Below are 135,456 nucleotides of genomic sequence, written 5' to 3' on the forward strand. Positions count from 1 at the left end.
CCCCCCCCCCCCGCAGTGGGGGCCTAAGGATGTAATATGAGGAGCGGGATCTTCGCGTTCTTAGAGGACTATAGGATGGTCTGGAGGTGTATTCAAATAGCTGGGCCCAGGATTATTACTTAAAAGTCGGGCTCAGGTCAGTTATTCATGTGGGCTGAGCCCAGTTAAATGGGTGGATGTGTCAGTCTGCATTCTAGAGTCAAGGAAGTGAGGTGAGGCTAGAATGTTAAATCAGGGGGCAGGTCCTAGGTGGTTTCCATAGAGTACCCCTCTGACTGTCTTTTTCATCTTCCAGCCGTTAGTGTGCTGGATTCTGCCGACATAGAGGTTACAGACAGTCGCCTGCCTAATCCTACTTTCGTGGAACACCGGCCGCAGGTACCACCTCGCCCTTTTATTGGATGCCACCTGCTTTGAGACTGGCAATGTATGTACGCTTGTGTTTTTACTCCAGCATCATCGGTCAGAGACATTGGGTACAGGTCCCGCGCCGCCCCAAGTGACCCAGGCTAAGGCACGTTCTGCTTCGAAGCCGCTCCAGACCTCTGGACGGTTCTGCGTGGAACTGGTTCGCGGTTCCACGGGCTTTGGCTTTACATTAAGCGGAGGCCGAGATTCAGCAGGGGATGCTCCTCTGGCAGTGCGTGGGCTGCTGGAAAACGGGCCAGCACAGCGCTCTGGTCGCTTGCAGGTGAGGTATAAGACGCTGTCCATTCAACAGTGCTAGCCCAATCCTCGCCCTTTGTGGGGGTGCTCTCTATCTGCTTTCTACAATACCCCTCTCTTTGCACTCTTGTAGGCTGGGGACCTCGTGCTCCACATCAATGGAGAGTCAACTCAGGGCCTCACCCATGCCCAGGTGGTGGAGCGCATTCGCGCAGGCGGCCCCCGTCTCCGCCTTGTACTAAGCAGGCCCCTTGAAACCCACCCCGGCAAGCCTGAAGGGGTGGGAGGGCCCCAGAAAGGAGATGGTGGGTTTCCCGAGGGAGAGGGTTCAGAGAGCCGTGAGGGGAAGGAGAGGGTTGCAAAGTGGAGAGGCTGGGGTCCAGGGTGGGAGGGGTTGGTGGTCTCAGTGGGGAGGTCAGAGTTTAGCGTCTTTGAGGGGTCATGGTATTCTCAAAAGCAGGATCGGGAAGGGCAGGGTCCCAGGATAGGAATAAAAGTAGGTTTTAGAGGGGAGGCTTTTGAGGTACTGGGAGAAGAGAAGGGGGAAGGGGTCTGGGGTAAAAGCAGGTGTTTAGAAGGAAGAGCTGTGGTCCTCTCATGAGAAGGCAGAGTGGGTCTCAGCAGAGAGAGGATGGGATGGGGATCCAGAGGGTGCCGAGGGTGGGGTGGGGTGGGGGTGGGGATCTAGTTCCAAAGCTGAGGGGTCCATACGAAAACGGTTGGGAGTCGAGGCAGATAGTCCGGGGTCCTAGATGGGAGGGGTTTAGCATCTGGAGGTCAAGGTCAGGGTTTGATTTCCTTTGGGATTGTGGTAAATTATTTGGGGGGGGCATGTCCTGGATCCAGATGTGGGGGGGTCTCAGGAAAAGCGTGTGTGTTTGTGTGTGTTGGGGGGGAGTCTTGAGGGGTGGTAACGGTTCCTGAATGGTTTGTCCAGGCCTCCAAGGGAGATTTCTCTAAGGAGTGGGGTCTCTGTCTCCCGTAGCCCCTGGAGTCTCCCCGCTGCCCTCAGCCCCGGGGGCTCGGCTTTCCATTCCCCACCCTCTCGCCCAATCTAACCCGCAGGTCTGCCATCCCCAGATCGCAGCCCAGATCCTGGTGGACCAGAGGTGATGAGGTCTCGCAGCGTCAGTGCTTCCCCAATTCAGCACCCTCCATCCGGTACAGCGGCCCAAACCCCGGGCAGCCCAGAGCCTAGCCCAGAGCCGCTGGCCGACTGCCCCGTGGTTTCTCCTCCTGAGCGCCGCACAGAGGACCCTGACGACCGAACCCCGGGTTCCCCGGGACCCTGGCTGGTGCCGAGTGAGGAACGGCTTTCGCGGGCCCTAGGGATCCCAGGGGCCGCGCAGCTTGCTCTCGAGATGGCAGCTGGGAGGCGGAGGCACTGAGCAGGTATGGGACGGTCCGATGCTCACTTGGTACTGCCCAGCCTGGATCTGGTGTGCTCCGCCGACCGCACACTAGCATCGCTGGGAGAGCTTCCACTTGGTCCTGCCCCACCCCCACTCCTGCTGTGCCGCGGACCAGCCCGCGCTCCCCACGCAGTGTCAGTGGTACAGCCCTCCGGACCGGCCAGCCCTGCGCTTCTGGTTTTGAGCGGGGGAGGTAATAAAATGGTTTGACCCAGTCTTGACTTGCCAGGTGCTCTAGGCCGGGTGGGGCTCCTGAGTTCACCCCGCAAAGGACGGGGTGGGTCGATCTGGTTTCAAGGAGGGCCTCTTCTTGTAACCATTGACAAGTTTACTTCGTGCTGTGGGCCTCTAGCGGGGTCCGCTTGTGCCGATCCTCAGCCTGGCGTGCTTTCTCCCACCCCGTTTTTCTTCTCCAACTCCTGCTTCTCTCCGCGTTCATTCATTTCACTTTTGGGGAGGTGTGAGGGGCTCACGGATAATCTTTGCTCCCGGCGTGGGGAATGCAGAGGTGGGCCATTGTAGCGGGAGTGCACCTGAATACCCACAGCCCCAGGCAGGAATCGTCCAGAACCTCAGCTGATGGCCCGATAGCAAGGTTAGAACCAGGGTGGCTTCCTTCACCAGGAGCCTGTGGTCTCTCACTTCCGGCCTTGGTCGGCCAGCTTTCGCGGGCACGTAGACTGACACCCTTAGTGCATGGGCTGGGGCCCTGGAGCCCCCTTTGGGGCGGAGCCGGCAAGGTGTGAGTCAGCGGGCTGGGCTAAAAAAGGCTGTTAGAACCCTTGAGCCGCGCCCCCTCTTCCATAGATGGTGACGAACTGCAGCCAGGCTTGTGTGCACACGCCACATGCTGGGCGTTCCTGGTCCTGGGAGAGGCCAGAGTTTCCTCCATCCTGGGAGCAGAGCCCTAAAGGCAGGGCTTATATGGCCAGCGGGACTCCAACCGGGATAGCCCCGAAGCCAGCGCTGGCCCAGGCCAGAAATGTCCAGTCACCTCCGCTTGTCACCACAACCTGAATACTTGGCCCCCCCCCCCCACCCCCCCCCACCCCCCCTCCCAGTGAAGGAAGTTGTGGTCAGGCGGGAATGGGCAACTCCCACCGGAGAGGGGAGACAAATTAAAAGACCCAAGTGTGAATTTCCAGGCTGACGCTGGGAGGAGAGAGGGACCTCAAAGCCAGACTGGGAGCTGGGGTATAAAGAGGTGAAGAGGTGAATGCTTGAATGGTCATCACTGTGGACATGGGGAGTGCGCTGGGGCTTCCAGCTACCCTTGACTCAGAGCCTGGTGGAGGTGTGGCTCTAGGGAAGTAAGGCGCTCCAGTCCTATAAACACAGTCACACCCAGGAGACTAATAATAGTAACCCCAACCACCATTTACTTAGCCTTATTCCAGCTACTGGCTTTACTTGCAGTATCTATTTTCATCTACTTACACATCTGCTCAACAATCCTGACATGTCTATTTCACGGGGGGAGGGAAGTGAGGTCCAGACAGTATAAATGGCTCGAGGGGGGGGGGGGGTTGAAGCAAGATTTAATGAAGGCCGGATTCCCGAGCCGGTCCTTTTAATCTCACCTGCATTTGACAAGTAATAATTGAGCCCCAATTGTTTACCTTGCACTGTGATAGGCACTGGGGAGATGCTGGTGAAACAAAACATAAAAGATTTCTAACCTTGTGTAGACCTATGTTGGAAAAGAAAAGAAAAGGAAAGAAAAGAAAATAAATAAAAGGTAACTTCAGAGAGAGATCAGAGTTATAAAGATAGCAAAAGGAGGTTACGTTGGAGGAAGTAATGATGGTGGGCTGCTGGTTTCTTTGAAAACAACATTTGAGCTGGGACCTGAATGACCAGAAGCGGAATGTATGAAGAGCTTGGGGAAGGGCATTGACAGCCCTGAGAGCAGCAAGTGCAAAGGCCCCGAGGTGGAGCAGAGTTTGTTTTGTTCTAAAAACTCAGACATGTCCTCACAGAGTTGGAAAGCACAAGCTGGGAAAAGTGTGCTTCATTCCTTCCACCACCCAACCACTCTCAGCAACCTGGACTGATAGAAGGGTGCCCCTTTCCTTGGTTTTGAGGGGCCCCAGGTTGAGGGGGGTGGTGGTGCAGGCAGGCCCTTGGGTTTAACTGTGTTGGCCTTCCAGCCACAACTCTTCCCTCAAATGGGATGAGAGTAAAACCAACGTCCAGTCTGGAGAGTGTGATCCTCAGCATTATCTCCAGGGAGATCCTGATTCCTGTGACCAGGTGCCTGTCTCAGGTGCGGAAATCAAGGCTGAGTCAGGGGAAATTGTTCGCTTAGGATAACACACTTCAAATGTCATCAGCCTTGTCCCCCAGACCGGCACCCCAAGAGCCTACCTCTCATCTTGCCAAGCTTCCAGCAGTAAAAAAACCTGGGCTCCTTCCCATCTTCATTCATCTAGGGCGGTGCTGGTGGCCCCTTTCCTTAGAACCAGGAAACAGGCCCAGCGCTTGGGGCCAGGGCCTCCCTAGGATTGCAGAACAGAGAGTCAGCCCCTGGGTTGTGACACCGTTAATAATGTCTGTCCCCATTTACTGAGCAGCTTGATGCTCACCAAGCCCTATTCTCTCTTAGCCTGTGCGCTAGTGCAGTCTCATTTCGATCACTGCTAAGAGGTTTATTCTACCCACTATGATCCTTTATCCGAAATTTGAAGTCCACAAAGCTCTGGAAATAGATTTCCCACGTGTTGGGCACCATTTGGTTACAAAACCTAACATGACTTAATGAGGGACAATTTTCAGTTCTGGCTTATCCCACTTATTGTGAACGACTTCCACCCCTTTTCTTGAATAAATATTAAGGTGTTTATTTAAAAAAATTTTTTAAAGATTTTATTTATTTATTTGACAGAGAGAGACACAGCGAGAGAGGGAACACAAGCAGGGGGAGTGGGAGAGGGAGAAGCAGGCTTCCCGCTGAGCAGGGAGCCCGATGTGGGGCTCGATCCCAGGACCCTGGGATCACGACCTGAGCCGAAGGCAGACGCTCAACGACTGAGCCACCCAGGCGCCCCTATTTTTTAAAAATTTTTTTTAAAAACGGGGCTGCCTCAGACCTCGCTGAGAGTGTTAAGAAATACACAACTTTCTAAGATCCGAAATATTCAGAATTCTGGAAACATACCTGGGTTTAACCACGGCCTCAGCCATTTTTACAGCTAAGGAAACTGAGTCATGTGCTTGCCCCAAACCAGATCCCCGAGGTTCTGAATTGAGGCAGCACCGAAAGCATTCCTATTCCGAAAGCGCAAAAGACCTCTCCGTTACCGCACATGGTACCCCGAACTGCCAAGCCTCAAAGGCTGGCGCCCCCGGAGGTGGGGTGCCCTGGGGGCTACGCGCCCGGCGGGGAGTATCCTTGGCGGGCGGGGCAAAGGGGCTTCCGGGGCGGCAGCCACCTGGCCCGGCCCCCTCCGGCCCCGCCCGCTTCTGCTCCGCGAGGTGATTCACTCCCTCCTTCGCCCCGGGGGCCCCCTTCCCGGCCAGACGGCGGGCAAGACGGCAGGGTGTGCAGCGTCTCGGAATCCGCGAGCAAGCGAGTAGATACTCCGCGCCCCTAGGGACCCCGGCCCACCCCATGGCGGATTCCGAGCGCCTCTCGGCCCCCGGCTGCTGGGCCGCCTGCACCAGCTTTTCGCGCACCCGAAAGGGAATTCTCCTGTTTGCTGAGATTGTGAGCGTCCCGGGACAGGCGGGTGGGCAAAGGCAGGGTGGAGTGGCTGGACCACGCGGAGCCCAGAGGCCCCGGGTGAGGCAGGCGCGGGCCTGGAGGCGCTCCGCAGTGGGGCGCGGGTGGGTGGGTTAGTGGTGGAGGCCCGAAACCAGGGGCTCGGGGCGAGCCAGGGGGGTTTGGAGAAGGTGGTCAGGAGCCGCTTGAGCTACGGAGTGACGCGAGGGGCCCATAGCGCATATGGGGGGCCCTGTGGAGGGAGACTGCGTGGACACATCAGTGGGCTCCTTCGGAGGGATCCCAGGGGGCTAGGAGGCGGGGGGCCTCCCGTGGCAGGGAGTGGCGCGGCCTGGGCACAGGCGGGCGGGCTGGCTGCGCGCCCAGGGGCGGGGCCTACTGGGGTGGGGCCCTGAGCCCTGGTCCTACGGGGTTGGGCGGTCCGCCCTTTTACCAGTTCTTCCTCGCCCTTCTGTGGTGGGGCAGGAGGTCCCTAAGCTATTCGGGCCGCTCGGGGAGCCTGGGTTTCCCATCCCCCTGAAAGTGGGCGCCGCCTTTGATTCACTTGTAAAAGGGGTGCGACGCCTTTAACAGAGCCCTGCCCCTCCGGTGTCACTCTCACCGCTTCCCAAAGGGGTTGCCGAGGGAACCGCAGGTCCCGCCCCTGTCGAGGCCCTGAAGCTGGCCGCAGCAGTGCTCACCAAACACCTGGCGGCACCACTCCCTGCAGCCCGCCCCTATGCTGGAAGGGGAAAGGGGAGGGAAGCGGAGGCACCCAGCTCTACCCCTTACTAGGTGCCCCTGGACAAGTCACTTAACCTCTCTGTGCCTCACTTTTCTCATCTGTAAAATAAAGATACTAATAACAGTACCCAGCTCATTGGGTTGTCGTGATGATTAAGTAAATTAATACTTGTACAGCCCCTAGAACAGCTTTTGGGACACAATGAGCACACAGTAAACGTTTAGCTATTAGTATTTGTCATCTTTCCAGTACTGATAGGCATCATCGGAGTGTTTGAGACCTCCAATTTAAACCAATCCCCTCAGGCCTGGGAGCTGATTCCGGGGGGGGGGGGGCCCTTTCCCCTGTCCTCCTTCCAGATATTGTGCCTGGGGATTCTGATCTGCTTCAGTGCCTCCACACCAGGATACTCCTCCCTGTCGGTGGTCGAGATGATCCTTGCTGCTATCTTCTTTGTCATCTACATGTGCGACCTGCACACCAAGATACAGATCATCAACTGGCCTTGGAGTGTGAGAAAGGGGCGAGGCTAGGAAGGGGCCTGGGCAGTGGGGATGATCCTGGTAACTCTGGATGCTGACTTCCTCTGTTCTCCCCACGCCTCACAGGATTTCTTCCGAACCCTCATAGCGGCCATCCTCTACCTGATCACCTCCATTGTTGTCCTTGTTGAGGGAGGAAACCACTCCAAAATCATCGCAGGGGTAAAAGCCACAGAGGCAGCTCCAAGGCAAAGACAGAGGGGTTTGAGAATCCAGGGGCCAGTTCTGCCTCTGCTTTTGGCAGGAAAGTATGTGGCCCGTAGCAGGCCACGCTTGTCTTCAGAGCCTGCGGGAAAGTCTGGCCCAGGCTCTGGTTCTCCTCCCAAGATCATCATTTGCTGTAAAAGGCCGTGCCTTGTGCAACACAGGGACCTTTGTGGAAAGCACAAAGAGGCGGCCTCTTTGTCAACACGTGAGACTACCATCTGCTAGAACTTTGTCTCAAATGTACAGTGTGAATGGTGCCACTGACATGTGGGGCCACCATGTGGTTACCCTGTGTTGAGAGGTTCTAGGAGGAGGGAGGGTGGGGTCGATTCCAGTCTCCTGGCCTGTCCCTGGGGCTCTCTGGCTTCCTGATCTGGGTTTTTAGTCACCATCCCTGCATGGGGGCAGTCATTGGAGGTGGTAGATACAAGGAAACAAGAGGCTGAGTAGGCTGACCACGTAATCCAACCTCCCTCACTCCCACCCCCACCCTCAGGTACTGGGCCTACTTGCTACAAGCCTCTTTGGCTATGATGCCTACATCACCTTCCCCTTGAGGCAGCAAAGACATACAGCAGCCCCTACTGGTAAGTGTGTGTGTTGGGGGTGGGGGGGACTGTTGCTGAGGGTGCTGAGGAGAGTAGGAAAGGGGTCTCCCAAAGGCCCCCTTATTGGTACTGATGGCTTTAGTGCCAATAAGTACCATAAGCTTCAGTATTACTTGTCTGGAAATGGATCCTACCAATGCTTTCCTCTCTTTTCCTCACTTGCAGACCCTGCAGATGGCCCGGTGTAGGTGAACTCCCTTCATTTCTCTCCAAAGCCTGCAAATAACACTTCCTTCGGAATAACTCCTCCCTGCCCTTACAACACTCCCAGCCAACTCCCAGCCTCTTATTGAAGTACAAGTGCCTTTATTGGGAGAATCTGTCTTCCTACCTGCCAGTCCCTCCTGGGTGTGGCCATCTTTAATGGGTGTGCCTCTGTCCCCCTTCCTTCTGCAGTACCCAAAAGGAGACACCTGTTCTGCCCGGACTATGCACCCACTTAAGCCACAAAATGAGAGGAGGAGGGAACCTCAGATTTCAGATTCTAGGCCCCAGGTTGTGACCCACACCAAGTAAACTCCTCAGTGTGGGGGGTGGTTCTGTGGAGGGATAAATAAACAGATGGTTAGAACATATGATAATGAATAAATTAATCCTTTGGTCAAATGTGGATAAATCTCAAGCATCAGGAGGGGGAAAATTGGGGAGGGGGACGGCTGGAGCAAGGAGGTGAAGAAGCCAGGCCTGTTTTCTGACAAATATTAAATTACTTCATTAACACAAACGGATGAAGGAGGAAGGGGATTTATGACTTCGGTTGGGGGATGGGATCATCTACACTGACCGGAGAACGGAGCCCTCCAGGACTACACTGCCTTCAAGCCACAATGCAGTTCTTGTCTCTGGCCTGGCGGGGCATCCCTGGGCGTGAGCTCCTGGGGAGCTGTGGAGATGGGGATTTGGGGGTTCCCGCTGCATTGTCCTGAGCAGGCCCGGGCCTGCACAGATGTGGGGGCAGCGGGATGCGTTCCCCTAGGAAGAAGCCATCCTCCTCTGAGGACTCGGAACTGGGGCTAGAAGATGAGCTGGAGCAAGATCCTGAGTCCGAGCCCGATCCCAAGTCACACTGGCGGTGGCGATGTCTGCCCGAGTGGTGGCGGTGATGGTGGTGGTGGTGGCGGCGGTGGCGACGGGTGGGGGCCCTGGGTGGGGGACTGCGTGGCCTGCGACGCTGGGCTGGGGGTGCACTCAGGGTCCGCCGCGGGCCTCCGTCAGACACCAGAGGGTCACGGAAGCTGACGCGAGGGGTGCTCTGGCGACCAAAGGCACTATCTTCCGGGCTTGGGTCGGGCTGGCTGGGGAGTCCCGGGGGCGGCTCTGGGGGGCCGCGGAGCCCCAGCTCTGGCATGGAGTGGCGGTGGGGCGCCCCTCTCAGAAAGTGGGCGGGCTCCTCAGGGCCTGCAACTGGAAAGAGAGATGGAGCAACTCCCTGTTATCTGGCCCCCGAGCGGAGGCCCGTGGAAGGGCCTTCTCTCCACTTCCCCCCATCAGGACTGGGAAAGTGGGAGCAGCGGTCGGAGGGGGGCAGCGAGGTGGGGGGAGTTTGGGAAATGTGAGGGCTGGGGCAGGCTCTGGGTGGAGGGAATAGGAACGTGGCTTCTGATGGAAGGAGGGGGTGACATCGACTAAAGCCGACCAAGTTAGCCATAGAGTGGGAGCGGGGCCTGGGCGCGGAGGGTGGAAGGTCTGGGGTTTGGAGGAAAGGAGGAAGAACTTGGGTCAAGAAGGAACAAGCTGAGGCTAGGGGACGGGCCTTGTAACAGAGGGGGGCGGAGCCAGGGTTCACGAGGGGGTGTAGTGTGGGCTGGAGACTAGGCCTAGCACGGTTTGGGGGATGCAGCCGGGGCTGAGGTGGGGGCGGGGCCAGGGATGCCGCAGGTGAAGGGCCAGGGCGAGTCAAGGGGAGGGGCGGGGCTTGAGATGGGGCGGGGCTCCGAGAGGCTGGGCGTGGCTCGAGGGTTAGTTTACCAGGCTCCGGCTCCGTGCTGGTCCCTTTGGTGGCGGTCTCCGCCGCTTCCTCCGTGGCGGAGAAAGAGGCCGTGGATGCCGCGAGAGGTGCGGAGACCGTGCCGGCGCTCCAGCTCCGGCGGCCGGTCGCCGAAGCCGTGGGCTCAGACCCCAGGCTGCAGGCTCTCGAGCAGAAGATTAGGCCGCGGCGGGGCAGGAAGGGGCGGCCCAGCAGGGCTCGCCCGCAGCGACTACAGCAGAAGCAGCGGTCTGAGGCGTGCCAGTGCTGGCCCTCATAAGCCATCTGACCCTGGTCCAGGCCTGCGGGGACCGAAGAGAGGGGGGGAAACTGAGGCAGAGCCGGCAGGCATATCCCCTGCCCGTCCTGAATGGCGCCCTTCTTGGGAAGAGGCAGGGAATCTGAGGCAGGGTACCTCAAAACGCCCTCCCTCCCAACTCTCCAGAATGGGGCCCTTCTCTGGAGAAAGCAGGGAAACCGAGGTTTGGGCTTCACCCTAAGGTTCCTCATCCTTTCTCTCCTGGAAACCGGCTGATGTCTCCTCTTCTCCCTTTCTTTCTTTCCCAGGGTGCCCCCTCCCAGATTGGGGGTGGGCATTGGACTCTAAGATGTGGGTCAGGCTTAGACATTAAGAGGTGGCTTCAGGTGGATGGAGTGTAGAAGGTGGACGGAAGGAAAGGCCTGGGTGGGTGGGTGAGGGGCAGGGCTTAGAAGGTAGGGCGGGGCCTTGGTGGAAAAGGAGTGGGTCTTAGAGGGTAGGGTGCGCCTTAGGAGGTAGGACCTTACCTAGGCTGATGCAGGAGTCTATTTAGAGTCTGGGGGAGTTGGGCCTTGGCTGAAGGAGTAAGAGGGTAGCCCCAGGGGGCTGGGAATTAGAGGGAACCCTGGAAGTGGGCCTAGATACGCAGTGGTGCCTAGGTCGTGCAGGGGGTGGTTTAGAGAGTCCAGCATGATGGGGGATACTGGTGAGGGACTTGCGGAGAGGGGTGGAGGGCTATGCTGCCGGCGCCCGACTCCAAGTATGGACTATAACGGAGGATCCTGGTGCGGCGGCGCTCCGGCCCAGCCGTCCATCTGTCCTCCGGTCCAGTCGCCTGTTCACCCACCAATGTGCTCCCCACAGCCGTCACAGTACTCCGCGTGGCGGGCCTCGTAGCAGGCACAGCAGTGGGGGCGGCTCTGACGCATGACGTAGCGCTGCCCTCCCAGCGAGACTTCGCACTCGAAGCAGCAGAAGTGACCCATGTGCCAGTGCCGGCCCTCGGCCTCGGTGCACTCAGGGGAGAAGATGATCTGCAGGGGGGAGGAGGGGGGGACACACACGGGCCACTTCGGCCATCAGAAGGGCCTGCCCCTGGCCCTGCTCACCCTCCACTCCCACCCCGGGGAGGGGGCAGAGAGGCGCGAACCTCGTCGCAGGCTTGGCAGCGCGGGCGCAGGCGTTCGGCGTGGTGGCGGCCACAGTAGACTTTGCCAGCATGGTAGAAGTAGATGAGGTCCACCAGCAGCTCGCGGCACGTGGAGCACACGAAGCACTGCGGGTGCCAACAGGCACCCAGGCCTGCTCGGCTGGCGAATACGGCGATGTCCCCGCCTCCGATCTGCTTCCCGCACTGCCAAATGACAGAGAGACGCTGCCGCCGACATGGTCAGATGGACGGGGGTCAGCCAAGGCCTGTCGCACGTGGGCCTTCCCCTGGCTGACCTTTGTGACTGGCTCCACCTGTGGGGCAACTTTTAGGCGGGCCCTGCCTAAGCGGGAGGGTCCTCTAGAGGCCGACCAGACTCCTGGGGGTGGGAAACCACAGAGACAGGCCCTTCTAATCATGGGTGGCCTAAAAGGCAAGTCGTGTCCTCAGGGCACTGGGGAAATCAAAGAGACAGGCCAGGCCCAGTAGGGGAACCTTAGTGACAAACCTCACCTTAGACCCCAACAGTAGGATCTAGGGTTGGGCTCCACCTACCCGGAGGGGCCTTGAAGACAAATTCCACCCACCACTGGGCCCTACAGACAGGCCCTGCCACTGTGGGTCAGTTCTTTTTATTTTTTAAAGATTTTATTTATTTATTTTTAAATGATTATTTATTTATTTGACAGAGAGAGAGAGAGAGAGAGGGAGAACAAGCAGGCAGAGCGGCAGGCAGAGGGAGACAGAGAAGCAGGCCTCCCTGGGAGCAGGGAGCCCGACACGGGGCTCGATCCCAGGACCTTGGGATCATGACCTGAGCCGAAGGCAGGCGCTTAACCGACTGAGCCACCCAGGCGCCCCTTATTTATTTATTTGAGAGAGAGAGAATGAAAGAGAGATAGCACGAGAGGGGGGAGGGTCGGAGGGAGAAGCAGACTCGCCGCTGAGCAGGGAGCCTGATGCGGGACTCGATCCTGGGACTCCAGGATCATGACCCAAGCTGAAGGCAGTCACTTAACCAACAAAGCTACCCAGGCACCCCTGTGGGTCAGTTCTTAAGGACACGTCTCAACCACAAGAGGACCAGAGAGACAGCCCACGCCTCACATCCACTGTGAAGAGGGAACGAAGAGAAGGTCCACTAGGGCCTCCTTAGAGACCGACCACATTGGACGGTGAGCTCTGAGGAACAGGCCCTGTCCACCAGGGGGCCCTATAGACAGATCTTGCTGGCCAGGGAGGCCTTAAGGCGTGGTCCCTGCCTAACAGTGGGATGTAAGGAAACTGACCCCATCCACCAGAGGGGACACGAGAGACAGACCCCTAGGGCTTAAGTGGCAGGCCTCATCTTCCCAGGGCCTAGAGCAAAGGCACTGCTCTCACTCACCGGGGCACTCCCTGGCTCACCTCCTCACAGATGGCCCCAGTGATGGTCACAGGGAAGATGCGCACGGTGCCACGGCCCAGATTCTCCCGCTTCCGCTGCTGGCTGAAGGCTCTGAGCTCTTTCTTCTCCTCCTCTTCCAGTGCCGTGCAGTACTGTGCCTGGGGTAGGAGGGTCTTCCAGGCTCCTCCCGCCATGCCTGCCCCCTCCCCTTCCAGAATTCATCCACACTTAGAGAGTTTACTTCTAGGCCTTGGTATAAGGGGGTGCTTCCTGCCCGAAATTCCCACCCCTTACCTCCTCTCCCAGGGCTCAGGGCTCAGCTGTGGTTTGGCCGAGTAATGGCCCAACTGTCCCTGCCTGTCCACATCTTTCATGTCAGATCGGCTTCCCTTTCTTCCTCTGAACCTGTGCATTTCTTTCCAGCTGCCTAGCATTTGCCCCGGCTGTGCCCCCACCCCCCCAACTACCTGGCCTGCCATTCCTGTCTTCTCACTCCTCACCTCACTGTCGTGTGGGGGTAGCTGGTGCAGCAGCTGCTTGATCCTGTATTTTTCCCCAGGACTGTTGACGTAGGGAACCTTGTCCTCTGGGAGGCAGCTGAAAAACTGGTATACCTGGGAGGACGTGGGGGACCGGAGAGAACAATTGAGACTAGGGGTGAGTTGAGATGCAGTGGGATGGTGGGCCCCTACTTGTTGGACAATATTAAAGTCATCGTAAGGGACCATCTACTGACACTCTCCACCTCCCCTTCCTACAGGCTGGATCATTTCCATCACCTCCCAAACATGCCGTGAGTTCCTTCAGGCCTTGACCCCACGTTTCTCTCCAGCTGCTGTCCACCGTTCTTTCTTTTACAGCAGAGTTCCTCAACAGAGCTGTGGGCACTCGCCCCCTCCACTTCCTCTCCCATTGTCTCCAGATCTGACTGCAGTCAAGCTTCCCCACCGCCCCTTCCGTCCCTGCCCCTCCTCCAAAGCTGTTCCTGTCACGGTCATTGACGATGTCTGCACCTTTAAAATCATTTTTCAGGTCTCAGTCCTCATCAGCTGGACCCATCAGTAGCACTGGACACAGTCGATCACTCCCTTCTCCTGGAGACGCTTTGTTCCCTTGGCTTCCAGAACACTGTCCTCAGTTTCCTCCTACCTTATTGGCTGTTCCTTCTCTGTCTCCCTTTTGGGTCTTCTTCAACTAGCTGACCCCCAAATGCGGGAGGACCCTCAGGCTCATCCTTGGTTCTCTTGCCTCTCTCTACATTCACTCCCTTGGGAATCACATCCAACCTCATGGCTATAAATACCACTTTGTGGCTAATGCCTCACAAATCCATACCTCCAGCCCTGTGACACCTCCCTTGAGTGCCAGGCGGCATGGCCACTGCACTCAGATCTCTAACAGGCATCTCAGAACTCCAGATGGCCAAAACCAAACTTACGCTCTTACTCTTCAACTTGCTCCTGCCTTGGCCTGTCCGCTATCAGTTAATCCATCCCTCCCTGAGGTCATCTTTGACTCCTCTCTCTCACACAACCCACAAGCAAATCCTCTTAGCTCTGCTTTCAAAACATATCCGGAATCTGACCACCACTCACTACTTGTGCCACCATTGTCATCAGTCACTGGACCACTGCACTAGCCTCCCCCTCACAGTCCCCCTGCTTCCGCCCTTGCCCCTACAGCCTATTTTCCTCACAGCAGCCAGAGGGAGCCTGTTAAATCCTCAAACAAACCACATCCCTTCTCTGCTCACAACCCTTTTGTGGCTTCTCCTTCATTCAGAGTAGAGGTCAAAGTCTTCTCCATGCCCCCCTCCCTACCCCTGGCCTCACTTCCACCCCCTCTCCCAGTCACTCACTCTGCTCCAGCTGCACTGGTCTCACTGTTCCCCACATGGGCCAAGCACACTCCTGCCTCAGGGCCTTTGCATCGGCTATCCCTTTTGCCTGGATAGCTCTAACCATGGATATCTGCGTGGCACTTCTTTACCTCCTTCAGGAAACCCAAATGTCATTTTCACAGAGGCTGACCTGGGCACCCTATTTACAATTCTAACATTTCTCTTCCTCTACTCCTTCCCTGCTTTTTTTTTTTTTTTTAATTCCATAGCCCTTACACCATCTGACATATTTTTCCAGGTTTGTTTACTGGCTGGTGCTCATTCTAGGAATCTAACCTCCACGTGGGCAGATGTATTTTGTTTGTGTTTTGTCCACTGCTGTGGCCTCAGTGCCCAGAACAGGGTCTGACATGCAGCAGGTGCTCAATAATTATTTGTTGAGCGAATCAGTAAATGGGGATGTGGCGAATGAAGTGCTGGGATGAGACCTGAGTTAAGCGGTAGAATAGGAGTGGGGTGAATAGGCCCCGACCAGCCCACTCAGTGGTCATTCAGTATTCCCCAAGAACTGGGGAGGGGGGCTGACCACCATGAGATTGCAGAGGGGTCAGAAGGATGCACGCAGTCTAGTGTTGTCCCAGAAATAGGTTTCTACCTGAGTGTGTGTATGTGTGTGCCTGTGTGTGTGCGCGCGCATCTCCTGGAGAACAAGAGTGGGTGGCAGCCTCCGGTCACCTGCTCTGGCTTGAGACCAGGGGGCACCCAGGCATACTCCTCCGAGGCACAGCCTGAGTCATCATCGGAGATGGAGTGGCGCTGGAAGTCTGAGATTAGCCGACACATGATGCGCTCCAGGTCCACAGGCACCGTGTGCACAGCGTGCTCCTCCCTTGGGCATTTGCAGTGCTGACAGATCTTTCTGAGGGGGCCGGGATGGGGGTCAATGATTAAGGGGTAGCTCACTTGGAGTCCTGGGCAGCCCAAGGACGTCCAACTAAGGGGCAGGGACAGGCAGATTAGCACCACCCAAGGACTCCCGAGCCAGGACAAGGCTGTGGGCCCCGGGGGAGGGACTGCTGTGGGTAAGACAGGAGTGGAGGGCGAGGCTGTGAGCTGGGGGCGGGGCTGTGGGGTCTGCAGGCCATCCTCCGACTTTTATCTCTGGGACTCCAGACTTTCCTGGCAGTGGGCCTGAATAGGGGCGGGGCTCTGAGTCTGAGATTGGAGTTATAAATTTAGGGGTTTCTCCTCAGGACTGGCTTTGGAGGTTGTGGGGGAACTTTCCCTAGAGGCGGGCTCTAGCTTGTGCGGAGGCTGTGAACTTGTGGGCGGGTGGGGGCTCTGAGCCTGTGGGTAGGGCCTGAGTGTGCCGCCTGGTGGTATTTTATGAGATGTTTGGGGTACAGGGCTCCAGTGGGAGGATAGGACACTGGGTCCGGGAGAGGAGTTCTGAGCCTGAGAGGCGCTGGATGTCAGGGGACAATGCTCAGCGCCTGGGACTGAGGATTTCCCTAGGGATGGGACTCAGTGGCATGCGACAACACTTCTGGGGGCGGGGCTATGTGGCGGGTGGAGCTTTCCTGGGAACAGGACAATTGGGAACGAGTCAGGGGGCGGGGCCCTGAATCTGAGCGTGAGGCTCCTCCCCCAACTGAGCTGCTCCGGCGGACAGGGCTCAAGCCTAGGGGTGTGGCCGGAGCTTCTAGGGGTTTCCCCTGAGGGCGGGGCCCTGACAAAGGCGAGGCCCTGGGATGGTCACCTACCTCCATCCATGCAGTAGGAAGCCGGGGCACTGCTCCCTGCAGGAGTTGCAGGGCTGGCCGCGGTCTGGGTCCTCCGCCTCTGGAGGCTGAAGAGGGTGGGGGCGGACGCGGGACCAGGCGAGGCGCGGGGGCGGGGAGAGAGAAGTCAACGCCCACCTCTCCACTCCAAGGCCCGCGACCGCACGCTGGGGCCTGTCCCACCAGGGCAGCGCTGGGCAGGCTGGGACAGCGCCGGCAGCGCGGGGGAGGAGGACACAACTGAGGTAGAGGCGGGGCAGCTGAGGCCACCTCCCTATATACCCCCTTTTCAGGGAATTCCCTTCCCCCTCACCCAGCCTTGGATACCTCCCACCTGCCTCTGACTCCTTCAGGCCTCAAACACCTCCCCCAGAACTCAGAATACTCTCCCCACCGGAGCACAGAGTCCCTAATCTCGGTGTCTCCTCCCAGGCCTCATCTTGGCCCCTTCTCCACCCAGGAGGCCAGCAGCATCCAGTTCCACAGGGTAGGAGTCTGAGGCCCCGTCCTTACCTGGGATCCCCACATGAACCCTGCCCCTCTTTTCTGAATCTCAACAGCCCCTCCCCCAAACCCTGGCTTCCCCCTTTCATACCCAAGGAACTGGAGACCCTCCTTCAGGATCTCAGGAGGCCCCTGATCCATTCAATAACCCCCACCGCAAGAAGCCTTGGCCTTTACCCTTCATATCCTAGGGCTATTCACTCCTCTGGACCACCAAACCCAGACCCCACTTAAAGACCCCTTCCAGAGGTAGAGCAACCCTGCTATCTAGGAACTCAGAAAGCTCCTGGCTCAAGTAGAAGCCTGGAAGCCCTCTTCCCCCACATCCCAATCCCTGGACCCTTAATATTCAGGCACCCCAGGAGTGTGGGACCTCACCCCTAAGATCGCCTTCTGCCAAGGTACAGGGAAAGTCCCTTCCCCCTTCCCTCCGAAGCTCAGGATGTCCTCGCTCAGTCCAGGACCCCAGGATCCAGTCTTTTGGCCCTCAGAATCCCCTCCCAGAATTCACACGAGAGGGGAGACCACCAGGTCCCTGGTGTGCTGATAGAAGTGTGCAGAGAGGTGATTAGGGAGCAGGTGCCACCTTCCTCAATCCGCACGCTTCCAGCAGCCCCAGCCCCTCCGTTCTGGGAATCTGGGGATGGGGATTCCCAGACCCTCGGTGGAGCGCCTCCTCGTTATCCCAATCCCCTGCCCCCTCTCCTGGGCCTCAGTTTACCCCTGACTCCCACCGCTGCCCCGAGCCTCGCTCACCGCGCGCCCGGAGCGGCGCCTCCGGGACCCACGCGCGAACATGGCGCGCCCGGGCAGGGTCAAGCCGGGCAGGGTCAGGCCGATGGAATCCTCGCGGCCGTCAGGCCACCGCGCGTCCGGCCTGGGAGCTCTGTTCCGTAAATCTGACACCGGCGTGGGAGGAGCGCGCCCCGCACGGCCCGCCCCTGGCCCTGCACTCACTCCCGGGCCAAGGCGCCCCCTGCCTAGAGGTGAGGGGCAGGCAGCCCAGGAGCGCCACACGGGAGAGCTCCCCAGCCTTCCTGCCCTGGGCCGGAGCCAGGCCTCGGAAGCCTCGGCCGCCAGAGCCCCAGGGTAACACATGGCCTCTCACGGACTATTCCAGGGCTTGAGGGCTCTGTAGTGGAGGAGGGGGGACTTGGAAGTGGTGCGCTAGGGTATTTGTGTTGGCGTTTCGTGTCCGTTTCTCTTGGATGTTTATTTGGAGGAGGGGTTAAAGCCACCTCTTGCCCGCCCCCCGCCCCACTGGTGATGTTCCGAGGGTCTCTTTCCCCGGATGAATGCTGCAAGAATGATCTCCAAGCCCATCGCAGTCCCAGCTGGTGCTCCCTCGCCACCATCAGAGAGCTAGCTCTTAAACACCCCCACAGCCCCCACTCCCAAACCCTATCAGAGCCAGGACTATTTGAGACTTGTGGCGGGAAGAGGTTAAAGTCACTGGCCAGGTTCCGAGGCCCCACTCCCCGCTCCCTCCCTTTCCTTACAGGCCCAGCTGTCCTGTCCCCCTAAGTCCTGAGAAATAGATCTTAAAGCCTTCCTTTCCTGGCTGCTATTTTTCTCTCTCCAGTTAGATATGCCTTTCCCTGAGCTCAGTCCCATAGCTGGGAGTCTCTCCTTCGCATGTCAGGCTTCGCTGTGCCTCAGGGCTGGGAGGAGGGGTCCCCCGCCCGCCGTCAGAACTCGGGCGCCGGGCGGGGGTTTCTAATTAGGCTAGGTGGCGGCAGCAGCAACCGGCCTTTCGGCGTGGGCACAGTGTACCTCCTCCGTACCCAGTTCCATTACGCACGTCCCAGTCACTTCCCGCCCCTCCCTGCCCCAGGGAGGAGCCAGGGAGGGGTTAAAGGGAATGAATGAATGAGGTAACGAGTCATCCCCGTGCTCCGCCTCCTGGTCTTGCCGCCCAGCGGGTCTCCCAGTTCTCCAGTTGGGGCGCGGAAAGGAAATGGCGAGAAAGCTGGGTCTGAAGAATACGAGGCGGGTAGGTAGGGGGAGGGCTCCCTGTGAAGTATAGGGGTCCTAGTCGGGCCCCTTGGGGTTTGAGGACAGGGCTCCACAAGAGCCTGGGAAGGGGAGTGGCTAGTGGACCAGAATTAGAACCGAACCCTAGAAAGACCGGGCCTTCGCCAGCCAGTAGTGGGGCAGTGGGCAGGGCTACTCGGAGCGGAACTTAGAATGATCGACAGGGGAGGCTGCACGGAGGCTGCAGCTTGGCATAATCCGGCTGGAGGGACCTAAAGTGATGGGGTGACTTGAACGGCAGGTCCATCCAGCAGGTCAGGGGCGGAGCTTCCTCTCGCCGCCTCTCCCCCACCTCTCCTTCTTCCTCCCCCGTCCAAAGAAAAAAGACACACTGAGAAATCAGAGCCGGGTGGACTAGGTGGTTGAGGAGTTTATTTAGGGGAGGAGAATTAATCCTATTTGTTCTTCCTCGGGGAGGTCTTCAAACAATACCGAAGGGCTAGGAAAAGGGGGGGGGGCGTCTGGAGGAGAGGGGGAGGGACCACAGCCAGACAAAATGGCATACACAATCACAGGCACTACCGACGTCACAGACACAGCGGAGGGTGCAGGAGAGGGACTCCAGACCGGGCCTCCGGCCACCCTGGGGCGGGCGCGGGCGTGGACGGAGGGAGGAGGCAAGGAAAGGGGGGGGGGGGGGGGGCCGGCCCCACAGACCCGTTGGCTCTGTCCTCTGACTACCTAGCTGTCCCATCACGCGGGGGTGGGCAAGGGTGTGGGGGGTGCTTCTCTCTGGATCCCACCCCTCACCCTCCAAGCCTTACCTCTCAGCTCCTCCCAGGCCACCTCAGCCCTCAGCTTTGACTAGGGATATTCCCCCCTCCACTGCCAAACCCGCCCACTTTAAAACACTTTTTTCACTGCTCCATTGGGGTGAGCTGCCCCTTCTGAAACCACCATGAACACCCGCTCTATGCCCCGCCCTGTCTAGAACCCAGACCACGACCTCATGTCAAACTTGGCCCATTCCTGAATCCCACTTCTTGCCTTGCACAAGATCTGCCCCCCCCTTAGAATCAAACTCAGTCTCCTGAATATTCCTAGCTACACCCCTTCCGTGCACTCTGGTCCCAATCCAAAACCCGCCCACTCTGGAGCCTCACCCCCTGCCTGGTTCAGGCCCCACCCCTCTAGAACCCAGTCCCCAGGTCCCAGGTCACACCCCTTCCATAAAACCCTGTCCTATTCCAAACCCTGCCCACTTTTGGGCCCCGACCCCTGCCTCACTCAAAGCTCCACCCATTCTAGAACCACGCCCTCAGCCTCCTTCCAAGCCCTGCTCCAGAATGCTCTAGGGCACCCCTCTTCCTTAGACTCTAGTTCCAGTATGTCTGGAACCCAAACCCCTTGCTTACTAGTCCTCTCCACCCCAGAGCTCCTCTACAAGTCCACCTTGGGTCAAGTCCCCCAGTTTGCCTTTCTCCCCTCTCAGGGTTGAATTTCCCCTAATGGCCCCTGTTCAGGCATTGCTGGAGGAGTCAAGGCCAGTTGGGAGAAGGGAAGGGAGAGAGGGGAGAGAGTCTGAAGTCACACCGACCCTCCCCACACAGCTGAGACCTGTCTTTTCCCTGTCCCCCTTTCAGAGTGCCCCAACCTCAGGGCACAGGGCCAGGGAACAGAGAGGGGCCAAGGGATGCAAGGGAAGGGGTGGGGTTAGGAGAGGGGCCCACTCAAGGTCAGGCCCCTAATGCATGAGGGGTGTGGAGTGGGGGCAGGGCTCAGACAGATAAATAGATATTTATATATAATATATATATATATAAACAGCAAAGAGAGTTAGAGTCTCCTGGCTTGAGGGGCGGAGACCTGGGGTATAGGGGTGGAAAGGGGGGCAGGGCTTCCGAGCTCTTGCCCACCCATGGGGTCCTCCCGGGCCGCACTGACCTGTGGAGACAAAAGACACAGAAAGGAGAGGGGGTCCAGACATAGGTTGCGCCCTTAGGGAGGGGGGCTGGGCTGCTACGCTTCCACCTTGGCTTTACCCCCTGCCTGCCATGCCTTTTCTTCCTTCCTTCTTCATTCATAGTCCTCGGGTCAGCTCCATCCCAGCTGCCCCTACCGCGAAGACAGACCTTTCGCCCACTAGATTAAGTACGAAAGACATTATGGTCCCCCCTCCCCCAACCCAAAAATGTCCATTAACATGTACTGTTCTAGCCTTTGGTGATACACTGTATTGGGCAAAACAAAGCTCCTTATCTTTGTGGTGCTTGCCTTGTGACAGAGAAGACAGACTTCAAACAATAACAAAAATATGTAAGTGAGTTATCTATCCTCACAATAGCCTTACAAGGTCGGACATCAGGTGATAGTAAGTGCAATGTAAAAACAAAAGGTAGACCAGGGTGAGGGGGATTAGGAGTGCCAGTAGAGGAAGAAATGTAGCTGTGGTAAGTAGGGTTGTCAGAGAAGACCTCATTTAAGAAGCGATATTGGAATAGAGTTAAGGAGGTGAGGGAATGAGACATGCAGATAACTGGGATGAAGAACATTCCAGGCAGGGGAACAGCCAGTGCAAAGGCCCTGGGGTAGAGCCATGTCTAGTGTGTTTGAGGAACAGCAAGAAGGTCAGTGGGGCTCCAGTGGAGTGAGCAAGGGACAGTGGTAGGAGGTGATGTCAGAGAGGTCGGTAATGGGGTCATAAAGGGCCGTGTGGACTAGGTTGTGAGGACATCAGCTTGGACTCTGGATGAGGTGTAAGTCACGGGAAGATTTTGAGCAGAGAAACATAAAATGAGAGTAAAGTGTCTCATGTCATTTCTATTATTTCCTCAATAAATGTTTCTTAACATTAGTAGGGCTCTAAGTGATGTGTGTACAGCATAAGTAAGTCATGGTCACGTCCTGTGGTTTAGTGGAAGAGACAGTCAATAAACATATAAACTAATAATTACAGACTGTGGTAAGAAAAACACGGGGTACTATAAGAGAGATAAGAAAGGGGACTTTAAGAAGCTGGCCAGGTAAGGTTATCGGTGTGTGTGGGTGGAAAACTCCAGGGGGAAAGCAAGTACCAAGGCCCTGAATTTGGCTTGTGCCTGGAATGCAGTTGCGGGTGGGGAGTGGGAGGAGGTGGGAGGTCAGAGAAGGGACAGGTGACGCTTGGCGTCATGCCTGGTGAGGGCTTTGGCTTTTAAGGTGAGTGAGATGGGTGCCCAGGCAAGGCTGTGAGCACAGGAGGGCCGTGTCCAGATTTAGGATTTAACAGGATCCTTCCCAATGCTGTGAGTAGAACAGAATGGGGATGCGGGTAGAAAGCTGTGAAGATGTCCAGCGGAGAGGACAGTGAGACGTGGAAGATTATGGATATATTTTGAAGGTAAGAGTCAACAGGAGTTTTTGAGTAATTAGACGTGAGATACCTAATAAACTCCTCCCTGCCCTTTCCACCCTGGCCAAGTGCCAGAAGCTACCTCCACCCACGTGTTGCCATCCCCCTGCCTCTTCCCATTTCCCTCCCTCATAGGTGAGGAAATCACACTTCTCTTTTGAGGCCCAGCAAGAAGGCCTGCAAGGCTTTCCATTGCTTCCGCCCGCCCCCTTCCTTCCGTGAAATTCCACACCACCTCTCTCACCACACGGGTTGGGGAGAGATGGCAGATCGATCACCTCCTCCGGGATTGGTGAGCTTGTCTGACCTTCATGACCCAAGCCCCTTTACCCTCACCATCTATTGGCCTTATTGGAACATACTGGCTTACCAATCACTTCTAAGGCCCACCTCCTCTTCCCCTCGTGGATTCCTGCACTACGCAAGTCCCCCTGCCATTCCCTTCTTTCATTGGTTGCTCTGCCCGCTTTTCTCTCCCCTCCCTTCCCTCAGGGAGGCGCTACAACTTCTCTCCCATTGGCTTTTCATTCTGCCCATCTTCAAGCACCACTCTCTTGCTCTCCATTTGTTGGCTAGTTTTTCGTCCTTCGCATGTAGCTCCGCCTCTCTATTGGCGCCTTCAAACCTCCACCCCGTGCCCACGTACCATTTACTCTTGACTCTTATTGGCTCACTGACCCGCCCGTCTCCCTTCCTGTACCCTCCTTGGCCGCGCCGCCCGCCCGTCACTCACCAGACTACATCTGATTGGAGAAGGAGGTGGGCGCACCCTGAGGGCCATAGCCTTGCTGCCCGTAGTCTCCCTGAGGCCCGTAGCCGCCGCCGCCGCCGCCGGCGGGCTGCCCGTAGTCGGGCTGGTAGCCGCCCTGGGGCCCGTAGGAGTCCTGGGGCCCGTACCCGCCGGGGCCCTGCCCGTAGCCCGCCTCGCCATAGGCGTCCCCGGGCGCTGGTTGCTTCTCGGGGGCGCCGGGGGGTGCGCGCATGAATGGGGCAGCCCAGCCTGTCTCCTTGAACACGAACCACAGGTTGCCGACCCAGAGCACCAGGTTCAGGAAACCGAACACCTGCGGGGAGACAAAGCCTGGCTGTCGTCCTGCGCCCATTGAGTTGGCCCCGGGGGACGTCGAGGCCGCCTGCGTCGAGCATAGATCCGTGGCCTCCCGAAGGGTGGTGGTAATAAAACCCGGACCCTCTAGAGTCCTGGCGCATGAACGCAAATGTGCAGAAAATTCACCTGGGGTAGGGGGCATGGGCCCTGTTAGAATTCAGACTCTCGAGGATGTTGACATCTATCACTATGACATACACACATTTATACATGTATAAAATATAATATAAATTTGTAATAGAGTAAAATGTTAAGCATAAATTTTCATTATGTATGTAGATATACCACTAACAGATGCACATATACACATGTATATACGCATATACAAAGTATATAAATATATGCTTTTATATTGAAACAAATATATGGAGCTTAAATATATACAATATAATTCAATTTTGGGACAGGAAGTAATATCTCCTCTTTACAGTTGAGGAAACTGAGGCCCAGAGAGGCTAATGTGCTCAATGTCTCACACCCAGCAAGTGACAGAAAAAAAGTTGGTATCTTAGTATCTGTAACACTTGTATACAACTTACCACATGCCAGGCCCTTTTCTAAGCACTTTGTATGTTACTAGTTCACTGAATACTCAACTTTGGAGCAGGACCTCTTAGCAGTTTTCAATTTACATGCTCAGACTGAGGTGGAGAGGTTGAGTAACTAGTTTGAGGTCCCAGAGTTGCAGGTGGCCGAGCTGGGATTGAAGCTCAGACAGTCTGACTCTGGCCAGTAGGGGGAGTCCAAGTGGGAAACATTTCAAGTTATTCTTCATTTTGCATACTGTATAAGGACACTGAGGTCCCAAGACGGTACTGAGTTGCCAGAGGTTCTCCACGACTAGGCTGGGCCTGGGATCCAGATCTCCCAAACCTAATCGGACAGACAGTCTCATATTCCCCTCCCGGGGACTATTTGTTTTAATTGCTATCTTATCCTTCAAGGCCCTGTTGTTGGCATGCCTCCTCCAGGGAGCCCTCTTGGATCTCCTTTGAATTCTCCCCTCATTCTATTCTCTCCATCAATCCCCAGGCCAGACTGTGAGTTTCCCAGCCTCCCTCCCCAGCTGGCCCAGCGGCCCAGCCACCTTCCCAGGGCTTACCACTGAAGTGTTGAGGCCAGAGGTCACAGGGTCCCTCAGCTCCTTGCATGTATTCCCCGCCTGGTGGCAGACAGACATCCCTTTGATAATGTTCTCTGGGTCAGTGGCCATCTTCACGTCTGACAGCCCCTTGGCCCACGCTGATGAGCTAACCAGCCACATGAAGGCGAACACTGCCGTGGCCAGGAAGTCCTAGGACAGGCAGGGGAGAGGCAGATGGCACTGTGAGTGGGCTGCTTCATGTCATGCTGCAGGGCCTCCTCAGATCACAGGCTTTCTTGGGAGAGGGAGGCCCTGCAGAAAAGCCCTGTCTCTCCCCTGCCTTTTCAGCTCTGAAGCCCCCAATACTCACTTGAAGGTGAGCATTCCTAGCTTGGGCGTGTGTGTGTGTGTGTGTGTGAGTGTGTGAATGTGTGCGCGCACGTGTGTGTCTGTGACACAGAGGATGTGGGAGTGTAATTGTGTGTGGGGGGGGGATTTTGTGGGATGGTTTCCGAATCTGTGAAAATAGCGTCTTTCTACTTTCATCTGAATGTAGGAATTTATGTCATTTTGTATCTGGGATGAGGGTGTATGAGTACAGCTGTGTAGGAATCAATGTGTCTGGGTGGGCATGATGACAAGCGTGACTGTCACGGTGAACCTCTGTGCACCTTCCTCTGATCTAGACTGTGTGGTGGTGTGCGAGGTGGCAGGTTTCCAGAGGTAGGCCTGTCTGGGATTCTGTGTGGGCTCTGAGTGTGTCCCTGTCATTCTATGGTTCGGTTTCTTTGATGCTCACAGCAGCGACAGCAGTAACATCTGTGGCTCTTATGCTGACTGCCGGCATGTGGGGCTGTCTAGGGTTTGGGAGTGGCCTATGAACATGGCCGTGTCCCTGAGGCTCCATGTCCCCCCCCCCCCCGGGCCCTGCACTTGAGTGGCTGTGGGGGGCTCACCATCATGGGTCCTTTGTTGTTCTCTCGGTACTTATTCTGCAGGAAGATGTAGGTGGCCAGAGCCCCCATGGAGTACAGAAAGGCAAACACAGCTATGGTGACAAAGAATTCGGCCGATGAGGAGTAGTCCCCCACCAGGAAGATTTTCTCAGTGTCCCCTCGGCAGGTGGGTGCATCAAAGTACACTTGGTGCAGCCTGTGGAGAGACATGGCAGGTGTGGGCCAGACCCTGAGAACACCCACCATCCCCCCTGCCCAGTCATGGGTTCCCCAGATGCTGACAAGGTCCCAGGAAGAAAGAGGAGCAAATAACCATTCACAGAGCACCTGCTGTATACCAGCCACATTTTACTGATTGTTCACAGCATCCTGGTGAAATAGGTCTCATTCAACCCTTACTCCAACCCAGGCACTTTGACCTCTTGGTTATTTGTAGAATGTACCAGGCACCCTCCCACCCCAGGATCTTTGCACTGGGATGCCCTTCTCCTAGACATTACTCCCTTCATGTCCTTCAAGTTTTGCTCAACTGTCACCTCAGTGAGGCCTTTCCTGATCTCAGTATTAAAATCAAATGGAACCATTCCCTCCCAGTGCTCCTTAGCCCCCTTCCTAGCTCTGTTTTTCTCTGTAGCAGCGATACCCCATGCCTCTGACATATCGTGTGTTTTACTTTTTTCCTGGATTTTTCCTGTAATTAAAAGAGGGCTGGGCTTTTTCATTTGTTGCGTTCACTGCTGTATCCCTAGGACCTGGAACAGTGCTGCCACATAGTAGGTGCTCAATAGATGTTCATCAAATGAAATGTACAGAGGCTCAGAGAAGTGCATTAACTTGCCTAAAGTCACACAGCTGGGGAGAGAATGGCACAGTTGGGCTCTGAACACTGCGTCTTCCCCTACATCGTGTTGACTCTTCTCCCTACCCCACTTCAGGTCCCCAAGAAAAAAGAAACGTATGCATAGCAGAGGAGAGCACAGAGACTACAGAACAGAAGACAGACAGACAGACAGGAGGGTAGGAGGGATCCTGGAGCACACAGAATGGATGTACGTATGTGAGGTGGGGAGGTGCAGGTTGGGAAGGTGTCCTAGGACTAAGGCCTTTCCTGCGGTGTAATGGAGGTCATAGGGAGAAAATGCGTGTAGGGAGAAGGTCTGGGGTGGGGTCCCTAGACCTCTGGCCTCAGACTGGGGGGCAGGATCCTGAGACTGAGCAAATGGCGCTAGTCCCCTTGTGTGGCAAAGGTCCTGAGGGAAGGGGCTTACACTTACTGATCACCTACAAGGCACTTTAGCTAATTGCCTCGTTTAATGACCCTCCCCCCCCACTTCTCTAAAGCAGGCATTAGTATATCCATTTTACAGATGAGCAGAGGCTCAGCAGGGTTGTGTTAAATTGCCCAAGGTTGTACAGCTGCTAAATGACAGAGTGAAGAGTTTAATCTGGGTAAGTTTCTGGGTTCCTAGTAGGTTGGGTTGGGAGAGGGGGTGTCTGATGGGAAATGGGGGGCCCTTGGGGGTTATCAGGGCAGTGGGGGGTCGGTCAGGGGGACCAGGGCAAAGACTTTTTCCCCCAGGAGACTTGTGGGTAAAAGGCAGATCTTCACGACTGGAGGTCCTAGGTATGGGAGCTCCTGAGGAGTCCACAGGTTTTTGTGGCCTTCTGGATTCCCAAAGGACTCCCAGCAGTATCCCATGCTGCCAGCTCCCCTCCTCCCCGAAACTCTGTTCCCTGGCTTCTGTGAACCAGTGGATCCCTGCTCCCCACTGCCCCTCACGCCACACCTCCCTGGTGCCGCTTTTTCTTTCAACCATTGCTCAGGGTCTGTCCTGGATTTTCCTCTCTCCACTCTTCCCTCTCCCCCCGGGTGATCCCCTGAGCCTACATTTATCCTTAGTGCTCGGAAGTGCCCAAATTCCAACTCAATCCCTGACCTCTTTCCTGAGTCCCTTAAACTTGTTTATTTTCTTTATTGTGACAAGCCCTCGTGGAGCGCTTACCGTGTGCCCTGCACTGTGCTAAGCACTTTACAAGTATTAACTCAGTTGCTATGCTTCATAACCTTGTAAGGGGTATAATTATCCCCTTTTACCGACGAGGAAATTGAGACCTGGAGCAGTTACGTGATTTGTCCTAGGAGTGGAGGAACCTCAGAAGCCTCTACTGAAATTGTGTCTGTGGGTCTCTGTCTCCCCACTCCCCAGGAGGGAAGCATCATTGCGAGGGCAGTGACCTTGCCTGTTTGTGCTCGTCCTCATGTTCCTAGCACCTGGCACACAGTATGAGCCCAGTAAATATCAGAATTGCTTAGCTGGGTTTAATCATTCCCTATAGCTAATCAGACCCCTTCGTTATTCTCTGGGATAAAACCCTGCACGAGGACCCCCTCTTTGAATTTCTCCCAGTATGCAATCATCCTTTTTATTAATTTATTTGTTAAAATGTTGGCTCCATGATGCTAGGGAGCTTGGTCTGTTGTTTTTTTTTTTTTCCCCTGTTACGTCCCCAGCACTTTGAGCAGAAACTGGCACAGAGTAGGTTCTCCAAAAAAATGTATACGGAATGAATGAATGGGAATTGAATAATATTGGCCGACATAATTGAGCAAGTAGTGCTCTAAGGCTATTTATCCGTATATACTTCTACTTTTGAATCTTGTTTATTGCTGGTCTCCTGCCCCTCCCCATTCACTAGAACACAGCCAGAGGGCAACAGCCTATGCCTGTCTTGCTCACCAGATGTCCTAGATGTCCAGAGCAGTGCCAGGCACAAGGTAGGTGCTCAGTGCATGCGCAGTGACCTGAGCCAGTGTGGTCTCCTGAGGTGGGGGCTGAACAGGAGCCACCAGGGAGGCAGTGTTGGCCAGTCTTACCCCACCCCTACCCTCTCTCTGGGGATCCCCCCCCGGGTGGGCTGGGGTGGGGGGGCGCACCTGAAGGGGTACTCGAATTCAACCTCGATGCTGAGGTCGCTCTCGGACTTGTTGGCACACTCCACACTCAGCCGGAGCTCCCCGGAGTAGCTGCCGCACGTGGCAAAGGCGAAGATTGCAAAGACCTTGGGCAGCGGGGACGGGGGCGGTCACGGTGAGCCTGTGCACATGTGGGCTGGGCTGCCCTCCCCTGGACAGACCGGGGCCCAGCACAAGCAGCAGCAGATGGACCAGCCCCCACCCCCACCCCCTAATCAGGGCTCCTCGGCTCCAAGGACAAGCTGATTACAGGGGTGTGGCTGTCTCTTCCAGTCTTTCTCTCAATGTCTCTCTCAGTCTCTACCTCTCAGTGCTCTGACCCCCCTCCTTCTCTCTTCTATCTCAGTCTCTTTATTTCTCTGTCTCTCTGTGTATTTCTGCCTGTCTTCTGTTGTTCTCTGTGTCTCTATTTCTCTTGGTATTTGTTTCTCTGTCTTTCTCAGATGTCTCTTTGTCTCTGTATCTCTGTTTCGCTCTCCGCCTCTGACTCTCTAGTATAGATATAGGTCTCTGTCTGTCTCTTTTTTCTCTGGCTCCATCTGTGTAAATGTATGTCTCTCCCTCTGTGTGTTTCCGTCCTTGGTCTGTTTGTATCTATCTCCCTGCTCTGTCTCTGACTTGGTCTCTGTATCATGCTCTCTCTGTCTCCCTTGTGCATCTCTTTTTCTCTGTGTATCAGTTTCTCCTTTCCTCTCTCCTCTGAGTATCTCTCTTTCTCTGTTTCTGTCTCTCCCCCATCCCATTTTTTTTTCCTGCCACTCTTCCTGTGTCTATTTCTCTTCGCATCTCTGTTCTCTGTGCATCTCTGTCTCCCTTTTTCTTTGTCTCTTTCTGCTTGTCTCCACTCTCTTTCATCTCTCTGTCTTTTCTTCTCGGTATTTCCATCTCTGTCTCCATCATTCCCTGTCTCTCATTCTCTCAGTCTCTTTCACTGTTTCTGGATTTCTCTGGCTTTGCATCTTTTCCGCAGCAACCAGCTTCAGGCTCCACCTCCCCTGCCCCTCTCTCACCTCAAGGGAGGAGATAGGACGTCACATTCTTCCACCTCACAACGGGGGTACCCTTGGTCTTACATGACGTCACATCACAGCCCCTCTATTCTCTGGCCCCGGCCCCTTGGGACCTCACCTTGGAGCCCAATTCTTCCATCCCCTTCCACCCCCACCCACCCACCCATCCTTCCATTCCTTGCTCCCCACCCCTACTCTTCCAGACCCCACCACCTCCTTCTCTTTCCCCATGGCCCAGACCACACTCACCCATTGTAGCACCTTCACGAAGCCAAGGGGCTCCTTGACCACCCGGAACTGACCCCCGGCCACCAGCTGAGGAGAGAAACGGTGGGGAGGGGGTGGGATTGTTGGGGATGGAAAGGGAGGTGAGGGACAAGGCCACCAGGTGATGTCCCCTGGGACTAGGGCATGTGACCTCCGGGAGTGAGTGATGTTGGGAGAGAAGGGGTGGGAAGGAGAAAGTGACACTTCAGGGAAGGTGTGAGCACAGAGTCTCTGAGAGAAGACCCTCAGGGTTCAGGACTGAAGGGGAGGTCTGGGGAGATGGTGAGGTTGATGGCAGAGGGTTGTTGGGGTGAGGAAGATGGGGATGGGGTTCGGACTAATTAGGGAAGGGGAGAAGGTCTGAAACAGTAAAGGTGAGTCAGATGGCGAAGGGGATCAGGTGGAGAGAGTGAGGAAGGAGTCGGGGTTCATCAGGGTGGGGGAGGGGTCTTGGGTGGTGAAGGTGAGTCATAACAGGAGGGTCAGTTTGGCTAGGGTGGGGGAGGGGTCTGCAGCGGTAAAGGTGAGTCGGATGGTGGTGGTGGGGGGTCTGAAGTGATGAGGATGGGGAGGGGTTTGTACTGGTTAGAGAGAGGGTGAGGTTCTGAGGTGGTGAAGAAGAGTGAGATGGCAGAGAGGGTATGGGCTGATTAAGGTGGAGGAGGGCTGGGACATGGCTTCACTGGATATGCATTGGGGGAGGGGAGACTAGGGGTTTTGGAGAGGCAAAGTCGGATCGTCTCCCTTGGTCTGCTCTGGGGGAAGGGGTGGTCATCTACTGGGGTACCTTTCCTGGGAGGGGCAGGTGCCAGCCCTCCCCCTCCCCCTCCCCCACGCCTTCTGTCGCGCTATTTCCTAGCTCATCTACCAGCAACCCCCATCTTCCTTCCACTCTTCCTCCTCTCCCCCTCCCCGTTGCCCCTACTCTAGCCCCAAGACCCCTCTTCCTCTCCTCATGATCGCCGGTAAGGAACCGGGCTTCTGGCGGACCCCGCTGCGGCAGTGAGGACGGCCCTCGCTGCGGCAAAGGGCGCGCTTCTTCTTTGCTCCACCTCCCCCTTCCTCCCTCGCCTGCCGCAGACCCCAGCCCCAGTGCCGGGGACCGAGTGTCCGCTGCCAGGACCCTGGCCACCACCTCTCAGAGTCGCCTGATCCGCGGCGATCCGGGCGGGGAGGCCGGGCAGCGGCGGGCTCTGTCCTCGGTGCTGGAACGCGTACCTGATTCACCACGTCCATGTCTGCCAGCAGCTGCATCAGCAATGCGGGGGGCGGGAGGCGCCTGCTAACAAGGGCGGGCGCGGGGCGCGGCGGGGGCGGCGCGCGATCGTCGGAACAGCCCAGGCGGCCGCGGCTCCGCCCCTCGCGCCCCCGCCCCACTCGCGGCGCGCGCCTGCACACGGCGGGCCGACCCGAAATCTCGCCGGCCGCCATTCCAGCCCTAAAGCTGGAGCCGCGAGAGCGCTCTGGGAAGATCGGTGTCTCGGAAAACACATCTAGAGGTCTGGGGAGAGGAGGACCGTTCGGTCCCACGGTACGGCGTTTTTGCCGCTTTACGGAGTTTGTTGACTGTGTTCCTTACAACAGCCCTATGTGGTAGGGACTATTAGCCCCGTTTTTACGGATGAGGAAAATGAATCCCCAGAGAGGTGAAGCTGCTTGCACAAGGTCGCCCCGCTAGTAATTGGCAGTGCCCAAAGTCTCAGCGATTTAAACGTAGTTCAAGGTCTTAAAAACCCCTCCCTCCCCCTCCAACCATCTCCCCTATTTCTCTCTTTCCTTTTAGTCAAATTTTTGCCTGCTCCAACTCTACCCTTTACGTCCTGTTTATTCCTCAGCCTTCTTTTAATTGGACTTTCCCTCCTTCATGCCACTGAAACTAGGCCCACAAGGTCAATGGCGAGTGCCGTGTTGCAAAATCCAGTGGATAAATACCATTGGAGTTTAAGATGGTCAACCTCATTTATGCTAAAAGAAATGCCTATAAAAACTACTAAGATACTGTTTTTCATCTTTGAGGGTGGTGAATATAAAAGTTTGCTTAAGTTCAATATTGGCAGGTTGGCCAGAAACAGGCATTCCCATAAATTACCAGTGGAAGTTAGATTGGAATAACCTATGTAGGAGGGCAATTTGGCAAAATCCAGCAAACTAACAAATCCATATACTGTTCAGTTCAGCATTTATACTTCTAGGAACTTATCTGACAGATTCATACATGTGCTAAAAGATGTATGTATAAGATGATTCACTGCAGTGCTGTTTATAATATGAAAGAGTGGACACTCCCTAAGTGCTCATTACTAGTGGCCCATTTAAGTAAAATCCGATAGAGCCACAAAATGGAGTACTATGCAGCTGTCATTAATACTAATATGGAGGGGCACCTGGGTGGCTCAGTCGGTTAAGCATCTGCCTTCAGCTCAGGTCATGATCTCAGGGTCCTGGGATCCAGCTCCACATCAGGATCCCTGCTCAGAGAGCTTGCTTCTCCCTCTCCCTCTGCCTACCGCTCCCCCTGCTTGTGCGTGCGTGCGTGCCCACGTGCGCTCTCTCTGTCAAATAAATAAATAAATAAAATCTTTAAAAAAATACTAATATGGAGCCTTGGAATGATCACCAAGATAGTTAAGTAAGACATGCAAGATGCCAAACTGTGTGGGAATTGTGTGGAAAGAAAAGGAAAGGATTATATCCTAGTTATATAGAGAATGGCTAACATTTTAAATTGTCGCTGTTCCATGTCAAGCACTGTTGGGAGAGCTCAATGTATCACTCATTTAAATCCTCACAGCAACCCTATAAAGCAGGTACTACTACCATCCTCATCTTACATCTTTTTTAAAAAGATTTTATTTATTTGACAGAGAGAGAGAGCGAGCACAAGCAGGGGGAAAGGCAGGCAGAGGGAGAGGGAGAAGCAGACTCCCCACAGAGCAGGGATCCCAATGTGGAGCTCGATCCCAGAACCCTGGGATCATGACCTGAGCCAAAGGCAGTTGCTCAACCAACTGAGCCACCCAGGCACCCAGCACCTGTTATTCTTTTTTTTTTTTTTTTTAAGGTTTTATTTATTTATTTGACAGAGAGAGAGGGAACACAAGCAGAGGGAGTGGGAGAGGGAGAAGCAGGCTTCCCACTGAGCAGGGACCCCGATGCAGGGCTCGATCCCAGGACCCTGGGATCATGACCCGAACCAAAGGCAGACGCTTAACAACTGAGCCACCCAGGCGCCCCAGCACCTGTTATTCTTTTTTTTTTTTAAGATTTTATTTATTTATTTATTTGAGAGAGTGAGAATGAGAGAGAGAGAGAGCACATGAGAGGGGGGAGGGTCAGAGGGAGAAGCAGACTCCCTGCTGAGCAGGGAGCCCGATGCAGGACTCAATCCCAGGACTCCAGGTTCATGATCTGAGCCGAAGGCAGTCACTTAACCAACTGAGCCACGCAGGCGCCCCAGCACCTGTTATTCTTAACCACTGTGCTAACTTATCAGTACAGCATCCTATACATGTATAAAATACATCTGATAACACTGGTTGCCTCTAGAAGGAAGGGAGAATTTCTGCTTTATACCCCTCTTTGCCTTTTGAATTTTTTAAAAAAGATTTTCTTTATTTATTTGTCAGAGAGAGAGAGAGAGAGAGAGAGAGAGAGACAGAGCACAAGCAGGGGGAGCAGCAGACAGAGGGAGAAGCAGGCTCCCCACTGAGCAAGGAGCCCAGGACCCTGGGATCATGACCCGAGCCAAAAGCAGATGCCCAAGTGACTGAGCCACCCAGGCTTCCCCTTTTGAATTTTCTTAAAAGTATATTTGTTTATTTAATCTCTATACCCCACATGGGGCTCAAACTCATGACCCTGAGATCAAGAGTCACATGCTCATCCAACTGAGCCAGCCCGGTGCCACATGTACCTTTTGAATTTTGAACCATCTGGATGTATACCTATTTTTTAAACATCCCCATACACACACACACTCGAATTCGCACAAATATGTAATGGATACCTCCCAGTTAGTGCCTTTTTGGCAAAAGAGCTTGGGTTTCGACATTCAATCGCTTGATTTTGAATCCCACCTTTAATATTTATTCCTGTATGACTTTGGACATGTAAAATAGTTTAACATGGTACCTACAGGGTTGCCGTACTGATTAAACAAGATAATCACTGTTATGCACTTAGCACAGAGCCAAATAAATGGTTCATTCTACTTCCTACACATCTCTGGAATCCACTAATTTCTCACCATCTCCTCTGCCACCTCCCCTGGCTAAGGCAACCATGGTTCCTGCCAATTTTAGCATCTCCAGTCTCTTCCCCCTCCCTTCTGTTTTCAGCACAGCCGTCAGAGGATCCATTTAAAATGCAGTTAACTATGTCACCACCCTGCTCAAATCTCTCCCATGGCTCCCCACTGCTTTTAGGAAAAGTCGCAGGGTTTAGAGACTTGGCATTGAAGGGTGTGTGTCACCTGGCCCCAGGTGGCCTCTCCCACCTCATCTCTCAACAGTCTCCCTTCACTCTCTGTGTTCTGCCCATGACTTGCTGTGCCCACAACGCACCAGCCTAGCCACCACAAGCCTTTGTTTTCAAGGCCCAGTGCAATCCTATATTCTGAGTCCCAGTCTCCAATTCCTGCTTCCTTCAAATTTCAGTCCTGGCTGGATTGACACAAATTATAAAAATGAGAAATTCTTGCTCTGGGAGCCGGGATGAAACCCTAGGTCAGAACCTCCCCAGCAGTGGCCCCATCTGGGACCTTTCCCAGCACCGCTGCCAATTCTTTTGGAGTGGGGCTGACTGCCACCTTGGACAAGTCCTGTGGCACGTCTGAGCCCACTCAGTTTGGTCTGAGGGAAGCCCAGAACAGTGCCTGGCACAAAGCAAATGCCCAGTAAACCTTCACTTAGTTAATGAGACCCCAGAGGCTGGGCGATGACTATAGGCAGGGCAAGAACCAGAAAGGAGCTGTGGGTTCTGTGCGGGAGGAGAGTGGGGTACTCTTAGGTGGTCTCAGGAAAACCAGGTGGGCCCTGAGTGGGTTCCCACAGGCTGAGGGCCTCGTCCTTTGCTGTCACCCATGTCTTCTGTCAATGGACTTAGATTTTCTTTTTCTTAGGCAGAAGGTAGGAAGCGGGAGACAGGGTAATCCCAATTTAGTTTCCCGGAAATTCCTGATGCTGTCAGAGGACCCCTCTGCCTGACATATTATATACCAGGCTAAATCCAACTTCCGGGCCTTTCTATTGGCAGGACTCTACTCTTGAGTATTCTTATCCTTTCCATCCCATCTGTCCTTCCTCAGGCTGACCTGACTGACCCCTTGTGGAATCTCTGACTTTCCCCCCACTCCTCACCCAAGCCCCCACACATCCTCTCTCTCCTCCTTCCTCCATCTCTGTCCGGTCCCCTCCCCCTCCCCCACCACCTCCACTCTGTCTCCAGCTTTTTTTGGCTGCTGTCTCTTCCTCCTCCTCCTCCCTCCTTCCCTGACGCTGAATAATCAGGCCTGGCTGTCCTGGTTTCTGGAAATATTCGTGTGTGGGCAGTGGCTCAGGGCTGAAGCAGGGGATGGATGCCTGGGGGGCGCTGGGCAGCCCCAGGCCCCCAGGACAAAGACACCGAAATCCAGGGCTGTGGTCCATGCCTGTCTCCCCCTGGGGAAGGGAGAGCAGGAGGTTTATTGAGCATTGGAGGAGGGGTGGGAATTCAGAGGGCATGGACACAGGCCATTTCGTCTCCCAGGTCCTCCTCATCGAAGCGAGAGAGGATCGATTCCTCATCACTATACAGGGAGCTGGTCCCTTGTGCCAGCAGGTCACTGGCGGCACTGTCCATCTCGTCCAGTGTCAGGCGACACGCATCTGCAATCTCCTGCTTGGCCAGGGCCACAAAACGTGGGTCTCGGGCGAAGAGGCCCAGGCCCTCGGAGATGAGCACCTGGGGGTACAGATGGCATCAGAGTTGGAGAGGGCACAGCATGGAATCAAAGCAGTGGGCACAGAGGGCTCAGTGTACATAGATGATGCATCATCCGTGAAGGCGTGCAGGGAAGTCACTGGGGACACTGGTGCACACACAGCATGCTGAGCAGAAGTCGCAGAGCAAAGGGATAGATAATCACATGCACAATGCAGAGACCGGAGGGTTGGGGGGGGGGCTTTTCCCTCCTTCCCAAGCTCCCACTTCCTCCCCTTCTCCCCCAACCCTCTTGCCCATGTCCCTTCTAGACTCACAGCTTCCACCAGGCTGTCAGCACTGCCCCTCTTGCCATGGCTGGAGTCCGGGTGGGTTCCAGGCACGTGCAGACAGGTGAAGGTGCGCAGCCGACCACTGGATTTGCCGAGGTATCCCTCCCCCGCTGCACCCTCCTCCACCAATAACAGTGGGGCATAGAGGAGCCGACCCCGTTGAGGAGGGGTTGCCCAGGAACCCTGAACCGGAATAAACATCAGGGGGATCAGGACTGATGGGTGGGATATGAGGATCTAGGACTCACCCCTGTGCCTACCTCTTACCACCGCCTACCCTCCAAACACAACTGGAATCAAACTGAATGCCTATATATCAGACTTGAGTTTATTCAAGAGCATAGAAGACCTAGCTTTAAATCTGAGCTCTGCCACTTACTGGCTGTATGATCTTGGGTAAGCCTCTCTGGGCCTCAGTTTCCTCATCTGTAAATTGGGACTAACAGCAGTACCTATCTCACAGGTACAGTGAGGCTTTTATGAATTCATTTTTTTTGGGGGGTGGGCAGCAAAGCAAAGTTTATTGAGCTCCCAAAGAGGGAGGGGACCCGAGAGGGTTGCCCTCCCTTTTTTTTGCTTTTGTGAATTCATACATGCCCCATTCTTCAGAAGACATGTGGTATGTTTGATAAATTCAGCCTAGGCTAACTCCACCGCTCCAGACCTCAGCACCCCATTCCCCACCTCACCTGCGCCCTGCTGGGCCCTGAGTTGCGCCCACGATGGTAGGTGCCTGGGATGGGTAAATCTTCACAACTGCCCTGGCGCCGCAGACACTGGATAGTGAAGGAAGGCTTCCGACCTGGGGGCGGGGGGAGGCATGGGAGGGCAAAGAAGAATGTCAATGGCACCCCAGCCCTCTGCCTTGCTTGCTCTTGGGGGGGCCCCAGGATCCATGCCCACTCTTACCTGCAGGTGTGGGGGGCAGCAGACGGCGGCGTGGTACGCTGTGCCCATCCAGGTATCTCTGGGGTCTGTGGGGTGGCAAAAGGATGGGGCGCGGGGGAGTCCCTGCCCGCTCGTCTAGGTAGGAGAGGCTGTGCGGGAGAGAGGGCTGGGGTTGAGCTCAGGCCTGGGCATAGGCGATGGGGTCCCATTAGTCCTGCCCTCCTGCACGTGGCTCATGGGGTCATCCTACATGTCATGGCCAGAGTCCTTGGTGGGGACTTCCTCTTCCTCGTCCTGATTCTCCTGCTCTTCGGTTCCCTTGGGCTGAGAACTTCCTTCTTCTGGAATGGTGAAAATGAAACCCCCAGAGCTTCTCCTGGGGAAAGTGAAGCAAGTTAGACCAGATCCCCCCAGAGGTCTCCCTAATATGTGGCCCTGTGCTCCTGGTTCCTTCTTGTTCCATGCCCCATCCCCTACAGAAACACTGGGCTTTTGGGTTTTTTTTTTTCAATTGGGAAAACTCACATAATATAAAATTAACCTGTCATCATTTTTTAATATTTTATTTATTTATATATTTATTTATTTGAGAGAGAGACTGGGGGAGGAGCAGGGGGAGAATGAGAGAGAGAATCCCAAGCAGACTCTGCGCTGAGTGCAGAGCCTGACTCAGGGCTGCATCTCATGACCCTGAGATCATGATCTGAACTGAAATCAAGAGTCGGATGCTTAACTGACTGAGCCACCCAGGCGCCCCAACCTGTCATCATTTTAAAATGAACATGGGCTTTCTTTTAGTAGATGTTTCTCATGGGAAGGACTCAGCATTTCCAAAAAATCAAAGTTGGCCTATTGAAGAGACACCGTCAACACAGAAACTGGGGGTATATTGGGGGGAGGTGAGGAGGAGGCTGTAAACGCTAGGTGTGACTTCACTTCCTTCTTTCATTATCCCCATGAGGTGAGTGCTGTTATCATCCCCCTTTTACAGGTGACAAAATTGAGGACCATGGAAACTGAGTGACTAGCCCAAGGTCACCTAGCAAATGGCAGAGCCAGGATTTGAACTGAAACTCATTTAGTTCCGTGTTATGTGCTTTTTGTATTAGCCTTTGCATTGCCTTTCTCATATGAATCCCTTCTTACCCTCTGTTCCCATCTGAGCCCTTGGGTCCCTTCCATCCTTCCCAAATTTCCATTCAAAGGCCCCCTTGCCCCTGAATTTCCCCCATGTCGCGGCTAGACCCTGCCTTCCCTTACAACATCCCACCAGACCCTTGACCATACCTGTGGCCATGGGATCCAGCCTGGGGTCCGCTGGGCTGTTTGGAATTGGGAGCCCCCCCATCATCATCACTGGGCCCAAGGGAGAGTGAGTCTGGAGGTCTGTCCCCAACAGGCAGAGACACAGAAATCACGGAGCTCCGGCGAGATGGGGGCTGGGAGCCCATTGGGGCCTGTGGAAGTCACAGGGCTGAATGTTGCCATTCATGTTACATCTAAGTCACTTGGTCAGTGACACAAGTCACTTGAAGTTTATTTCCAGTGACCTCCCTAGGGGCTGAATCTGGGTCTCACCCTCCAACAGTGGATGGTAGGTATCAAATAAACGTTTGCCTGTTGTAGGGGGGCTTCTCTGGGGGCCTCTTTCCCAAAGGCAGTGTCAAAGTTACATAAGGAATTAAAGCAGTCTTTTTTACAATCAAATTCCTTAGGTGAGTGAAAACTTGCCCTCACTTTGTACGTTTCTGGGTTCTTCTCATCTTCCTCCTCCTCTCCCTCCTGCCCCTCTTCCTCCTCCTCCTCATCTGTGTCACAAGTGAGGGCCTGCCTGATCTCAGGACCCAAGTCCTGTAGGCTCCTCAGACCAGCCTGTGGGGGTAGAAGAATAGGGAAGCAAGGCAGCTCAGGGTCCAAACTCCCCCATTCATGAGCCTGCTCCCCATGCAGGAGTGTGGGGTGTGGTAAAGGGTCCCTCAGCCACCCCTGACCCTCTGTGAGTCCTGGGACCTCTGTTTCCTCATCTGTGACATGGGTTCCATGAGATCCAGAGGGCAGTCAGCCTCAGCCCCAGTGCTCCTGCATACCCCTGCCCACCCAGGCCCCTCTCTGAAGACCTGAAGGGCAGAGGAGGTACTTGAGGGGGCCTCGCTCCCTAGAAGCCCCTTTTCTTTCCTCCGCCTGAATTTGCGGAAATAGTCCTGGATCAGAAATGTGGCGTAGAATTTGCCCACGGTGACCTCTTCCTCTGGGGGCAAGGGAGAAGAGGCAAGGTCACATAGGGGTCCTCTGTTCCCCCTACCCACAGCATAGACTCTCCTTCGCCGCCCCCCCTCCATCCAGTGCTAGTTTTGTGATGGTGAGCAATCATTTGACATTTGGACGGGCTCAAGGAATTGGGGTGGAGCTAGCTCACCGTCAGCAGGGGGGATGACCTCATCTAGCAGCTTCTGCTTCATCCGCTTCCAGATCTTTTTGATGACAATCCGCAGCTCCTGATTGGCTTGTTCCAGGTTCCCTGCATCAGGAGAGGATGTGGGGCATGAGCCAATAGGAGGAGCCCTTCACAGCCACTCCTTCCCTGTTGGAAGGGGCTTCACAAGCTTCTACCGCAGTCACACACCACCCCCATTGAACAGGTGGTAAAACAGGCCTGGAGAAACCAAAGTCACTCATTTTGAGGTTCAGAGCCAGGAGCCAGGCCCATCACTCAATGAGATTGATCCCTGCATCCTCCCCAGTGGCCCTCCTGCTCCTGCCCCTTCCCCATCCCTCCCATGCACCTTCTGTCTTGATCTTCAAGGATGTCCGAACCAGGGCAAAGAGTGTGGCATTGAATGTCACTGTCCCATCTGAGTTGAGGGGCATGTTCATCGCCACAAGTCTCTACACACACCAGGGACATGGAACCCACTTTGAGCAAATGCCAGGGATGAAGACATTGGATGCCCAGGGGCAGAAACCTTTGAAGATAAAACCAAGCACACCCTCCCCACCCAAGACAGGGTCCCTGCCCACCCCTGCCATGTGGTGGACAGCCCTCTCAGAGGTGGGAGGTGGGCAGGGGCACAGACCTTGCAGGCCACTCGGTGTGGGCACAGCTTCCCAAATCCCAAGGGGGGCTGGATACGTCTCAGCAGGGCAACCACATCCAGGTGCTTGATGCGGCCCCTGAGACAGGTGGGGGTGGGTGGGAGGCACCGCTGGATTGGAGATACCTCTATCCCTTTCTGAATACTCCACCAGCTCATCTCTACCTCCCCCCACCCTGCGACAACCCAGAGCCTGCCAGGGAAGAATCCGAGGGCAGTTGGGGAAGGCAGAGAACAGAGGCAGTGGGAACCTTGAGGCATCTATTGGGTAATGGGAGGTACAGGTCAGAGGTTCTGGGGCTGGGGGACTGGGTGGGGCAGTGCAATCCCAGTTCTGTGGTTATAGGCTATACTTGGCTCCGGGGTCATATTCAGACCAGATCCTCTTGAATTCATCGAGGTGATGGGGGCCCAGGATGGACCAATCTCTGGTTAGATAATCAAAGTTATCCATGATGACAGCCACAAAGAGATTTATGATCTGTGGGCCAGTGAACAGTGGGGGTTAGCTGAAGGGCAGAGCCAGGCGTGGGGGGTTGGTGGGACACTGAGGTAAACTTATGGTTATTGGGTCACGAGTCCCTGGGTTGATCTTTTTTTTTTTTTTTTTAAGATTTTATTTATTTATTTGACAGAGAGAGACACAGCGAGAGAAGGAACACAAGCAGGGAGAGCAGCAGGCAGAGGGAGAAGCAGGCTTCCCGCTGAGCAGGGAGCCCGATGCGGGGCTTGATCCCAGGACCCCGGGATCAGGACCCGAGCCGAAGGCAGACGCTTAACGACTGAGCCACCCAGGCGCCCCTCCCTGGGTTGATCTTATCAGACCAGCCCTTTCACCCGCTCTGAAGATCTGGGCTCCCCACCTTGTCCCCAGACCCCTCAGGGCCAGCCCCCATGGCAGTGGTGGTGGTTGTGGGGAAACCGTCCTCACCAGGAAGGCACAGAGCATGAAGAAGCTGATAAAATAGGCGATGGCAAAATTGCTACCACAGGTAAACTCCTCGCCAGGGCTGACGTCAGACTCAGGGTCACACCGATTCCCGGGAAGGCTGGCAAGCATTATCTCCTGCCATGCCTCACCAGTGGCACACCTGGGGGTCACACAAGGAGGCCATCCTGGAGGGGAGGCTATGAAGACATGGCAAGTGGCATTGTGGGGGCTGGAGGGGTGAGAAGATGATCCACTTCTTGCCAGGGGTTACATCTGGCACAGATAGATTCCATAAAGCATTTCAATATTTTAAAAGCTGGTGTGGCCATGATGATGACAGTCGTGTTCATCGGGTATCCCCATTTCAGTCCCCATGTTACTGATAGGGCACTGAGGCTTAAGAAGAGGATATACCTACCAGCTAGAAAAAGGATGGCTGAGGCTAGATTATTACACAAGACCCTTCAGATCAGAGCCATAAAAGGTCTCAGGCAAAATAGAGCCCCATGCTGCCCTGTTATTTCTACAGCTCAGGCATTCTGGGGCCCAGACAGGGTGTGTGGGGACCCAAGGGCATGCTGGGGACCAAGATGACAGTGGAGGGGGTGTAGATGTCACCTGAACAAAAGCAGCACAGCCTGTGGAAAGGTCTGGAAGTTGTTGTTTCGGTTGATCTGTGTGCCATCCTGAAGAGCCACCTTGCCAAACATCTGTGGGTGCACAGGGCATGTGTCAGAGGGGCAAACCCATAGGTTGCCCCCACAGGTTGTCACCCATTTCACAATTTCTAATACTCAAAAGATCCTCACAACCCTGACCTGCAGGCACTGCTGATCCCATTTCACAGACGTGTGGACTGACTCAGTGTCATCCAGCTTGTCTTTCAACCCACCACCCCCACTGTAGGTGAATTCCTACCCAACACCCCTCAGCAGAGGAGTGCCTGAGGGATGCTCCCTAGGGTCCCCACTTGCCTGCATCCCAATGACTGCGTAAATGAAGAATATCATTGCGATGAGAAGAGCCACATAGGGCAAGGCCTATGGGGGTGGAGAGGAGGATAGATATTCAGGTCCAAGCAGAGAACTATAAGCCCCAGAGAACTATAAAGCCCCAGAAACTATAAGCCCTTGAGGGACACTGCTCCCTCAAGCCTGGGCCTGCAGAGAGATGTGGCCCATCCCCAAAGTGCCCGTGACTACCAGTGTCTCCCAAATGTGGACACGGTATTAAATACAATAGAATACGGTCAGTGAGGCCAAGGCATGTTGGGAATTAGGAGCCTAGAAAAACAGAGAAAACCAGAAATGGTAAATTGCAGATGGGTATGGCACACTGGGAGATGTAGTTCCTGGGGTGGTAAAGGGACAGGCTGAGAGGTGTGAGATGGGGGTGAGGGGTGGTCAAAGGGATGGGGGGGTTACCTGGAAGGACTTGATGAATGTCCAGAGCAATGTGCGGATTCCTTCACCTTTACTGAGAAGCTTGACTAGCCGCATGACTCGGAAGAGGCGAAAGAAAGTGATGGAAATGCGGGAACTGTCCTCAGAGCTCTGAGGTTGGGGGTGTGGTAGGTGTGATCAGTCTACATTTGCCCCAGCCATCTCCCTGTCTCATGCCTAGGCCCTCCCAGCCCCCAAATCCCTCAGGACTCAGGCCCCAGGATGGTCAGGTAACTTTTCTAAGGACTCTCAGGAAGAAAGGAAGGGAGGGTGGGTGTGGAAAGAAGCATAGTCCCTGTTGTGAGGTGGGGGTTACCTCGCCAAGGTGACCACCATTCTGAAGGGAGATATGGCCAAGACAGAGGTGACAGAGGAGAGGATGAGATCACAGGCCCAAAGGGAGCAAGAACAAAGGGAGAAATGAGGTAGCAGATATAGGGGATGATGGTAGAGTCATTATTCAAGGGGTGATGGAGAAGGTTATATGGTAGTGGATCAAGATGGTTGTGGGAAAAGTTGGCAATGAGGGTGGAAGAGACATGAGAGAGTACAGGAAATGATGGCAGAGAGCCAGTGGAGCCAATGGAGGAAATGATGGAGTCAGTGGTGTCATGGAGATGATGGAGATTAGAGAACCGGTGGAGGACCCAATGGAGAAGCCAGTGACGGAGACATGGAACCAGCACCATTGTCAATGGAGGTGATAGAGCCATGTAGTACCCAATGGAGGAGATGATGGAGCCAATGGTGGAGTCAGTGGTGATGACAGAGCCGTGAAAGATCCAGTGTCGGAGACAGTGGAGTCGTTGGAGGAAATGGAGCCAATGAAGTAGTCAGAAGAGACGATGGAGCCAAAGCAGGAGTTGGTGGAGATGATGGAACCAATGGAGGGGATATAGAAGCAATGAAGGAAATAACAGAAATAACAGGAGAGTCATTTTAGGAGATGGCAGAACCAGAGGATAGGTTGCAAATGGAATAAGGGAGCTGGTGGAGGGGGACTTTGGCTAAACCCGACAGGGACTCGGGAGATACAGAGCTAGAGTGAGGATCACTGAGTCTTCAGGAGTAGGGTGGAGGTAAGTGAGAGGCACCTACTCATATGAAAGAAAACCCTGGGGTTGAGGTGGGGGAAGATTGGGTTTGTGGAGAGGCCAGTCCTTACGTTGACTTCAGTGACGGCAATGTCCACTACACTGCCCACCACAATAAGAGCATCAAATGTGTTCCAGGCATCGGTGAAGTAATGCTGTAGGCAGGAAAAAAGTAGAGCCTTGTCTTCTCAGAGCTAGCAAGCTAGCATAGGGGGCCAGTGGTAGGGGATATTGTAGAGGCAGGGCCCAGCTTGGACCACATGATGGGCCTGCATCTGGATCCCTCTCACTCCCTGGTCTCATGAGCCCTTGGTAGCTGCCCCCTGAGAGCTCTGCAAGGAGCTCCACCCCCAAGGAATTCACCCAGTGCAGGTGAGTCTAGGGCTAGGGGGGCACCTTAGGTTTGAAGGCGATGATTTTGAGCACCATCTCAACAGTGAAGAGGCCAGTGAAGACCATGTTGAGGATGTCCATGGCGTAGTTAAAGGGAGCAGTCTGTTCATAGTGCTGGGAGAGAAAGCCAGGTGTGAGGACAGAGCCTGAGTCAGAGACCTTTCCACCTACAACCAAATATTTTCTGGCTTGGACTGAGGTGAGTCTGGAGACGTGGTAGCACTGTGTGTTGGCCAAACCCCTCACACTGTCTGTATCCCAACATGGGTATTGGAAAGCCCAGCTCTCGATTTCCTAGCTTTCCTTGCAGCTACTTCTGACTAATGAGACAGAAACAGAAGTCAGCTTCCGTGAAAACTATTTTTGCTCTCCAATAAAGGGCTTAAATGAGGAGAGCTCCCTGGTGCAACCTTCCCTCCTTTTTCCTGCCTTGAATGTGGTTTTGATGCCTGGAGCTGTGGCAGTCATCTTGTGACCACGAAGCAACAATCATGAGAATGAAAGCCAGCTTGTTAAGAATGGTGGAGGAGAAAGAGCCTGGATACCTGATGAACAATGATCAAACAGCCTACCTCTACACTTCTTGTTATGTGAGGTAGCTACCATATTTTGTTGACTCCAATATGCACATCTTTTCACATTTGGAATCTCTGAAATTGGGGTGCATTTCACAATCAATGGCAACTTACGATGGTCATCTGCCATTTTCCCCACATTCTTATATCTCTTAAGTCAGGATGCAACTTCCAATTATTGGCCTTAGATTTGACGAGATGTGGCAAATATTTTTATAGCTTAAGTCTCTGTCAGTTGGGGGTTTTGTTACTTGCAGCCTAAAGCATTCCTAATGGTTCCCAGAGGATTGTGTGGACAGAATAGGGTAAGGTGTCTGGCAGGGGTCAGGGTGGGGAGCTCAGACCTGCATGGCTAGAGCAACCGTGTTGAGCAGGATGAGCAGGAACATGAGGTACTCGAAGGCAGCAGAGTTCACAGTGGCCCACACACGATACTGATGTGGGTTCTTGGGGATGTAGCGGCGGAGTGGCTGGGCCTTGAGGGCGTACTCCACACACTGGCGCTGCATATGGGTGCAGGGCATGAGTGAGCAGTGGGATCCCAAGGCAAGGGGGTGGTGGGGAGGGGCTGGAGGTCATAAGGTGAGGGGTCAGAGGTCACCTGGTTCTTGTCCAGCTCACAGTTTTGGTACTCCTGCTCGCCCTGGGCACGGAAGGTGATGATGACAAAGCCCACAAAGATGTTCATCATGAAGAATGCAATGATGATGATGTAGACAATAAAGAACACTGAGATCTCCACGTGGTAATTATAGATAGGGCCCTTGTCCTCTGCGTTTGCATCGATGGCCTTGTATAGTAGACTGGGGAACCAGTGGGAGTAGGTGAGGAGATAGCCCAGCCCCCTGAGACCTGTCCCCAGACACCTTATAACAGACACTCTAGAATCTCCTGCTTGGCACCCTAAAGGCCCCAAATCCCCTGACCTAACCACCTGGGACCTCCATGCATGCCCCAAGCGACCCCACCTAACCTCAAAGACCCTTAAATTTCCTGTATCAGCCCTCTGGAGACCCAGAGATACTCATACAACCCTCTAGAGAATCCCCACCCCGGTCCTCCAAGACCTCCAAATCCCTTAAGTTCCCATGGACCCCTAAATTCCCTTCTTTAGGCACCTGGAGATCCCCATGCAGCTCCCCAGAACTCACCCACAAGCCCCCAAAGATCTCTAAATCATGTCCCATCAACTTGAATTCCTTGCTTTCCTTGCTCCATCTTTCCAAAGATCTTCAACTAGAACCCCAAAGACTTGTACAGCTCTCTGAAAACCCCTGAATCTCCAGCTCCATCTCCTCTGAGACCTCCTCCAGTGCCCCCCTCCAGACCTCTACCTGGTCCCCCCCTAAATCCTACCCAGTCCTTTCTAGACTTCCTCAGAGACCTCTAGCCTTCCTAGAGACACCCCCTACCCAGTCCCCAAAGCACCCCCAGCCAACTTCTGGAGGACCCCCACCCAGTCCTCTGATATGCTTACCAGTCCTCAAAAAACCCTATCCAGTCTCAAGAGACCTTTACCACATCCCAAGATACTTCCCATCCATCCCCAGGGAGATCCCAGCCTAGAGACTCCTGCCCTGTCCCCTGCCCATCCCTGGGGCCCTGCTCCTTACGCAGGCCAGCCTTCGAAGGTGGAGACAGTGAACAAGGCCATCATGGCTGAGAGGACATTGTCAAAGTTGAAATCACTGTTGACCCAGAGCCGCTCCCGGACCAGGGGCCGTGATACATCTCCATCAGGGTAGACCAGGAAGGAACCCCTGTGGATGTTGCAGACAGGCTGGGTGGGTGAGCAGGGGTGGGAAGCTGGGGAAAGAGGACTGGGGTCTCCAGCATGGAGGCAGCAGGGCATAGTGGTGAGGCTGGATAGCCGGGTTCAAATCCTGCCCGCCCCCCTCATTTACTGGCTGGGTGACCTCGGGCATTTAACCTCTCTGTGCTTCAGTTTTCCCCATCTATGAAATAAGGATACTAACAGAACATATTTCCTGACTTGTTACAGGATTAAGTCACTCAATGAGAATAGTGTCTGGCACATAGTACCATATATGTTAGCTATCACATTATCATCATCGTCACCTCCCAGGAAAAAGTAATACTAATAATCAACATTTATCAGCAATAAGTATATGCCAGGCACTGTGCTTAGCTTTACATGTAGAAACTTTACATTGTAATACACGCTCCAAGTAGTAACTCATTTACTCCTCACAGCAACCTTGTGAGATCTGCACTCTTTTCATCCCCATTTTTCAGTTCAGGAAAATGGGACTCAGCAAGGTTGAGAAATGTACCCAAGTCTCATGAGATGAATTTGAACCAGGAATGCCCGACTTCAAAGCCCACGCTTTCAATCACGACCTTCTACGGGAATTTCAAGATGGAAGCCTGGGACTTCGTGGCAGTGGCCATGGGTGGGGGGAGTGTTTGGGGATTTCTGGGGGGTCCAGAGTAGAATGTAGGTAACTCTGGAGAATGTGGAGAGGGGTTTGGGTAGGTACTGGGGGGGGGTCTCTTAGGGCTTGGTGAGATCTGAGGGCCTCTGCAGCTCTTGGGAAAGTTCTGGGGGTGTGTTGTGGGGCCTTGGGGAATTCAGGGGGTTTGGGGGTCCTTGATAAAAACTGAGGGAGTGTCTGCAGTTCTTGGGAGGAAGCTCTAAGGGTTCCAGGGGACTTGATGAGATCTAGGGGCCTATTTGGCCTTTGGGAGGGGTTCCGAGCTCCATGAAGGGCAGGGTTTGGGGCACTCACTTGCATTCTTGGGGGGTGTGTTTGGCTTCATCAGTGCACCTGTAAAATTTCCCCTGTAGGGAAGATATTTGTCAGGCAGGTTCATCCCTTACTCCCCACCTTGACCCGTGCCCGGGCCTCCCTCCAGTGTCTCCTCTCACCTTGAAAAGCTGCACACCAATGCAGGCAAACATGAATTGCAGGAGCGTGGTCACAATCATGATATTCCCGATGGTCCGGATAGCCACGAACACACACTGCACCACGTGCTGCAGGTACCCACAAATATGGTTAACAAGACTGCAGGCCACAGCAGCCAGGGGGTAGGGATTCTGGGTGTAGATGGGGCTCAGGCACTCGGGCTGGGGATATCTGGTCGTGGATCAGGGATATGCGGTCAGGACCATGTGGAATAATGTTTACCAGGAAGGGATATGTGGCCACATTTCAGGAACTTGGGTCAGAGAAATGTGGCCATGGGTAAGGAATTTATAGTCACTTGTAAGGAACATGGGTCAGGCCACGTGATCAGTGGTCCGGGATGGGTGGTTACATGTTGGGTCCAGGCTGTGTGGTCATGCATCCGTGCAAAAGGCCAGTCTGATCGGAGATCCTGGCCCTAGGAGTGGGATAGCGTATAGGTCCTGTGGGTTTGGGTAGGGTTGGGTTACCTTGAGTCCCTTGGCCCTGTTGATGGCTCGGAGAGGCCTCAGTACTCGGAGTACCCTCAGAATCTTCACCACTGAGATGGCGCTGGAGCTGTGGAGGGGTCAGTCCTCAGGCCCTGGCCCAGGTTTGGCCTCTGCTCTGGGAGGAATGGAATGGCCAGGGGGTGGGGAGGGTCACTCACTGGATGCCAAAGGAGATGAGGGACACGCTGACCACCAACAGATCCAACAGATTGAACCAGCTACGGCAGAAGGAGCCTCGGTGCAGGAAGGCCCCAAACACTGTCATCTAGGGGAAGGGGAGGGGGATATCAGGCTAGACTCTAGGTGTGGGGATAGAGAGGGGAGGAGGGTATGGAAACAGGAGAGGTGGGCTGTGGGGGCGGGTGCAGGGTGGTTTGGGGCAACTGGGGGTATGACTGGGGGCCTATTCGTTACCTTTAGTAGAATCTCCACGGTGAAAATGGAGGTGAAAGCATAATCAAAGTACCCCAGAATCTGGGGGGTAAGAAATAGGGGAAGCCACTGAGTCATAGCTGAGAGGAGTCCTAGGGGTATGTGTGTATATGTGTGCGGGCACGCATACCTTTCTGTAAGTTTTGCTGTACCTCCGTCTTCCTCTCCTTCCCTCCCTCTCTTTCTCCCTCCCTCTCCTTGTGCCCATTAGGACACCCCTGGAAGTGTTCCCCCAGCCCCCAGCCAAAGGCTCACGTGGTTGCGGAAGGAGTGGGCTCGGATGGGGTCCTCGGCGGCCAGGGACACACTGCTGAGGATGATGAACACCAGGATAAGGTTGGTGAAGATATGGTGGTGGATGAGGGTGTGGCAGGCCTTCCTCAGCCTGGGGAGTGGGGAATGGGCTGTGGTCAGAACCCAGAAGCACAGAGTTGATTGGGAGAGCCCAAGGGAGACAGCTCAGCCTCTTTTGCATCAGGCCGTGCACCCTGCCAGAGGCTTGGCTGCTCCCTGGCCCTCCACCTGCCCCAGCCCCTCCTGCCTCGGCCCCCCACCCACTCCCAGCACTCACGGGTTGGTTTGGCTGAGACAGAAGAAGGCACTGCCCTCAGGGATAGGTACCACCTTCTCCTTGGGGACAACTTCCTGCAGGAGTTCCACACGACCTGCACCTCCTTCCTCCTCTTCCTCCTCCTCCTCCTCCTCCTCCTCTTCTTCTTCCTCCATGCCTGGCACCAGAAGAAGACCAAAAGACAGACAATTAATTGGAAAACCTATGTAAAGCACCTAGAATAGTGCTTGTCACATGGCAAATTCTTCCCATCTCCCTGCTAGAATGTCAGCTCCTCAGAGAAGGGATTTTAGCCTGTTTTGTTCACTGTTGTGTCTCCAGCACTTAGAACAGTGCGCAGGACACAGTAGAAGCTCAGGAAATGTCTGTTGAATGAACATCACCATCCTTGCAGTCCAATACACACTATTTTATAATAAAGGCTCTGAGAAGTTCTGCAGTAAAACAAGTGTTTCTCTTCTTTAATATCAGCATCCCAAATGTTGCTGGCCACACACCAAGCCCATTACTTTTATTTATTTATTTAAATTCAGTTAGCCAACATATAGTACATCATTAGTTTTTGATGTCGTGCTCAATGATGCATTAGTTGCGTAGAACACCCAGTGCTCATCACATCATGTGCCCTCCTTAATACCCATCACTCGGCTACCCCATCCCCCCACCCACCTCCTCTTCCACCACCCTCAGTTTGTTTCCCAGAGTCGAGAGTCTGTCATGGTTTGTCTCCCTCTTGGATTTCTTCCCATTCAGTTTTCCCTCCCTTCCCCTATGGTCCTCTGTGCTATTTCTTTTTTCTTTTTCTTTTCTTTTTTTTTTTTTTAAAGATTTTATTTATTTGACAGAGAGAGACATAGCGAGAGAGGGAACACAAGCAGGGGGAGTGAGAGAGGGAGAAGCAGGTCTCCTGCTGAGCAGGGAGCCTGATGCGGGGCTCGATCCCAGGACCCTGGGATCATGACCTGAGCCGAAGGCAGATGCTTAACGACTGAGCCACCCAGGCGCCCCTCCTCTGTGCTATTTCTTATGTTTCACCATATGATAACTGTCTTTCTCTGACTGACTTATTTCACTTACAATAATACCCTCCAGTTTCATCCATGTCGATGTAAATGGTAGGTATTCATCCTTTGTGATCAAGCCCATTACTTTCAAGATGATTTCAGAAAAGGCTTCTCCTCAGAAAGGAAGATCTCAGGGGTCAAGAGCTCTGTCTGGGTGCTGTCTCTAAGGTCCCACACCTCCTCCACCTGGCCCTGCCCACTTGCCTGCTCCTTCATTCTTTCTGCCCTCCTCTTCCTCATTCTCCCCACCAGGCACCTGGGGACAGAAAGATGGAGGTCACTGATGTTGGGGGAGGCACTATAAGATGGACCCAGGGGAGGCACGGAAGGAACAGAGTAATGGAGGGATGCACAGGCAGAGGATGAGGGTTAAAGACACACACACGTGGACAGGTATTGGTGGTAATGGGAGGTGTAGACCTAGTGCCCAGGCTTCCAACTCACCAACACTCCATTTTCCTGTGGGAGAGCCCCCTCAGTGCTCTTCTTCCTGTGAGAGAAAAGGGGAGTGATTGCTAAGGATTACAGCAGATAGGCGAGGCTGAGGGGGGTCAATGCAATCAGAACAGACCTTTCTGAGGTCCCATAGAACCTCCCTGCTTCTGCCCTCATTCCCACAGTCTGTTCTTTTCACAGCAGCCAAAGGGATCCTGTTAAATCTTAAGTCTGGCACATTCTTCCTCTGCTCACACCTCTCCCATGGCTCCCACTCACTCAGAGCAAAAACCAAAGTCCTCACCATGGCCCAGAATGTCCCCAGTGGGGTCTCCCTATTCCCCCATTTGAGCTCACCTCATACCACTCTCCTCCTTGCTCACCCCACTCCAGACTCACTGGTTTCCTTGGTGTTTTATTGAATGTGCTGAATGTGCACCTCAGGACCTTTGCACTTGCTGTCCTCTTGTCTGAAGCACTCTTCCCCCAGATATTTTCATGGCTCACTTTCTCACTTCATTTGGGTGTCTGCTCAACTGTCACCTCTGTGTAAAGGCCTTCCTTGACTACCCTAACCAAAACAGCAACTTCCATTTCTCTCTATTCTTTTATTCCATTTTCTTTTTTTCATTATATATCATTAACATATATTTAATTATGTTATATATTCATTTGTTTGTATTTTGCTTGCCTTCCCCAAATAGAATGTCATCTTTGTGAAGGCGAGGACTCTGTCTACCTTGACCCCTGTCGTCTCCTCAGTGTCTAGAACATGGCCTGACACAAAGTAGGTGATCAATGAATGCATGTTGAATGAATAAGGACCGACAGGTTGGATCTGGGGATGTGGATTGCCAGGGTGACCGAGGCATCTCTGGTGGTGTGAGATGTATGTGTGGGGACCCAGTCAGGGATCCCAGGGAGAGACTATCTCAGGGGCAGAGTCAGACATCACCTGCCCTTGTCCTTGGCAGTCCCTGCATCTCCGCTGGCCAGGTTATCCACAGCAATGGCGAGAAACACGTTCAGAAGGATGTCTGGGGTGAGCTCAGGCTGCAAAGGATAGAGAAGCAGCCTGCCTGTGGACTGCCCACATCCCCTTAGCTACCCCCCGTTCTACCATCACCCAGCCCCTCAAGGCTCCAAGGATACAGTTGCCGCAGATGAAGAGGATGATAAAATAGACACACACCAGCATTCCTGGGAAGAAGGGGCCACCATAGGCCATGATACCATCATACATGACCGCGTTCCAGTCCTCACCTGTCAGGATCTGGGGGTGGGAGTTCACTGTGAAGCTCTTTGGACCCTCCCACCCCATGGTTCCCCCCTCCCCACCCGACCCACCTATCCCATGGTCTCCAGACCCCACCTGAAAGACAGTGAGGAGGGCCTGGGGGAAGGTATCAAAGGTGCTCCGCTTGGTGTGGGTCTGGTCAAAGTTGAACTTGCCCCCAAATAGCTGCATGCCAAGCAGGGAGAAGATGATGATGAAGAGGAAGAGGAGAAGCAGCAACGATGCAATGGATTTCATTGAATTGAGCAGTGATGCCACCAAATTGCTCAGAGATGCCCAGTGCCTGCAGCAGAGATGGAAGAGGCAGGGTTGACATGTCCAGTGGTGAGTCAGAAGCCAGGGCAGGACTCCAGCTTGCAATGTGCTGGGGGTGGGCCGGGTCAAAATGAGCTTTGGAGTTGGGTTGAGGTGAAGATAAGATGTGAGGAGAAGGTTGAGTTTGGGGTTAGGGTGGGCGTTGAGGGTGTAATGAGAGATTATATGGAAGTTGATGAAGCTAGAATTGGGTTTCAGGTTGGGACTGGGATTGGGGTTAGGGGTTAAGAGAGTATTTGGGGTTTTAGATGACTGAGTTGGGGATAAGGCTGTGGTTGAGGGTTGGGATAGAAGAGGGGATAAGGATGAGATTGGGTCTGGGTCTGGGGTTGCAGCTGGAGATAGGCTACTGGTTAGGAGTTAGGGAATTGGGGTTGTGGTTAGTGATGGAGATTGGCTTCGAGTTAGGGATGAGATTGGAGATGGGGTTGGCCTTGGGATTGGGTGTTGAGGCTGTAGATGAGCTTGCATATGATGAGTGGCTAGAGGTTGGGGTTGGAGATGGTGTGATGGTTGCGGATGAGTATGGAGGTGAGTTCAGAGATGGGGCTGGGAATAACGTTTGAGCTGGAGTTGAGGTTGAGGAAGGGGATGGAAATGAAGTAGACACCCTCCCCAATGGACTTTAATCTCCACGAGGTGAGGGGAGCCTGGGTGGCTCAGTCGGTTAAGCATCCGACTCTTGATTTCTGCTCAGGTCATGATCTTAGGGTTGTGAGATCGAGCCCCTCGTCAGGCTCCGAGCTGGGCATGGAGCTTGCTTAAGATTTTCTCTCTTTCCCTCTCCCTCTGCCCCTCTCCCCCCACTCGTGCTCTCTCTCTCTCTCTCTCAAAATAATCTCCATGAGGCGGGAACTTGTGTCTGCTTTGATTCCTGGTGTTTCTCTAGGGCCTGGAAGAGTGCCTGGCATGAAGTGGGCACTCAGTGGATATTTGCTGAATGGATGGTGGTGATGCAGATAGTCACTGGAGCTGGGGAGGGGGCTGTCAGGGCTCTGCTTGGGGCCCCAATCCTCCCCTGCCCCACGCACCTAGTGACTTTAAAGATCCTGAGGAGGCGCACACATCGGAGCACTGAGATGCCCAGGGGCTGCATGGCGCCCACCTCCACCAGGGTGGTCTCCAGGATGCCTCCACAGACCACGAAGCAGTCAAAGCGGTTGAAGAAGGAAGAAACATAGGCAGAGGGGCCTAGACCATACAACTTGAGAAGCATCTCCACCGTAAAAAGACAGAGCAACACCTTGTTGGCATACTCTATAGGGAGAGGGGCAGAGGTGACTGGATTGGCCAATTTCCTCGGTGATGTGTAGGGAGGTAGGGGCCATGGGGCGATCTGGGGTAGCTGGTATCGGGCCAGACACAGGCTGGTGGTAGGGCGAGGGTTAGGGATTGGGGTGAGTTTGTAGGTCAGAGTGGGTGAGGTTTTGGAGGGCTTGGAACTGGGGTGAGGGGCAGAGTCAGGGTGGGGGCCTCGGTCAGCCTCTATGAGTCCAGGAAAACTCCACTTCAAATGTAGTGTTAGAGTCTGGGGTTTAGTTGGGATTGAGGCTGGTTTGAGGCTTGGGGGTCAGAAATGTGTTCAGTATTCAGGTTGGGGTTGAGATTAAAATGAATAACACTAAGAGCTAACACTTCTAAAATGTTAGCTTTATGTGGACCAAGCCATGTTCGAAGCACTTTTCACTTTAACTCACTTAATCCTTCCAACCAGCCCCATGAAGTGGATACGATTACTAGCCCCATTTTGTAGATGGGGAAACTGAGACACAGAGGGGTGAACCTGTCCAGACAGTGTGGAGTTAAGATTCCGGACTCTGGAGCCACCTGCCTGGGTTTGCCACTCACTAGCCAAGTCCTGGGATTAATCATTTAATTCTTCGATACCTTGGTGCTCAGTACCGTGTGCCTTAGTACTTGCTTCACATAAGGTTTCGGTGAAGAGAAATTGAGTCAGTACATGCAAAGTGCTGAGAATGGAGCTCGATGCACACAGCAAGTGCTCCCGAAGTGTAAGCTACAAGGTGGGATGGGACAGGCTAAGGTTTCTGCATTTATTAGGGCAGGAAGGCATTGTCTGGGGGTCTGAGGAACCCCAGAGATCCTGGATTTGCGTTTCTAGGGTGGAGGGAATTGGGGGCTGGGGAAGAGGGCTGGCAGTCTGGTGGGGGGTGCGCACCCTGGATCTGGGTGAGCCACACGGGCTGCCCGTGGTGCTCTGAGGCGATGGTCAGCGTGTTGAGGAAGACGAGCAGCAGCACAGCCCAGTAGCAGGCGGTGGACTTCACAGCCCGCCGGCAGCGCACCCGAAGGCCCCGGTTGGCTCGGCGGAGGCGGCGGCTGGGGGGAAAGGCGAGGTCCCTGGCTGAAATCAGCTACCTAAGCCAGGCCTGGGGGGGCTCAGGTGGGGTGGCCTGGTGGTCATGGGGGACTTGGAGGTGGGGCTCACACAAAGCCAGGGGGCCCAAGAGTCCCATAACTTTCCCAACTCACCAGACCCTGGTTTTCATGATCTTGTTTCTGGAAAAGAGGAGGATGGAAGGTGGGCGTCATAAGGGACTAAAGGGCAGTCAGTGGCTGGGGTTGGAGGTCAGGGGCTGGGGTCAAGGTTAGAGGGTAAAGTAAGGATGGGGGTTGGGGTCTGGACTGGGTTCTGGGCTGGCCAGGGGGTCAAGGGCTGGGGGCCCTCACAGGCAGCGTGTACAACTGGCCAGAGCCCCCTCCTCTTCTTCCTCATCGCCTGGGGTCTCTGTCATCGAACCCGTGTCACTGGCTGGGAGGCTGGCTGCGGGCAGGGTGGGAATAGAGGTCAGTACATGAAGACCCCAGGGTTCCCCCCTTGGCTTGCTCCTCCGTCTACCCATCCCAGCCCCCTCCCCAATCTGGATGGACCCACACCATGGCTGCTGGTGGAGCGGGTGGAGTGGCTGAACCAGCGCAGACGCCCATGTCTCCTAGCGGTCAGCTCTGCCAGCTGGGGCCCTGCGGGACAGGAAGGACAGTTGCGGAGCGTGGCCTGAGGCTGGGTTAAGGCCGTGGGGGGGTGGGGGGGGCTGTTATTTGGAGTCTTTGCTCTGGGTACAGTCCGGGAAGGGTGTTCTGTGTCCTAGGCTGGACCTGGGGGCTGGGCCAGTTGGGGTGGGGTCTCAGGAGGGTAGCCCACATGAGAGGCATCTGTGGGCAGGGAATGGGCCCGACTGGGGGTGCCTACGGGGGCCGGCCCGGCCCTCTTCAGCCATAGCACCAAAGTTGCCGTCAGCTGAGGGGTCTTCGATGTCCAGCTCCTCTGCCTGAGTGATCCAGTCCAGGTAGCCTCGCAGGTCCTCCTCCAACTGCTGCTTCTCCCGCAGCTTCTGGAAATCCCCTCGTGCTTTGGCCTTCTCCCTCTCCTTGGAGAACTCCCTGAGGGAAGAAGATGGAGAGCTAGGTGGGGGAAGCACCCTGGCTCCCTTGCCTTCACCATTCCAGCCCCACTGGCCTCCTTGCTGTTCTTGGACTATGTCAAGCACATTCTAGCTTCGCACTGGCAGTTTCCTTTGCTTGGAGCACCCTTTCCTCAGATATCCACATGGCCCATTCCCTCATCTCTTTCACCTTTCTACTCAGATGACACCTCAAGGAGGTCTGTCCTGATTGTCCCTATCTGTAATTGCAAGATTTGCCCATTTCTATCCTTAGGCTTCCTTTCTTTCCATAGCACATATTCTGTATAAAACACTACATATGTGAGGCGCCTGGCCGGCTCAGTCGGTAGAGCATGGGACTCTTAATCTCAGGGTTGTGAGTTCAAGCCCCATATTGGGCGTGGGGCCTACTTGAAATAAGAAAAAATTTCAACAACCCACTACACATATGCGTGGGGGGTGGGGTGGGGGGTGTGGGTGTGCGTAAACACCATCTGTTGTGTATGTTGCTATTATCTGTCTCTCCCCACCAGAATGTAACATCCAGGAAGACAGGGATTTTTGTCTTTTATTCCATTCCTAGAATGGTGTTTTGCACACAGTAGATGCTCAATGTTGACTGACCGAATGAAGGGGTATTTCAGATGGGTTCTGAAAGGATGCCTAGGAGTTTGCTAGGAAGAAAACAAGTGGGACAGGGGCTGAGGGGCAGTATGGGGGGAGGTGTCTAGGCTCCTCACCCACTCAGGACACCAAGCACAAGGTTGAGGACGAAGAAGGACCCAAAGATGACGAGACTCACGAAATATACCCAGGGCAGCTCATACCCCATGGCATCCTGCATCTGGGGAGAGAGAGGACATGCATCTCTCAGAATACACAGATGCTCTCGCCTGAGCTCAGGGAGGAAAGGCAGGTGCAGTCTCGCACTTTGTGCCCGTCGTCCACCTCACCCAGTAGAGCACATCGGTCCAGCCTTCCATGGTGACGCACTGGAAGACCGTCAGCATGGCGAAGAAGAAGTTGTCGAAGTTGGTGATGCCTCCGTTGGGCCCTGCCCAGCGCCCGCGGCACTCGGTCTGGTTCAGGGTGCACACACGCCCAGATCCCGAAGACGCGCAGGGCGACGGGTCCTCCTCCGCTTCCACGTCTGTGGGAAGACTGGAGCTTTGGGTTCTGAAGCCTGCCGACCCACAGTCCCTGCTACCCTGGAGCCCCGCCCACCTGAGAAGTTCAACTCAGGGTTCGAGATTTTTCTCAATCGAGGGCAACTGTAAACTCCTAACTCTGCTAGATCAGGATTCTGAGTCCTAACTACAGGTATCTGGGGAGTGGAACTGTAAAACTTGCGGTGGAATCTTGTAAATAACCGTGAGCCGTGAGCCTGGGGGAGGAGTCTTGTGAATTGGGAAGGGTCTCTTGAAAAGAGGGCGGGCGCAAGGCTTGGGCGGGAGTCTGGATAAAGGGCCTGAGTACTTGGGACCAGTTCCGGAGGATGGAGTCAAGCGCCAGGTAGGGTCTTGGCCTGTGGGTGGAGTCTTGTGATGGGGCGGAGCTATTAGCAAAAGGGCGTCTGTAGCCCGGGATTGAGGGCGGAGTCTTGAATAAAGGGGTGGGGCTTGTTATCTTGGGGGGTGGAGCCTGCGCCTGGGGGTGGAGTCCTGTGGATTTGAGTGGGTTTTTCTGAGAACAGGGTGGGGCCTAGGAACCAGTGGAGGGGGGTGTCCTGTCCCGGGAGGGGTGGAATGGCTGACCAGATCCCAGGAAGTAACATGTCTTGTGCATGCGTCCAAGGAACAGCTCGAGTCCGATGATGGCATAGATGATGATGACGAAGAGCACGAGCAGTGCGATGTGCAGCAGCGGTACCAGCGCCTTCATGATGGAATTGAGCACTATGTGCAGGCCTGTGGGGACAGAGGGGCTAGGTCGGCCTAACCCCCCCCTCCGTCGCCCCTCCCCCACCTCCAACCTCCGGGGGCGTGCCACTCACTTGGGACACCAGACACCAGCCTCAGCGGCCGCAGCACCCGAAACGCCCTCAACGCCTTCACATCGAAGCCCCCCGGCTTCCCCCCGGTGTGCAGGGTGTCCCCCGGCCGACCAGGGCCCTGCTCCAGTAGCACGCTGAACAGCCTGATGGGGTAGCACGGGATGAGGAGGCCGAGGTCGGGCCTTGGGACCTCCCTCCACCCCTCCCTTCTCAGAAAAGCACAGGTCCCCGTAACTGGAAATGCGAATAAGTTTAAAATATATTAATATTCCTGATTCTGGCTGCCAAATGGGGGCAGTCGGAAGCAGATATTTCCCTGAGCCCCGAATTCAGCGGGCCTGGGGTAGAACTAAGGTGGGGGTGTCCCCTGCAGACGCGCACCCGACCACAACGATGATGAAGTCGAGTAGGTTCCAGCCATTGCGGATGTAGGCGCTGGGATGGAGCACCAGCCCATAGGCCACAATCTTGAGCACGGTCTCCACAGTGAAAATCACCAGGAATACATACTCCACTTGCTCCTGAGGGCGGAGCCGGGGGCGGGGCGGGAGAGTGGGGAGTTATTTGGGGGTGGGGCTTGAGGGGGGCCGGGGTTAGGGAAGCATAGTCCGGGATCTAAGGTTGGCTGGATAGGAGAGGGTCATCTGAGTCAGCGAGGAGCGGGGATGGGGGGCTTGAAGGGTTGTGGTGTGGTTCTACTGGGGCTGTATCCGGCTTGGGGCGGGGGGGGGAGGGGCTGTGCGAGCCTCACCAGGTTGTGGTTGGCAGTGTTGGAGTCATCCTCTGGGAAGGGGATGTAGACCCCCAGGGCTACACAGTTGGCAAAGATGGTCAGCAGGATGAGGATGTCGAAGGGCCTCAGGTGGACAGTCAAGGACCCAGGCAGGTAGGTCTCAGCATCCCCACATTCCCTTGGGGCCCTCCCCATCCAGTGCTGACGCTTGACCCAAGGCGACCAACCCTGGCATTCCCAACCCCTGCCCTGACCAAGGCTTTGACTTTGAACCCCCTAGAAACCTTAGCCATCCCAACTCTTGCTTTGATTTAGTCCTTGACTCTTGACACTCCTCCTCCCCCCAGTGCCTTCATCTTTCTCCACTCACCCTCTAATCCAGTTCTAGACTCTTGATCCCTAGCGACCTCAGCCTTCCTCCATTCTAGCCCTCAGCTAATCCCTGACTCTTGGTACCCTGGCGACCCTCAGCCCTGAGCCCTGCCCCCGGTCTTCCAGGATGCTTCCACTCCACAATGCTGATGCAGGATCGCCTCAGGGGGTTGGCCAGGGTGAGGCAGAAGAGCGCCCGGGGTGACCGCTGAGCACTGGCCACTGCCACTGTCTTGTGCTTACTGTGCTGAGTCCTTCGCTTAGGGGTCTCCAGGCCTGCCGCGCTGCTCATTTCTTCGCCCCCTGCTGCTGGAGGCCCAGGGCACAGCCCCCATTCAGGACCGGGGCCTGCCCCATTGGCTGGGCTGGGCTCTGGGCTGGTGTCTGTGTGGAGAAACCGAGTCATGGAGGGAGGGGGGTATTGGGGCAATCACGGTTGCCTCCTTCCTGATCCCATCCCTGTGTCTGGGGGAAGGAGAGAAGAGCATGTAAAATTAGGGAGAGTTGGGGGGGTGCCTGAGTTAAGAGTTGGGGGGTAAGAGTTGGTGTTGTAATTGATTGGGGGTAGAGAGAATTTGTAGAGAAGGGAGGGTGAGATTACATTTCCAAGTAAAGTAGGTTTTGCTGTTAGACTTGGTAGGGAGTTTAAATTGGCATGAGGTAGGATTAAGTTTATAGCTGGAGGCAAATTTAGGGTTAAATTCGAGTGGTGGATTTTGGATTGGATTTAGATACAGGTAGGAGTGGAGTGTGTGAGTTGGGATTAGAATTAGGATCAAGGTTAGGGTTAAAGTTAAGTTTGGATGGGATTTGAATTTGGCATTGGGGTTTTCAGCTAAAACCATTCCCAATTCCTGTGGCCTTGTTCTAGCCTCTGAGGGGCAGTAGGTTGGCTTGGTTAAGATCCCCAGTGTTGGATGGGCAGTATGGGGAGAGGTGTCTAGGCTCCTCACCCACTCAGGACACCAAGCACTGCCGACCCACAGTCCCTGCTACCCTGGAGCCTGAAGTTGAAATCCTGACTCGACCACTTGGTAGCTGTGTTCAGCCTTGGGAAAATTATGCACCCTCCCTGAGCTTCAATTTCCTTATCTGGGTAATGGAAAGATAAGAGTACCTATATTATAGAGTCGTCGTGAGGATTAAGTGAGTTCAGCATTCAGAACAATGTCTGGCACAGAGTATTATTCCCATTTTGCAGGAAAGGAAATTGATGCAAAAAGGGAGGTGATTTGATGAAGTGGCTGCATTAGGATTCAAACATATGCAATCTCTGACTCCAAGCCTTCATGACTTACTGCCACCATCAAATGTGTTCATTCTCTCTCTCTCTCTCTCTTTAGTCCTTAAAAATTGATCTGCGCTCTTTTTGGAGAGTCAGAGACCACTCACTAACAGTATTGATATCTAGATGTTGGGGTTGAAGTTAGATGAACTTAGAGCTCATACTAAGGGCTGTATCTACATTGGGGTTTTGACTCTAACAGGGGTTCTCCCTCTGGTTGGTAAGGTTCGTGTTAGGATTGAGCTTGGGGCTGGCTTTGGAATTGGACTTGGGGTGGGCACTAGGATGGAGGTTGGGGCCAGGATTAGGGTTGGGATTCAGTTGGGAACTAAAGCTGTGGATGTGGCTGGGAGGCCATGGGGGCAGGGTCTGAGTCAGGCTGAGCGTCAGGGTTTAGGTGGCAGTAAGGCTGTGTTTGGTTCTGGCTGGGATGGAAACAAGGTGATGTGGTTCTGGTCCCCGGGTGGCTCTCTGAGGGTGGGGTCCTGTTGGGCAGTAGATAGGGCAGAGGGGCAGAGGGTAGAGCAGAGCCTAGGCTTGCTCCAAGGGTCTGCAGGGGTGGAAGGCTGCTCTCACCTTTCCCGCCTTCAGATGCCGACATCCTCCTTTCCAGGTTGAAGAGCCATCTGCACACAGCCCCCCTCTTTTCCCCCAGCTTTAGAGAGATTAAGGTCACAGGGCGGGGCCATAGCAGGGTTGGATGGGAGGGTGAGTAGGGGTAAAGATGGGACATTTATGGGCTAGAGCCTGGCAACAGAAAAGGCACTGATTTTTATAGGGGCGCCTGGGTGACTCAGATGGTTAAGCGTCTGCCTTCTCCTCGGGTCATGATCCCAGGATCCTGGGATCGAGCCCCACATCGGGCTCCTTGCTCAGCGAGGAGCCTGCTTCTCCCTCTCCCTCTGCCTGTTGCTTCCCCTGCTTGTACACTCTCTCTGTCAAAAATAAATAAAATCTTTTAAAAAATTTATAAAATATATACCAGCACCAGTCAGAAATTAAAATAAGAAAAATGATATCATTTCCCAACAGTATCTGAGCTTTGAAGTACATAAAAATAGACCTAACATAATATACTTATGTGTAAGATCTCCATGGAAAAAATTTTCAAATATTGTCAAGTGATTAAAGGGGACCTAAGGAAATGGAGAGATATATTAAATTTACTAATAGAAATAGTCAATGTTGTGAAAATGTCAATTCTTCCCAAAGTGATTTAGACATTCAGTGCAGTCCCAAGTGAAATCCCGAAAGATTTTTCCATGGAATTTGACAAACTGATTCTAAAATGTAAATCGATATACAAAGGATCTAGAAGAGCCAAAATCCTTTGAAAAAGAACAAGATGGGAGGACCATTCCAGATCAGATATCAAGGCGTGTTATAAAGCTACAGTAATTAAGAACAGAATAGAGTTCAGAAACTGAGCCCCACATATATGTACACATGATTTATTATTTTTTAAAAAAGATTTTATTTATTTATTTGACAGAGAGAGAGCACAAGTAGGCAGAGTGGTAGACAGAGGGAGAAGGAGAAGCAGGCTCCCTGCTGAGCAGGGAGCCCGATGAGGGGCTCGATCCCAGCACCCTGGGATCATGACCTGGGCCGAAGGCAGACACTTAACGACTGAGCCCCCAGGCGCCCCGCACATGATTTATTTATGACAAACATGGCACTACTGAGCAGTGGAAACGGGGTGGTCTTTTTAATGAATGGTGGTTACATGAATGTTTACTGTGTAATTATTCTTTGGAGCGTACACATATGTATAACTTTAAAAGAAAGCATTTATGGACTGCATGAATACTAGTGACTACAATTTACGTAGCGCTTTCCTACTGTATTATGTGTCAGGCACATAGTAACAAAGCTTTACATGAATTGTTTTAATCCTAGGAAGCAGTTATACTCATAGTTCTATTTTACAGATGAGGAAACTTAGACACAGGGAAGTTACGTAACCTGCCCACGGTTGCACCTTTAGCTAGCTGAGCTAAAGACTTGAGCTAAAAAGCTGAGACGCAACCGTAGCCGCTTTCTGCTAAAGCCCCTGCCCTTAACTTGTACGCTTTTACAATACGGAAGATGAATGTCGCCTTAAATGAATGAGTCAGGAAGCCGCTCTCCGTCTGGTCCCTTTTCTACCATTGCGCGCGCGCTCACGCGCATACACAGGCACACACGCACACACACGCACACGCACACGCTCGCGCACGCGCTCAAAATACACTTCTTCGCCCCCTTGGAAGAACCCACCGGACTGCAAGCGGAAGAACTACAACTCCCAGCAGCCATTGCAGGCTCAAGCCTGCAGACGCACCTTCGCACCAGGACGCCAGACATCCGGCGTGCGCCACACTCGCTCTCCGAACTACACATCCCGGCTCTCCCCGCGCACCCTGTGACACTCCTTGGACCGCCAGTGCGGAGCGGGGTTTCAGCTGCGCCTCTCTTGCTCGGACCCGGCCCTGGCTCCGGCCTCAGACTCGAACACAGCTCCACCATGGAGGAGGCGGACCGAATCCTCATCCATTCCCTGCGCCAGGCCGGCACGTAAGGATACAGCCCCCGCCCACCCCGAATGCCCACATCCGGGACTCCAAAACTGTGGACCCAGTCACCCGGGAACCTTAAAACCCAGACCCTGACATCTGGGGCTCCAACTTCCAGGACCCTAAAACACCCCCTCCTTACACAGACAGACAGACACACACATGCATGCACGCACTCTGACATCGGGGAGCTCCCAAATCCTTTGCCCACGACACTTGGTAACCCCCAAATTCCAGGACCCAGAGACCTCCAGAGCTTAAAACCTTGGATCCCCGACACCCAGGATCCTGAAATATGTGGTTCTTGACATCAATACCCTGGGACCCTGGTATTTGGAAAATCTAAGCCACCTGTATTTTGAGAACCAGGGATTTTAAACACCCAGGGCCCTGGCACTCAAAAACCCTGGGACTGGATACTTGGGAACCTTTAAACCCTGTTTCCCGACACCTGGGCTTTTAAAATCCCCAGACCTTAAAATCTGGCGACCTCAACACTTAGTGACCCTGACACACAAGGACTTCTGCATTCAAGAACCCTAAAAACTGAGGATGCCAACATCTAGGGAGCCTGATTTCTGGATTGCTTGAAACTAGAAGGTCTTGCTATCCGGGGATTTTGACATCTAGGGACCCTGACATTTGGAACTCCTGCAAACCTGAGCCTCACAGTATCTAGTCTCAAAACCCTAGAAGCTCGATATTTAGGGGCCCCTGACGTGCAGGGGACATACCTGGGGATACAGAAACATAGAGAGCATGCCACCTGGGTCCTTTGCCCTTCTCAGACCCCAGACTTTTAAGCATATGGCAATTTAAGATTTTTTTTTAATTCAGATCCCTTCCGTCCACCATTAAGACCTAAGGACTTCCCCAGCTTCCCCAGTTCTTAGTTTTCCAAATGGAAGTTGCAGTCACCAACACCCAGGACCTGTCTGAACTCTGGCCATCCTCCCCTACTCCTACCCCATCCTCTCCCACTCCAGAAGGCAGCAGGGCCCAGCCTGATCCCTGTTGCCTGGCTGCTTTGAGCCCGCGCTCTTCTTTTTCAGGGCAGTTCCTCCAGATGTGCAGACACTGCGAGCCTTCACCACTGAGTTGGTTGTAGAAGCTGTGGTCCGCTGCCTGCGTGTGATCAACCCTGCCGTGGGCTCTGGCCTCAGCCCCCTGCTGCCTCTGGCCATGTCTGCCCGGTTCCGCCTGGCCATGAGCCTGGCTCAGGCCTGCATGGTGAGTGCCTTCCTCCCAATACACACAGCCTCTTCCTTCCTCCTTCACAAAGTCCCTGAGCTCCTTAGAAACGCTTGCCTTTCCTCTCTGCCACCTCCTCTTGTGGCTTAGCGTTCATTAGCAGTTAAGGCTGCTGGCTCTATGGTCAAACCGCCTGAGTAGCTCTGACCCTCACTACACCACTTGCTAACTGTGTGACCCTAACCCTTCTGGGCCTCAGTTTCCTTATTTGTGAAACTGAGATGATAAAAGTAGAGTTGTTAGGAGCATTATATGAGTTGATCCAGTTTGTGCCTGGGCTGGCCCTGGTTCCCACATTTTAAGCTTAGCACCACTAAGGTGGTGCTAGAATTGCCCCCCGCCCCGCCCATCGTATCCATTTACGAGTTCCAGAAAAAGCTTGGCTTGGGTCGCGGGCTCACTCCTAAATTAATCACTGTGTACTCTGATTGGCCTGGCGTGGATCACAGGGTCATCCCTCTAGGACAATGTGATTGGCTGCTCCTTCAGGATCGCTTGGGAGTTGGGGGTCAGAGGGTTACCCAAAGGAAGGTATGCTGGTTAAGTAAAACTGTGTTTCTGCTGCGTTCCCCCTCGTGGCCCTGCCCCTCCTGAGAATAATTCCCGAACTGTATCTCTCATAGGTAAAGGGCCTTGTGACGAAGCACTCATACCTACCCAGTACAGAGCTATCTCCAGGGGCTCTGAGTAATGTCATTTCTCCTGGCTTGCTCGCTCTGCGACGTTGGGTCAGTCTCTTAACCTCTTTGGGCCTGTTTCCTCCTGTGTAAAACAGGCATACGAGTTGTACCTACCACCTAGGGTTGCTATGACGAGTAAAAAGAAGTTACTGTAGAAAAAGCTGGCTATAATGAGCTCTGTGTAAGTGGTATTACTATTCTTAGAGAGGCCTGATCTGGCCACTTGCATTCCAGCCGCCTCTGGCTACGTAACGGATGTGAACTCGGCCAACAGACCGAGGATATGGTGGTGGAGGGAGAGTAGAGTAAATACAGTGAAAATTTCCATTTAGGCCCTGGGGACAGGGTGGTGGGGTTTCTTGAACTCAGACCTTGCTTGTGCAGCTTCTGTCTCTTACCAGTAGGCCGCGGTGCTCTGCTGGTCGCTTAGCTCTCAGGTTCGCCTGGCTCTCAGGGGTTCTCAGGCTCTTCTCCTGCTGGCCGCCTCTTCACATGCCCCATGCCTGGCACCGCTTTCTGCCACTCAGCCACCTCCATATTTTGGTGTCTGTCACTTCACACACCTGACTCCTGGAATGAGTTTCTGTATTAGTCACAACTCTTTGATTGCAGGTGTCGGAAAAAACCCAAAGTAAAGTCGCTCAAAAGCCAGTGGTTTTCACACTCTTGTGACGGTGACCCTCTGACATAAATCCGCCTTCTGTTGTGACCTAATACACACACAGGCAGATAATAAGGATGTTTTCCGAGTACCTACCCTGGGCCGGGCGCTGTGGTAATGCGGTGTGAGCTTAACTTCATTCTCATGACAGCTTTCTCAAGTAGGTATTGTCGGTATCCCCCTTTTTTTTTTCAGAGGAGGAAAGTAAAGCCCAGAGAAGTTAAGTGATTTGCCCGAGGTCACACAGTGGGTCAGAGGCAAAGCTTGGATTTGAGTCTGGGAAGTCTGCTTTCAGAGTCCGTGCAGCTCCGGACCGATGGCAACTCTGACAGAGAATCAGGCTTGCATTCTGGGCCCGTTTCTCAGGCCCCGTGCCAAACCCTGATGGGGCCTGTGAGCTCTTAAAGCAGACACATAGGGAAAGTCCTATCAGCCCCATTTTACAGCTAGGAAACTGAGCTTCCGGGTGGTTCAATAATCGGTCCAAGGCCTTAGCCAGTAAGTGGTAAGGGCTGGATTTCAGTCCCGATCTTTTTACACTAAAGCCTCTAAGTCCCCTTTTAAAGAAAATGATTGTTTCGAGTAGGTCATTCTGTTAGTCAGGGTCCAGTCTGGAGACCGAAACCCCAGCTGTAATTTGAACAGGGACATTTCAATATAAAGAATTGTTAATTAGGTAAAAGGTGGTTAACCACTGAAAGGGTAAGAGAGATCTCCAGGGTGTGATGGAAGGAACGTGATACCTGGCAGAGTCTCACGCTCCGAACCGTTCACCCCGTTCTCCTGCCTATCTGCTAGAAGGGGATGACTGACTGGTTTCTGTGTGTCTTTCTAGGTTTTTTTTTTCCCCCTGGGTTTTTTTTTTTTTAATGCAGATATAAGCCAATGTGAATATACTTATTTGCTCCCTTCCTTTTTTCCTTCCTTTCTTTTTCTCTTGCTTAGTAGATTTTGATTGCCCAGTTTCTGGTTGTAAGCAATGATTCATGACACAGACCAAAAGTCCCCTTCGCCTAACTTAATAACCGTCTAGGATATAGACAAGCCATGAAGCAAGGCAAGAACCTATTTCTTTGAAATAGTCTAAAAACCCTTGCATGAAAAATGGATCCCCTTAGAGCATTTTATTGATTACGATTGGACATCATATCCTTCCTCTTCGTGGCCTTGCATGTTCTGCTCCATTTCCTGGTTGTTCTGCTCCAGAGAGCACATTTGCATACTCTGCAGAGCCTGGAAGGGGAAAAACAAAACCAAAAATCTGCTTCCTGGTTTGGGGCCCTGGGAGAAAGGCCCTCTTCTAATGATCAGAAGGGTCGGCTTGAGGTCATCTGTGAACTACATGAAGTTTGTTTTTGAAGTTCGTTTTCACAGCCTTTCCCTTTCCAGGGCTTTGCCCCTTTATATTTCTTCTTTAGCAACTTTTTTTTTTTTTTCCATTACTGTGGCTGTTCTGTCGAGAAAAGGCTCTCTAAGGAACTAGTGCTCTGTCGTAAATTAATAAAGTATGTCACGCGGAGGAAGAGGAAGTGAGGGCAATGAACCCCTAGCCTTTTGAGGATAATTCGGACCTCACAGCACTTTGGTACAGTTGGTAATTTTGATTTATGGGAAACCTGTAAAATGAGGGAAAATAAAGACTAGCGACCCATTCCTGTGTTTGGTTTAAGGAATCAAGGCATGGAAAATAGAAAGGGCTTGACAGAGTATCCACCATTGTTGTCATCATTGTTATTCATTTTTTATGGGTGCTGGAGGAGGAGACCCTATACCTCAGAAGTGGTGGAAGAAAGCAGTGTTTGATGGTATCATAAGAATTAAAAGGGAGGGGTGCCTGGGCGGCTCAGGCGGTTAGGCGTCTGCCTTCGGCTCAGGTCATGATCCCAGGGTCCTGGGATCGAGCCCCGCGTCACGGGGAGCCTGCTTCTCCCTCTCCCTCTGCCTGCAGCTCCCCCTGCTTGTGTGCTCTCTCTCTCTCTCTCTCTCAAATAAATAAATAAAATCTTTAAAAAAAAAGAATTAAAAGGGAGATAATCAAAGTCTTTCTCATATAGAGGAGGAAGACTCATTTCTCCCCTTCTTACCTTTTTTTAAATCCCCCCTAACAGCTGCATTAAATGTATTAATTGCTTGGACATTTAAGGCATTTCCAGTATTTTGCAAATAATGCTTTGGAGGAATCACATGCAAATAATGCTAAGGAGGGATCGCACGCATCTGTCCTCTTGAATCGTTAGGGGCATGGCTTCATGGTCAGCTCCTCAAAGTAGGATTGCTAGGTGGAAGGGTAAAAGCAGATGTTGTTTTGTCGGACTTTGCCCAGTTGCCCTCGCTGGGCTTTGTTTCATTTCTGCCTTCCCACCAGCAGCATGGGAGAGAGCGCCTGCTTCGCCACAGCCTGGCCCACTGACTTGTGCCCCTTCAGTAGGTGAGGAATGATATCTCAGTATCGTCTTTCTCCCCAGCTTTGTACTCGGGCAAATGTTTGGTAGCATTTTGCTCCATTCTTTTCTCTGTACATAGATACATAGACACACACACACACTTTTTTGCCGAACCATTTGAAAATGGCAGACAGCGTGATAACTCCGTACCTACAATTTTCAGCACGCCTCTCTTAAGTAGAAGGGCACTTGCCAGCACAACCACAATATTGTGATCACACCGGTGAAATTGAATATTGATCGTATGTATTAACAATCGATAGTATGTATTAGAACAGTAGTATCTCATATCTAGCACCTGGTGGAATTTCCCCAGTTGTCCCAAAAATATCCGCTATCTCTGTTTTTTTTTTTTTTCTGTATTCCACTCTATTCTTTTTTTCCCCCTCAATCTTTGTTTTTTTTTTTTTAACTGTAGTGTCTAATCAAAGATCATACATTTTATTTCACTTTTACTTCTCTAATCTTGCATAGCCAACAGTCCTCCTTGGTTTTTGTTTCTTTGTTTCTTTTGTGAAGACAAATGTTTTCCAAGAGTCCAGGCTGGCTGTTGCCTGGGATGGCCTACACTTTGAGTGGGTCACAGTGTTTTCTGATGATCAGATTCAGGTTTTGGGCAGGAATGCTGCCCGAGTGATGGTATCTCCCTCCCAGCGCACACCTGGAGAACGGATCATCAGGTTGTCCTGGATCAGTGATACGTGTGTGAGATCTCTCTGTGTGCTTTCAGTTGCAGCAAATTTGCCTAGGTTTAAGGGCCATTTTCATTTCTTTTTCTGTGAACTGCCTCCTCCTATCTTTTGCCTTCTTTTCTCTTGCATTGCTGGTCTTTTCTGCTTGTTTGATTTTAGACACTCTTTATATACTAGGTAGATTTACTCTTTGTCTGTGATATGAACTCCAAATATTTTTTTTCTAGCTTGTTATCTCTCTTTTGACTTTGGTAATTATATTCTTTAAAATTTTTGTTTCTTTTCAGGGATTCAGAAATACTGATCTTCTCCTTTATGGCCTCTGGATTTGGGGTCATAGTTAGAAAGGCCAGAGCTTTAATCTTATTTCTGGCTCTCTGTAGCATTGACTATAATCACTCTGTGGTTCCCCCCCTTCCCCCAGGAGGCCTGGAGGCCTTTGGGGGAGTCAAGGTGAAGTTCAGAGAGTGGTGGTTGGTGAGAGAGTGGGAGCATTTGTGGTCTAGGCCCAGGGCTTCCAGGGTAGGAGGATTCTGCCTGTCTGACTGATAGAGGCCATCTCCCCAACCCCCAGGACCTGGGCTATCCCTTGGAGCTTGGCTATCAGAACTTCCTTTACCCCAGTGAGCCAGATCTCCGGGACCTGCTTCTCTTCTTGGCTGAGCGTCTGCCCTCTGATGCCTCTGAGGATGCAGATCAGCCTGCAGGTATGGTCTGCCCAGGGCACGGTGGGGGTAAAGGAGAGCGTGGCATTCCTGGGTGTTGTAGGGGCCGAGAGACAGGTGGAGGTGGTAAAAAGGTTGACTAGGGGTGGGGTGGGGGATGTATCTTTGCGAGAGCTGGGGTGGAAGGGAGGATTGGGGCTGGGGGAGGGGAGGCAGGGCAGGGGGAAGGGGGCCTGGGCTTGAGCTGCCCCAGTTGGGGAGTTGGTGCTGGGAGGGGCCCCTCTGCCTCACCTCCTCCTCGCTCCCCCTCCTCCTCCCCACTCCAGCCACACGGGCCTCCTTAGTGCTTCTCAGAGACTCCAGGTGTGCTCCAGCCTGGGGGCCTTTGTATTTGCCAGATTATTCTTCCCCTAAATGTCTTCCTGGTTCACTTTCTTACCTTTTAGAGGCTCTGTTCACGTGACACCTCAGGGAGGCCTTCCTCCAACTGCCTTGTTTAAAATTACATGCCCCTCGGGGCGCCTGGGTGACTCAGTTGGTTAAGCGACTGCCTTCGGCTCAGGTCATGATCCTGGAGTCCCGGGATCGAGTCCCACATCGGGCTCCCGGCTCGGCAGGAAGCCTGCTTCTCCCTTTCCCACTCCCCCTGCTTGTGTTCCCTCTCTCGCTGTCTCTCTGTCAAATAAATAAATAAAATCTTTAAAAAAAAAATAAAATTACATGCCCCTCTCAATAGTCTTTACCCTCCCCTTGGATCATCACCTGGCAGATTTCTGTCTTGTACTCAGAAGTACCTGATTCGTGTTCTCCTCTACCAGCATGCCGGCTCCGTGAGGGCAGGGGTACTTCTCAGTTTGTTCGCTGAAGTATCCCAAGAGTCTAGAACAGTGACTGGTATGCAGTAGGTGCTCAGTAAGTGTTTGTTGAATGGCCGAAGGTGAGAATGATAGCTAGACAGATATGCATCTCTGGGAGGGAGTCCGGGAGCCCCGGCTGCTCTCCCAGGATCTGCAGTTTTGGGGTTAAGGCACTGTCACCTGATGGATGCTCCTTCCCCACCCCCCACAGGAGACTCAGCTATCCTTCTCCGGGCCATCGGGAGCCAAATCCGGGACCAGCTGGCCCTGCCCTGGGTCCCACCCCTCCTTCGCACTCCCAAGCTACAGCACCTCCAGGTGGAACCCCCCAACTCACATCGATGTTGCCTGTCCCCTCACCTTGGCCCCATCTGGTCACTCAGGTGTTTGCCCTCCCCACCAGTGGCCCCCCCCACCACAGTTCATCATGGAGGCTCTGATTCTGCTCTCCCCCCAGGGCTCCGTCTCCCAGAAGCCTTTCCACACCACCAGGCTGGTCATGCCTGAGTTGAGTTCCAGAGGAGGTGAGTGGGAGGCTGTGGGGAGGGGCTGAGGGCAGGGTGGAGGTGGGCCTGACCCCCGCGGCCAGGCGGGAGGGCTAGCTGACCATGTTCCTGCCTCCAGAGCCCCGGGAGTTCCAGGCGAGTCCTCTGCTGCTACCAGCCCCCGCCCAGGTGCCCCAGCCTGCCGGGAGGGTGGCCTCACTCCTCGAATGCCATGCCATCCAGCTCTGCCAGCACACGGGCCGGGACCGCCCTGGGGATGAGGACTGGGTGCACCGGGCAGCCCGCCATCCCACCCAGGTACTGCCCAAAGCTCGGCTCCCTGCTGCCGAGGCCTCTGCTTGCAGCTCAGCGTCCCTTGGTCCTCTGCCCCCTCCTTTCCCCTCTTGGCCCCTCATCCCCTCCCCTCTGCATGCACCTACCTGGCTCCTCCCCTGCGAGAACCCTGGAGTCAGAAAGACTGTGGACCTCAGACAAGTCACTCTCCCTCCCCCACCCCAGAGCCTCGGTTTCCGGTTCTGAGACTTGGGGGGTGATAGTGCCCTCCCCTCAGGCCAGCGCTCCACCGAACGACTGAAGGACGAACGACGGGCAGGTTCTTAGTAACCAGAGTGGTCAGGATTTGCCCACTTCCTCCCTGTTTCTATTACCTTCTTCCCCGCCCCGCCCCGAGTCTCTCATTCCTTCTCTGTCTCTGCCACTGTCCCTGGTGCTCATTTTTTCTGTCCCTAGGTCTCTGCATTGTCTCTTCTGGTCACTGTCTTTCTTGTTCTGTGGTGTTGCTGCCCCTCTTTCTTGCTCCTCTGTCTGTCTCCTCATTTTGAGACTGTGTCTCTCCCCTTCCCTTCTGTTCACCTCTGTCTCTCTCTCTTTCTGCCTGCCCCTGCCTCCCCCACTGCCATTTGTTCTCTCTTGACTTGTGTCTTTTTTAAACTTAGAGACGTTTTCAAACACAGAATATTCTAACGAATCCTATGTGCCCGTCATCCACCTTCAACTATGAGCCTTTCACCAATCTTTCTTCATCTGTTCTCCCCCAGTTGTTTTCTCAGTATTATTTTAAAGCAAATCCCGGTACACATGCCATTTCGACTCTAAATACTGAAGTGTGCATCTCTTAACTCATAAGGGTATTCACTTTTTAGGTAACCCCTCAGTCATTTTCACACCTAATAACATTAACACCTTAACACCATCCGTCACTGATTTCATAATCAGATTTCCCCAGTTGTCTTGAAACTGCTTCTGTTAGTTCTCTCTCTCTCGATTCTGCTCTGCTTCCACTGCTTCTTTGCCCAGCACCTCTGACTCTCTGTCTCTGCTCTGTCCCCACGTAGCCTTTCCGTGTCACCCTCTGATTTGGAGGCTGCTGATTTACTGCCGGTGTGGGGAGCGAGTGGGTGGAGAGAAGCATGGCTGTGGGGGGGACCCCGTCCTTGGGGAGCTCCCAGAGCGGGGGGTCAGGAGAGGGGACTGGCTGATAGCCCTTTGTCAGGCAGCTCCCCGGAGGAGGCAGGGCCTCGGGTGCCCAGCAGGCCTCGACACCCTCCCGTGTGCCCCGCCTTCTGCACCCAGGACGATACACGGGCCCCGCGGCAGCGGCTGCAGAAGCACCTGGCTGAGCATCTACGCCACACCTGGGGCCGCCCCGGGGCTCCCCCCCAAGCCCGAGACCTGGGAGAGCTGCTGCAGGCCTGGGGTGCAGGGGCCAGGACTGGTGCTTCCAAGGGCTCCCGCTTCACACACTCGGAGAAATTCACCTTCCATCCGGTGAGTGGGTCCGAGTGGGCTCGGCTGGGCTGATAGGGCCGCTCTCTGTGCAGACGACACACTTTATCCACATAGGTTCCCGTGTTCCCACTGGGCGTGCCCTCTCTGCACTGGGGGTCCCCTGGCTCCTCAAGAGCTTCGGTGGAGAAGGGGGAGGGGTGGGAACCATGTCAGGGGGGAGGGGTGCTCTTTGTGCAAACCCCAGCTTCCCTCAGACAGTTTCCCCTGGACACATCTTCTCTCCTTGACCTAGAGGGGCCCTCATCCTTCTCGTGGGCCCCCTTCTTGTGTCAGGGTCAGGGAGGTTTCTTTCTGAGCAAACAGTCCAGCCTGAGGTCTCAGAGAGTGCCTGGGTCCTCATAAACCCAGCCTGACAGCTGTCAGCAGTTGGGTGGACAGGAGCGTGGTGCTGGAAGGGCACTTGGAGCAGGTGCTGAGGCTGGGAGGGGCAGGGCCTTCTCCGATGGCCAGGATACCCCCGTCTCCCTCCCCCAGGAGCCCGAGGTCCAGGCAGCCCAGGTATGTGATGTGCCGGCCACCTCCCAGCGGCCTGAACAGGTAAGCCGAGCCGTGGCGGGGGTTCTGGGCCCTTGCCCCGCCTAGTGGGCCTCACACCCCCACCCCTACTGGCCTGTGCCTCCCAGGACACGAGGGCAGCTCAAGAGAAGGAGCTGGAGTCTCTTCGGGAACAGCTGGAGGGAGTGAACTGCAACATCGAAGAGGTCGAAGCCAACATGAAGACCCTGGGAGTCAACCTTGTGCAGGTGGGAGGTGGGGGTGGGGGAGGGGCTGCCCCCCTGGGTTTGGGTCACGGTGGGGCCTAGAGGGCCTAGAGGGCCTTGAAGGGGCTGAGAGGACTTCATGGAGGTCTGCCGACGTCAGAAGGGTTCAGAGGCGACCTCGGGGACCTGTGGGCTCTCAAGGGTTGAGGAGAATCAGTGGGGGTGAGAGGGGGATATAGGGTCAGGGGGGTCGGACCTGTGGGGGTTAGGGGCACCCGTGGGCATCGGTCAGGACATGCGGGTGTCTGTGAGAATCAGGAGGGGTGTGAGCATCCGTGGGCATATGATGGACCTGTCTGGGCAGGGGCTTGTGGGCCTTGTCAGGGCTTCCTGGGGGGGGGGGGGGGGGGCCTGTGGGGGGGGGGGGGGCAGAGGGGCCTGGGGGGGTCTGTCACTGCTTATAGGTTTCTGTCACCATCAGGAGGGGTCAAGGGGCTGCTAGAGGGTAGAGGGGTGTGTTCTCGTCTGTGGGGGCTCAGGCTAGGCCAGGGCTTTCCAGGCTCGGTGGGGCCTAGAAGGCTGTGGTGTGCGGCTGGGCCCCTCCACTGACGGGAGTGGGGGTCATGGGCTGCCAGGTGGAGACGGAGCGCCGGCAGAGCGAGCTCAGCACGGCGGAGCGGGAGCAGGCCCTGCGCTTGAAGAGCCGGGCAGTGGAGCTGCTGCCTGACGGGGCTGCCAACCTGGCCAAGCTGCAGGTGGGGCTGGCACCGGGGCTGGGCGGGGCGGCTCGAGGTGGAAGGGTCCAGCCTGTGTGACACGGATCCCCTACCCCCCCCAGCTCGTGGTGGAGAGTAGCGCCCAGCGGGTCATCCACTTGGCGGGTCAGTGGGAAAAGCACCGGGTCCCTCTCCTGGCTGAGTACCGCCACCTCCGAAAGCTCCAGGATTGCAGAGAGGTAGGTTGTGGGGTCCTGGGCTGTGGGCGGGGCGGGTTCGGTCCCTCCCTGGGGGGCCATCCTTGTGCTGTGCTCACTCTCCCTCTGCCCATGGGGTCCTGGCAGCTGGAATCTTCTCGACGGCTGGCAGAGATCCAGGAGCTGCACCAGAGTGTTCGAGCAGCTGCCGAAGAGGCCCGCAGGAAGGAGGAGGCCTACAAGCAGCTGGTAAGGCCCGTGCAGGGGCCCCGGGTGGCTCCGAGTGGGCGGGGGGCTGGGTCCCAGGGGAGTGTCTGCTGTGTTCCTGTCTAGGTGTCAGAGCTGGAGACCCTGCCTAGAGACGTGTCCCGGCTGGCCTATACCCAGCGCATCCTGGAGATTGTGGGCAACATCCGGAAGCAGAAGGAAGAGATCACTAAGGTGCATCGCTGCGGCTGTGGAGGGTTGGGGCAGACGGGCAGACACGCGCGAGGGGCAGGTGCGTGTAGCACGGCCACGTGGGGACCTCACACCCTCCGAAAGGCAGAGCTGTCTGGCCACGCCCCAACACGGAACCCTCCTACCCAGCCCCCTCCAGCCACAGCTGACGCGGTGACGCGGGCCCCCGTCTGGGTGTGAGCACGCGCACACGACTCTGCCCTCAGCCGGCCGGCCCGGGCCGCACGTGGGCTCATGGCTGCCCTGTTCTCTGCCAGATCTTGTCCGACACAAAGGAGCTTCAGAAGGAAATCAACTCCCTGTCGGGGAAGCTGGACCGGACGTTTGCTGTGACCGATGAGCTCGTGTTCAAGGTGTGGGCTTGGCTGGGCCGGGTTGGGGGGCGGCGGGGGGCAGGCTGGGCTCCCGCCTGCCTATCTGCTCACAGGTTGGCTTGGGCCTCGGCCTGGTGCGAGCCGTGTAGGTACACTGCGGCTCGGGCCTGGCTGTGCACCACGGAGGACGAAGTCAGGGGAGTGGGAGAGGGTGGCCCTATGGGGGTCCTGGAGGGGGTATTTGGGGGGGCGTGGGGGAAGCCCACTGGTCCCTTCTGTCTGGTCAGGATGCCAAGAAGGATGATGCCGTTCGGAAGGCATACAAGTATCTAGCTGCCCTGCACGAGGTGGGTGACGCGTGAGGGGTGCTGGCCGGGGCGGGGCATGGTGGGGGTGCAAGCCTTCTGCTCCTGCCGTCCCCAGAACTGCAGCCAGCTCATCCAGACCATCGAGGATACAGGCACAATCATGCGGGAAGTTCGAGACCTTGAGGAGCAGGTGAGGCCTGGGGGTAGGAGGGGAAACCAAGGCAGGCCAGTGGACAGCACCTTGGTTTACGCCCAGAGGGGCTGTGGGAGCAGACACAGCCTACGGCTGGACTCTCAACCTTGCCCCATAGTAGCTGTGTGTGTGACCTGGCACCGGCCAGCAGCCTCCTCTGAGCCCTAGCTTCCACCCCGAAGGTCCTCGCACCTGCCTCCCTGGGCCACTGGCAGAGGCTTCAGCCAGAGTATGTGGTGGCTCATGCTGCCACGTTAGCAAATGGTGCTTTAGGCGAACAGATGACACATGCAAAGGCCCGGTGGTAGGGCACAGCATGCTGTTGCGGGAGGAGGGTGGGAGGAGCACGGGAGGGACCTCGAGCGGCCTTAATGGAGATGGGGTGGCAAGCAGGAGCTGGGACAGGGGCCCCGCACACAGAAGGTGTGCGATTCGTGTTGCCTTAGATTGAGACGGAGATGGGGAAGAAGACCCTCAGCAACCTGGAGAAGATCCGCGAGGACTACCGAGCCCTTCGCCAGGAGAACGCTGGCCTCCTGGGGCGGGTCCGGGAGGCCTGAGGAGCCCCCAGCACCGGTCTGCACCTGGCCTCGGGCAGGGAGTTGGGATGTTGGGGGCGATGGCCAAGCGCTTGCCCTAGCCGTTCCCTCTGTTGGCTTAGCTCCTCCTGCTACGGCCTTGGCCCCAGACCCCCGCCCACCTGACCCCAACTCTGATCTGGGGTGATCGTCCAGAACGTGGGAACTCGGCTGCAGTTTATTGGAGAGGGCACTGGGGTTAGGACCTTGGATCCCAAATAAACAAGGGGCTCTGTCTGCAGTCTAAGCTGAGGCCTGGATGGGGACACAGGGTTCAGGGCCGGGAAGGTGCGGCGGGCGGCAGGTGAGACATGGGATGTGTTCGGCGATTCCGTGTGCGTGGCTGTGAAAGCCCATGTGGGACTCCAGAGACCCACTGGGGTGCCAAGTGCGTGTGCATGACATGAGATGCACAGGTGTGTTCTCGTGGGCTGCATGAGCAAGCTGATGTTTTGGGGGCTGCGTGAGAATGTGCACGACTGGGGTATGTTTGTGTGGCTCTTTGGGACGTGAGATCCTGAAGGTACCAAGGCTGCTTCTGGGCGGGGTCCTGGGCACAGCGCAGGTGAGGGCGGGGGGGGGGGGATGGCCGTGGGTGTGTGGGTTGACAGGACTGTGCTCAGGTATGATTGTCTGCGGGACTGCGGAGTTGAGGTTGCCCGAGGGTACTGAGGCAGGCTCTTCGTACTGTGTCCAAGGGACAGGGTTGTGACTGTGTGTGTGTCTTGTCCAGCCCTGAGGTCATCTCTGAGAGCGACTGAGGCAGGCTGTGTGTGTGCTTGGTTGTGAAGGCTCAGTTTGGCTAAAGAGCTTGTTGCAGGAAGGTGGGCCGGGGGGCCGGGGCCCCTCTGAGCAGCCTTGGTGCAGAGCATACGATCTAGAAGGGTGGTCAGCTGAGGATCAGGGCCCCTGGCAGGCAAGACCGTGCACACCTCACTTCTTGGTCCCTGTGGGCACGTCCAGGGCCCGTCACCCCTGCCCCCGGCCACTTCCACCCCCCATTTCGGCCCCTGTCCTTCCTTCCTCCTTTCCTTGGTTTTGAGGTCAGGGGCCGGGTGTGGGGTTGGCGCTCCTGCTGGGCCTCTGGCTCCTCTTCTTGCGGAACTCGAACTCATCCACGGTCCACACGGCCCCCTTCTCGCTCTCCACCCGCACGAAGCACTTGTGCAGGCTCAGGTTGTGGCGGATGGCGTTCTGCGGGAGGAAGGCCCGCGGGCCGGGGGCGGGGGGTGGGTAGGCAGTCACTCTGACGTCAGCAGGACCCACCCCAAACCGGCCTCCCGCCCCTTCCCGACGTGTCTACAAGCCCGCCCCCCACTCCTGAGCTTGGCCCAGCACCCCAGTGGCATCGGAGGCCCCCCCAGCCACTGCCACTTCCAGAGGAGCCTACCTTCCAGGTGGCAGGGTGGTTCCTGAAGAAGGCAAACATGCGTGTGAACCAGTGGTAGATCTCGTTGAGTGTCCGCTGCTTCTCGGGAGCCTCCAGGATGGCCTGGAGGTTAGGGGGTCAGGGGGTCAGAGAGTCCCTTCCCCAAAGCTGGGCTGAGAGTGGCAGTGGCCCACCCTGGGTGTCTGACATGGGTGGAACTGGGGGGGGGCAGGGGAAGGGAGGGAGGGAGACGGTGTGAGGTGATAGGTCAGAGACAGGGTTAGAAAGGGGGTGAGGTGGAGGGTCAGGGCTGAGGTTGCAGTAAGGTCTGGTTCAGGGTAGGGCCAGGATTAGGTTAAAGGTCTGGGATGGAGTTGGAGCCGGCCGCCTCCACAGAGGCAAGGTGTCAGGGTTCGGGAAGGTTGAAGGCCAGGAGTGGGGTCAAGTTAAGGATGTGGGAGGGGTAAAGGGCCAGGCAGAGTTAAAGGTCATCAGGGAAGGGGTTGGTTAAGGGTCTGGCTGGGGATGGACTGGGGCGAGTGGAGGGCTGAGGGATGGGATGGCATTAGGGTCAGGAATCAGAGGCAGACCTAGTGATATCGTTATTTTCTGTGTCAGGCATGTGGTTAGATTCAAGGTCAAGAATAAGGTTGGACGTGTGTGGTCGTTAAGGGTCAGGGCTTGTGTTAGGTGTGGAGTGAGGCTAAAGGTCAGGGAATTGGATCTGTTTGGATTTAGGAGTGGGGTTAAGCAAAGGGTCAGAGATTATGGCTGCAGTGAGGTTCTGGGTCAGGATGGGGCTAGGTAGGGGAATGCGTGGTATTGTGTAGGGGTTAGGTGTGGTCCTAGGGTCAAGGTCTGGGCAGGCTCTGATGAAAGTTCTGGGCAGCCATTAGGGAGATTCAGATGAAGGGGTTGGGATGGGGTGAGGCCAAGGGTCAGATAGGTGTCACAAGGAAGGGGTTAGAGGCAGGGTCCTGCCAAGGGATGTGTTGGCGTATTGGGGTATATGGGGGCCGGGGAAGGAGTTAGGATAGTGTCTGTGGTGGGTTTAGGGCAAGGGGCAAAGATCAGGTTCATCTGGGGGCTATTTTACAGATCTAGGAGGGGGTTAAGTATGGGGTCGAGGTGGGCATCAGGGAAGGGGGGTGGGTGGAGGGCCAGAATTTGACTCGCACTGGCCTGGATAGTGGTTTCTGTTTGGGTTTGGGGGGGGCCAGGTCTGAAGTGAAGCCGGCTTGGCGGGGGGGATCCTATCGGAGGCCTGGGTTCATGAAGGAGCCTGTTCTGGGGGCGCTCAGAAGGAGGCTGGGAATGTGGGAGGCAGGTGCCCACCCACCATTTCTTTTCCTTCTCCTTGGCCCACGCTGCCGGCTTACCCAGCGGATGAGGGTCGCGTAGGTGAAGGGGGGCCGCATGTTGTGGAACTTGAAGTAGTCCATGTTGTGGAAGAACTCTGTAGGGGGTGGGGGAGGATTGGGTCTGTCCTGGAGCTCCTAGCTCCCTCTCCCATCCCCCACGCTACAAGGAGAGGCTACCCAGCTGAAATCCCTCCCTGACAACACCAGTTTTCACCCTCACGGTTACTGTGCTGAGCACTGGGCATCGACCGTATCATTTACTGCTTGCACCACTACCACCAAAATGGGCCTCATCGTCCCCGAAGTTTAAAAGAAGTGAAGTAACTTGCACACCAAAGGGATGCAAGTGGCCAAGTGGCAGAGGCAGGATGACGCTCAAGGGCCCCGATCCGTCTTAAGCCCACAGCCCAGGCCTTGCGGGCGGCCCAGGATGCGTGAGCTTGGGAGAATCACCCCGCTTTTCCTTGGAGGGGGAAGGGAGAGTCCCTGGGAAGCGCTTAGCTAGTTCTCTCCCTTCTGACGACCGAATGGAGTAGCCGAAGCCCGGAATGAGTGAGCCCCCGGCCCCAGGGGAGATGGGGCTAGACAGGAGGAACCACAATGGCCGCGGGGGCGGGGGGCGGTGCGGGGGGCTTGCAGGCCTTGGAAACGCTGGAAGGCAGCCTCTGCAAGCGGTCGTGTTTTCCCAAAGGCTGGGTGGCAGTGCTGGGGAGGGTCGGTACTGGCTGTCTCCCACCCGGTGCCAGTCGGGGGGATGAGGGGCGCGGGGGGGCACCACGTAGGGGCACGGGCCGTCCTTACCCGGGAACGTGCTGTTTCCATGGCTGCCCCAGAGGTGCCTCCTCACAGCAAACAGGCCGTCGGGGGCCTCCTGGGGGCTGGGCCAGGCTGGGCCAGGGGCGGCCGGAGTACCTGCAGCTAGGATGCAGCAGGAAGAGCCCTTGTCCGATGACGCCTGCGGGGGGGGTGGGGGGAGGCTGGTGATTCAGAGGCTTACGCTTTCCACTTAAATTTTAGGTAAGTGTGGTTGGTTGGTTTGTGTTTAAAGCAAGTGAGCTCTCTTCTCAAGTCCAGTCTGATGCGGAATCTCACAAAGCAGCATTGAGCCGTATTTATTAGAGTGTGAGTGTGGACGCGCGCCCGTGTGTGTGTGTGTGTGTGGAGAGGCGCAATGCTGGGGCTGAATCGTGTGTGTGTGTGTGTGTGTGTGTGTGTGTATGGCTGAATCGTGTGTGTGTGTGTGTGTGTGTGTGTGTGTGTCTCCGGAGAGGCGCAATGCTGGGACCACAAGCTGGGGCTGAATCAGGCTCCCACCCCTTAGGGATGCTAGTAATTAATACCTATCCTGAGTGGCCTCATGAGGATTCGATAAACTCCCCCAGCAGCGCGCTCAGGAACGGTGCCTGGCCCCCGGGGCCGGCTTCACCGGTGTGTGGCCCGTGTAATCACACAGGTCCCTGCCGTTTGTTTACTGCTCTGTGGGGGTCATTTGAAACCGGGGCCCCATGATTTTCTTGTGCGCTGGTTCCTGCGTGTCGTATGGCCAGTCCCACCAGCGGCACAGGGTCTGTGTCCAGTAGATGCTTGGCGATTTGCCGTTGTTTTGAAAACCCAAGATCATGATGTTTCGGGATTTTGGGGTCAGAGGGCTTATAATCGGAGGGGACAGGTTTCCAGGCCTGGGCACGTTTGGAGCTGGGGACAGGGGCCCAGAGTCGTAGGGCGTGGGTGTGAGGCGAAGTCCCCGCCGCCCCCCGCCAGCCGCCTGTGGGCCTGGGGTGGCTCACCGAGGCTGGAGCTTTGGTCGGGGCCATCTTCCCAGCCAGGTGGGCCTGCATAGCGCCCAGCTTCTCCTTCTCCAGCACCAGCTGTGAGGACGGGGCACAAAGTGAGGCCTCAGCTTGGCCTTTCTCTACCACATCCTGGCTCAGGCTGTGGTCCTTCCTGGGAGCGCCCTACCCCCTCCCCTCCTTTATGCCAGCCCCCATCCTGGGGGAGCTTGGCTCCTGGCACAGGGTGGACGTAAGGCTCGCCCATCATCCCCCAACCACCCCTCTCCTACGTCACCTGCTGTTCCAGAGACTGCACCACCTCCCTCTGGAGGAGACATTGTGCCCTGCCCTTCTCATCTAGGAGATGGTCCGCCTGGCAGTGCCTGGGTAGGGGGAGATTCCATGTGGGTGACCACGGCGGGTCTGGCCTCCTGGTTCAACACTCCGAGTGAGGAGAGCCAGACCCTTTGGGAGGTCTCTCCTCAGAGGCTCAGCCTCCCTCCCCTCTGTCTACCTCAAGTCTCCCTCTTACACCCGCTGTTCCTTCAACACACGCCACTTGGCATCTCCGGGTGCCAGGCCTGAGCTCGCCACTGGAGCCTGGCCAGGGTGCTGGAGACGATGTTGGAAGGCTGGCGGGCTGAGAGGTGGGGTGAGGTAGGCGAGGGCGGGAGAGGCCCTCCAGGTGGAGGGGACAGTCTGTGTAAAGTCATGGTCTTGAAGAGGACAGGGTGCAGAGTTGCCACCAATAGTTGGGTATGGTTGGAGAAGGGGTGTATGTGTGCGCGCGCGCGCGTGCACGCGCGTGCGGTGGGACCGAGGGGAGGCAGCAAGAGCCACTGTGACAATTGGGGACTGTGGGTATCAATAAAATCAGGCTGGTGTGTTGGCAGGAGGGGTAGGGTAGCAGGGCAAAGCAGTTCGGAGTGTGGATTCTGGAGCCTGGCTGCCTGGATTCAAATCCCAGCTCTTTGACTTAGGAACTGGGTGATCTTGATCAAGACACTTAACTTTTTATGGCCTCAGTTTCTGTATCTGTAAAATGGAGGTAAGTACTAGTATACACCTCTCTTATGATGCCCCATTACACGGATGGGAAAACCAAGGCCCAGAGAAGCTAAGTAACTTACCCAAGATCACACAGCCAGTGATAGGACCGGGATTTGAACCTACGGTCTTAGCCTTAGCCTTTTGCCTACTGAGATGAGGCCTGAGCTGGGACCTGTACCACAGGCCTCCTCCCACACACTGGGGACCCTCCTGGACTGGAATGGGCCTGGGTCACTCACTTGAGGAAATCCTCTGGCTCCTCGAAGACCTTCTCACAACCGGGCCACTTGCAGACACCATTTGCCAGCAGCGAGTAGGAGCCCTGGGGCACGGTCGGAAGGGTGCTAGGGGGACAGAGGGTGTAAGGGGAGGCAGCGGCAGGGCAAGGCTCCTTCCCAGCCTGATCCACTGACCTGTCTTTCCTGGGTGTGCCGGGGCTTGGGAAGGTGCAGAGTAAGGCTGGCTCCCTGGACACCCACTCCAGGCTGGTCACGTTGATCCCTGCAGGTAGGGACAGGGCACCTTTGGGGACCGTGGGCTGGGCCCTCAAGCTCAGCCCACAGAGACTCTCCTTTTGAGCTTCCCACCCTCCTGAGCCTCGAAGGTCCTGACTCCCAGGCGGCTCTGTCGGCCCTAACATCCAAGGCTTCTGGGGGAGCAGGTCAAAGACTGCCATTTGCAAGCGCTGACATTTTGACTGCAAAGACCCGCGGCTCTGTGATTTTTGCCATTCATTCTGCACCTTTAAGGTTCTGAGCCTGACATTTTTTGGAGGCTGGAGTTTCCCAGATGGTAAGACCCGATGCGTCTGACCTCCTGAGGGCCGCCATTCAGCAGCCTACGCGGCTCCCACTCAAGCACTGGGGGGCTCGGGGTTCTGTAGAGCTGTGGGGCGGGGTGTTACCAGGCGGCAGGCCGGGCCGGGCCTTGAGGGAGAAGACGCTGGTGGCAGCAGTGGGTGGCGGCAGGCTGATCATAGCTGGGCTGTCCAGTGGGCGTACCTGCAGCACCGGGGTCCGAGCATGGGTATTCACCGCTGAGAGCTGGGGGCACACGGGGGCTGTGGGTCAGCCTGTTCCCCCGCCCCCCTGCCCAGTTCTCCCACCTGCTCCCACCGCCCTGCCCGTTCCGGGTCAGTACCTGGTGCATGAAGTGCGGCCTGTCCTGGAGGAGTGCCTGCAAGTGGGGTGAGGGGCCCAGCCGTGCCCCGGAGGGTGCCACCATGACTAGGGGCACTGTGGGCAGCTGGGAGGGGGGAGAGAGAAGGCAGGCGGGTGAGGTGGCATCCTTATCCTCTGTTCTACATGTCTAGTTCATACACTTCTCACCACAAACCCACACGGTAGGTACTCTGATCATCCCTGTTTTACATATGGGGAAACTGAGGCTCGGGGAGAGCGAATGACCTTTTCAAGATCAAACAGCTAATAAGTGGCAGAGCTGGCCTCAACCGTGTCACCTCCCCTCTTTGGGCACTAGCCCTCTCCCCTGTCACACGGGGATGGGGACACACGGCCACGCCTGTGGGACTGTGATAGGAGCTCCTCTCCTGGGGCCGGGATTGGGAGGCCAGGGAGAGCCTCGAATCTCTTGAGACCTGCTAACCGGGGACTTTCTTGGCCCTGCGACATCTGCATAAGTCACAGACTTGCCTGGGACCCAGAAAACCACTTCCTGTGCCCCAGCTGGGCCCCCCGCCCCGTGCCACAGTAAAGGTCGGCACCTGTAGGCCCAGGTACCCCACCCTGCCTGCCCCATCCTGGGCCCTGGGCCTCACCTGCAGCTGCGATGGTGGCATGGGGTTCAAAGAGGAGGAGGTGGGGGCATGGGCCCCGCCTCGGAGGTCCCGGCCCTGGAAAGTTGCCCCCGGGCCCTTGGCCCCAAGCAGGTCTGAAGCCTTGGGTGCAGCCCTCCAGCTGGGCGAGGCTCCCGGGGATGGGCCAAGCGCCAAGGAAGGGGCCGAGGGCTTGGCTGGCCTGGGGTTGGGCATTGGGTCCTTGTCCAAGGGCAGGCTGTGGGGACATAGGGGGAAGGAGTTACACGTGTGCCCAGCGGGGGTGTGAACTGCTCAACCACCTGAACCACGTGGACCCCCCCACTCTGGTCAGAGCAGGCATCGGTGGGGGCCTGTCCCCAAGGGCTCCACGGCTGGACCCCAGCTCCGATCAGGTGTACGTGTGGCACACACCCACGCATCCATCGGTGTCAGGAACATAGGTGTGTGCGTGTCTCTGCACACGTCCCGTGTGCAGACGTGCCTGGGTCCAGCACTCAGCCTGCCCGTGCGTGCTGGCAGAGCCCTGGTGGTGATGTGTCCTCCACGAGGGAGGTGGGGGATTGGGGTCATTTGTGGGGTCTCAGCCACGGGCAGGTCTCAGTTTTTTTTGCCCCCAACCGCTTAGGGCTTGTCTCCAAGCCTCAGCCCCCTGGTCCTCCCTGCACTCTGCACAGGCCACAACCTCTGCTGATGCTGCTGGGACTCGTGTCTGACTCTCCTGGTGGCATTATTTTATCCCAGTGACCTGGCATATACAAGGGTGGAGGGGGGCATGGACTCAAGATCCCTCTGGCTGCGGGGAGAGGGACAGACTCCAGGAAGGCGACAGCAGGGGTACTGGTGAGGAGGCTGCTGTGACAGTCCAGGCAAGTGACAACGGTGGCACAGACCAGGATGGTGGCAGTGGAGATGATGAGAAGTCGGTGGATCCTGAGTGTGCTTTGAAGGTGGAGTCAGGAGGATTTGCTCGCAGCTTGGATGGGGTGGGGGGTGGCGAGAGGGGGAGGGTCAAGGTGACCTCTGGCCCGGTGTTTGCCTGAGCAGTCTGGAAGGACAGAGTGGACATCACCTGAGCTGAAGGGGAGCAAGGTTGGGGGTGACGATCCAGGTGTGGATGGACACGAAGAGTCTGGCGTTAGACACGCGAGTGGAAATCCTGAGTGGGCAGCAGAGTACGGGAGTCTCTGGAGCTCGGGCAGGGGCAGGGTCTGATCATCTCTGGGCTCCTGCCTTGCACGAAGCTGACATGGCAGGTGTCGGGGAGGAGGGTTGGGCTCTCTTGAGCCAGGGCCCGTGGGAGCATCTTGACTCAGCCCCCGCCAGAGTTTACCCCAAGTCTGCTCTCCAAGCCTGCGCTCATGCTATATGGCCCTGCCTGGAATGTCTGCTCTTCCTCCGTATCCCTTATCCAGGCCCTATCCAGAAAGCCCTCCGTAATGGCTCCAGGCTCCTTCGCTGAGCCCCAGAACCGAAAACTGCGACAGGCAGGGCTTCCGTTTCTCAGAATCCCAGTCTAAGAGGAAGCCGGAGCTGGAAGGGACTGCCTAGTCCAGCCACCATTTTACTGAAGGGGACACCCAGGTGCAGCGTTCCACAGTCCCACGGCAACCTGAGAGCTCCCTATGTTTCCCCAGAAAGTGTGTGCGTGTGCGTGTGTGTGTGTGTGTGTGTGTGTGTGAGTGACTCCCCACCCCACCCCACAGCACTGGGTCGGGCACACAGCTGCCGAGAGCGGCCCAAACTGGCACAAGGAGGGTTTAGGAGAGCAGTTGCACCTTCCTTTCTTTGCTGTCAGCTCACAGGGCCTGTCAGAGCTCTGGTGCAGAGGGGGTGGGGGTGAGAATCCAGGTATTAAACTCATAGTCTCCCCAGGGGGTGTAGAACATTGCTGTGTGAGAAGCAAGAGCCTGGATCTATGGAGGCTCAGAACTCAGTGACCACGAGGAGGTGAGCAAATGAATGACGGCGGAGATCGGGGGTGAGGCTTCTAGAAGCCAAGGCATGCCAAAGACTGCCAGCAATCCACCAGTAGCTAGGAGGGAGGCACGGACAGATCCTCCCTCGTAGCCTCAGAAGGAACCAGCCCTGCCAACACCTTGATCTCGGACTTCTGGCCTCCAGAACTGTGAGACAATAAATTTCTGCTGTTTGAGCAGCCCCCCCCCCCCCCCCCCCCCAGCTTGTGGTAATTTGTTACAGAAGCCTGAGTAAACGAATACCGACTTTGGTCTCCGCCACTGTGGCCTGGCCCACACGGCTGGCCCGTGGTCACTTCTGAAGCTGCCGGGACACTTGGCTGGGGCTTATAAGAAATCTCTTCCTCAAGCACATCTGGAATGTCCAGCCTCAGGGAAGCACACGTACATTCTCAGAAAGGGGACATAGATATGGTCTGTCTGGTGGTGGGGAACCTGGAGGGCCGGGCTGGGCAGCCAGCTTCCTGCACTGTCTGTCGGGGCGTCCCTTTCTGACTGTTTCTCAGAAGCTGCATGGAGGATGTTTCTGGGACACAGAGTGTGTTTTCATATCGGGGTCTGCATCTGGGCCCTGTTGTCACGTCCCCAGATTTTCCGCCATTGACGTCATGGCGGCCGGATGCGCTGGGCTTCATCGGCACCAAGGAGAAGCAGATACCCCACCCCACGGGTTTCGTTCCGAGAATTGGCTGGCCCATCCTGCAGCCGTCTCGGCCCAGGTGGGAGTGATGTGGGTGCTTGCGGATGTGGTGAGTGACGTCCATCTGGCCACCATGACAAGTCCTGGGCCCTGTAGACTTGGGCCATGGAGAGGCCAAAGGTTTGGTGCTTGGGGAGTACCATGCAGATCCTACAGCTACCGGGACCCTGGGGGTCTTCAAATGGCACTATGCCAGAACCTCAGAATCATAGGACATCATTTCTTAGGTTCAAAGGATCGCAGAATCTCAAACCCACTCTGTGGGGTCCATGGGCCCAACTTCACAGAAGGTGAAGGCCAATGTCAATGGTGTCCAAAACTCACTGGAACTCCCTGAAGGACAGGCAGCTCACTACCCCACAGGGCCTCTGGCCCACCAGGCTTAGAATTGTAGCAAGCCTCCTCTTAGCTTCCCTCCTAAGTTCTGTGACAGCAGGAGGGTCAGAATCATCTCCTCTACTCCCCCCAGCCTGGGGCTGGGCTCTGTCACTAACTAGCTATAACTCCCCGCGGGCTCATATGTAAACTGGGACAGTAATCGTACCTCTTGTCCAAAGTTAATGCACATGAAATGCTTAACAAAATGTCAGTGATGGTAAATGAACACCTACAGGGCCTCAGTCTCCCTGTTCATTCTGGGACAATGTTCCCATACTCACAGCCATTCCACAAGAGATGGGGAGGGAAAGAGGGAGAGGTAGAGGCCAGCATGCCTCTGGCTAGGGCCTTATGGTGGGGAACAGGAAGAGCCTTGGCCAGTAGAGAGCCCGCTGCCAGGCTCTCTGGAGGGGCCCGAGGACAGACGTTCCCAGGACCAGTGCCAATTCTGGGGACACGGTTGAACTCTATCCACTGCATATCGCCCTTCAAGACTGATTGACTTATCCTTCCAGTATCACTACCCTCTGGCCACAAGGCCTTCTGACCCATGGGACCCTGGGACCCCACCCGGACTAGCTCTTGGGAGGTTGGGCCCCACACTGGCCCATGTGGCCACAGAGCCTCCTGCCTGAGTAAGGATCCAAGTTGTAAGAAGGCAGGAGGGGGAATGACAGCAGCTGGTGGTGGGGGGCAGCTCAGGTCCCCCCCCTCCCCTCATGGGTGCTGAGAAGTAAATGGAGGCCCACAGTGGGGGAGAGAGACAGAACCGGGGTCCCACCAAGAGTCCCATGGTCTGAGCTTGGGTCTCAACTTTGCTACTCCATCCCTGGGAGGCCTTGGGAGAGGCCCTCCGGCCCATCTCCAGGCCTCAGTTTGCTCCTGTGTACACTGGGCAGAGAGAGACTTGGAGCAGGTGAGGGCCAGGGCCCTTCCACTTTGTGTCTGGGTGACCTGTTATGTGTCTGCAGGGCGTCGAGTCGACAACTGCCCCTCCATCCAGGGGACTGGCTGAGAGACAGGGATACATAGAGACAAAGAGACAGAAACAGAGAGAGACAGACAGATAGACACAGGGGAACACAAAGACCCAGAGAACAAGAGATACAGAGAGATGGGAGAAACATGAGGTGGGACAGAGATACACAGAGAGTGAGAGATGCTGAGAGAGAATGAGAGAGAGAGAGAATGGAGGGGAGAGGAACTCAAAGGAGCAGAAAGTCCTAGAAGTATACACAAGGAGGGAGAGAGAGGATGAGAGAAACAAAAAGAATAAGAGAACAGCACAGGGAGATGGAGAGAGGGAGAGAGAGTGAGAGATGCCCCAAATAGAGACAGAGATAGAGAGACAGAGGGAAACAGAAAGAGAGAGAGAGAGAGAGAGAGAGAGAGAGAGAGAGAGAGAGAGAGATGGATGCCTCAAACAAGAACAGTTGTTGATCTCTGGCTAGAGGAACTGAGGCTGCGTCAAATAACAAGGAAAAGTGAAGGGCAAGATGCTGAGGGGGGGCCTGTGGTCAGGGAATGTATTGTACTACAAAGCAACTGTCAGCAAAGTGGTATGGCTCAGACACTGAGCAACAGAACAAAACAGAAAGCTCAGTCACAGACCAATGTCTAGAGAGAAGTGAGTTCGTGATGAATGTGGCATTTCAACCTGGGAGACGGTGAAGGATATACTATTTGACAAATGCTTCTGGGAACTTTAAGGGAAAAATAAAGTTAGTGAATGAATAATCAGTCCATTTTCCCACCAGTTCCTCTCTGCCCAGTTTGAAATGTCACCAATCATCATATACCCTGAAACACATTCCAGATCTGTTAAAGAGATAAATAAGAATATCCAATAGTGCTCTTGGGTTTCTTGTATGTCAGGCCCTATGCTAAGCACTTAACGTGGTTAGTACATTTAATCCTCACAACAACTCTTTGAGGTAGGTGCTACTGTAATCATCAGAGTCCATATGAGGAAATGAAGGTACAGACAAGTCAAACGCCAGGCTAAAAATCACACAGATGGCTTGGGGTGAGGTTGGGTTTGTCCCAGACAGTCTGGCTCCAGTACCCACACTCTTAACCTCCACAGCAAATGGAAAAAATGAAGCCATAGAAGAGACTAGAAGCCAACACAGGTGAACATTTATCTCATTTTCAAGTGGGAAAGGACTTTCTAAGCACAAAACCAGAGACAGTAACCACAGAAGAAAAGAGTAACCCATTTGACTATATAAAAACATCATAGTATCACAAAACTCCATAAACAAATAGAAACAGTGAGTGATGAATTGGGGGAAAATATCTGCTATACATGTATGGCTATTGGAAGGTTAATATCCTTTCTAAATAAAAAGCTGTGACAAATCAATAAGAAAAAAAATGATGAACACCCCATTGGGACTAAGGATATGACCAGACAACTTAAGAAAAAATACAAATGATGAATAAATAGTATAAGTAAATCAAAGAATGCAAATGTCAACAACGTGGTAATATTTTTTCTTACCTGGTATGCTGAGGAAGGATTTAAAAATGATAATACCCACCCAGGGTTAGCTTGAGTACAAGAAGCATATAACAGGACAGCCTTTTGGAAGAACGATATGCAGAGGGGTCAGACACCTTAAAAATGCACACGCCCCTTGTCCCAGCAACTCCATATTCAGGAATCCAAGGAAGTAATCAGGGATGATTATGGGGGAAAGAACTAGAAACAATCCAAATGTCCAGGAATTGGCATTTGGTCGAACCAATCGTGGTTCATACCAGTGTGAGGATAGTCTTGACAGCCATGAAAGATCCTATGTTGAAACAATTTTTCGTGATCTACAAAGACGCTCCTATTAATTGAATAAGGCAGGAACAAAACCAATAGAGACAGGGGTTCTAATTTGGTTAAAAAAAAAAATACTAACAGCTAACAGTGAGCGCTTGCTAAGCCTTCAGAGATGAGCTCGCCCCAGCCCTGAACAGCCTGCTTGGTTCCTGGACACGGACTCTGGACACACACACACACACACACACACACACACACTCACGCACACATGGTCCCGGGGTAGGACCACACAGTTAAACTACGATTGACCGTGGCACAAAGTGCCCCCCAGGAGGTCCTCTCGTGCCATGCAAGCCCAAGTTCAACTGAGCGCTCAGCCTGACCTGACAGCTCACTATTCTCCTTCGATCGGGGCAAACAGAACTGATGCTCACTCTGGTAAAATGGAAATGTCCTCATCGACATTACTCAATCCACTATTATTAGGCACCAATTGTACAAAGCTCTGTGCTGGAAGCTGGTGGGGGGGAAGGCTAGACAAGAGAGCAGGAGAGACAGTGGGAGAAAGACGGAGGAAAGGAGATAGAGGGAGCGTGGTGAAGATGGAGGAGACAGAGACAGGGAAGCTGGGCAGAGCCAGAGAAAGGGCGGTGGAGGGTCCGAGTGCCGGGGAAACGGTGGGCGGGGGGGGGGGGGGGGCAGAGTGACACGGAAAGAGGGAGACAGGGCGAGCAGACAGAGAGGGATGGGAGCTATCAAGAGACAAGAGGTGAAGAGGACGGAGGGGTGTAGTTGAAATTTCCAGTTACACCTGGACAGTTTCAAGTTGTTCCAAGCTCTGAAATTTGTAAAGACTGGCAGTTGGCCTATTTAAAAAAAAAATCCTGCCCATCTACATAGCAATCAATTTATTTAACGTTGCCTCTGCCCACGCATCGATTAAGCACTTTCCCAGTCTGCCGGCATTTATTATTACTATTATTATTGTAAAAAAAATCTCTTACCTGGCTGAGCCGCAGGAGCTGTGTGTGTCTTGACGGTAACGGAGGGCCCCCGACCCCCCCCTCCCCGGCCCGTGCCTGCCTCACTAACCATCTCCTCCACTGGACCCGCATCTGATGGGGGAGAGCGGGGACACTCACCTTGGTGAAGTGGACTGACAGAAAAGGATCAGCCTGGCTTGTGGGAAACTGTCACATATCAAAAACAACTTTGCTTTTATACCGAGAAGAAAAACCACGGTGTGGAAGCCACAGACCTCTCTCTCTCTCTTCTAATAATCCAATTTTTTTTTTTTTTCGATGAGTGTGTGTGCTGATAATCACGGGGTGGGGGGGGTTCTCATAGTTTTTTCTCTCTCTTGCTCTCTCTCTCTCTCTCTCTCTCGCGTGCTCTGTTTCTCCTCTTCTTGATTATGAGACTTAAACGGAAATTTTGAAATTTTGGGTTTTTTCTTTGCCCTTTACGAGTCATCTGAAAATATGATTTCTTCCTCTTGCCACAGAGGTGAGAGGTATCAATGAGATAACAGGGCTCATGAGAAACCACAGTTTTTTACACAAAAGTGTGTAGAGTTAGAAAAAAAAAACAAGGGAAAAAAAAAAAACTCAAATAAATCACGGAGGTGTCCCAAGCAGGCAGAGATACCACTCTGTGAATGTGATGGGACGGGAAAAAAACCAGGGAAAGAAACTGAATAGGGCTGGGTTTCCAGAGGCTTTGCCCTGCTCCATGCCTGTTTCCCCTTAGGTAGAATTGATGGTCATCACTGCTCTTACTGCCCAAGGAGGGGGAGCTCTGCAATCCATCTCCCCACAGAGGGGGGCATGGAAGTTATTTCACAGAGGAAAATGCACAAGTCACAGAATCTAACAGTCTGAGAATTACTGCCTCCCAGAATCCACTTAGCATCACTGAGTGAGGAGAGGGAGAAAAGTCTCGCCTCATCACATCATAGGGCCTGAGAGCTCTAACCTGGAGGGTACCCTACAGGGAAGGTCCTGATGAGGCCCCCGGTGTTAATGCATCCATCCTCATGAAGCCCAGAGGCCCCTTGGGGCCCCGACCCTCTCCTAGTCAGGGACACCATGACCTGATGCTTCTGAGGCCCTCAGCCTTTGCGATTTTCTACTTTGAAAAATCCCAGTTTCCAAGGTTTTCAGATGCCATATATCCATCATCATCCCCATAGCTGACATTTATCTCCAATTTTCCACGAGCCAGACACCGTGCTGGACGATTCTCCCAAGTGATCACATTCAATCCTCACCACAGCCCTTTGCGGTCCATCTTGTCATCATGGCCGTTATACAGACGGGGAAAACAGAGGCGCGAAGGAGTCGAGTGACTTGCCCAAGATGACAGAGCTGGCAAGTGGGGGCTCTGCCTTCTTTGGTGCTGGGCGGGCTTAAAAACCCCCAGGTTTCCTTGGGCCAAACAGTCTTGGGTCTTAAATTCTAGGCTGCAGTGACAGGGAAGTTCTGAGATTTGGAGATTCCTCTGGGGGCTTGAAGCTTGTGAGGTTTTATGGTTGTCCAAGAATTGGTGCTGCATTTCCATACTTGAGCAGTAGCCCCCTTTAACCAGTGGTCAACAGGGGAGACCGGGCCCCAGGGGCTTCTCCTGAGATGTCATGGCTGCCGCTTCCAGCCCCCAGCTCCTCAGCGCCCTGCATGGCCCAGGGTTCTGTCATCCAACGTCTACTCCAAGCCCTCTGCAAGACTGGCTTCAGGCCTGGGGAAGAGAAATTGGAAACCGCTTTTTATTCACATGGTACCAACCTAGTGGCCAAGACCCACCCCTTTGCCCCTTCACCTTCCCCGCTTTCCCCGCTCCCCCCCACCCACTTCCCAACCCCTGAAAAAAAGGAGAGCCTCTTTCCTTAACTCTGACTCACCTTTCTGGAAAAGCCCAGAGGGGGCCTGATGGTCTGGCTTTGTGAAGATAAGAAAAAAAAAAAAAAAAAAAAGTGAATAGAAAAAAAAAGACCTAAAAAAAAAATCAGCCAACAACAATTAAAAAAAAAAAAAACCCAACCCTCCCTACCATTAGTTCAAAACAAAACTTTCACTGGTTGAGGTTTCTGAGTTGGTGGGACACGTCTGAGACCCAAAGACGGCCTGTGTGCACTGGGCAGCCAGAGGAGGCACCAAAGTGGGATGAGGTCCTCAGGCTGGAGGCTTGCAAGGGGCTTAACAGGTGTGGCATGTGGTTGGGAGCAAGTGGGTGTGAGGCACTTGTTCATCAGGAGTTTTGGGGAGCTACCTTTAGGATGTTCCCAAGGCTAACGTTCCCTTGCTCTGCATGGACTTGGATCTGAACATTCCTTATACTTCCTGTATAACTATAAACTAGGCCAGTTCTAGAGGCTGAAGCCTCATTCCTTGCCCCAGGACCTGTCCCCTTTCGAGAGAGGGGGCTGGTTTTCTTTTATAGGGTCAGAGGTGTGTGCTGGATCCTCTTTATACCCTCCCTAGACCATCTCTCCCTTACCATCATTCGCTCCGGGAGAGGAGTGGCCAGAGAAGTAGGGGGATGACTGAGTGAAGGTGGTGGCCCAGGGTTCCAGGAGGTCACTTGAGTGGGACTCGGGGTGTATGGGGGGGTGATGCTGCTGCTGCTGAGAGCCAGGACCCTTGCAGAGTAAGGGCTGGGGGGTTGAGTGGGCAGAGAGGGGCAGAGCTCACCACCTCCTCTCCGTACTGGACTATATCCTCTTGTGTGGAAGGCCTCTGGGGGAGAGTACACAGGATTACACAGACAGGTCTGTGAGAGTCCCTAGAGAAGCGGGGGTGGGGGGGCTTTGACAGACTCGAAGGAGGTGAGGGATGGAGCCATGGAGATATCTGAGTGATTCCAGAAGAAACAGCCAGCTCAAAGGTCCTGAGTGGGAGTGTGTGATTTGCTCGAGGTCTACGAAGGCGGTCAGTGTGGTTAGAGTGGTGTGAGCGAGAGGAAGAGCAGTAGAAGGTGAGGTCAGAGAGGAGACGTGGGGCTTAGACCCTGCAGGACTTTGTAGCCCATGGTAAGGACTTTGGCTTTTACTCTGTGAGTGAGGAGGCCACAGGAGGGTTGTGAGTAGAGAAGAGACATGAACTGCCTTAGGATTTAAGAGGATCCCTCTGACTGCAGAGTATGGAACAGACTGTAGGAGTGAAGATGGAAGCAGGGGCACCAGACCTGAGGAGGCTACTGCAGTAGTCCAGTGACTGATGATGGTGCTGGCAATGGAGGGGGTGAGGGGAGGCTGGATTCACGAAACATTCTGAACGGAGAGTGCCCAGAATTTGCTGAAGGCTGAGAGCCTTGGGGCCAGACCGGGACACAGATAATGCCCTAACTAGAAGTAAGAAAAAACCCCTCCAATTCTATCTTGTTTAAGCCCCTATTCTTTTGTGATTTTTTTTTCCTGTTGCTTGCAACTTAACATATTCCTTCCTGATCCATGACCCCACTCTGGACACTGAGACCTGAGGAGGGGGAGGCTACTGGGGGGACCTCCTCTCTCCTCAGGATGTCGCGTGTCAGCACCTTGCATACAGTAGGTGTTCGGAAAACCCTCCCAGGATGGAGGGGAAATGTACGAAGGGCCATGCTCAGTGGACAAAGCTACATTTCAGTTCCCACAGGAGGCAGGACCTCAAAGGAGAGTGAAAGGGTGAGGAAGCAGGAGCAGCGCTGTGGCAGAGGGAACGGCAGGAGCAGAAATGGGGGACAGAAAGAGGGAAGTGAGGCCACTTTGGGGTGTGGAGTGCCAGTGGGGCAAGAAAGGCAGGACTTTGGTTTGTGATTACATTAGATGTCTACCAACGTGTCCAACCAACTCCTGGCGCCATACAGTCAGGCTCAGTGTTTTGCTGAGCTGAAGTCTGAAAAAGCTCATTTTCCAGAAAAGGTCAATTTTTCATTTGGCCATTCATTCAACAATGGTGCCAAGTCCTGGAGAATGCTGAGGGTGACAATCAAGAACATTCTTGGCTAGTGGCATTGCTCAAGCAAAGGTTCCCAGGTGGGCAGGAAAGACCCAGTTACTGCGACAGGAGAGTCCGTTTTGCTTTCTTAGACCTCACACTAGGGTGCAGTCTAGGTCTTCAGGGACTCTGGGCATTCACGGCCCTGGGGCAAGGAGAAGTCACGGAGGGCTAAGGAGATGGTATACGCAACCACAAGAGGCGTACTCTTCCCAACGGCTGCGTGCACTTCAGGGCTCTGCGGCCCAGCCACCCTACAGCCCAGACCGCCTCCTCTGGCCTCTTTATTGGCTGTTCCATCCCCTCCTTCACACAACCTCCAACACCCCGGTTGGCTCTGCTCTTGCCCGTTCCGCCTCCGTGTCCTTCCATCCCGCTAGACTTTGCAGCCTTGGCATTGGTTCATTTCGTTCTAGCCCTACCCTTTGAGGTCTCAACTGCCTTCATTCTGGCTCCCTCATTGGCTAGCCACCATCTCTCTTCCTAGCTCCCGCCTTCGCCGTCCACCCCCATTGGCCCTGCCCCTCCAGTCCCGCCTTCGAGGACGCCCTTACACGGCCTCTTGGGTCTCTTTCTAGCCTTCGTATTCGCTAGTTCAGCCCTAGCACCGCCTCTTGAAGGCATAGTGCAAGCTCACACGACTCCCCACCGGCTCGCTGTAGCCGTTATCTTTTCGTCATCTCCTCTACGCCACCGGCGCGTGGCTCCCCATTGGCTATTCGCGGTCTCTGTCTTCGCGTCCCAGCGCCTACGCAACCAAGGGATCTCCTGCTTTTCGGGCCGCTCCGTTCGCTCCCCGCTGCCCCCATCGCCTGTAGTCATTCCATTTTCTCCGCCGCACACATGCCGCTCCCGCTCACACTCCCGCACTAGCTGTCCTACTTGTGCTCTTTCCATGCCGGACCCCGCACCACCCCCATTTAGGCCTCCCCATTGATTCCCTGATCCTCCCGCCTCCTGCACCGCCCACTCTCGGGCATCCCCATTGGCTGCGTGCTTCTCCCGCACTCGCTTCACCGCTACGTCATCCGTGCGCGGCTCCCTATTGGCTTTCTGCTATACCTGTCTTCGTCTCACCGCCTACAGCCCCCATGAGCCATACCCCCCCGCGCTGGCCTTCCCATTGGCTGCCCGCCCCTTCAGGCCCTGCCCCCGCCGGTCCCGCCACCGGTGCCGTCGGTGCCGCCGCCGCCGCCGATATGGCGCGCCCGGCCCCTGTGGAACCCCCGCTGCGGCATCCCGCGCCCCCCTCGCCGGCCGCGGGCGAGCCCCGCACCTCTGTTGAGGCGGCGGTGGCCCCGCGGAGAGTGCTGTTCGCCGACGAGGCCCTGGGGCTGCCGCTGGCGCAGCTGCGCCGCTACCGGCCGTGGGGCGGGCCCGGGGCGGGCAAGATGGCGGCGGCGGCCGGGCAAGATGGCGACGGCGGCGGGGCTGACGAGGACGACGATGGCGAGGATGGGGATGAAGGGGAGGAGGAAGAGGAGGCTGGCCCTGCGCCCTCGCCGCTGTGCCCCGTCCCCGCTGGCGGGGGGTTTTACCTGGTGCCCACATTTTCGCTGCCGCCCGCGCCGGGCCGTCTGGAGCGCTTGGGGCGCGTCATGGTGGAGCTGGAGGCGCTGCTGCCGCCTCCCGGAGCGGTCCCCGGGGGTGCCGGGGTGTGGGTGCCTGGGGGGCGCCCGCCGGTGCTGCGCGGGTTGGTACGCGTGCTGAACCGCTCCTTCGAGAAGGCGGTGCACGTGCGGGCCTCACACGACGGCTGGGCTTCTTTCTGCGACCACCCAGCGCGCTACGTCCCGCGCAGCCCGCCGGGGGCAGGAGCGGGAGGACCAGGAGCAGGAGATCCCATCCTGGATCCCGGCCTGGGCCTGGGCTTGGGCCCTGGCCAGGCGTCCGCCTCCTCGCCCGACGACGGCGGCCGCACTGACCGCTTTGCCTTCCAGCTGCCCTTTGCTGAGGGCGCGGGCGATGGGGCGCGCCTGGACTTCGTGGTGCGCTATGAGACCCCCGAGGGCACTTTCTGGGCCAACAACCAAGGCCGCAACTACACAGTCCTGCTCCGGATCGCACCCGCTCCCACACCCACTGATGCCGAAGGGCTGCCCCAGCAGCAGCAGCTGCAGCAGCTGGAGCCACAGCCCGAGTGCCAGGGTCCCGTGGAGGCTGAGGCCAGGCAGCTGAAGAGCTGCATGAAGCCGGTGAGGCGCAGGTAATGTCTGCCAGCGCCACCTCCAACAACGCAGGGCTGTGTCTAGGATGGAGGACCAGCATCCCGACCCCGGAACCCCTCAGGCCTGCTCTCCAGGACGGGGAGGAGGGCGCATTCAGGCAGTCCAAGAGTAACGGAGGCCAAACATGTGCTAGGCTCTGTTTTAATTACGGGGGTTTCATTCATTTGTTGAATTCCACTGTAAAACCCTGAACAAGACAGACATCTTGCCTGCCCTCAAGGATCATGTAGGCTCCGATGGGAGACGGTTTGAAAAAAACAAGCAAGCAGATAAGATACAGAGGGATAAGATAGTTGCTGAGAGGAGAGTGAAATAGGGTAAGGGGATAGTTGGGAGGGAATAGCTGCTTTCCAGTGTTCAGGGAAGGCCTTTAAGGAGGTGAGTCCTGGATGATGGGAAGAAGAGTCATGCGCAGATATATGGGGGGGTGGGGTGGGAAGAGTTTGTAGAAAAGGGAACAGGGAGGACTGTTCTGAGGAGGTACCACTTAAACTGAGTCCTGAATGATGGAGGAGTGGTTATGCACACGTATGGGAGCAAAGGTGTTCTAGGCAGAGGGAACTGAGTACAAAGGTCCTGAGGTGAGACTGAGCTTGGTGTGAATGGTGAGCAGTGTGCTGGAGTGGACAGAACTTCAGTGACCTAGTAGGGTGGACCAAGGGCCTTGCCAGTGGGGGACAGGGAATCTGATCCCCATTTGACAGAGCAGCAAACCGGGGTTCCAGAGGGAGAAACTGTTTGAGGAAGTGTTTCCAGTTCCACCATGGCTGACCTTGAAGCCTGTGCATCTCTTTACTGTTACGTTCTAATCTAGTGCGAGGCCTCCTGCAGGATTGAGGGGCTGAGTCTGTGCTCTCACAGGGAAGCAGTGACTGGCAGACGCAGAACCAGGTGGGCCTGGACTCAAAGCTCTTGTCCTTTGTTTTTGCCTGTGACCGTTCAGAGCCTGGGAGAAGGGGCCAGTAAACCCCAGGAGGCCTCATAGGAGACTAGATTTTCTCAGTCAAGCGAGGAGTTCTTTGAAGGTAGCAGCTAGGCCTGATTCTTTTGGTGTGTGGAGGGGGTCACCTAAGCCTAGCCTGGGATAAGTAGAGTCTCTGTGCAGGTGTGGGAAATGCACACATTTCTCTGCTTCCGGGAGGACTGGAAATGGGAATGGGAAAATGCGTTCTGGACCTTGTATATGCTTGATCAGAAGCCTCTGGTTGCAGCAAGATGTTTGTGATCCTGGCAAGGCCTTAGGCTGTGAGTGAGTGGTTCAGAAAGGTCTAGCTTGGGCCTGGTGGGCGGGTGTGCCTGGGTATGTGAGCAAGCAGGCAAGTACCCACTTACCGACCTGTGAGCCCCACAGTAATCTGAGACTTAGTCTAAAGGGGGCAGGCAGCATGCCTTTCCTTACAGAGTTAAGAGAATGGATTCTGACATCAGAGTGCCTCGGTTCAAATTGCAGCCCTGCCGTCTGTTGGCTTTGTGACCTTGGCTAACTCATTTAACCGCACCGTGGCTCAATACCCTCACCTGTAAAACAGACAGTTAACAACACCTACTGCAGAGGAGACGAGTAAAAGCCCTCAGAACCAAATCTGGCTCGTAGCAGTGCCAGCAAGTGTTAGCTAGTGTTTATATTTATATTTAGGGAATCACACATACAGTTCCTTGGATACCCCTCCCAAACTCTGCTCTGCCCATCACCTGCTGTGTGGCCTTGCCTCAGTTTCTTCATCTGTAAGCCTCAGTCTTCTCATCTGCTAAAGGGGAATGAGAGTCACTTTGGTTGGATTGAATGCAGCAAACATGGGCAAGGCACTGAAGGATGGTGGTAGCCGTGGAAGGGAATAGTGGCCAGTGTTTACTGAGCTCTGTGCTGACAGCTTCGAGTCTGTTCTCGCCTGAGTCCTGCTGTGCGTGCTCTGTGGGGTATAGGCGCGCAGATTAGGCACATTTAATAAAGGGGGAGACAGGTAGCTCAGGGAGGTGAGCCAGCCTAAGTCCACTCAGCTAGTGAGTGACAGGACCGGGGAGGACATGCTGGGACATTTTTTTTTTTTTTTTTTTACTACTCCTCTGGAAGGTCTGACAGGGTTCAGGAAAACTGCATTTCATTCCTGGTGTTCCCAGCAGGTCATGCTTTCCTTTTAACTTCTCTCTCTCTCTCTCTCTGTCTCTTTCTTTATCACTCTTTTCTGTCTCTCTCTCTCTCTTTGCTTTTTTTGAGGTATACAAAGTGTATTGATCTTAAGTATAGGGCTCAGTGGATTTTTACATACATATGCTCATGTAGCCATCACCCAGCTCAAGGTTTGGAGTGGCCCCAGTGCCCAGAATCGCCTTCATTTCTGTCACTTTTCCCAAGTTGTCTTCCCAGGTGGCTGTCGTGGGAGCCCTGTCTGTAAGATGTGACAGTTTGGGTAACAAGAGTTTGGTCATTTTAGAGTGTAAAAGGAAGAGAACCAGAGAAATCAAAAGCTCGCAGGGCCAAGGTGGGTGGAGAGGGTGTTTTTCTTTTAAAATACATGGGTGGTTTTAAGGAGAAATTGAAGCAGCCCGTTCAGACAATTGTTTTGGTATCTGGCCCCAGGTCTGTGGTTCCTAACATGACTTGTGATATTATTTTAAGTGGGCAGATGGCTTTTTGATAGCTTCTTTATCTTTTGATCTCAGCTCTTGCAAAGGGGAGGTTGGTGCTCATTGCAAGATCAGCGGTAAGATTTTCTTTGTAGGTCGGTGGCTTTCTTGGCGAGTACATTTCAACTTATTATTGTTTTAAAAGCTGTGTGCTGCCGGTGACTTGGAGCGCTGTTGAAGAACAGCTACCCCCTGCCACCCAGCCCTCTTGGGGCCGGTAGCCGATCTCAGGGGGGAAGGCCGAACGTGCAGGAGCCCCGTGGCAGAGGGCTTCTTCACAAGTGCCGGCTGCAGGCCCCCCCGCCCCCCGTACCGGGCATGGCCACGTCAGGTGGGGGGTACAGGGGAAGTCTGTGGTAGCCATGGGGATACAGCTCAGAAACCAGAAAATGGCTGCATTCCCTGGATCGCTGGACCAGGCTTTTGATAACTCTTAGGCTTTGAGATGATCCATCAACAAGCACTTGTTGAGGGCCTACTATGTGCTGGGCACGGTGCTAGGTTCCAACAGGGAAAAAGATGCAGACTGGCAGTAAGCTGTCAAAGGTTTTGTGGTGGAGCTGGGTGGGCGAGGCAGGGACGGAGGGCTTGGTGTATGTGACGCTTGGCAGAGACCCTGCTCTGTGCTGGGCATTGTGCTGAGGGTTTGCGTGCAAAGGCCTCATCTAATCCTTTCAACATTCCCTGAGAGAGAGACTGTTTTATCCCTCTTTCCTGGATGAGCAAACTGAGGCTCCCAGAGTCCAGAGTCCTAGGGCTGGTGTCGGGAGGAGCCCTCCTGATCTGCCTTGGCTTAACACCCTTAGGAGGTGTCCTGTTCCTCTTAGAAAGAAAGACCAAGAAGGCCTCAGCATGGCCTTCAAGCACCCCCCTGCCCTGTCCCCCAGTCTGGCCTCCGCAGCTGCTAGTCTCACATCCCACTGTCCTCTGCCTTCTGAGCTTCTGTCACCGTGGTCTTAACAAGGTGCCTTGCCCCTTACTGCTTCAGGGCCTTTGCCCATGCTGTTTTCCATCACCGGGAATGTTGGTCCTGTGCTCCTTGCGGTCTCCTTGTTTTGATCCCTCGGTTCTAAGAGTGCTTCCCCTGGGAAGCCTGCCCATCCCAACATCCTCAGTCCTCGATGTTCTCATAGCATGGATCAGGCGAGACCTGCCAGAGAATGTCACGTAGCAGAACAAGTGTGTGTTGCCACAACTTTAAGATCATTTCCCACCCTGCCTGGCAGTCTTAGTCTATTTTTCTGATCCACTCTTGTCTCTATCTTGCTGTGACTCTTTTCAAATGTTCTTTACCTTCAGACTTTACTTCCTGCTTCAAAAACAAAACGAAGCCGTAAGAATGGAACTCCCCACAGCTCGCAGCCCCCAAACCTGCAAACTAAGTTCCCTCCCTTGTGTTACAGGGGAGGAGGGGGCCCTTTTACTCCCTCAGGCCAGTCCCCCCACTTGTGCCCTGGGTTCCGTTTTCTGCTACCTGCTCCAGAACTTGACCCTTTCTCTCCTGGCAGCTTTTCACCGCCCTCTTCACTGATCCTCTCTCTTGGCCTTTATACATGCTAGCATCTCTACTGTCTGAAAAACCTGTCCTTTGACCTCCCCTCTGCCCCTGCTGCTCCCGGCCAGCACCTAACCACCCCCCTCCCCTTCATTGCTGACCCCCCTCTGAAGAGTTGCTGACACTCTCCTCCTCCATTTGCTTCAGCCCCCCACATCTACCAGATTCCAGAGGTGGCTTTTGGTTTTCTTCTTGAAGTGGTTGAGCACTCCTACTTAAAACGTGATCTTTCCCTTGCCTTGGGACCACGCTCTGCTGCTTTTCCTCTTAACCCCCTGGCCCTTCTCCTTGCTCTTTCCTTCAGCCTCACATAGCCAGACTCGGTGTCTCCACTTGGCTGATGTCCCAAAGATGCGTCCCGCAGTTGAGATCGAATCCATCACCTCCCCAACAGTGTTCCTGAGTGGCCTCTCCCCGACCCCTCCCTTGCTTCTCTTCCTTCTAAGCATCCTAAGCCCATCCTGACCCTGGAGTCTGGGCCAGGGCCCTTTGTTCCAGGGCATTCTTCCTTTCCTGAAGGCACTGACCTCAGTTTGTAGTTACACCTTCATTAGGGGATTATTGGATAACCCTCTGCCCTCTTAGTCTGTAAGCTCCGTGAGGGGTAGGGACATGGTCTGCTTTTTGTTCACCACTGTATTCCTGCAGGGCCTGCCACGGTGCCTGGCACTTAACAGGTGCTCAATAAATGTTTGTTGAAAGAATGAGTGTGAGTTATTTTTTTAAATGTCTTCCTCCACACGAAATTGTCAGCTTCCTAGTTGGGTGTGCTCACCATTGTGTCTCCAGGGTCTGTCAACTGGGCCGATGCACAGTAAGGCCTCAATGATGTTTAGGTCACCTGTTGCTGAATGGATGGCGACCCAACTTGCTGTCTGAGTCGGCAGTCTTAGGGGAAACCAGAACAATCAAAGTTGAGACAGGACAGGCCAAGGGCCATCTTGGTTGTCTGGAAAGTCAGGATTTAGTGAGAAAGCGATCCTCTTTTACTCCACAGACAATTGGTAGGGCATCATGGTTAAGGATGTGGACTGAGGCCACATGCTATGGAAGTGGCAGAGCTGGGCTCTGAGCCAGGGCGGTCCTGCTCTAGTTCCCCAGTTCTTAATGGCTATACCAGGCTGGGTGGTGCGTCTTACCGGCGGGGCATTGCCAGGCAAGTTGCTTTCCTTTTCAGAGCCTCAGTTTCCCTCAGTGGGAATTTGGAGGGGATCGCTGTTTGTTAGCACTTTATAGGCGATGTTCCACTATTTGCTCAATCCACCCCACAGCCCTCTGAGATAGCTATTACCGTTATACCTTCTTTATGGAGGAGGAAACTCGAGGCATCAAGAGGTTAAGTGACTTGCTCCAGGTCACACAGCTGGTAGGTGGCAGAGCTGAGGTTATTCAAAGTTACATGTCCTGACCCTTTATTGAACTGTGAAATCAATTTCCTGGATCCCAATGAATATTAAAGAAAAAGAACTAGCATAGGAAATAATCAGTGTGTCTCACAACACGTAGTAAAGGTAAGTGCCGTTTCATTCAAAGAACAACTGTTTTCCAGTTCTCTATAAGTATGTATATTTACACATGTATGGGTGTGCTGGCTTATGATGTAAAATGTATTTCTTACTGTGGGTCACCGCCAAATGAATGAAGTCACTGCCGTGAAGGAAGCTCATGGCAACGATAAAGTGCTCTCCTTCCACCCCGCTGGATGGGCTCTAAGTCCCAGGTTGACACCGACACAGACCCTAGTTGGGGAAGGCAGAGCAGTGCCCCCACAGAATGTGGTGGCTTTCACAGCCGCTTCAAACCCTGCTCTTTTCAGAAAGCAGATGGCTTGGGGTAACTGGGATTCCAAGTATCGTGGGGCAGGTTTCTGAGGCCACCTGACCCCTTAGAGAGTCAGCATTATCTTCGAGGTGACTACATGGGAGCTGGGGTCTGCTGAGTTTCCCTTTGGGTTTCAGCGCGTGACCCACTTAGGGCTGGCCAAGTTCTTTGAAAACGGCATCGGGGGTGCTCCCAGAGGACTCGGGGTGGTGGTGGCAGTGATGTGACTGCTCTGAAAGTCTGCTTTGCTCTTGCCCATTGGGGGTTGTCAGCCCTCCCCCGCTCGCACTCTGGCGATTGACATTTTTGTTCTGTCTCGGCTGGCCCAGGCTGGGGCCAATGGCACCTCTCTGAAATCTCACCTTCCGGTCTCCCCGGATGTCGTCTGAGGTCAGCAGTCATTGAGTTTCCTTATGGCAGGAGGAATTTCACGCCTAGGAGACTGGTGTGGCCCCTTCTAGGCTGCACTGTCTTGACCAAGTGCACCCCAAGGATGCATCCCAGGTGCGGGCCCAGGTTCCCGGGCCTGTCCCCGGCCCACTACTTCCCTACTGCCCTTGAGGAGGTAGCACGTGGCATTTGTAGGGCTGGTGCCAAAAGAGCAGGTTTCCTTCTCGAAAACTAGCAAGCACCCTGGAGGTACAGTTTTGTTCTTAATCTCCTCCCTCCCCATTTTTCTAAGAACCCCTCTTCTCTGTTACTGATCAGTGAGTCAGTGTACACTTGTACTCCATTTCTCTTACTATCCTCCTTTTGATTAAAGTCATAGCTGCCCCTGAATGTTTACTGTGAAAGACAGTTCAAGGATATTTAGGTTTTCTCTTTTTCTTTTTTTTTTAGCCCACAGTTTCGAACACTGTCTTCAAAATGGAGCCCTCTTTGGATTGTTATCAGTGTGGTGTGTAGTTAGTGGGTGTAGAGACACGGTTCCTTGAGCCTTAGTTTCCGCATTTGTAAAAAGGGAAGGGTGCTGCTTTGAAGGATAGATGTGAAGGTTTTCAAATGACTTGGTGTATCAATGAAAAGGGCCCACGTTGGAGGAGATGAACGATAAATGCTTGTGCCTTCTGCTTTCATCTCTCTGACTTCAGAGGTATGGAGAGCGCCCTGTGTACTTCTGCTGACTTTGTGGATCTTGGGATTGGCTGAATTGCTTGACCTGATTTTTGGAAGCTCCCCCTCTTCTCACGCTCCTCAGCTGCAGAAGAGATGCTCTGGGGGCTGAGAGATTTGTTTTGTATTTGTTTTTCTTCTCTCTCTTCTTCCTTCAGCTGAACTGTGGAATTCTTTTCCTTCTGGTTGGCTGCATCCTGTGTCCCCCCCACCCCACCCCCCGCTTTTTCTCTCTCACATACATCTAGGACTCTGGAATGGTATTTCAGAGCCTGGTTGTGCATGTCAACATTGGGCCAGATGGCAGGAGATGGCTTGCCTAGTCCTGCCCCTGGGAGGGAGGGCTGCCCTTCTGTTTGTGGGTCTTCTTGAAGAAGCTTGCTTTAGAAGATCCTAGAAAGGTGACATTTTCTCTAACGAAGGACTACGCCAGCAAAAGAAGTCCGTAGAAATCGTGTTGGGCCCACAAGTCCAAGGACCTGGATTTTAAACTTACTGGGAGGACTGGTGCAGGACCAAGCTGGTTTGTTCCAAATCCCCCTTTCTTATCTGTGATGCTCGGGAGTTGGTGGCCAGGCTTCTGGAGTCACTTACTCCAGGGCCTTGTAATATTCGGATTCAAATACCTTTGGTGAGACGCACAAGCCCTAGTCCGTGGAGAAAGACAGACGGCCCCTTCTGGAGCTTCCAGACTCTAGATCCATGTACCTGGCTCAAATTTCCTCCCTGAGGGACCTTGCCGCCACTTCCGTGTCTGGTGGTCACCTAGCCACGTGTCCCACGAAGGCAGGGAATCTGGGAATGAATATATGGGCAAGAGGCAGGTCCAAAGAAAAGCCTGAATGAAAGAAGAGGGAGAGATCTTGTCTGTTATTGCTGCCCCCCTCTATCTACTTCTGGAAAGAATCGGAGATGGGGTTGGGGTAAGACCCCAGCTTCCCTTGTCCGGGAAGTGGCAGTTTGTTGATCGAGAGCCTGGATTTAGACATGGGAGCTAGAAGGCTTAGGTTTCGGTCCTCGCTGCCTGACCTTGAGCCGGTTTCCTCGGCTTCCACGTCATCATCTGCGAGACGCGGATAATAATACTACGTACTTCACAGGATTAAAAGTACCTACCTCACAGGATTGTCGTGAGGATTGCATTAATATACGCGAAAGCACACAGAACAGTGCCGAACATCATAGTAGGTATTCTATTCAGGTCAGCTAGTGATCCTCGGCTTTTGTGAGGTAATTGATTATGTGTTTTCAAAAAGTTGCAACCGTCTGCAGAAATGTCAACATCATCGTATTACCTTTTCGGAACGAAAAGGTCTGAGCAATTGCCTCAGCTCCTCTCAGTCTCTGCTCATGTTTTTGTTAACGCTTCCCTCTCATTTGCCTTCGTCGGTAAACATTTGGTACTCATTTCTGAGAATGAGAACAGCGATTTCTCCATGATCCCTGTGACCCCACCCCTGGCAGAGACTGGCTGAAATACACTTGCCTTATGCCACTTAGACCTCGGGGCCTGACTTGCCTGGCGGAGGAGGACCAACTTTAATGAATATCTGCCGTCGATTCAGCCCCCGCTCCGTGCCAGGCCCCGGTGTCTGCCTCGATGGCCTTGACTGCCCTGTGCTTGGTGTGCACATCCTGGCTGTCCTGTGCTCTGTTTTAAGGTGAGGAGGGTGAGGCTCCGAAAGGTTAGGTGGTCGGCCAGGCTGATAGGGTGATGGGTGGAGGATCGGTGGAGGGACCCAGGTCTTTGTGAGCCCGGGTTACTTCCTTTTTCTGCTGGCCTCCTTGCTGTTCTCCAGTTGCTTCCTTCCTCCCACTTGCTGCTTTCTGAGTCCCCCAGTCCTCACCTGCCCTTTCTTGGAAAAAGCGGGTCCCTCTATGGCTAGGGATATACCCTAAAGAAACGATCCAAAGTGCTCCTAAAGCCATGCCCAATAATGTCTGCTGGAGTCTGCTTCGTGGGAGCAAAACGAAGGCCACAACCTGGCCGCTCAGGAGGACGGGAACGGGTTACGTACGTTCCGGTGAGCCGCTGTGAGCGTAAACAGCCATTTCAAATGTTGACAAAAGGGTATATGCTTCTGCTTACGGTTACGGACAGAGCCAGCTGCGAAATGCCGTCTGCAGAACCTAAGTTGGTTTTGTAGAATATCTGGAATGAACTTTTCCAACATGGTACTAGTGTTGGCCTCTGGCTGATGTGTGACTTTTCCCCTTCTTTACGCTTTCCTGTGTTTCATAACATTTCTACAACGCGTCTGTAGGACTTTTCTAATGGGGGGAGTAAAAAGGTGGCAGAAGGGAAGACGGCCACTGTCGCTTAGGAGTGGGCCACCACAGAGGCTCGGAAGGTGCCGGTGGGTGGCAGAACTGGCCTCTCGGGACATCAGATCCATGCATTCTCCCCTTTGTCCCACTCCCCAGGCCTACTGAGGAAGAGCTGAGGATGAAGAGTGCGAAGGACAGCACCCCTGCTATGGGTAAGCACTTGGCGGGCTGTGGGGGTTTTAGCTTATGTTTACCGTTTGCTTGCTTTCTCTCTGTTTTCTCTGTACGAATTAGGAGGTTCCCTCTGTCTTAGACTGTCACGGAAAGCCTCAGAGGCAAAGCTGCCAAGCAGCCCCAAGAGCAGCCTTTCCTAACTAAACCAGGCCTGCTTGCACACCCGCCTCACCCCAACACTACCCTTCTCTTCTCTCCAGCAGAGCGCCCTAGTGTCCAGGAGTCGGTGGGTCCCCTGGTGGCCCCCACCCCTCTCCGTCCGTGGCCTCAGATGACGCTTCAGGTAAGCAGGCCCTGGCAGCCTCTGGATGGACAGCCCAATGGGAGACCGGGTGGCGGAGGCCGACTTGCTCCAGGTCTACCCTAGGTCGGAGGGAGGCCCCCCAAAGCAGAACCCGATGGCGGAGGGACAGAGTGCAGTTATTCACCTGAGTCTTTGTTACGTTAGCAAATATTTACTGAGTGCTTGCGCTGTGCCAAGCAGTTCTGGGCCCTGGGAATATGGTAGCGACCAAAAAAGCTGTCTTCCCGGGGCTTATTTATATTTTGGTGGAGAGAGACAGGACAAAACAAAATAATAGTTAAAATATACGATATTTTAGATGATGATGGTGCTAAGGAAAAAATTAAAGGGATGGGGAGTGTGTGTGTGTCTCACACGTGTGTGCACGTGCGTGCACGCGTGCACACACACACACACGGGGGGTGGGGGGAAGGTTTGTGAGTTTAGAACAGGTGGCCAGGGGAGGCCTTCGTGGTAAGTGAGATTTGAGCAAAGATTTGGAGAAGGTGAGAGTGAACCACATGGGTAACTAGGGGAAGAACATCCCAGGCAGGTGCAAAGTCCCCCAGGCAGGGCCATGACGAATGTGTGAGGAACAGAGAGGAGCAGTGTGTGTGTGGGGGGTGGGGGGTCAGCAGGAGGTGAGGTCAGACAGCGGGTGGGGGACAGATCATGTAGGGTCTCATGGGCCTTGGAGAGAACTCTGGCTTTTACTCTGAGTGACTGGAGAGCAGGAGGTCGTGAGCGGAGGAGGGCCGTGATCTGACTTAGGATTTAACAGGCTCCCTCTGGCTGTTGTGAGGACAGTAGGCTGTAGGGGCAGAAGCAGGGGGGACCGTGAGGGAGAGGCTACTGCAGAGGTCCGGGCCAGCGATGCCGGCAGGGGAGATAGATTCTGGAGATGTATGTTTGTGTGTGTGTGTGTGTGTTTTAGTACAAAGATTTTCAAACAGACACAGAAGGAAAGAGACTAGTATAATGAACTCACATATGCCTGTCACCCAGCTTCAACAAATTTGAACACATGTCCGTTCCTACTTTTTCCATACCCCCTCCGCTCCTCCCTTGCCTATGGAATTATTTTGGAAAAAAATCCAGACATTATCTCATCCACAAATATTTCAGTTTGTACCTCAGAAAATTAAGCACTCGTTAAAAAACAAACCAAAACAAAACAATCCCGACAATGCAGCATCACGCCTCGGGAGATCAACAGTCAGTCTTTAGTATCATCAAATATTTGATCAGTGTTCAAATTTCCTTATCTCATAGGTGTTGTAGGTTCCAAACCAGGTCAACACATTGCATTGGGTGGATGGGTCTTTTTTAGATATTTAAATCTCCCTCACTTTTCTGGCAGTTTGTTTGTTGGAGAAACCTTGTTTGTCCTGTAGAGTTTCCCACAGGCTGGTTTTGGCTGATTGCATCACATGGAAACACATTGCTTACTCTTTTTATTAATATGCTAATTCCATTTAATTAATGTGATTATTAAATTTAATTTACTTTATTAAACTATCAATTTTGTTAAATTGATTTATTAAATACAATCTATTATTATGAAACTAATTTAACTAGAATTGATTCTATTTAATTCTCTTATTCCCATTTCATTTAGTAACTGGAATTCTTCTCTAAAGAAAAACTTTCTCATATCAACCGTTTGGCTGCCTTGAACGTATATAGTTCGTATTGAAAAAGCTGTATAAATGCTTAATTTTTTCCCTTTTATTTACCAGTCTTCAGAAGAAGTGAACTTCTCCAAAGGTGACCAACTAAAGGATTTTTGGTTTTGGTGTATTATTACTAACTCATGAATTTTAAACATATTTGCTAAGTTTCAACCCATTGCACTTATTTATTTATTTTGTTAAAATTGAACTCTCTCTGGTCAGTGGGAGCTTGTTTACATTGGTTCCAGAGTCCTTTTGAACACATCCCCATCATTCTTGGACCACTCCTTCACATTCTAGAATGACAATGTGTCCTAGATTCATCTCGTGCTCGCCCTGCCCCAAACCTGGGAGCAGCCATTTAGTTAGAAAGTTCTGGTTCCTTTTAGGGGAGAACGGTATTTAGAAAGCAGGATCTGGGTGCTCAGTGTGCTTGTTGCTGCTAGATAGGCCATTGTTTCTAGGCCCTGTCAAAATAAATGTTTTTGAAAGACAAAATACATGAATTCATGTGGATATTCTGGATCTGTTTTAGAGGTTAGCCGACAGTATTTACTGAGAGCTGTTCACCAAATGTTGGTGCCCGCTGCCTTCCTTAGCTTTATGATCTGCAGGAGTCCCCTTTTCCTCCATCTGATTTGGTTATTTTAATATAGATGACATAGGCTTTAGTGTTTGGAGAATTAGAGAGGGCTCTTTAAGGAGGGTTTTATCTGGAAACACCTGTGGGGCTGGGTGTGGGCTGTCGCCCACTCTCACTGTCTCCGCTTGTCCCCTCCCCTCCTCTACTTCATTCCTTTCCCTTTCTCTCCCCTCCTGCCCTGCCCCCCTCCCAATGGCTCTAGGTTTCTGAAGTTACAGTGACTGGCAAACCCCCAGAGGAAGGTGACGTCCCCAGAAGCAATCCGCCTGTGGCTTTCACGGAGGTCCCCCAGGCACCGGCCATCAGGATCCTCCCCTCTTCCTCTCTCTGTGGCCTGGGTGGCTCCCCCAGGGACCAGGCCTCGGGGCCCGATGCAAGTGAGGGGGCAGCCGGGCCTCTCCTGGAACCCAGCCAGCAGCAGGTGGAGGCCACGTGGGAAGTATCGAGAGAGAATGGAGGGGGCCGAAAGGACTCCGTGGTGGGGGCCGTTGTGGATGAGCCCCCTGGGGGTCTGGAGGTGGTGAGTGGGTCGGAGGAGCTGCTTGGCGAGGACACCATCGACCAGGAGCTGGAGCAGCTCTACCTGTCCCACCTGAGCCGCCTGAGGGCTGCTGTGGCTGCGGGTGGGGCAGGGGCTGGCGGGGAGGGCCCCACAGATGGGGGGGTGGCCCCCAGCCATGCCCCGGGCATGCTCACGGACCGCGACCTGATCTTGAAGTGGCCTGGCCCCGAGCGGGCCCTGAACAGCGCCCTGGCGGAGGAGATCACACTGCATTATGCGCGGCTGGGGCGTGGTGTGGAGCTTATCAAGGACACTGAGGACCCTGACGAGGAGGGGGAGGGCGAAGAGGGACTCTCCGTCATACCCCCCAGCCCCGAAGGGGACACCCCCAAGGAATCGCCTCCGGAAATCCTCTCGGGGGCCCATTCTGTGGTAGCCACTATGGGAGATGTGTGGCTCCCGTGGGCAGAGGGCTCGGGTTGTGACAGCCCCGTGGTTCTGGGTGCAGAGGGTCAGTTCACTGGGGCTCCAGAAAAGGGCATGGGCAAGGACACCGACTCTTTGCGTATAAGTAGGGTGACAGCTGGGGTGACCGGGTCCCCAGCGGGGAAGGAAGGCCGGATGGAGTTTACCACCGAGTGGGCAGACAGCTTGGTTCCTATACCTGGTAAGGAGCTAGCTGCCCCAGTCCTACGGGGGCCAAGTGTCACCCTCCTTGGTCCCTCCGGGGCCGAAGTCTGTCCTTCTGGCCTGGCCAGGCCGCACGTGAGCTCCCAGGATGAGGAGGGTTCAGGCCCAAGCCTTGAGCCCCCAAAGAAGTCTCCCACCTTAGCAGCCCCTGCAGAATGTGTGTGTGTATTTCCTCCCCAGCTCCGGGGGCCCTTGACCCAGACTCTGGGGGTCCTGGCTGGGTTGGTGGTGGTCCCTGTGGCTCTGAACAGTGGTGTGTCCCTCCTGGTGCTTGCGTTGTGCCTCTCTCTGGCCTGGTTCTCGTAGAGGCTGCTTGTGGGGGGGCAGCAGTAACAGGCTTCCCCCCTCTCTGGGGTGTGGGGAGAGGCAGTCGCTACCCCCCCCCCCAGGGGATTCAGATACGATGTGTGGCCTGTAGAGTCAGGGCTCTTTTGCTTCTGAGAATGCCCGACGGAGAGAGACCTTCCGGTCCCTGAGGACTTGTCGGCCCGGGGCTCCCTGCGGTGATCCCGGTGGAGGGGAACGGGGCACGGTGGACGGTGTGAGAGAACGTCAGAGAGGAACTGGGCATGTCCTCCCTCCCCCCCCCCCGGCCCAAGCCTGTATTTATTTTTGTATAATTCTCTGGATGAGGGAGAGTGGTCGTGAGCTGGTCTTGGGGCACAATTACCCAGAGATATATTTATTAACAGCCAACCTGTGCAACCTGCTGGAGCTTTATTTTTAATTTAATTTATATAGAGTACCTATTATTATATGCCACAATAGAGCTCTATGAGAAATGATGTGTCTCGCTGTACAGTGTTCTCCTGTTTGGGCCTGAGTGTGTGGGGTGGTCATGTTCTGTGCGAGGGGCAGGGTGGGGACTTGGGCGTGGGACACGTTCCTGCCTGCTGCCACGGCTTCAGTACGTGTCACCTCACCTTTATGGTCCTACCCACTGTGGTCCGGTCGTCTTTGGAGGGGCGGGTCCTTTGGTATTTTCTATATTCTGCCAGGGAGGGAGGAAGAATGATTGCCATATGAGGGTTTGGTGTCCAACACGTGGCCGCAGCAGTGGATGTGGGAATACCGGCTGTGAATCAGCCACAAGGTTTTGAGGTTCCTGGAAAAAAAAAAAAAAAAAGCCTTTGACACCAAGAGGGAGGCCCCTCTGTCCCCAAGATTGGAAAGGTCTCACAAGGGACAGAGGAGTTAATGTGCTGTGAAGAATTCATACCAGAGTTGTTGTCCACAGATTTTGCCTTTCTAACTCAAAACAGGAAACCCAGAAGCTTTGAAAGAAAGGATAGATATATTTACTGCATGCAAATAAAAATCTCTGCATTAGCAAAACAAAACACCATATATTTATTTACTTCCCTTCACAGCAAAACTTTACGCCAACTTTCTTCCATTCTTCTCCAGGGCTCCAGGGCTTTTCTGAAACAGCCCCAATCAGATTGTTTGCCCAGCCACTTCAGCAAAAGTGCTGAAGTCACTGATGATATAGGATTGGTCTATCAACAGCCACATCCCAGTCTTCATCTTCCTTGACCCATTGGCAACATTTTACACGGTTGGTCAGCCTCGCAACCTTGAAATCTCTCTTTACTTGGTTTCCAGGACACCACACTTGCTTAGTTTTCCTCTTTCCTCGTTGGCCACTCTTCTAGAACAGTGCCTGGCACCTAGTAAGTCCTCAATAAATGCCTACTGAATGAAATAAATGATGGAACAAATAAAGGGATGTGGGAAAATACAGAGACATGGTTAGAGAACTTAGTTGGGCATTCAGTGGTGACAAGCTCCGTTCAGTTCCACAAATGTTGACTGACCACCTCTCCTCTGCTCTGAGGACACAGGGGAAGGATCTCACAGTCTAGTGGGGGAGACAGATACAGAGAAAGGGTTTTAGCACATTGTGGTTAGTGCATTAGCAGCGATGGGGGCCTCAGAACAGATGCTCAGCCCAGCGTGGGGACTTTGGAAACCTTTTTGGAGGGCATGGTGCCTGACCTGAATTAAAAAATGAGAAGGAATCCACCAGGTAGTGAAGGGGAAGAGAAGGTAGTCCAGTCGGAAGGAATAGCATTGCAGAGGTCTGGAAGTAGAAAACAGGTACTGAAAACAAATTCAACACCCACTCATTTTATCTGTCTTTCAATGAGAATATTCTCACTTGGTCAAATACCAAAGTCCAAACATGTGTCTACGGTCTTCCATTGATGTGATAATTTGCTCAATGTCCAAAAAGGCAACTTTCTGCCAACTGGATTGAGAAGTTAGATAAAATGGACAAATTAGTCAAATTACTACAAACATTTAACTTGCCAAAACTGTCTCAAAAAAAAAAAAAAAAAGGAAAAGTTGAGTGGTCCTATGACCATTAAAGTAACAGAACCTATAGCCAGAAGTCTTCCCACACAGAAACTCTGGGCCCGGATGGCTTCACTGGTGAAACACTCAAGGAACAAATCATTCTGATTTTACAAAAGGGATTCCAGAGTGCCATAAAAGGGAGCGTTTCTAATTCCTTTTATGGGGCTGATAGAACATTGATACTAAAACTTGATGAGTGAAAAAAGAATATTACAGATCTCAAGAAAATGTACAAATACCTTAAACTAAATAGCTGCCTGTCTTGGTCTGCTTAGGCAGCTGTAACAAAATAGTGTAGACTAGGTGGCTTGAAAACAACAAGCATTTATTTCTCACAGTGCCAGAGGCTGGGAAGTTGAAGATCAAAACACCTGCAGATTTGGGGTCTGGTGGGGACCAACGTCCTGGTTCATAGATGGCTGTCTTCTTGTGGTGTCTTCACATAGTGAAGGGGCAAAGTTACTCTTTGGGGTTTCTTTTCTTTTTTTTTTTTAACGATTTTATTAGTTTGACAGAGAGACACAGCAAGAGAGGGAACACAGCAGGGGGAGTGGGAGAGGGAGAAGCAGGCTTCCCGTGGAGCAGGGAGCCCGACGCGGGGCTCGATCCCAGGACCCTGGGATCATGACCTGAGCCGAAGGCAGACGCTTAACCGACTGAGCCACCCAGGCGCCCCTAGGGTTTCTTATAAGGGCACTCATCCCATTCATGAAGGCTCCACCCTCATGATCTAATCATCTCCCAAAGGCCCCATCTCCTAATACCATCACATTGGGGATTACATTTCAACATAAACTTGTGAGGGGACACAATCATTCAGTCTCTAGCACTGCCTACATCCAATATATTTAAAAAGTATAATATAACCAAGTTGGATTTATTCTAAAACTGCAACATGGTTTAACATTTGAACTCAGTCAACAAAAGTTTATTCATTAACATATTAAAGGAAAAACCACAATAATCTCAATAAGTATAGAGAAAGGGTTGGATAAAATTTAACATCTATTCATGGTTTTATTTTTTGAAGGATTTTATTTATTTGTTTGAGAGGGGTGGGAGGAGCAGAAGGACAAGGACAAGCAGACTCCACACTGAGTGCAGAGCCTGTCATGGGGCCCAATCCCACAACCCCGAGATTATGACCTGAGCCGAAATCAAGAGTTGGATGCTTAACTGACTGAGCCACCCAGGTGCCCCTCTATTCTTGATTTTAAAAACCTTAGCAAGGGACACCTGGGTGGCTCAGTCGATTGAGCATCGGATTCTTGATCTCGGCTCAGGTCTTGATCTCAGGGTTGTAAGTCCAAGTCTGGAGTTGGGCTCCACACTGGGCGTGGAGCCGACTTGAAAAAAAAAAACCTTAGCAAATTAGTTGAATACATTTTCTTTCTTTTATTTAATTTTTAAAAATTTTTATTTATTTATGGGGCGCCTGGGTGGCTCAGTCGTTGGGTGTCTGCCTTCGGCTCAGGTCATGATCCCAGGGTCCTGGGATCGAGCCCCGTATCGGGCTCCCTGCTCAGTGGGAAGCCTGCTTCTCCCTCTCCCACTCCCCCTGCTTGTGTTCCCTCTCTCACTGTGTCTCTCTCTGTCAAATAAATAAATAAAATCTTTAAAAAAAAATAAATAAAATAAAATTTTTATTTATTTAATAGAGAGAGAGAGAGGGAACACAAGCAGGGGGAGTGGGAGAGGGAGAAGCAGGCTTCCCGCCGAGCAGGGAGCCTGATGCGGGGCTCAATCCCAGGACCCTGGGACCATGACCTGAGCCGAAGGCAGACGCTTAATGACTGAGCCACCCAGGCGCCCCAGGTGAATACATTTTCTTAACATAAACGGTATCTATCTACAAGGATTTATAGTAAACTACATACTTCAAACGAAATTTTAAGAGCTCTGGCATTTGGAACGTGGCAAGGATGCCTGCTATCACCATTTCTACTCAGCATTGTACTGGAGGTCCTAGCAAGCACAGTAAGGCAAGGAAAGGCAAGGAAAAGAAATTAAAAATATTTAAAGATTGGAAATGAAGAACAGAATTGTCATTATTTGTAGATGATACCATCAACAAATTATTAGAATTATTAAGAATTTAAAAAGATTTCTGATACAAAAATGCACATTCAAAAATCAATTGCTTTTATATGCTAACAACAGACAAAATTTTAATAAAGATACCATTTATGGACTACTTAGAAATTAACAAAAGAGGGCAAGATTTTTTTTTTTAAAGATTTTATTTTTGGGGCGCCTGGGTGGCTCAGTCGGTTAAGTGTATGCTTTCAGCTCAGGTCATGATCCTGGGGTCCTGGGATCAAGCCACTAGTTGGGCTCCATGCTCAGCGGGGCACCTGCTTCTCCCTCTCCCTCTGCTGCTCCCCCTGCTTATGCGCTCTTTCTCTGCCAGATAAATAAATAAAAAATAAATAAAAGATTTTAATTTTTTAAAGATTTCATTTATTTATTTGACAGAGAGAGAGAGAGAGCACAAGCAGGGGGAGCGGCAGGCATAGGGAGAGGGAAAAGCAGGCTCCCCACTGAACAAGGAGCCCGATGCGGGGCTCAATCCCATGACCCTGGGCTCATGACCTGAACCGATGGCAGCGGTTTAACCGACTGAGCCACCCAGGCGCCCCTAAAAGATTTTATTTTTAAGTAATCTCCACACCCAACGTGGGGCTCGAACTCAAAACCCCGAGATCAAGAGTTACATGCTCTACCAACTGAGCCAGCCAGGCGCCCCAAGAGGGCAAGGTCTTTTAGTAAAAAAAATATAAAACCTTACTGAAAGACATTTTAAAAGATTAAATAAATAGATACACATGTTATTGAATGAAAGAGTCAATGTCATAAAGCTGTCAGTTCCCTCTGAACTGTTTTGTAGGTTCAATGTAAATCCAGGCACGATTTCAATAGATTTGCATGTCTGCGTATCATAACAGGTTAGTTCTTAAATTTATGTGGAAGTGCCAACTAGCCAGAACACCCATACTTAATGTAGGGTAGATCAATTAAGATGGTGTGATATTGCTGCAAAGGTAGACAAATAGACTAATGAAAGACCAGTGGTCTCAGAAACAGACCCACTTATATGTAGACTCAGAATAGGTAGCCAAGGAGGTATTGTGAGACCAGTAGGAAATGGTTGGACTTTCAATAAATGGAACAATCTGTTATCCATATTGAAAAAAAATGAAATTGGATCCTTACAATGCAAAAATAACTCTAGGCAGATTCAAAACCTAAATGTGAGAAGCAAAACCAAAGAGCTTTAAGGATTTAATATAGAGGGGCACCTGGGTGGCTCAGTCGGTTAAGCCTCTGCCTTCAGCTCAGGTCATGATCTCAGGGTCCTGGAATCGAGTCCCACATCGGGCTCCCTGATCTGCAGGGAGTCTGCTTCTCTCTCTCTCTCTGCTACTCTCTCTCTCTCTGTTAAATAAATGGGTAAAATCTTAAAAAGAAAAAAAGAATTTAATATAGAAAAATACCTTCATATACTCATGGTAGAAAAATTTTTCTTAAACAAGACACAAAACACTAACCATAAATGACAATTATAAAACATTCAATTACATTAAAATTAAGAATGTCTATTGATCAAAAAACACCATAGAGTGAAAGCCACAAATTGGGATGCAAATTGAGAGAAGATAATTCAAACACAATTAACCGATGAAAAGCTCAAACCTAGAATATATTAAAAACTACAAATAGAAAAACCAGATGTGTGGGGCACCTGGGTGGCTCAGTCGGTTAAGCGGCTGCCTTCGGCTCAGGCCACGATCCCAGGGTCCTGGGATCGAGCCCCGCATAGGGCTCCCTGCTCAGTGGAGAGTCTGCTTCTCCCTCTCCCTCTGCCTGCCTCTCTGCCTACTTGTGCTCTCTCTCTATCTCTCTGTCAAATAAATAAATAAAATCTTTAAAAAAAAAAAAGAAAAACCAGATGTGCTATGAAGTGTATAGATAAATTATGTATTCACAGAATGGAATATTGTATAATGAGAGTGAAAGATCTACAACTACATGGAATAGCCTGGATGAATTGCCCAGACATGATGTTGAGCAAAAGAAGCCAAACAAAAACAGGCAAAATGAATCCATTACCAGTGGTAAAATTATAAAGGAAAGCAAGGGAATGATTATCACCAGGTCCATGATAATGTTTACTTCTGGGGGAGGGAGGGAGGGAGGGATATAATGGGGAAGGGACCCCAGGAGACTTCTGGAATGTCAATACTGGTCTACAGCTTGACCTGGGTGGTTGTTCATGGATGTGCAATTCATTAATATTCATTGAAATGTACATTTCTCAGGCAAAAAAAAAAAAAAAAAAAAAGAAGTCACAAGTAAAACAAAATGCAGTGAGTCCTGGGAGTGATGTGACTCTTTGGGACTCCTCCACACCGGCTCTGAGCGACCCCAGTTTCCTTGTCTAGACCACGAAGTGTAGGTGGACTACTTCCTTCAGAACCTCCCCTGGGGTCAAGGTCTTGCATTCAGTCCTGGAGGTTACTGAGGCTCCCTCAGCCCTATCTGTGGAAGTCATGTTTTGGGGACTTGTTTATTCTGTGTCTCCTGACACCAGCCATGGAGCAGGGACATTCACCTCTTGGGGGATGGAGAGAATCTGTCCATTTTGTCCTCAGATGTCAGAGTTCATCTCCCCTTGGACCTCATTCATACATGGTTTTGTCTTATTTTATTTATTTATTTAGAGAGGGAGAGAGAGGTTATTTATTTATTTATTTATTTAGAGGGAGAGATCGAGAATCCCAAGCAGGCTTCATGCCCAGCACGGAGCCTGATGCGGGGCTCGATCTCACAACCTTGAGATCGTGCCCTGAGTCGAAATCAAGAGTTGGACGCTTAAACCGACTGAGCCACCCAGGTGCCCCCGTATGTGGTTTTAGAGTCCAGAAGAGTTCATTTAAAAGCCAGGACCCCAAGTCTTGGTTGTGCGACCTTGGGTAAGTCATCTGTCCCCTCCCAGCCTCAGTTTCCCATTCTTAAAAAGGGGCTAATGCCCACTGAGCTTTGGGGGAAACATGTAATGGCGTCACTCATGACCATATTTGATTAATCTAGCAATTCAGCCAGTGTAGCAGGGCAGGCAAGAGGAAGGGCTCTGGAGTGGTACAGTCCAGGACTAAATTGCCACTATGTCACACGATAGGCAAGCTATTTAAGCTCTCTGTGCCTCCCTTTGCTTGTCTGCCATCAAGGGTAATAACTTGCTCTCTGCACAGGGTTACGGTGAAGGTTAAATGAGATAACACATCAGTCACTTAGGGCAGTGCCTAGCCCAGAACAAGTAAACGTCAGCTGTTATCAGCTCCCACCCCCAGAACTCTTGCAATCACTGTCCCCCATGACACCTCCCTCCCACCCTCAAGCGTGTGTATTGTTATAGTGGGGGATAATGCGAAGGGTGGAGGCCTCCTTGTCCCCCTGGTCCCTTCCCTGCCTGCTCCCTTGAGAGGCACTGGATCCCCACACACCCTCCCCAGGGGACCCACACCCTCCCAGTCTCCCCCACTTTTTCAGGTTAACCAAGGTGACAGGGCCACCACCTCATCCCAGGGGCACCATCTTGTAGGGGCCACAGGACTGGGCATTTCTGTCAGAAATGTGGGCCTGAGAGGGAGGAAGGAAGGGAGTGGGGAGCACTTGTGTTTCCCTACCTAGTAGTTTCCTATTAATGATGTAACAGATTTGCAACAAACTTAGTGGCTGAACACAACACAAATGTACTATCTTACAGTTCCGGATGTCAGGGAGGTCAGGAGTCTCAGAGGGTATCCGTGGGGCTGTGTTCCTTCTGGAGGCTCTAGAGGAGAATCCATTCCCTTGCCTTTTCCAGCTTTTAGAGGCTGCCTGCAGTCCTTGGCTCATGGCCCCTTCCTCCATCTTCAACGCCAGCAATGGCCAGTTGAGTCTTTCTCACATCAAATCACTCTGACTCTCTCTCTCCTGCCTCCTTCTTTCACTTATAAGAACCCTTGTGATTTACATTGCACCCAGCCAGATAATCCAGGATAATCCTCCCCATCTCAAAATGCTTAACTTAATCACATCTGCGAAGTCCCTTTCGCCATGTAAGTTGACATATTCAGGCCCTACAGTTTAGGATGTGGCTATCTTTGGGGGGCCATATTCTGCCTAGCGCTCACCCCTTCCCTCACCAGACCTCTGTGGTCACTGCCAGTGTCCCCACCCTGAGGCCATGGAGGTGGACAGATGGGGTGCTTGCCCTTGAAGGGAGCAAGTTGCCCATCCTGTAGGGAGAACGGCTTGTCACCAGATAAAATTAAGATTGAGTGATTCTTGTAATGATAACAAGAACAACACTATCAGCATTTACCTCCCAGTTACTCTGTGCCAGACCCTGGGCTGATTACTTTACACGAATCATGCTTTTCTCACACCAATGCCACAATGTAAATTCCATTTTTATCACGAGCGTACAGATGAGGAAACTGAAGCCCTGAGTGCCTTCTGTGTTCTCATCAGCCCTGAGCACAGTCCTTTGTTGGGGCCTCCATAATCTTCCTCTGTCTCCTCCTCCTCGTTACTAGGCCCAGTATCTTGATCTCACAGGGGCCCCTGCTATCTGTCCTCGGGTCTCAGCCCTCAGCCTAGCTGTCACCTGACCGCAGAGTACAACCCCTCCACTTCCCATTCTGGATGTCTGGGGTCCAGGGAAGTCCAGGTTTAAACCTGAGCTTCCTGTGAAGTCAAAGTGGCCTTTTCCTTTCATTCAGGGAAGCGGGACTGAAGCCGTGGTCCCACGGTGAGGTGTGAGTGTCACCAGGCAGAGCTCAGCCATGGACCGCTCATATTCTAACCTTCACCAGCAGGGGGCAACTCATCTCCAAAACCAGGAAGGCCTCAGGGAAGAAGACAGGAGGGACAGAGACTTAAACATTCACACCTGAGAGGGTCACAGACCTCTGGGTACATGAGCCCCAGACCTGGGTGTCCCTCAGAGCCTCCCTCTCTGCGTGTGGACAACTGGGGGCAGCCGAGGGCCAGCTCTGCCTCTTCTTCCCGGAGGACCCTGGTCTTAGTCACTGCAAATGGTTTTCCTCTTCCTCCTGCTCTTTTTCCTCCTACCAGAAGCTCATTTCTGTGGTAAAAGGGAAATTCTCACATTTGTAATCTTTTTCTCATTGAAAGGTTTCATTTTAGGCTTTTTCCCCCACAAGATGGACTGGTTCTGTTGCCTCGACCACAGGGCAGGTTGGGTTACAGCTTGGCCCGTCCTGAAGGCACAGCCCTGGATCCTGAAGGCACTGGGGCTTCCCCAGCAGAGCCTGGGTTTAGGAAAAGGCCCCTGGGTCCCCATTCAGATCCTGACCAGCTGCCGACTCTGCCTCCACCCAGTCCCCTCCCAGAGCCTAAATGCTGGGTCTACAACCCCTAGCTGGGGCACGTAGATGAACCAGGGCTGCTGGGCTGGGAGAGACACAGGCCTCGAGGAGGAGGCAGCAGAAAAGCTCTGGATGGCCCGAGGGGATGTACGGCTGTGGGGTGAGGAATGCCCCATGAACACCTGCCCCCTCACCTGCTGTGGGGCGGCAGAGCGAGCGTCTGCCCTCCATGGGTCTCAGTCTCCTCATCTGCACGATGGGCACACTTACACTCCCAGCACACAGAGGACGCTTATGAATGAAGGGGGATCTGAAGTGATGAGAAAGCAGATTTGGCCCAAGAGGACGAGGAGCAGGTCAGAGTTGCTGGGGATGCCCTGACTTGGGTCTCCTCAGGCACAGCCAGGGGCTGCCTCCCTCGAATTGTTCAGGGCAGTCAGGCAGGTGGGAAGCTCTGAAATCAGAACCATGGGCCAAGGTCCAGTTGAGGTCCTCTCTGGCCACTTATGTCCTTCCCGTTTGTCCTCACCTCCGCCCACAGGCATACCAAGATGAACTCAGGGAGCTCACTGCCTCATCGGTTACTGCGACCCATCTGCAGTCATTAAAGTCGTGTGTCATCTTCACGACAGATTCCCATTAACACTTGTGAAACTTAGGCAAACAGTGGTTCACATGTTCTGAAATGGGTTTGATGATGTGTCATTATTTATTTATTTATTTTAAAAAGGATTTTATTTATTATTTATTTGACAGAGAGAGACACAGCGAGAGAGGGATCACAAGCAGGGGGAGTGGGAGAGGGAGAAGCAGGCTTCCCGCCGAGCAGGGAGCCCGATGCGGGGCTCCATCCCAGGACCCTTGGATCACGACCCGAGCCGAAGGCAGACGCTTAACGACTGAGCCAGCCGGGCGTCCCTGTGTCATTATTTATTACAGCCAGAGTTTATGCAGTCACTCATCCACTGAATGGGTAGGGAGTATATGATTTAGGTTCTTGCCATCACATACTAGCTGTGGTGAGCATTCCGGGACATACATTAATGGTCATATAGTAACTCTATCTGTAGTAGCTGAGTGCTGGGAATGACCCAATTACACACTAATAGGAAACCCTGTGGGGCGCCTGGGGGGCTCAGTCAGTTAAGCGTCTGCCTTCGGCTCTGGTCATGATCTCTGGGTCCTGGGATCAAGCCCCACGTTGGGCTCCCTGCTCAGTGGGGAGTCTGCTTCTCTCTCTCTCTCTCCCCCTCCCCATCACTTGTTCTCTCTCCCAAATAAATAAATAAAATCTTAAAAAAAAAGAAAACATGTAAATAAATTGTGCCAGTTTCATAGCACAGAATAATGCACAGATATGGAGACGAATGAACTAAACCCACAGAGACATAATGTTAAGTGAAAGAAAACAGATACAAAACAGGACAAGCTATAGGATAATTTTTTTAAATACGTAACCGAAATATCAAAAATGTAAAAATTGGCTTTGGGAGTTCTGTGAATTTTAACACATGAATAGATTCATGTAACCACCGCCACATTCAGGAGACACGGCTGTTCCATCACTTTATAGAGCTCCCTTTCATAGTCACACCTTCACACGCAGATGCGGCCGACTGACAGTTCACGAAGCTGTCTATCCCTGCGCTGTTGCCACACTGTCTTGATTATTGGAGTTTTATAGTAAGTCAAGGGGCGCCTGGGTGGCTCAGTCGTTGAGCGTCTGCCTTCAGCTCAGGGTCCTGGGATCGAGCCCCGCATCGGGCTCCCTGCTCTGCCAGGAGCCTGCTTCTCCCTCTCCCACTCCCCCTGCCTGTGTTCCCTCTTTCGCTGTCTCTCTCTCTCTGTCAAATAAATAAATAAAATCTTTAAAAAAATAAAAACCTTATAGTAAGTCAAAATCCATGTAAGCCCTCCAATTTTCTTCTTCCTTTTCAAAATTACCTTGACAATGCTAGTTCCTTCGTTTTTCCACATGCATTTTAGAATTGAGTAGTCTGTATCCACACAAAAGGAATTCTGCTGGAATTTTGATTGGAATGGCATTAAATGTACAGATCAATTTGGGGACGGTTAACGTCTTAACTATACTGAATCTGTCAAGCTGCATACACAGTATGTCTCTTCATTATTTAGGTCTTTTATTTCTTTCATCATCTTCTTGTAGTTTACAACATCCACAAATCCTGTATATTTTTGTTAGATTTTTTTTTTAAGATTTTTATTTTTATTTATTTGACAGAGAGAACGAAAGAGCACAAGCAGGGGGAGCAGCAGAGGGAGAGGAAGAAGCAGGCCCCCTTCCGAGCAGGGAGCCTGATGTGGGACTCGATCCCAGGACCCTGGGATCAGGACCTGAGCCGAAGGCAGATGCTTAACCATCTGAGCCACCCAGGCGCCCTTGTTAGATTTTTTTTTTTTGAGGCACTGTTGTAAAATAGTATTGTGTGTATGTGTGTGTTTTTAAAAATTTCGGTTTTCAGGGCGCCTGGGTGGTTCAGTCAGTTGAGCACCTGCCTTCAGCTCAGGTCATGATCCTGGGGTCCTGGGATCGAGCCCCACATCGCATTGGGTTCCCTGCTCAGTGGGAAGTCTGCTTCTCCCTCCCCCCTGCTTGTGCATGCACTCTCAACTTCTCTCTCTCTCCCTCTCGAAAACTAAATAAATAAAATCTTAAAGAAATTTTTGGTTTTTACTGTTCATTGCTAGTATACAGAAATACACTTGATTTTTGTGCGTTGGATTTGTATTCTGCAATGTTGCTAAACTCACATATTAGCTCCAGTACTTTTTAAAAAGTTTCATTTTAAAGATTGTATTTATTTATTTGAGAGAGAGAGAGTGAGTGAGCAGGGGTAGGGGCAAAGGGAGAGGGAGAGAGAGAATCTCAAGGAGACTCCACACTGAGTGCAGAGCCTGACGTGGGGCTCGATCTCACAATCCAGAGATCATGACCTGAGGCCAAAATCAAGAGGCAGAGGCCCAACTGACTGAGCCACCCATGCACCCCAGCTCCGGTGATTTTAACATAAATTCCATGGGATTTTCTATGCAGATAATCATGTCATCTGAGAATTGGGGTAGTTTTATTTCTTCCTTCCCAATCTATAAGACATTTATGACTTTTTCTTGCCTCTCTGAACTGTCTAGAATTTCCAATACAATGTAAAATAACCAGGGTGAGAGTGGACATTCTTCCTCATTTCTGATCTTAGGGGAAAAGGCACTGAGTATCATGAGCTGCCCTGGTAGACAATTACAGACAACACTGCATATGCGTTATCACAATTCGTTGGTAGGGGGATGAACTGTATGACTCCACTGGGAAAGGACTCTTAGAAGCTTGTGTGGCTTTCCTCAGGACTTCACCCCATGCACTTTTTCCCTTTGCTGATTTTGCTTAGTATCCTTAAGTCATAATAAGTATTAGCCTTGGGTACCTCTATATGCTGAGTTCTGTGTATCCTCTTTGCAAATAATTGAACCTGGGATGGTCTTGGGGACCCCAACACAAGTGTATACACGTTATAGATTATTACGTATTCTTCGTGAATTTCTATCAGTTTGTAATATCTGTCTTTAGCCCTGGTAATGTTCTTGGTTCTGTAGTTTATTTTGTCCTCTATTAAGAGTCACTCGAGCTTTTGTTTTTTATATATTAGTGCTTATCTGGTATATCTTTTTTCATCCCTTATTTTAACTTAGCTACATCATTATATTTGAAATGAGTTTATTGTACATAGCATATAGTTGGGTCATTTTGCCTTTTTTATAAGAAAAAAAATCCATCCTTGGGGCACCTGGGTGGTTCAGTTGGTTAAGCCTCTGCCTTTGGCTCAGGTCACGATCCCAGGGTCTTGGGATCGAGCCCCGCATCGGGCTCCCTGCTCAGTGGGGAGCCTGCCTCTCCCTCTCCTGCTCCCGCTACTTGTGTTCCCTCTCTCGCTGTCTCTCTCTCTCTCTGTCAAATAAATAAACAAAATCTTAAAAAAAAAAATCAATCCTTAAAATCTTTGACTTTGATCATTGACATTTATTTTATTTTTTCAAAGATTTATTTATTTATTTTATATAATAAATGAGAGAGAGAGTGAGCACGAGTGCAAGGGGGAGGGGCATAGGGAGAGGGAGAGTCCTAAGCAGACTGCACTGCGTGTGGAGCCTCCCTCTGGGCTCGATCTCACCACCCTGAGATTACAACCTGAGCCAAAACCAAGAGTTGGATGCCCAACTGACTGCGCCACCCAGGCACCCCAATCATTTACATTTAATGTTATTACTAGATGTTTGGATTTATGCCATTGTGTACCATTTGAATTTATACCATTGTGTACAAAGTGTACCATTTTATCATTTGTTTTCTGTTTCTTCCCTGCTTTTTGCTTTCCTTTGGGTTATTTGAACATTGTTTAACATTCCTCTTAAATTTATCTACTGTGTTTTTGACTGTATCTCTTCGCATACTTTTTTTTTTATTTGACAGAGAGAGAATGAGAGAGAGAGAGCACATGAGAAGGGGGAGGGTCAGAGGGAGAAGCAGATTCCCTGCTGAGCAGGGAGGCTGATGCGGGACTCGATCCAGGGACTCCAGGATCATGACCTGAGCCGAAGGCAGTCGCTTAACCAACTGAGCCACCCAAGCGCCCCTGTTTGCATACTTTTAAAAAGTGATTTGTCTAGGGGGCGCCTAGGTGGCTCAGTCGGTTAAGCGTCTGCCTTCGGCTTAGGTCATGATCCCAGGGTCCTGGGATCAAGTCCTGCATTGGGCTCCCTGCTCAGCGGAGAGCCTGCTTCTCCCTCTCCCTCTGCCTGCCTCTCTGCCTACTTGTACTCTCTATCTCTCTGTCAAATAAATAAATAAAATCTTTAAAAAAAAAAAAGTGATTTGTCTAGGAGTTAAAATATACATACCTAACCCTTCCTAGACTACTAAAAATCAGTATTTTTACCATTTCACATGGAATGTGGAAACCTTACCACCATACAGTTCCTGTTAGTCGCTCTTTATGTTCTTGTTATCTTAAATATTGCATCTAAATACATTTTTCTTTAAGTTTATTTATTTATTTATTTAAGTCATCTCTACACCCAACATGGGGTTCGAACTCATGACCCTGAAATGAAGAGTCACATGCTCTGCTGACAGAGCCAGCCAGGCGCCCCTGGCCTCCATTATTTCTGAAGAGACTTCTACAGTCATTTGGACCGTTGTTCCCCCATAAATAATGCATCATTTTCCTCCGGCTGCTTTCAAGATTTTTTTTTTTCTTTGTGGATTTCAGAGTTTGATTACGATGTGTCTGGGCATGGGTTGTTTGGGTCTATTGTGTTTGGTGTTTCCCAAACTTCTTGGATTGTAGGTTTATGTCTTTTGCCAAATTTGCAAAGTCTCCAGCAATTACTACTTTAAAAATATTTTTATGGGTACCTGGGTGGTTCAGTCAGTTAAGTGTCTGTCTTTGGCTCAGGTCATAATCCTGGGGTCCTGGGACTGAGCCCCAAGTTGGGCTCCCTGCTCAACACGAAGTCTGTTTCTCCCTCTCCCTCTGCCAGTCCCCCTGGATTGTGCTCTCTCTCTCTCTCTCAAATGAATAAATAAAATCTTTTAAAAAATTAAAAATAAAAATATTTTTAATCACCATACTGTGTCACCTCTCCTTTTGCGGTTCTGATGTTAGGAACTATAGATGTCATAGTATTTTGCCACATGTCTGAGATTCTGTTCGCTTTTCTTTCAATCTCTTCTTCTCAGAGTTGTTTTGATTGAATAATTTCTATTGATCTATCTTCAAGTTCGGTAACTATTTTGTCATCTCTATTTTGCTCCTGAACCCATCCAGTGAGATTTTAATTTGGTTATCTTATTTTTCACTTATAAAATTTCCATTTGTTTATTTAAATATTCTCTCTTGTTTCAAGATTTTTTATTTTTACATTTGTTTCAAAATTGTTCATGATTGCTTGTTGAAGCTTTTTTTTTTTTACCACAGCTTTTTAATTTTTTTTTTTATTTTATTTTTTTTTTTTAAAGATTTTATTTATTTATTTGAGAGAGAGAGAATGAGAGAGAGCACATGAGAGGGGGGAAGGTCAGAGGGAGAAGCAGACTCCCTGCCGAGCAGGGAGCCCGATGCGGGACTCGATCCAGGGACTCCAGGATCATGACCTGAGCCGAAGGCAGTTGCTTAACCAACTGAGCCACCCAGGCGCCCTACCACAGCTTTTTTAAAGACTTTGTCAGATAATCCCAACATCTCAGTTGTTAGCCTTAAAGACATAGCTGTCCTTTATTTTACCAGCAAAAAATGGGTTTATTGGAGAATAGCAGAGAATTGCAAATTTGGGACATTCAAGCTATGGAAGAGACCAGAGGCAAATCAGGTGGACAAAGGAGAGGATTGCTCTTTTACAGAGGAATGGGGGAAGTTGTGAGGGGCTGTTATAAACAAAAAGTCCATTGGAATAAACTGGGAGTTGAAAGTGCAGTGGTTTTTTCATTGGCTGAGTTGTGACAGTCTCTCATTGGCTGGACTGTTGCCAGGGGAGGAGGAAAGCCTTTCTTCCTCCTCCTGGGATAGTTCCGTAGTATGGAGTTGCAAAGTACCCCTCTTCCTGTAGAAGTCTGCAATTGGCAATGAGTGGTAGAGCATAAGATCTCTCCCTTCTGGCCTCCCAAATCAATTCTAGTGAGGTTTCCCTTTATTAATTTTCAAAACCCCCTTTTTGATCAAGGTCTTTACTCAAAAGCTTTGCTGATCAAGAGTTAGGTTTCACATATTTAGTGATTTTGTCCTTCAGTGCCAGGAAGGACCTTTCTGGTTGTTGGGTCCTCCATTAGAGGAAAAGTGCATAACAGCTGGAAACCACTTAAGGCCACATTTGAGTAACAAGAAAGGCTAAGAGGGAGAACTCTTAGACACTTCCCATCTGTAGTCCATATTTATCAGTACTGTAAGCATAGGCGGTCACCTCAAAGTGTTGAGCCAGCATCATCTTCTTGGCTACATGATTTTTACAAAAGTTTGACAGGCAACAAGTGCAGAGTCAAAGGTAACATGCCAGGGGCGCCTGGGGGGCTCAGTCAGTTAAGTGTCCAACTCTTGATTTCGGCTCAGGTCATGATCTCAGGGTCATGAGATCGAGCCCCATGTTGGGCTCTGTGCTCAGTGGGGAGTCTGCTTGAGACTCTCTCCCTCTCCCTCTGCCCCTCCTTCTGCTCTCTATCTAAAATAAATAAATAAATCTTTTTAAAAAAGTAGCATGATAATTCCAAATTGTATGATGGTTCCAGAACCCTAGGTGTGTGCAAGTAGACAATTGAAAATATTTATTGGCACTTTTTTTGACTTAGGGGAGAAAAGTTCTCCCTATGGGGGCAAACCCAGAGTCATGTATGCCTCCTGGAGGCCCCTGCTTAAAGAGGTCATGAAAGCAACATAGTAAATACTGAAAGAGCCCACTGAGTTAGCTGAGGGCATTCGGGAAGATATGGTGCAGGTACAAACATGAAGCAATAGCTGATGAACTTTTTGCAAAACAGCAAAACCATTTACCCCATCCCCCCACCCACCTCCCCTCCAGCAACCCACGGTTTGTTCCCTATAGTTAAGAGTCTCTTATGGTTTGGGGCACCTGGGTGGCTCAGTCGGTTAAGCATCTGCCTTCTGCTCAGGTCATGATCTGGGGGTCCTGGGATCAAGCCCCGCTTTGGGCTCCCTGCTCAATGGGGAGCCTGCTTCTCCCTCTGCCTCTGCCTGCCACTCTCCCTGCTTGTGTGCGCTCTCACTCTCTCTCTCCTTCTCTCTCTCTTCACAAATAAATAAATACTTTTAAAGATGGAGCTGCCTTCACTCTGGAAAACAGTATGGAGGTTCCTCAAAAAGTTGAAAATAGAGCTACCATATGATCCAGCAATTGCACTACTGGGTATTTACCCCAAAGATACAAAAGTAGGGACCCGAAAGGCTACGTGCACCCCGATGTTTATAGCAGCAATGTCCACAATAGCCAAACTGTGGAAAGAGCCAAGATGTCCATCAACAGATGAATGGATAAAGAAGATGTGGTATATATATGCAATGGAATATTATGCAGCCATCAAAAGGAATAAGATCTTGCCATTTGCAACGACGTGGATGGAACTGGAGGGTATTATGCTGAGCGAAATAAGTCAAACAGAGAAAGACATGTATCATATGACCTCACTGGTATGAGGAATTCTTAATCTCAGGAAACAAACTGAGGGTTGCTGGAGTGGGGGGTGGGGTGGGAGGGATGGGGTGACTGGGTGATGGACACTGGGGAGGGTATGTGTTCTGGAAAGCGCTGTGAATTGTGCAGGACTGTTGAATCTCAGATCTGTACCTCTGAAACAAATAATGCAATATATGTTAAGAAAGAAAAAAAGAAGAAGAAGAATGTAGCAGGAGGGGAAGAATGAAGGGGGGGAAATCGGAGGGGGAGAAGAACCATGAGAGACGATGGACTCTGAAAAACAAACTGGGGGTTCTAGAGGGGAGGGGGTTGGGAGGATGGGTTAGCCTGGTGATGGGTATTGAGGAGGGCACATTCTGCATGGAGCACTGGGTGTTATGCACAAACAATGAATCATGGAACACTATATCTAAAACTAATGATGTAATGTATGGGGATTAACATAACAATAAAAAAAAATTAAAAAAAAAATGGAGCTGCCTTTATAAAAAAAAGGGGCACTATGAAAAATTGCTATGGGTGGTTATTTAATTTTATGTATATATGTATTTCAAAGCATGGTTATTTTATTTTATTTTTAAAGATTTTATTTATTTATTTGACAGCACAAAGTTTTTAAAAAGTGGGGCAGCTGGGTGGCTCAGTTGGTTAAGCATCCGACTCTTGATTTTGGCTCAGATTGTGATCTCAGGGTCCTGAGATTGAGCCCCTCATCGGGATCTGCACTAGGCGTGGAACCTGCTTAAGATTTTGTCTCTCCTTTCCCTCTGCCCCTCCCCACCCTCTCTTGCTCCAAAAAATAAATAAATAATTAAAAAGATAAAAAGTTTTTAAAAAGTGCATACCTCACTTGTCCCACCTGTCCAGAGTATAATCCAGGGAAACCCATTCACACAAATGGATTTCATACGGTTTCCCCTGTCTTGTGGATATACATTATTTTAGTCATGGTTTGTAGGTTTTCACTGGGTCAAAGCTTTCCCTTGTAGACAGGCCACTGCTGCTGTAGCTAAAATTCTGTTAAAAAAGATTATCCCAACCTGGGGAATCCCTCTTGAACTTCATAGTGATTGGAGAATCCATTTTACCAGTCAGGTGTTTCAATGAGTCTATGCTGTTTGTCTGGTTTTACAACACTTTCATGGTGTGTATCATCCTCAATCCTTAGGGTTAGTTGAATACACTAAAGGCACTATGAAGACTCAGTTGGCAAGATTTGTAGACACCCTCCAAATAACTTGGCTGAAAGCATTGTCCCTGGTCCTTGTAAATCTCAGATCCACCCCCTTGGAACTTACAGAATTTTACCCTTAGAGATAGTCACAGGATGTCCAATGCACTTGGCCTCTGCCTTCTTTAACCCACTTCGATATTGTAAAGGTCTAATTGTTTCTATTTAAAATAACCATGCTGGGTGCCTGGGTGGCTCAGTCAGTTAAGCATCTGCCTTCGGCTCAGGTCATGATCTCAGGGTCCTGGGATCGAGTCCTGCATCGGGCTCCCTGCTCAGTGGGGGGCCTCCTTCTCCCTCTCCCTCTGTCTGCCACTCCCCCTGCTTGTGCGTGCTCTCTCTGACGAATAAATAAAATATTAAAAAACTTTTTAATTCCAGTGTTATATTAGTTTCAGTGGTTAAACAATTCCATACATCACACAGTGCTCATCACAAGTGTCCTCCTTAATCCCCATCACCTATTTCCCCCATCCCCCACCCACCTCCCTTCTGGCAGAGGTAGGCACTTTTTGTAGCCTTATTAATATCTCCCCACCAATATTGGTTCATGAACACTATCATTTTGTCAGTAGACTGATGGTTTAATGCATCTATAGTGTAAAGCAAAGGGAATTTTAGGATTTCTGGTAGAGCCAGATTGTTATTTGGTCCAAACCAGAGTTCTCTCTCTCTCTTTTTTTTTTTTAAAGATTTTTATTTATTTATTTATTTGACAGAGAGAGAGACAGTGAGAGAGGGAACACAAGCAGGCGGAGTGGGAGAGGGAGAAGCAGGCTTCCCGCTGAGCCGGGAACCCGATGCAGGGCTCGATCCCAGGACCCTGGAATCATGACCTGAGCCCAAAGCAGACGTCCAATGACTGAGCCACCCAGGCGCGCCCAGAGTTCTCTTTTTATATTGAACCAACAATTATTAGATTTCCAATATTGTTTTTCCCTCTCTGGGGCCAATTGTTGGGTATCTCTTGTGAATTTTTCCAAATTATCATTTGGGAGAACATCCCTTTTTAAATATGACAGAGGTTTGACTATTGGTTTCCTGGAGGGAAGCATTTTTGGTGGAAGTATCAGCAAGGTAGTTTCCTTTGGTGTCCAAGGAGTTGAGTCTGGAATGCCCAGGAACATTAACAGTAGCCAGAGCAGCTGGTAAAAGTATGGCATCTAATACATTTTGGACATAAGAGCCATTTAAATTTGTAGTCCCATTGGAAGTAAGGGAACGTCATTTCCATATAACATTTCACAGTCATGGGCTACCCCAAAGGCGTACTGACTATTGGTATAAATGTTTGTGGTTTTACCCTTGGCCAAGGTACAAGCTTAAGTAGGGCGTCTAACTCAGCCTGTTGGGCTGAAGTAGCCAAAGGTAAAGGTGTTGTCGCAATGACTTCAAAAGGAGTTGCAATAGCATACCCAGCACAATATCTACCATTTTCATCCTTTAAGTAAGAACCATCAGTAAGCCATGAAAAGTCTGCATTGGTTAGAGGAGTTTCCGATAAATTGTCACAGGGAGTCAAAAGGTGATCTGTCGGTGTTAAGCAGTTGTGAAGGGTTTCTTCTGGATCTAAACATGGTCTTTGCTCCAAGATCAGATGCCCTAACTATAGAACCTGAGTTTGAGCCAACTGCAATTTTTCTTTGGAGACTTTATGTCTCTTTAAGGCCAAAATTTTTTAACAGGTGGATGTGATCCTCCTGTGAAGAGGTTTGAGAAGGGGAGCAGAGAAGCAAATCATCTATGTATTGTAGCAAAGTAGAGCCTGCAGAAAACTTTACATCATCCAAATCAGCTTTTAAGGTTTGTGAAATATAAGAACTCTCTATGAAATCCTGGGACATTACTGTCCAGGTGTATTGCCTTTTTTCCCAAGTGAAAGCAAAAAGATACTGGCTATCCTTGTCAACTGGAATACTAAAAATGCCCTGCATGGATGAATTACAGTGAAAAATTTTCTTTCAGTGAGAATGGATGTCAGCAGTACATGGGGTTAGGAACAACAGGGTGTCAATCGATAACAATGTTATTTATTGCTCCAGGGTCTTGGATAATCTTCCATCCTCGGCCATTTGGGTTTTCTCACAGGTAAAATAGGGGTATTAGAGGAACTAGTGCAGGGGATAATGAGGCTCTGAGCTTTGTAATCTAGTATGGGGTTGATGCCTTGAAAGGTTTCTTTATTTATAAGGCATTGATTAATTCTAGGGAGAGGTTTTGAGGGATCTATTTGAATCTTGATGGGTGGTACACTGTGGATTCTGCCAATATCTGTTGAAGATTTTGCTCATAAAGAGGTTAGCAGCTGCTCTGATAGGAACAAATGATCAGTGTCCCTGGACTCAGTTACAGTGCCATCAGAGATAGAGCAAACAAAAGATGTCAAGGGTCATTTAATTCCCCTGTTGGCTATTTTAATTGCTACTGTCAAATTCTGGAATTATTTCCCCCTTTTGGGAGAAAGGAATTCTGGCATGATACTTTTCTAAGAAATCTCAGCCCAGTAAATGAATAGGGGTTGAGGAACGAAGGGGGAAAGGGTGTGCATCTCTCAAAGGGTGCAGACAAAAGGGAACAGGTTCAGAGACACAAACCTGTTGAGGTTTATTAGAGACCCACCCCTATTTGAACTTTAAGGACTCCAAGGCAGGGGCTGCTTTATAACAGTGAGACTGAACACCAAGAGTGTAGCTCTGGTGTCTATAAAGACAGAGATTCAGTCCCAGTCTCGAGAGTGGTTTCTCTGAGCTGATTGAGAGGGGAGAGCCCACGTGGTTCCTCAGAGGCCTGTCACCGGAAGTTAGGAGGACATTGGAAAGCCTGGCTAGAGGGCTGAAGGCACTTGGAATGCCTACGTTTATAAGTCTTTTTTTCCAATGCCCTGGTTCTTTGCAATACTAGCAGAAACTAAAAGGGTTTGGGTTTTGTTTAGGGGCCTTTATTTGCTGGAGTTGAAAGTTGAGAATTTTAGTGGTCTTTCTTTTGGGTGACTCATCTAGAGTGTGAGCAAGCTGGTTTGGCAAATTAACTAAACTTGGAATGGACATGGTTTCCCATTCCATCCTGGTCCTTTTAACTAAAAGAGAAAGATCCTGGTTCAGTCCATTAATAAACATAGAGTTAAATGCTACCCAGGTGGATTCAATATCTAACAAAAACCCAGAGTTTTCTTTGAAAACAATCTGAAGTCGATTGTAATAGTCATGAACAAGTTCATTGGGCTTTTCTGTATAAACCTGAATTTCGTTCCAATCAACGGTCTTAGGAAAAGCTACTGTAATTGCTTGGCAGAGATTTTTGGTGAGTGTTCTAGCATCTTGCCAAAAGTTGTGGGGTGGGGGGGGGGGCGCGGTTATCTCTCTAAATACCTTTCCAGATGTTCCCATCAGGCTAGTTTCATCCAATGTTTGGCCTGGTCTTCACCAAAAAGCATGTAGACTAACTGATATAAAACTGAGAAACCAGGTTGGTAAAAGTTTGAGTAACTATGTTACATGCTGCAGCAAACCTATAGGGGTCCTCAGTCACTTTAGGAAACATTTTAACTATAGTCCCCAATTCGGCCTTAGTCCAGGAAACATAAGAAATTTGGGGCTTATTTGGATCCCCCAAATGTTTAACTTTAAAGGAGTCACGTTTTAATAGGTTCAGGGAGGAGGAAATGGGGAGAGTTTTGGAGGGAGAGGGAAGTTTGGAGAAAGGATTAGAATGAGGGATTGGGATATAGAAGAGGTGGAGTCGGTGCAGACAAAATAGAGGCAAATGGCACTGGAGATGGGGCCCGAGCGCAAGATGTCTGCCATATGTCAGGAGACAAAGAAAGCAGTGGAGTGGGGAAAGAGGTCTCAGAAGCCCTTTTTACTTCTTTTAATTGTCCATTTGCCCCAGTTAATTTAGAAATAGTATTTCGTGGGGCGCCTGGGTGGCTCAGTCGGTGGAGCATCCGACTCTTGGTTTTGGCCCAGGTCATGAACTCAGGGTTGTAAGATCGAGCCCTACGTCAGACCCCGCACTTGGTGTAGAGCCTGCTTGAGATTCTCTGTCGCTGCCCTTCCCCCAGCGTGCTCTCTCTCTCTCAATTAAATTAAATTAGATTTGATTTAATTTAATTTAAAAAGAAATATTATTTTCCAATGAGGCAAACTTAGAATCCTGAAAATGTTTGGAAGCCTCAGGCTGCCAATTAAAATAGGCTTTTGTTGTTGTTGTTGTTGTTTGTTTTTGTTTTTGTTTTGTTTTGTTATTTTGAACAGTGGCTTTCTAATTTAATTTTGAGAAAAAGAAGTTTTGGAGATCAAAAGTCTTCCATAATGGCCATTGGTGTACTTTTAGCTAAGTTGGTCCATTTAGGTAGAAATGCACATGAGGAGGGAACCGCAGTTTTTAAACATGAAACCGGCCAGGGTCCCAGAAAGAGAGGGGTGCCCTTAAAGTATTTTGATGACTGGGGTCCCACTTCTTAGAAGTTTTTCAGGAACAGCCTGGTTTCAGAAGGAATCATCTCTCTTTTTTTTTTTTTTTTTAATTTGACACAGAGAGAGAGAGAGAGAGAGAGACAGCGAGAGAGGGAACACAAGCAGGCGGAGTGGGAGAGGGAGAAGCAGGCTTCCCGCTGAGCAGGGAGCCCGATGCGGGACTTGATCCCAGGACCCTGGGATCATGACCTGAGCTGAAGGCAGACGCTTAACCGACTGAGCCACCCAGGCGTCCCTCCAGAAGGAATCAGACCAAAGGCCAGCACAGTTCCAGTAGGGACAGTCTGGTTCTAAAAAGGAGTCAGGCCAAAGGCCAACACAATTCCTACAGGAACAGTCCAAAGGCTACCATAGTTCCAGTAGGCACAATTCTAACAGGACCAGTCTGGTTCCAAATGGAGTCCGATCAAAAGCCAAAGAATACTCTCAGATAGGACAAAGCTTTAAAACAGATCCCAAATAATGCCCGGAGAACTCGAAACACAAAGTGAGCAGAACTTGAATCCAGGAGAAAACTTACCCTTAAACTCTAGGGTTGGCAAGAAAGCAGTGAGCATAGCTGGCTCTGTGGCTACCAGGACAGATTTTGCTCACCAGTCTTGGAGTTGTTGGGGGTCTTCTCTGGACCCCACTTCTGATCGCCAAATAATGTTAACCTTCAAAATAAAACTGTCAGTTATTTTATCTGTAAAAATGGGTTTATTTAAGAATAACAGAGAAGTATAACTGGGGACATGTAAGCTATGGCAAAACCATAGGCAAGTTGGGAGAACAAAAGAAAAGGATGCTTTTTTATAGAGGAAAACGGGGAGCTGGGAGACACAGAGTCCACTGAAATAAACTAGGATTTCCAAGTGCACTGGTTTTTCATTGGCTGAGTTGTGACAGTCTCTCATTGGCTGGGCTGTTGCTGGGAAAGGAGAAAACCTTTCTCCCTCCTGCTTGGGTAGTAAAGTAGTATGGACTTAAAAGCTATCTTCCTGCTGGGGTCTGCAAATGAGGAGAAGTGATAGGGTGAGAGATCTCCCTTCTGGCCTCCTACCTCCATTTTAGTGAGGCTTCCCTTTCTTAACTGTTCATACAGCCTTTTCTGAATGGATGTCAGTTGATTGCCTTTCTCATGTGAGTTGAGAATTTTTTTTATGTGAGTTGAGAATTTTTCTTGGTTCTTCATATTCTGAATAATTTGAATTATATTCTGGACATTTTGAATATTAGATTATGAGACTCGTGGTCTTGTGTAAATCCTGTGGAGTATGTTTCGATTTCTGTTTCATCAGGCATTTTCTCTTCACAGGCAGGCACAACAGCCCTTGTCCTTGTGTCTGGAGCCAGGACAAGGGAATCAGGTGGGCCTTGGAGGGGAGGGGATTAGATGTAGATGAGGCAAGCCCTGGGGGAATGATTTGAGGTATCTGGGTCCTGGGGGCACCAGAAAATGCCAGCAAAAGGCAGATTTGGGAATCCTAAGTAGGCCAGGATAAAGGGGTGGGAAGGCCCCTACTCACACACCAATGGACAAGTGGGCATGCTCAGTGCCGCATGCCTCCGCATTGACCATTGGTGTGGGGCATGTGCACTGCATACCTCATGCTGAGTTATGCTGGCCGCATCATACCCTGTGGATTCTTTCATTCTGCCAGAGACTCAGTCTGTAGGTCCCCTGATAAATCCTCCCTGGAGGGTAAGTGTGAGTGGGGGTGAGGGGGGAGCCAGTGAGTTTCAAACAGGTAGGGTCTGTGTGGTTCCTGACCTCTGAGCAGAAATATCCTCAAGGTCGTCACCCTTCTCTTCACAAGTACAGCACCCACCATGGCCTTTGATATCATTGCAGGCAGGGACAAGGGAGGACAATGGACTTGGGGGGGTAGACAAAATTGGGGCAAATATTGGGGGAAAGATTTAAGGTATCTCTGTCCTAGAAGACTCAGGAACTGCTAACAGAGGGCAGATCAAGAATCCCCAGTGGGGCCTGGATGAAGGAGTGGCGAAGCCACTGACCACCCAGCACACAAGATACACTTCACCTGCCCAGTGCCACCAACTTTCCCATCGCCCTTTGGCGTGTGTGTGTGTGTGTGTGTGTGTGTGTTTGTGTTTGTACAACGCATTCTGGGTGCAGAGCTGTGAAGCTCCCACCCCCATGACACACAGGTGGGTTGCAGTGAGCCTGCCTACTAACATGTTCTTTTAAATCCCCTGTTGGCGTGGGGCTCGTGCAGTGCAGTCTGGGTGCAGAGCTGTGCAGCTCGCATCTTATCGTCTGGATTCGTTCTTGGTGTCTGAGACTCAAGTGGTAAGTCTCCAGATCAGTCCTTTCAAGAATTTAAGGGTGAAGAGGGAGCCAGCAGGCCTTGAGGGGGGAGGAGTGGTGTGGTATCTGGCCTCCAAGGAGGAAGGTCCTCAAGGTTGTCCTCCTTTTCCTCCGGGTGTCTCCGCAGACATGACCATTGTCTGTCTTGGTGGGTGTGGGACCCGGGAGGATGGTGGATGTGGGGGTGGGATTGAGAAGAAGATCGGGTGTCCTGGGCCATGATTTGAGGTATCTGAATCCTAGAGGTGCCAGGAATTGCCGACAGAGGGAGGAATAGAAATATTCAGTGGGGCTGAGATGAGGGAGTGGGGAGGCCGGCACCCCCCAAGACACGTGGGACACACTGTACCTGCCCAGTAGCATACTCTTTTATATCCTCCATTGGCGTGGGGTTCCTATGGTGCGTTCTGCGTGCAGAGCTGTGCGGGTCGCGTCTTACCGTCTGGATTCGTTCTTGGTGTGTGAGACCCAATTGGTAGGTCTCTGGATCAGTCCTCCCAGAAATTGAAGTGAGAAGTAGGAGAGCGAGCAGCCTTTGGGTGGGTAGGGGTGGAGGGGTTTCTGGCCTCCAAGGAGGAAGGTTCTCGAGGTTGTCCTTTTCCGCCGAGTGTCTCAGCAGCCATGGTCATTGTCTTTCTTG

At 52.6% G+C, this 135,456-nt stretch overlaps 8 protein-coding genes across 14 annotated transcripts; 4 read left to right on the top strand and 4 right to left on the bottom strand.

The window, feature by feature from the left end:
• Window positions 1-176: 176 nt before the first annotated feature.
• Window positions 177-2,287, top strand: MAGIX (MAGI family member, X-linked). The gene is made up of 5 exons (XM_032426506.1): window positions 177-180; window positions 296-378; window positions 455-691; window positions 800-971; window positions 1,747-2,287. Exons 1-5 carry the CDS (start codon window positions 177-179, stop codon window positions 2,052-2,054), a joined length of 804 nt encoding a protein of 267 aa, XP_032282397.1. The 3' UTR covers window positions 2,055-2,287.
• Window positions 2,288-5,536: 3,249 nt separating this feature from the next.
• PLP2 (proteolipid protein 2) lies at window positions 5,537-8,451 on the top strand. Of its 2 annotated transcripts, XM_032426539.1 has the most exons (5): window positions 5,537-5,784; window positions 6,883-7,035; window positions 7,132-7,227; window positions 7,769-7,859; window positions 8,046-8,451. In XM_032426539.1, the coding sequence occupies exons 1-5, from the start codon at window positions 5,689-5,691 to the stop codon at window positions 8,066-8,068; spliced, it is 459 nt and encodes a 152-aa protein (XP_032282430.1). In that variant the 5' UTR covers window positions 5,537-5,688; the 3' UTR covers window positions 8,069-8,451. The 2 variants fall into 2 exon arrangements, with proteins under 2 accessions (XP_032282430.1, XP_032282429.1); XM_032426538.1 differs by lacking the exon at window positions 8,046-8,451 and having other exon boundaries at window positions 5,570-5,784; window positions 7,132-7,477; window positions 7,769-7,855.
• A 63-nt stretch (window positions 8,452-8,514) lies between these two features.
• PRICKLE3 (prickle planar cell polarity protein 3) lies at window positions 8,515-17,642 on the bottom strand. Its single transcript, XM_032426725.1, has 9 exons — window positions 17,524-17,642; window positions 16,246-16,331; window positions 15,218-15,401; window positions 13,143-13,256; window positions 12,663-12,800; window positions 11,256-11,459; window positions 10,953-11,139; window positions 9,849-10,148; window positions 8,515-9,284 (listed from the first exon to the last, which is right to left on the bottom strand). The coding sequence occupies exons 1-9, from the start codon at window positions 17,563-17,565 to the stop codon at window positions 8,698-8,700; spliced, it is 1,842 nt and encodes a 613-aa protein (XP_032282616.1). The 5' UTR covers window positions 17,566-17,642; the 3' UTR covers window positions 8,515-8,697.
• A 1,504-nt stretch (window positions 17,643-19,146) lies between these two features.
• SYP (synaptophysin) lies at window positions 19,147-30,851 on the bottom strand. The gene is made up of 7 exons (XM_032426721.1): window positions 30,750-30,851; window positions 29,514-29,579; window positions 28,216-28,340; window positions 25,281-25,476; window positions 24,343-24,534; window positions 22,866-23,196; window positions 19,147-20,685 (listed from the first exon to the last, which is right to left on the bottom strand). The coding sequence occupies exons 1-6, from the start codon at window positions 30,783-30,785 to the stop codon at window positions 22,870-22,872; spliced, it is 942 nt and encodes a 313-aa protein (XP_032282612.1). The 5' UTR covers window positions 30,786-30,851; the 3' UTR covers window positions 19,147-20,685; window positions 22,866-22,869.
• Window positions 30,852-35,176: 4,325 nt separating this feature from the next.
• Window positions 35,177-60,120, bottom strand: CACNA1F (calcium voltage-gated channel subunit alpha1 F). Of its 3 annotated transcripts, none has more exons than XM_032426733.1 (48): window positions 60,096-60,120; window positions 58,366-58,618; window positions 57,881-57,986; window positions 57,511-57,650; window positions 57,130-57,272; window positions 56,891-57,043; window positions 56,090-56,286; window positions 55,877-55,980; window positions 54,977-55,134; window positions 54,631-54,714; window positions 54,424-54,517; window positions 54,226-54,252; window positions 53,912-54,072; window positions 52,764-52,989; window positions 51,493-51,700; window positions 51,273-51,393; window positions 51,076-51,157; window positions 50,130-50,175; window positions 49,890-49,941; window positions 48,622-48,778; window positions 48,306-48,435; window positions 48,033-48,092; window positions 47,777-47,883; window positions 47,598-47,685; window positions 47,088-47,195; window positions 46,948-47,000; window positions 45,811-45,957; window positions 44,799-45,000; window positions 44,542-44,700; window positions 43,626-43,736; window positions 43,301-43,384; window positions 42,452-42,472; window positions 42,118-42,246; window positions 41,668-41,733; window positions 41,312-41,403; window positions 40,694-40,853; window positions 40,116-40,243; window positions 39,745-39,841; window positions 39,454-39,556; window positions 39,087-39,188; window positions 38,788-38,918; window positions 38,408-38,542; window positions 37,958-38,127; window positions 36,921-37,046; window positions 36,692-36,819; window positions 36,472-36,584; window positions 35,768-35,965; window positions 35,177-35,471 (listed from the first exon to the last, which is right to left on the bottom strand). In XM_032426733.1, exons 1-48 carry the CDS (start codon window positions 60,118-60,120, stop codon window positions 35,241-35,243), a joined length of 5,916 nt encoding a protein of 1,971 aa, XP_032282624.1. In that variant the 3' UTR covers window positions 35,177-35,240. The 3 variants fall into 3 exon arrangements, with proteins under 3 accessions (XP_032282624.1, XP_032282623.1, XP_032282625.1); XM_032426732.1 differs by having other exon boundaries at window positions 54,944-55,134; XM_032426734.1 differs by having other exon boundaries at window positions 54,944-55,134; window positions 58,458-58,462; window positions 60,046-60,120.
• Window positions 60,121-61,850: 1,730 nt separating this feature from the next.
• CCDC22 (coiled-coil domain containing 22) lies at window positions 61,851-75,363 on the top strand. Of its 2 annotated transcripts, XM_032426735.1 has the most exons (17): window positions 61,851-62,075; window positions 63,127-63,304; window positions 68,377-68,509; window positions 69,536-69,642; window positions 69,782-69,848; window positions 69,949-70,127; window positions 71,403-71,597; window positions 72,093-72,155; window positions 72,242-72,361; window positions 72,955-73,074; window positions 73,158-73,274; window positions 73,380-73,481; window positions 73,566-73,673; window positions 73,949-74,044; window positions 74,293-74,352; window positions 74,429-74,503; window positions 74,953-75,363. In XM_032426735.1, exons 1-17 carry the CDS (start codon window positions 62,026-62,028, stop codon window positions 75,064-75,066), a joined length of 1,884 nt encoding a protein of 627 aa, XP_032282626.1. In that variant the 5' UTR covers window positions 61,851-62,025; the 3' UTR covers window positions 75,067-75,363. The 2 variants fall into 2 exon arrangements, with proteins under 2 accessions (XP_032282626.1, XP_032282627.1); XM_032426736.1 differs by lacking the exons at window positions 68,377-68,509; window positions 69,536-69,642.
• Window positions 75,364-75,753: 390 nt separating this feature from the next.
• On the bottom strand, window positions 75,754-89,426 carry FOXP3 (forkhead box P3). 2 transcript variants are annotated; one of them, XM_032426707.1, is made up of 12 exons: window positions 89,383-89,426; window positions 82,414-82,648; window positions 81,777-81,881; window positions 81,541-81,679; window positions 81,050-81,137; window positions 80,876-80,980; window positions 79,882-79,969; window positions 79,602-79,682; window positions 78,616-78,769; window positions 77,833-77,909; window positions 76,475-76,576; window positions 75,754-76,278 (listed from the first exon to the last, which is right to left on the bottom strand). In XM_032426707.1, exons 2-12 carry the CDS (start codon window positions 82,624-82,626, stop codon window positions 76,129-76,131), a joined length of 1,302 nt encoding a protein of 433 aa, XP_032282598.1. In that variant the 5' UTR covers window positions 82,627-82,648; window positions 89,383-89,426; the 3' UTR covers window positions 75,754-76,128. The 2 variants fall into 2 exon arrangements, with proteins under 2 accessions (XP_032282598.1, XP_032282599.1); XM_032426708.1 differs by lacking the exons at window positions 81,777-81,881; window positions 89,383-89,426 and having other exon boundaries at window positions 82,414-82,626.
• A 4,983-nt stretch (window positions 89,427-94,409) lies between these two features.
• Window positions 94,410-110,161, top strand: PPP1R3F (protein phosphatase 1 regulatory subunit 3F). 2 transcript variants are annotated; one of them, XM_032426692.1, is made up of 4 exons: window positions 94,410-95,416; window positions 104,977-105,032; window positions 105,255-105,337; window positions 107,856-110,161. In XM_032426692.1, the coding sequence occupies exons 1-4, from the start codon at window positions 94,410-94,412 to the stop codon at window positions 109,149-109,151; spliced, it is 2,442 nt and encodes an 813-aa protein (XP_032282583.1). In that variant the 3' UTR covers window positions 109,152-110,161. The 2 variants fall into 2 exon arrangements, with proteins under 2 accessions (XP_032282583.1, XP_032282585.1); XM_032426694.1 differs by having other exon boundaries at window positions 94,511-95,416; window positions 105,258-105,337.
• The last annotated feature ends 25,295 nt before the right edge of the window (window positions 110,162-135,456 follow it).

Source organism: Phoca vitulina, unplaced genomic scaffold (assembly GCF_004348235.1).
Source record: "Phoca vitulina isolate PV1807 unplaced genomic scaffold, GSC_HSeal_1.0 scaffold35, whole genome shotgun sequence".
In the NCBI taxonomy this organism is placed as follows: domain Eukaryota; kingdom Metazoa; phylum Chordata; class Mammalia; order Carnivora; family Phocidae; genus Phoca; species Phoca vitulina.

What these genes read in the sequence shown, in the direction of transcription:
- MAGIX (XM_032426506.1), top strand. An exon ending in TCGTGGAACACCGGCCGCAG is followed by an intron (nt 379 to 454) that starts GTACCACCTCGC and finishes TTTTTACTCCAG; the next exon opens with CATCATCGGTCAGAGACATT. An exon ending in AGCGCTCTGGTCGCTTGCAG is followed by an intron (nt 692 to 799) that starts GTGAGGTATAAG and finishes GCACTCTTGTAG; the next exon opens with GCTGGGGACCTCGTGCTCCA.
- PLP2 (XM_032426538.1), top strand. Translation starts at nt 5,689, where the DNA reads ATGGCGGATTCCGAGCGCCTCTCGGCCCCCGGCTGCTGGGCCGCCTGC. An exon ending in TTCTCCTGTTTGCTGAGATT is followed by an intron (nt 5,785 to 6,882) that starts GTGAGCGTCCCG and finishes TCCTCCTTCCAG; the next exon opens with ATATTGTGCCTGGGGATTCT. An exon ending in TCATCAACTGGCCTTGGAGT is followed by an intron (nt 7,036 to 7,131) that starts GTGAGAAAGGGG and finishes CACGCCTCACAG; the next exon opens with GATTTCTTCCGAACCCTCAT.
- PRICKLE3 (XM_032426725.1), bottom strand. Translation starts at nt 17,565, where the DNA reads ATGTTCGCGCGTGGGTCCCGGAGGCGCCGCTCCGGGCGCGCG. An exon ending in CTGGTCTCAAGCCAGAGCAG is followed by an intron (nt 13,257 to 15,217) that starts GTGACCGGAGGC and finishes ACGTCCTCCCAG; the next exon opens with GTATACCAGTTTTTCAGCTG. An exon ending in CGGCTGTGGGGAGCACATTG is followed by an intron (nt 10,149 to 10,952) that starts GTGGGTGAACAG and finishes CGGTCCCCGCAG; the next exon opens with GCCTGGACCAGGGTCAGATG.
- SYP (XM_032426721.1), bottom strand. Translation starts at nt 30,785, where the DNA reads ATGCAGCTGCTGGCAGACATGGACGTGGTGAATCAG. An exon ending in ACATGGACGTGGTGAATCAG is followed by an intron (nt 29,580 to 30,749) that starts GTACGCGTTCCA and finishes TTCTCTCCTCAG; the next exon opens with CTGGTGGCCGGGGGTCAGTT. An exon ending in CTGGCCTCAACACTTCAGTG is followed by an intron (nt 23,197 to 24,342) that starts GTAAGCCCTGGG and finishes GTCTCCCCGCAG; the next exon opens with GTGTTCGGTTTCCTGAACCT.
- CACNA1F (XM_032426732.1), bottom strand. Translation starts at nt 60,120, where the DNA reads ATGTCGGCATCTGAAGGCGGGAAAG. An exon ending in GTACCTCCTCTGCCCTTCAG is followed by an intron (nt 38,543 to 38,787) that starts GTCTTCAGAGAG and finishes CTACCCCCACAG; the next exon opens with GCTGGTCTGAGGAGCCTACA. An exon ending in AGAACCCAGAAACGTACAAA is followed by an intron (nt 38,128 to 38,407) that starts GTGAGGGCAAGT and finishes TGACTTCCACAG; the next exon opens with GCCCCAATGGGCTCCCAGCC.
- CCDC22 (XM_032426735.1), top strand. Translation starts at nt 62,026, where the DNA reads ATGGAGGAGGCGGACCGAATCCTCATCCATTCCCTGCGCCAGGCCGGC. An exon ending in CAGCCCGCCATCCCACCCAG is followed by an intron (nt 70,128 to 71,402) that starts GTACTGCCCAAA and finishes TTCTGCACCCAG; the next exon opens with GACGATACACGGGCCCCGCG. An exon ending in AGAAGGAAGAGATCACTAAG is followed by an intron (nt 73,674 to 73,948) that starts GTGCATCGCTGC and finishes GTTCTCTGCCAG; the next exon opens with ATCTTGTCCGACACAAAGGA.
- FOXP3 (XM_032426707.1), bottom strand. Translation starts at nt 82,626, where the DNA reads ATGCCCAACCCCAGGCCAGCCAAGCCCTCGGCCCCTTCCTTGGCGCTT. An exon ending in GGCCGCACTTCATGCACCAG is followed by an intron (nt 81,680 to 81,776) that starts GTACTGACCCGG and finishes GTGTGCCCCCAG; the next exon opens with CTCTCAGCGGTGAATACCCA. An exon ending in GAGCCAGAGGATTTCCTCAA is followed by an intron (nt 79,970 to 80,875) that starts GTGAGTGACCCA and finishes CCCCCTACCCAG; the next exon opens with GCACTGCCAGGCGGACCATC.
- PPP1R3F (XM_032426692.1), top strand. Translation starts at nt 94,410, where the DNA reads ATGGCGCGCCCGGCCCCTGTGGAACCCCCGCTGCGGCATCCCGCGCCC. An exon ending in ATGAAGCCGGTGAGGCGCAG is followed by an intron (nt 95,417 to 104,976) that starts GTAATGTCTGCC and finishes CCCACTCCCCAG; the next exon opens with GCCTACTGAGGAAGAGCTGA. An exon ending in GGCCTCAGATGACGCTTCAG is followed by an intron (nt 105,338 to 107,855) that starts GTAAGCAGGCCC and finishes CAATGGCTCTAG; the next exon opens with GTTTCTGAAGTTACAGTGAC.